The 141570-nt window shown below is 46.5% G+C and overlaps 6 protein-coding genes across 15 annotated transcripts; 3 read left to right on the top strand and 3 right to left on the bottom strand.

Moving 5' to 3' along the window:
• Positions 1 to 1026: 1026 nt before the first annotated feature.
• Znf260 (zinc finger protein 260) lies at positions 1027 to 16968 on the bottom strand. Of its 3 annotated transcripts, XM_075985994.1 has the most exons (3): positions 16538 to 16968; positions 8622 to 8802; positions 1027 to 4562 (listed from the first exon to the last, which is right to left on the bottom strand). In XM_075985994.1, exon 3 carries the CDS (start codon positions 4153 to 4155, stop codon positions 2959 to 2961), a length of 1197 nt encoding a protein of 398 aa, XP_075842109.1. In that variant the 5' UTR covers positions 4156 to 4562; positions 8622 to 8802; positions 16538 to 16968; the 3' UTR covers positions 1027 to 2958. The 3 variants fall into 3 exon arrangements, with proteins under 3 accessions (XP_075842109.1, XP_075842129.1, XP_075842118.1); XM_075986014.1 differs by lacking the exon at positions 8622 to 8802 and having other exon boundaries at positions 1027 to 4560; XM_075986003.1 differs by lacking the exons at positions 8622 to 8802; positions 16538 to 16968 and adding an exon at positions 16427 to 16447.
• Positions 16969 to 34849: 17881 nt separating this feature from the next.
• Positions 34850 to 73421, top strand: LOC142853460 (uncharacterized). The gene is made up of 12 exons (XM_075978576.1): positions 34850 to 35074; positions 38150 to 38223; positions 43620 to 43746; positions 44369 to 44461; positions 47086 to 48475; positions 60306 to 60504; positions 62752 to 62805; positions 64166 to 64219; positions 64698 to 64830; positions 66627 to 66749; positions 67103 to 67189; positions 71000 to 73421. The coding sequence occupies exons 1-12, from the start codon at positions 35020 to 35022 to the stop codon at positions 72706 to 72708; spliced, it is 4098 nt and encodes a 1365-aa protein (XP_075834691.1). The 5' UTR covers positions 34850 to 35019; the 3' UTR covers positions 72709 to 73421.
• A 5727-nt stretch (positions 73422 to 79148) lies between these two features.
• Znf146 (zinc finger protein 146) lies at positions 79149 to 90006 on the bottom strand. Of its 6 annotated transcripts, none has more exons than XM_075986063.1 (3): positions 89906 to 90006; positions 82001 to 82049; positions 79149 to 81909 (listed from the first exon to the last, which is right to left on the bottom strand). In XM_075986063.1, exon 3 carries the CDS (start codon positions 81287 to 81289, stop codon positions 80411 to 80413), a length of 879 nt encoding a protein of 292 aa, XP_075842178.1. In that variant the 5' UTR covers positions 81290 to 81909; positions 82001 to 82049; positions 89906 to 90006; the 3' UTR covers positions 79149 to 80410. The 6 variants fall into 6 exon arrangements, with proteins under 6 accessions (XP_075842178.1, XP_075842187.1, XP_075842150.1 ...); XM_075986072.1 differs by having other exon boundaries at positions 79149 to 81904; XM_075986035.1 differs by having other exon boundaries at positions 89899 to 90003.
• Positions 90007 to 90268: 262 nt separating this feature from the next.
• On the top strand, positions 90269 to 106187 carry Znf565 (zinc finger protein 565). Of its 3 annotated transcripts, XM_075985980.1 has the most exons (6): positions 90269 to 90422; positions 95143 to 95210; positions 96368 to 96494; positions 97890 to 97985; positions 98979 to 99593; positions 105001 to 106187. In XM_075985980.1, the coding sequence occupies exons 2-6, from the start codon at positions 95199 to 95201 to the stop codon at positions 105090 to 105092; spliced, it is 942 nt and encodes a 313-aa protein (XP_075842095.1). In that variant the 5' UTR covers positions 90269 to 90422; positions 95143 to 95198; the 3' UTR covers positions 105093 to 106187. The 3 variants fall into 3 exon arrangements, with proteins under 3 accessions (XP_075842095.1, XP_075842076.1, XP_075842085.1); XM_075985961.1 differs by lacking the exon at positions 105001 to 106187 and having other exon boundaries at positions 90275 to 90422; positions 98979 to 101133; XM_075985970.1 differs by lacking the exons at positions 95143 to 95210; positions 105001 to 106187 and having other exon boundaries at positions 90275 to 90422; positions 98979 to 101133.
• Positions 106188 to 106567: 380 nt separating this feature from the next.
• Cox7a1 (cytochrome c oxidase subunit 7A1) lies at positions 106568 to 108187 on the top strand. The gene is made up of 4 exons (XM_075986102.1): positions 106568 to 106710; positions 107425 to 107511; positions 107616 to 107700; positions 108069 to 108187. Exons 1-4 carry the CDS (start codon positions 106696 to 106698, stop codon positions 108122 to 108124), a joined length of 243 nt encoding a protein of 80 aa, XP_075842217.1. The 5' UTR covers positions 106568 to 106695; the 3' UTR covers positions 108125 to 108187.
• A 977-nt stretch (positions 108188 to 109164) lies between these two features.
• Positions 109165 to 119305, bottom strand: Capns1 (calpain small subunit 1). The gene is made up of 11 exons (XM_075986087.1): positions 119160 to 119305; positions 118009 to 118235; positions 117037 to 117070; positions 116662 to 116751; positions 116489 to 116546; positions 116325 to 116389; positions 113308 to 113376; positions 113120 to 113198; positions 112894 to 113010; positions 109848 to 109906; positions 109165 to 109716 (listed from the first exon to the last, which is right to left on the bottom strand). The coding sequence occupies exons 2-11, from the start codon at positions 118218 to 118220 to the stop codon at positions 109690 to 109692; spliced, it is 810 nt and encodes a 269-aa protein (XP_075842202.1). The 5' UTR covers positions 118221 to 118235; positions 119160 to 119305; the 3' UTR covers positions 109165 to 109689.
• Positions 119306 to 141570: the final 22265 nt, after the last annotated feature.

Raw genomic sequence — 141570 nt, 5'->3', positions numbered from 1 at the left:
TCTATGTGACAGAGCAGGCACAGTTGTAGATGTGACCTAAGTCATTCTCCACGCTACCTAGGAAACAGAATGCTAACAAACTTCCCCCTCAGTTTACGTTTTGGTATAAAAGCTGTTTGGAGAATAAACAGGAAATTTTCAGGATGTGAACTCAGGATTTCATGAAGGGTCCCTGAAAACTCCCTCCCAATAAAGTCATGTGAGATTTCATTCCCATACCTCCACTCTGGCACGAGAAATGATTTATGTCGGGGCTGACCCTGACATTGGTCCTTTTGTAAAGATCTCTGACATCAAACATTTTCTAGGGTATTTCTAATAGTTGTGACCTGTTCTTTCCTGCAAACCCATCCATCTTTTGTATCTTTCTATGACTTTCAGGGACCAACTGAGTAACAAAGGCCTTGAGATTTGCCAGAGCCTCTGGATCTATAGAGGTGTCTAACCAATACACATTGGCTGCTCTTCCAAAGGTCCTGACTTCAATTCCCAGCAACCACATGGTGGCTCACAACCATCTGTAATGAGGTCTGGTGCCCTCTTCTGGCCTGCAGACATACATACAGACAGAATATTGTATACATAATAAATAAAAATAAATATTTTTTTAAAAAAGCTGAAGGTATGTTAGCCCTTCTTTTGAGTTACCTTACACTTAAGACATATGACCAAGTGCGAGGTCTAGCATAATGGCTGACCCTTGTAATCCGAGACTGAGGCAGGAGAACTGCTATGAATTCAAAGTTAGCCTTGTGTGTTTAAGAGAGATAAGGGATGGGAGGGGGCATATAAAGGTCAAATTCTAGTTTTAATATAGTCAGACAAACGGGAGAATGAAAGTTGATGACATTCTACAGGCTTTCGTTTTTTCCTGCTCCAGTCAGTCATGGTTACTATGACGTCACTTCCAACTCACCACACCTAAGGACAGAATCACCAATCTCTTGGCATGGTCTAGAGCACCAAAATATCCAGGCCTCAGCAAAAGGACCAACCCCATATCACAAGAAAACAACCAGATCAGGGCAAGACTTCTCCAAATTTTATTCGTCTGGGTCCAATCAGTGGACAGAAAATACACAGAACACTTTCTTCACTCAGCAATGGCTCCAAAGCCCAAGAACATTGATGCGCAAGTGAAGTTGTGCTTCCATGAAGACACAAATGTTCTCAATAAGGGGGGAAAGTCAGAAGCTGCAGTTACAATGCTGTGTAAAAGTTGCTGTTAGACTTCTGTGGTACTAATAAACGTCACCACCAGCACATATGTACATAGGAAAAGCTAACAGTTAATATTATACTTCAGGTGTCCACCAGGTACCGTGGGATGTATCCCACACATACCATGGGGACTCTTGTAATATGTATCTCATTCATAGCTATCTTTTTAAGAAAAATAGCACAAAATATATGTTGCCACAACGTAGAACTATCAATTTGTTACATTTATTCGGAACCTTTATTTTTAATGAAAAGCAGATATTTAGATATAAACCTGGAGTAGCATATAATCACCCTGCTTTGTCACATTTCACTTCTACAGAACTCCATTAGTAACAGCAATGGCCACTTTTGGGGAACTGGATACATATCCTCCCAAGTCTAGTTTTAGAGAAGTGTTTCCATAGGCAATGCTTAGTACCAGTGTTGACAAGTTGGTTTTATTCAAATTTACACAGGAATCATCACAATATATCTAGCAATTCAATTTTCTTCATGCTGATTTTTTTCTTTTGCTGTTAATACATAAATTTAACCAGTTGTGCCAAGCTGCTGGAATATTCTACTGTATGACTGTTACATTTTATTCATCTACTTCATAAGCAACAAATACCTGTGCCTGATTTTTGCTACCGTAACTCATGCTGTAATGAGCAGACTGACTGGTGCACAGCTCCCTAAGTGAGCATCAGTGTCTTGAGAATAAGTATAAATGCTCAAGAACAACACCTGAAGATTCTAGAATTTCTTTCCTACTCAAGTATCAGAAACCATCCACTTAGGAAGTTCTTAAACAAGGCCTTCCTTTCTGCAAAGACACTGGATCCTATGAAATACTTTAATAAATGAAGACTTCAGAGATCTATTATTTTCCCACACAAAAGCTGATTATCCTGAGATTATTTTTTAAGTCATCCATTTTTAAGTAAGATTTGTACTGATCTGGGATACTGCCAGAATCAAATACCAATCCTCCATGAATTCATTCATATTTCTAGATTCAATATTCTGTTATGGCCTCAACTTTATACACTTCTATCAACAAAGACTTGTGATTTGGCATGGTGAGGGATATCTGTAATTGCAGCACTGGGAGGCTGAGTAACCAAATCACCAGAAACTTGAGGCCAACTTGGGCTATGTCGTGAGTTTAAGGTCACCCTGGGCTATCTACACAGGGAGACCCTGTCCCAAAATGCCTTCTTTGAAAAGTGGTTTTTACAAATGACCCATATAGAAAAGCATGTCAAAAATATTTTTACCTCTTAATTTCAAAACTTGTATTGCTCATATTATCTTAATACATTTGATAAACTTTCTGAGACTGTAGTTCTTGGAGTCACTGGACTCTAAGGTCAATGAGAAGGGTGTATATTATAGCACTGAGCTGGGTGGTGGTGGCGCACACCTTTAATCCCAGCACCTGGGAAGCAGAGGCAGGCGGATCTCTGTGAGTTCGAGGCCAGCCTGGTCTACAAAGTGAGTTCCAGGACAGGCTCCAAAGCTACAGAGGAAAAAAAAAACCGAAAAATATTATACTAATAACTTTTATTGTGAGAGCCTGTGAAGTATATAATACTGTGATACATCTTATTAAATATCTTTACATTTAAGTTTTGAGTTACTATAGAAGGATTACCTATATTTGTGTAACTTTAATGTAAGATAAATCTTTTGATATATTACCAACCATACATTCTGCTCAAGTGTTCCTAAATCTAAGGCATTTATAGAGCTTTAATGAATATGAATTCTCTGGTGTCTGATGTGGTGTGACTTCTGGCTGAAAGCCTTCCCACACTCACTACACTGGTACGGCTTTTCACCAGTGTGGATTCTCATGTGTAAAGCAAGAGTTGAGAACTGAGAAAAGGCCTTCCCACACTCGTTACAGCCGTAGGGCTTCTCGCCCGTATGGCTCCTCATATGCACTGTGAGAGAGGAGCTCTGACAGAAGGCCTTCCCACAGATTTTACATTCATAGGGTTTATCACCTGTATGAATTCTCACGTGCACTATGAGTGACGTAATCCGAGAAAAGGCTTTTCCGCACTTATTACATTCGTAGGGTTTCTCGCCTGTATGGATGTTGTGATGTTTGATGAGATACTGCTTCTGCCGGAAAATCGTCCCGCATTCATTGCATTTGTAGGGCTTCTCTCCGATATGGATTTTCTCATGCTCGGTGAGGTTGGATTTGCCACTGAAGGCTTTCCCACACTCCTGACATGTGTATGGTTTCTCTCCGGTGTGACTTCTCTGGTGTCTGATGAGGCTTGACTTCTGAATGAACGCCTTCCCACACCCTTTGCATTCGTAGGGTTTCTCTCCGGTGTGGATTCTCTGGTGGATAATGAGGTTCTCTTTCTGGCTAAAAGCCTTACCGCACTCGTTACATTTAAAAGGTTTCTTTCCGCTGTGGACGTTCTGATGCTTCAGGAGGTACTGCTTCTGGCTGAAGGCTCTTCCACACTGACTGCATTCAAATGGCTTCTCTCCTGTATGAATTTTCTCATGCTCTTTGAGATATGCTTTGCCATTAAAAGCTTTCCCACATTCCTTACACGCAAATGGTTTGTTCCCCGTGCTTCTCTGATTTCTGACGGGGGCTGGCATCTGAACAGAAGTCTTCTCTTCAGCATGTTGCTTCTGAGGAGAAAGAAGGTTTCCTCTCTGGCTGAAGGCTTTTCCACGTTTATGTGATTTCCTCCGTGCGTGACTTCTCATATGTAGAGTAAGTGATGAGACTCGAGAAAACGCTTTGCCACATTCTGTACATTCATGCGAGTTCTCTCCACTGTGCATTTTCTTATGCTCTACAAAGCTTTCTTTCAGGCTAAAGGTTTTTCTACATTCATTACATTCATAAAGTTTCTCTCCAGGATCGAGTCCATCACGCAGAAGCTCTGACTCGGGATGAAGACTTTCAAACATTCTGTCACGCACAAGGGTTTTCTCCTAGCGTCTACTGAGATAGGATGGAAGCTTTGCCACATGCACTAGATGTGTATCTAGTGAAGCTGGATATATAACGAGAGACTGTTTACGCGAATGGCGTGAGATGGGGTGACAAGGGACAGAAGTACAGTGCCGCCTTTATGTTAATGGTTCTTTCTTACAGTTGCTCTTACTGGCACAAGTAAATGATGAACGTGGAGAAATTACAGTTCACCTTTTCTTCAGCTGAGCCCCACATGCAATGTCTGCACCCAGAGGAAAATACTCTGTATCCTAGGTCTTCCAAAAAATTTTTTAGTCTATTTCTATAGAGAATGATGGGACTTAACTTGCAAGTCTTTCATCCTGTGTCCTTGTCTTTGCAAAAACACCAGAGGCTGCCTCTAAAAGACAACAACAAAAAGTTACTAAAAGAATTAACAAGAGTAAAACTGTTGGTGTCTAGAATGTAGTAAGTATCCAATAATTTACCTTATCATTAACATCCTTAACAAACTGTGAATTCTCCCATTTTTACTAACAAAACTGCAGAAATGTGCTATTACAAAAGACCTATTTAAGTCACACCTGGTAGGTCACATGACCCAGAGCTCGGGACACTGACGGTTAGGACCAACATGGGTTAGATAGTGAATTCCAGGCCAACCTGGCTACAGATGAGACTCTTCCTTAAACACAAGGCTAACACTCAGAAGGTGGTGGCACATGCCATTAATCCCAGCACTTGGGAGGCAGGGGCAGGCAGATCTCTGAATCTGTGGCCAGCCTGGGCTACAGAGAGAGTTCTAGGAGGAGCCAGGGCTGTCTTGGGAAAAAAAGAAAGGAAGGAAGGAAGAAAAAAAGGAGAGAGAGAGAAGGAAGGAAAGAAGAGGAAAGAAGAAAGGGGGGAGAGAGAAAGGGAGGGACGGAAGAAAGGTAAAAAACTAACTCAAAGACAAAAAGCCTAAACTCTTGAAGTCTAGTCTTTTCATACGAAAGCAGAAATACAGTAACGTTTCCAGATATGAGCAGTTTTAACTGTTTTCAATGTACCCTGCACACATCGTCAGTAAGTAAAATAAGAGAAAACATTAAAAGCCGAGACAACCACCAGGACAAACACCTAAGACTGATAGTGCATACGATGACAGGGTGAAAAATAAATAATAGATATAATAAATATATATAATGTGTAATAAATAAATATATTGTTTTGCTTTGTTTTTCGAGTTAGGGTTTCTCTGTATAACAATCCTGGCCATCCTGGAACTCGATTTGTAGACCAGGCTGGCCTCTAAATGCACAGAGATCCACCTGCCTCTGCCTCCAGAGTGCTGGATTAAAGGCGTGCACCACCATTCCTGGCTAACAATATTTTTTAAATGCATTTTTCTCTATGTTTTCTTGAAATCCCACTAAAATGGTAATAAAAAGGACTAAGGGCATGGAGGGATGAACACTAAACACCAGTGGGCAACGGAAGGCTCAGAGAGCACTGAACGTGCTTGACCAGAAAGACTGCAAATAAGGTGTCAGGCAGAGACAAAATTAATCTGAGACAGATCTCAACCAAAAGATTATACAGTCACATATGCAGCCTCAGCAACGGGAGACGAGGGCAGAAGGAGCGCCACATGTTTAAAAGCCAGCCATGTCCAAAATTAGCTTGAGCTAACTCCAGGGAGCCTGGACTACAGACAGAGACCTCCTGTCAAAAATTATAACCAAAGCCAGGCGGTGGTGGCTTTAATCCCAGGACTCAGAAGGCAGAGGCAGGCAGATCTCTGGGAGTTCACAGCCAGCCTGGTCTACAAGAGCTAGTTTCAGGACAGGCTCCAAAGCTACAGAGAAACCCTGTCTCGAAAAACCCAAAAATAATAAATAAAGTTATTAAAAAAGAAAAAATTATAACTAGATAACTACAAACTATAATTTGGGAAGAGTAGATATTTATGAATATAAATGAATAGCTAATACCCTCAACTCTTGCTCTCATCTATTCAACTTTTTAAAGACTTAACTTGTATCTATGTGTCTGTGTATGTGGGGTACATATGAGCACATGAGTGCTGGTTCCTGTGGAGGTCAGAAGCATCAAATCCCGGAAGGTAGTTATAGGCTTTGTGAGCCACCCAGTGAGGGTGCTGAGAAGGAGCAACACCTGCTCTTAACAGCGACACGATTCTTTTTGAGGGTCTCATGTAAACTAGGATGCCCCAAAATCACCATGTAGCTGAGGATGACTGACAGCTTCCACTCCTCCTGCCTGTGCCAGGCATGTGCCAATCTGCATGATTTACAGGGTGCTGGGATCAAAGGCAGGCATGTGCCAATCTGCAGGATTTACAGGGCGCCGGGATCAAAGGCAGGACTACAAAGGTCCATGTAAGCGAGGAACCCACAAACTGAGCTACATCCCTACTCCCGTAATGCAGCTTTGATCAGTAGAAAGACCTGGAAGGTAAATATCAAGAAAAAGTATTCTCAGCACTTTGGCAGCTGAAGATTCCAAACTTAAGAAACCCTGGGTTTAGTCCTGTGGTGCTGGAATGGGAACAGCCCTCATAGGCCCATATATTCGAATGCTTAGTCACTCAGAGAGCAGCCCGGTTTGAGAAGGATTAGGAGGTGTGGCCTTGTTGGAGGAGGAGTGTGACTGGGAGCAGACTTTGAGGTTTCAAACGCCCCACAGCAGGCCCAGTGTTCGCTCTGATTGGAGACAGAACGCAACTCTCAGCTACTGCTCAGGCACCATAAACACACCGTGCCTCCATCGGGCCCTTACATGGGAATGACGGACTAGCCCTCTGATGCTGTAAGCAAGCCCACAACTACACTCTTTCTTTTAGAGTTGCCTTGGTCATGATGCCTCTTCACACAAGAGAACACTCACTGAAGATAAACAAATAAACACTATAGCTAATATTATAAAAAGTTAAAAGAAAAAACAATGCCGTATACGTTTAAGATTATAATAAATTAGAGCCAAATGAGATCGACTGATAAATGGCTTGATACTCAAGCTTGACATCTAGAGTTTGAGCCCCAGAGCCCTGTGGAAGGAGACTCCACAGGTTTGCGTTCTGACCTCCAAACATACCATAGAAGTATGCTTGTATACAAACACACACTAATAATAATAAAATTAATATTTTTCAAAAAGATTTAACACATTAGCACACACACACACAAAGCAAGAAACAAGTAGAAAGGGTGGAGGGAACCAAGGGATCTAGAGTAATGGCTGGAAAATTAGTGCATCAGTAATAAAATCTAGGAGATCTGAAAAGTATCAAATGAGTTGTGGAAAACAACCGAGAAACAACAGAACAGAATAAAGAAAGCTTTCCGAAATTCTGCACGTGTTCAACACAAGAACAGGCTCATCCAATACAGAGAAATCCCACTCAAAGACAGCCATGCTAGATAAAGCACGTTACTGCAAAACTGTTCATGAAAGTAACAAGGAAGGAACAAGGAGGCACATATTCACTCTGTGCTGTGTGCTGAGCCGGTGCGCAGGCACTGCGTGCGTGGGAGTCAGAGGACAACGTGTAGGAGTCAGTTCTCAATCCCAGCACTCAATCTCTGTGAGTTAGAGGCTAGCCTGAGCTACACAGCAAGTTTGAGGACAACAAAGGATACATATTGAAACCCTGTCTCAACAACAATAAAAAGCAACTTATGTGAGCTGGGCGGTGGTGGCGCAAGCCTTTAATCCCAGCACTCGGGAGGCAGAGGCAGGCTCTGGGAGTTCGAGGCCAGCCTGGTCTACAAGAGCTAGTTCCAGGACAGGCTCCAAAGCTACAGAGAAACCCTGTCTCGAAAAACCAAAAATAAATAAATAAATAAATAAATAAAATAACTTAAAGTAACTTATGTGGTTGCCGATTTGTAGTTCAGGGTAAGGAAAGACTGAGCAAAAACAGCTGGCTACTGAGCCATCCCTGGGCATCCACAGGGCATCTCTGCAGACAATCTATGCATGTCCTCCTACAGTTAAATCCTTTTAGGTTACACAGAATATCTAGCACACTATGGCAACGCCACTCAAATAGCTGCCATGAGGTGTTGGTCAGGGAGTTAAAACAAGGAAAAAGACCTGCATGCTCTGTAGGGTTTGCTGTTTGTCTTAAACGTGTTAGTGTGTGGATGTGCACACGAGTGCCGGTGCCTATGGAGACGAGAGCTGGAGGTACAGGAGCAGCCATTAAAATTAGGCCTGGAAGTGAAGGAGGGGGGCTGGCATGCAGCAGAGAAGTTAGAAGATCAACCAATCCTATAGAGGGTGAGGAAAGGAAAGCAGGGCCTGGATCACCGACCTGTCTAAAGGATTTTCAGCAATCAAATGGGGCTGAGCTGATTGAAAACAACAACAACAACAACAACAACTAAAAACCCAGAGGCAGTTGCAAAGCCTCACTGCACCCAGGACACTGAACGTATACAAGGCTTCCACTCACCTGCAGACTTAACTTCTCAACCACCCACCGTTTCTGTTTGAAGCATAGACTCTAAACTGGCAAAGAGAAAGTGCTTCAGGACGCTGATATCTCTGGAAATCAAAGCAGCAGCCTTAAGTCAGGCTGAGGCCTCAGAACTCACTAGAGGTTTGAAGGGCAAGCAAACTTCCACTCCGCTGGCCTGCGAAAACAACCAAGTTCTGTGCGTCTAGGAGCCTCGGTGCGTTCAGGCCCACAGCAAAGGGCAAGAGCGTTGACAGTTTGCATTCAGGATAAACCCAAAATTCTGCCTAAAACCAAAAGGTACTTCGGACGTGGGTAACACAAGGTATTTCATTTTCAGAATTTAAGTTATACAGAGAAACTATGACACTGACTTTTCTGAGGTTGCCCAAACTGCCATCTCACCATGATGTCTGGGCAGCTGTCACAGGTGGCCTCGCTGCCAAATGAAGGCAAACTGCTGTCTTATCTTCCCCCCCAACCCCCGCAACAGGTTTAAGGCAGGAGTGGGAACATGTGTTTCCAGTACTGGCAACTTGGAAATCAAGGCGGGAAGATGGAGATTTGAGAAAAGACTAGGCAACCTGTTTCAAAAAAGTAAATAGAAGGCCAGAGAAATGGCTCAGTGGTTAAAGTATTTGTAACAGCAAGCATGAAGATAGGTGTTTGGCTCCCTAGGATCCATTGTCAGAGGGCAGAGAAGGAACCCTGAGAGCAAGCTGGCTAGTAGTACTAGCCATAGGCGCTCTGAGTGTGGTGGAGAAAAAAAATGACTTAATAAGTAAAGTAAAAAGTAGATGGAGGGAGCTGGGAAGTCATGGCACACACCTTTAATCCCAGTACTGGGGAGGCAGAGGCAGGCGGATCTCTGCGAGTTCAAGGCCAGCCTGGTCTACAGAATAAGTTCTAGGACAGGCTCCAAAGCTACAGAGAAACACTGTCTCAAAAAAACAAAATAGATGGAAGGTGATTCCTAACATCAGTGTAAGACCCACCCACATGCAGGCACACTCATGTGTACATGCCCTTCCACCACCAATATGTCAACAAACATAAAAAACACATGCACAACACACACACAATTGGAAAAAGAGAGACTATAAACTGGTACATGTACTCAGGCAACAGAGGCTGAAGGAGCAGAAGTTCAAGGTCAGTTACATAGTGAGTTCCAGCCTGTGCTACATGAAAACTGTCTTTAAAAAGTTAGAGGGGCTGGGAGTAGTAGCACACACTTTTAATCAGGAGTCAGAGGCAGGCACATTTCTATAAATTTGAGGCCAGCCTGGTCTACAAAGTGAGTTCCAGACAGCCAGAATTACACAGTGAGACCCCATCTTGAGCCCAAAAAAAGAAAGGGGGCTTGAAAGATGGCTCAGCAGTTAAAAACAATGGCTGCTCTTTCGGAGGACCCAGGTTCAGTTCCCAGCACCCGCAGGACAGCTCACAAACCATCAGAACTCAAGGTCTATCAGATCGAGTGTCCTCTTCTGGCCTCTGTGCGTACTGTATACATATGATACGTAGACATACGTGCAGGCAAAAACCCGTATGTTGTGGAATATTAGTTTAAGATATGTTACAACCATTTATGCTGTGGAATATTTATTTAATGATACAAAGATGTGTTGCATTATTTTATGCTACATTTGTTTAACTCTGTGAAGCTGTGTTACTTTGCCTGCCTAAAACACCTGATTGGTCTGGTAAGAAGCAGAACAGCCAATAGCTGAACAGGAGAGAGAAATGGGTGGGGCTGGCAGGCAGAGAGACTGAATAGAAGTAGATGAGGAGGAGGAGGAGAAAAGGAAAAGAGGATGGCAGGGGCCAGCCACCCAGGACACAACCAGCCACAGAGTAATTGGAAGAAAGATATAGAATAGGGAAAGGTAAAGGCAAAAGGTAGATGGGATAATCTAAGTTAAGAAAATGACTAGAAATAAGCCAAGCTAAGGTCAGGCATACATATTTATTTGGGAGCTGGGTGACAGGCCCCCAAAGAGTAAAAAAAAAAAAGAAAAGAAAAGAAAAGAAAAAACAATTACACCCATACATATAAAATAAAAATCAGTTTTAAAATCTCAAAACAAAGGAAAGGAGGGAAGGAGGAAGAGAGAGAGAGAGGGAGGGAGGGAGGGAGGGAGGGAGGGAGGGAGGGAGGGAGGGAGGGAGGGAGAGAGAAAAGGCTGCAGATAATCTTCTGTGGAGGAAGCTCAGTGGTTAAGACTACTTCCTGCTCTTGCAGGGGTCCCAAGTTTGGTTCCCAGAACCCATATGGTAGCTCACAATCATCTGTAATTCCAGATGCACAGAATGTGACATCTTTTTCTGACCTCCAAAAGACACCAGACAAGCACATGTTGTACTCATCTATCCAATCAGGCAAAATATCCAAACACACACACACACACACACACACACACACACACACACACACATACAGAGAGAGAGAGAGAGAGACAGAGAGAGAGACAGAGAGGCTTTGCCTTGAGAAGGTTAGGGGTTCAATCCCAACAAGGACAAAAGTAAAACAAAAACATGGTTTCTTTTAAAAGTCATCAACTTAGGCAGGCGGTGGTGGTGCACACCTTTAATCCCAGCACTCGGGAGGCAGAGGCAGGCGGATCTGGATCTCTGGGAGTTCGAAGCCAGCCTGGTCTACAAGAGCTAGTTCCAGGACAGGCTCCAAAGCTACAGAGAAATCCTGTCTCAAAAAAACAAAGGAAAAAAAAAGTTATCATCAACCATGAACAATACAAACAAAACATACAGGAAATTATTTGGATAATACTAACAACTCAGCTCTTAAAACCTTTTCAGGTCTAATATTTTACCTAGGTCTAGTAACTCTTGGAGAAATTAAATGTAATTTAGGCTTCTGTAATTATATGCACATCCTGAATTTAGCAAACATTTATCGATCCTGTGCTATGAGGAATTCTGCTTGGAGTGGTGTATGGCAACACAAGGCTGTTCTCCTATACTCCAAGTTCCAGGCCAGCCTGCTCTACACACTGAGTTTCAGGACAGTCAGGTTGAAGGTCTTCTGAAACCTCCAAATGGAGCCATTCACTGGACACACGGATTAAAAACATAGAGCCCCAGCCTGCACGAGAGGACCCTAGCCACACATCTGCCCCACACCATATAACTGGGGCAGGCAGAACTCAATCAAATGCAACCCAGGCTTTCTAGCCCTAGTCCACGAGGGGACTCCAGCAACACCTTCTCACCAACCAGGAGGTGCCAGGCAGTTGGCCACAATTACAGTCTCCTTGTGATGAGGAAGCAATAGTGAGCAAATGTATAGTGTGGTATGGGAAAAAGAGAAGGGGAGAATGGTTCATGTCCTGTGAGCAGAGGAGAGAGGCACATCTGAAGAGGAAAAGAAGTGAGGAGTGGGCAGAGATGGGTGGCTTGATTGCCAATGTCAGGCCCACATCTGGGTTCATGTCTCTGACGCAGCTGCGGTCTCTGTTGATGTCCATGACTCCTGAAACCATCAAAGGTCAAGAGACTAGGGCTGGACAAGTTGGTCCCGCCACTCACTGGCTGAAGCACTCAGGAGAAAGGGTCCTACACCTCGCATGGGCTGCACAACAGATTGACCCTGCATGCAGGCATGGATGAGCCGGCCCTGAGAACTGGAGCATGAGAGATCTGGCCCTGCCCCTCATCTGCCATACAATGGCATGGGCAGGAAAGAGATGCCCCATCTCCCACCCCTCTATGCCTGAGGCGGGTAGGAGAGATGCCCCTGGCCCTCACCAGCTGCACCGCTCAGAAGAAAGCAGGCTCTGCATCTCACCTGGGCAACACAAAAGAGCCCACCCTATTGGTGGAGGTGTGGGTGAGTCCACCTCGAAGTTGTGAGCATGGGAGAGCTGTCCCTACTACTCACCTGTCATGTGGTGGCATGGGTGGGAAGAGACGCCCCCTTTACCCCTTGACACATGCGGCAGATCAGAGAGCCGACCCTCCCCTCAACCAGCTGCTGAGCACCACAGTAGAACTGCCCCTGAGTGAGTGAGTGGAACAGCTGGCCACATCCTCTTGCCTGCCATGTGGTGGAGAGGGCAAGGGAGCCAACCCTTACCCTTACCAGCTGCAGCACTCAGGAAGGTGGACCTGCACCTCACCTGGGCAGCACAGCAGAGCTACTGATGGGTACCAGTGAATTACCCAGAGAATATGAGCATGGGAGACCCGGCCTTGCCCCTTGTCTGCCATCTGGTGGTGTAGGCAGGTGAAAGATTGCCCCCCACCCCACCCCTTGGCAGGTGGGAGAGATGGCCCTGAGGTCAGAAGATCGGGAGAGCTGTCCCTGCCCTCACCAGCTGCAGCACTCAGGACAGTGACCCCTGCACCTTGCCTGGGCAGCACAGTAGAGCTGGCCCTGGTGGTCCAGGTGTTGGAGAGCTGACCCTGAGCCTGGAAACATGAGAACTGGCCCGCCCCAAGCTCATTGCTTCAAGGGGTGAACTAGCTGGGGCAGTACTGGAGAGTTCACCTTGGTGGTGAGGGCAGGGGACAGCTGGTGGCTGACCAACCAGCAACCACCCAGGCCCAGAACCAGGACTATGAGCTGGTCCACCACAACACCCACCCCAACTATTACCTGTGGAAGCACGTGAAGGGGCTGGTCCTCCAGACCCCAAAGCTGCAGGATCTCCATGACACTGGGCAAAAACAGGATATCCAAGAGGAGTCCCGGTGAGGGCCCAGCACTGATAGTGTAGGAAAAATCAGAGGCCTTGAGCCAGACCAATGACTCTTTGCAATGAACACTTGCAAGTAAAGCTGTATGGAGCAACAGGTTTACTTGTGTGACTGTCACAGTGTGGCTTCCATAACGAGATTTTTTCCCTTTTTATTTCTTAAATTTTATTCTATTGGGGGTTGCAAGGGCAGAGGACAGATATGAAGGGGCTGGGAGATGAACAGGATTGAGATGCGTGATATAAAAGACACAAAGAATATATAAAAAGAAAGTTTTAAAAAAATAGAAAAAGACTCCTTAAAAACAGACCTCTGTAATCTGATTCTGAGAAAACCACAGTAGAAGGGAGTACTTAGGGGTTAAAAAAAAAAAAAGGTAAATCCCACAATCCTAGGCTTGGAGATATCTGAGGGATAATTTGGAACAAGCTGGGGCTGGAGAGAAGGTCAGGAAAGGCACTAGGTCCTGAGTCTGCAGATGGAAGAGGGGCAGAGACAAGTGGATCCCCAAAGCTTACTGGCCAGCCAGGCTTAGCGGGAGAGCGAGGCTCACTCAGCGAGAGAGACCCTGACTCACACAATAGATAGCAAGATGCCTGGCATCTGCCTCTACCCTACAGCACCCGTATACATGCGCATGCATACATGTACATGTGCACTCATGACTACTTATGCACACACCCACATGCAGATGTATACAACACACACTAAAACAAGCTGCATCTTCTTTGTTAGTTTAAATGTCTTTTTTCTTCATTTATCCAATTGTTGACATTGACTCTTTTTTTTATTATTATTATGGGTTTTTTTTTTTGTTTGTTTGTTTTTGTTTTTTCGAGACAGAGTTTCGCTGTGGCTTTGGAGCCTGTCCTGGAACTAGCTCTGTAGACCAGGCTGGTCTCGAACTCACAGAGATCCGCCTGCCTCTGCCTCCCAAGTGCTGGGATTAAAGGCGTGCGCCACCACCGCCCGGCTTTTTTTTTTTTTTGAGACAAGATTTCTCTGTAGCTTTGGTGCCTGTCCTGGACTAGCTCTTGTAGACCAGGCTGGCCTCGAACTCCCAGAGATCCGCCTGCCTCTGCCTCCAAGTGCTGGAATTAAAGGTGTGAACCAGCACTGACTGGCTAAAAAAGTTTTTTTTTCTTTTTTTTTCTTTTTTTTTTTTTGTTTTTCGAGACAGGATTTCTCTGTGGCTTTGGAACCTGTCCTGGAACGAGCCCTTTCACTTACAGAAAAATTTGCTAATGGGCAGGAGAACCAGCTCAGCAGTCAGGAGCAGTACCGTTCTCCCAGCAGCCCACGCAGGGCTGCTCACCCAGGGCTGTAACTCCAACTTCAGGCGATCTGATGGCCTCTTCCGGCTTCCATCAGCACTCCCACGTGCCCACGCGCCCACAAGTACACACACACACACACACACACACACACACACACACACACCTCTTTAAAAATAAAATCTTTAATAAATAAAAAAAGAAAAACATGTTTTAAAAATAAATGCGAAAGCTGGGTAGTGGTGGCACAAGCCTTTAACCCCAGTAGTCAGGAGGCAAAGACAGGCAGATATCTGTGAGTTCAAAGCCAGCCTAGTCTACAGAGCAGTTCCAGGACACCCAGGATTGTTACACAGAGAAACCCTGTCTGAAAAAAACCAAGGGGGGGAAAAGTGCGACAAGCTGCCTAGTGGTGGCGCACGCCTTTAATCCCAGCATTTGGAAGGCAGAGGCAGGCAAATCTCTGAGTTTGAGGCCAGACTGGTTTACAGAGCTAGTTCCAGAATAGCAAGGTGAAAGACTTTGAGGCACCTTAGCACTACTGCACCCCCCTTCCTGGGAACCAGGACCCTGGTAACCAACCATGCGTGCTCGGGAGCTTTGAGTACTTTCCATCCCCATTGTAGTCTTTCTTCAATAGACCCCTGGAACTGGGGTGAGACGACCTGCAGGTGTTCCTCCTTGTAACCGCCATAACATTGATCAAGTAGAGTTAGCTGACCATTGTATGAACTAGTCAAAATAGTTGACAAATGATTTTTGGACTTTCCCTTTGATTTTGTACTCCCCCCTCCCTGATTTTGTGGGTTTTTCCTTTAAAAGAGCTTGTAATAGACAAAGCAGGCGTCCTTCTCCTCTCGAGGCTGGGGGACCTCTGCCGTGGCAGAATAAAAATTCCTCTTGCTATTGCATCAACCGTGCTGTGAGTGTCTCTTGGGGCGACCTCCTCCTTGGTGGGGCTTTAGAGCCCAACAAAGGCTACACAGAGAAATTCTGTTTCAAAATAAATAATTGTGACGTGCAAGGCATGGTGGTGCTGGCCTTTTATTCCAGTACTTGGGAAGCAGAGGCCTGCCTAGTCAACAAGGTGAGTTCCAGTACAACCACGGCTATGCTGAGAAACCCTCTTAAAAAAAAAAAAAAGGCAAAATACTTCTCTAAAATGCAGAAGAAAAACTGTACTTTAACAAAAGCTACTCGGTATGGGGAACATCTGAACAAATTAAGAGTTTTAACTTGGCAAAGAACCTAGCCCTTTGAGTATTTGAGTACTAAATATCTTCTGGACCTCTCTGCTGAGGGTGGGGACAACTTTCCTAAAGCTATTCCGAATCTGTACAGTAGAAAGTACCTCCCAACGGTTATTCTGTAAACTCAAAGGCTACTCAAAAAGGCTCGACTGAAGTTTCTCCAAGTACTAAGTTAATTCCTTCTGATGTGTAGGCACCCAATAGCAAGTTTTTGGAAATCTTCGTTACAAAAAAAAAGATTTTTCAAAGGAACGTTGGTTTCATTTTGTACCGACATGTTTTATTTAAAAAAAAAAAACTTTTAAACGACTCACTCAATTTATCTTTTTCCCTTTCCTGTTTACTAGAACAAGGCGTTATTCTTAAAATGTGACAAGTGTATTCCCATTCGTGTATTCTCACTAACTTGAATTCAGTTTCTCTCTAATTTGAAACCAACCAAAGGACACCCTCACACGTAAGCTCACCCCACCCGCAAACCCACCCCGGCTTCTGGCTCTCCCCAGCCCCCCCATCCGCCCAAGTTCCCAGCTCCGCTGTCACAGTAAGCGATTCTCACCCCTTCGGGCATCCTCGCCCTTGCAGGAGCAGCAAACCCTCCCCTACAGCTTCTTTGGCTCGCCCGGGCCCAGGAAAACGACGGCCCTACAGACCCCCAAATCAAACTCACCAGCAGACAAAGGCGACGATGGCGAGCCACGAAGCCTGCGCCTGCGCACTCCTGCCAGCACGCCCAGAGGTCTCTGCCCACCAGGGATCTAAACTAGCTGATCTTTCTCCAGTTCCTTCTTTTGACTGTGGACTACATTTCCCAGAAGTCTCGGGATCTAGTCAATTTTTCCTGCGAACTTTTCCCAGCTCGTCTAGGTGGTGTTACGGAATTAAAGACCGGGACTCAAATACTACGGCTTTTACTGTTTTACCAGGAAGGACAGTGGTGTGCCATCGTGTATAATAAGGGCATCTCAAACTCACTGAATAGGCTTTACGCGTCTGCAGGGCGAGATTCCGAATAACACGTAACCCTCTCGGTTAAACGTAACCCTCTCGTAAAATCGGCCTGCAGGGCGAGATTCCGAATAACACGTAACCCTCTCGTAAAAACGTTGGCGGAAACCATCTTGGTGACGTGGAACAGGCAGAACTACATTTCCCAGAAGTTACCGCGCGTTCCCACGCCTCTGGCTTGTACTTGGTAGCTTTCCATAAAGTTGTACCAGACTCTGGTGTTAACTCTAGACACACAAACTAACGCCGGGTGGGAATTGAGACTGAAAGTTGGGTTCAGGCGAAACAAGCAGGAGAAAGATGTTGTGAAATTGTGATTTTTTTTTTATAACCGGACTTCCTAGGGTTGTGAATGGGGACTGTGGCTGTATGTAACAATGTAAAAAGCAGTATGCAGGTGTGTAGTGGAATCCTGTTGGGTGTTTCTTAATGTGTAACCTTAGTGTTATGTCTGAAAACCAGGACAAACGGCTGAGGTGCCCGTGAACACGTCAAAGCAGATGATGTCCACAAGTCTCGCAGCATCCCTAGAATCTGGTTCTGAGGAAGAGGTTTCCGGGCAGTTCCCCAGTCAAGGAATACCACAAAATCCCACCGCACAACAAACCTCACTTGAGATCTATCGAGGAAAACACGAGAGTGGCTGTTGTAATTTACAAAAACCAGTGAGAGAGAAAAAGATACCATGCAACAGAGCTCAGGGGAGGGCTTTTATTGGGTGGGGAGAAAGTGAATGGGAAAAGGGGGAAAGGAAGAGGGGAGACCTGCCTCTGGGAACAGGAGTAGTATAAGAGGAGAGAGAAGAGACACAGAGACAGAGAAAGAGAGAGTTGGGCTTGCTGCTGCATTGACTTCATATAGCCAGGCTCATGCAGTATGGTCACTCCCAAGATATTTCATATGTTCATTCCTGCAGCTTCACCACCAAGAAAGGACTTCGAGATTCTCAGAGACCATAGCAAGTTGCCCAAGTGGTTCCACACTGAGTATCTGATGGGTTGGAAAGCAGTGTTCCTGAAGGCTTGGCTGGTGGAAGCAGCTTTTAATAAGAACAGAAAGCACATTCGTGTCGAGTGAGCTCCTGATTCACACGAAAGGGGGGGATCTTGGAGGCGAAGCTGAGATCTTGATAGCCAGGCAGCCTTTATTGCCAACAAGACGTGTCCAGGATGACCATGAGCTTGACTGACCATCTCCACAAGCACCTCATGCGAACCTCAGAGAGTCCAGACCAGGATCTTCCACTGAACTCTGTGATGCCGTCACCCAGCAGGCTCTGTAGAGAGCAATGTGACCGTTGGAGTCTTCAAGGCCTGGTTCTAGATGTTTCCTGAAAGTATTGAGATGGGGACCCAGAGTTCCTCAATGAAGGTCCATGGGACTGTAACCCAGCACTCTTTGGACATTTTGAAAATGGAAGTCTCCAGAAAACATTACACAACCCTGACAGTCCTGTAACTCACCCTGTAGACCAGGCTGGTCTTGAATTCACAGAGATCCACCTGACTCTGCCTCCCCACTGGGATTAAATGGATGCACAACTCCACCAAGCTCATAAACTATTTTTGTTTCTTCCTTAGAAGTTGGGAGAGAAAGGAGTTTTTGTTTCCCCCTTGTGTTAAATGCTAACAAATATGTGCTGGAAACATTCCTCTAAAGAATTATATACCTGGCCTAAAAAAAATTGTCAACATGGTTAATGGCTCTTTTGGTTCTGTTAATATCTCTGTATGTTGCTGTGGAACAATCCTGTTCTTCACTGTGAATATGTATTATTCTCATTAGTTAATTAAGAAGCTGACAGGCCGGTAGCTGGGCAGGATGTCAGTTGCTTTCTTTATGGCAAAAGCTAACCATGTGGGCAAAGAAACTGCCCTTTCCTCAATTGCTGACAGTTACTGTCCAAACTGAGTCAATGGACACAAGAAAGGTGACTTCCAAACTTTGCCAAGATAAAATAGGAAAGCCCTTCAGAATTCCCTGCTTCACAGGAAAGTATGTAAGATATGCTAAACCTGTCGGCCAGAGTTGGATGCCCTAACGTTGCAGAGGAACTTTGGGTGACTGTCCATGCAAGTTGAGGTCCCTGTCATTAGGTAACATTTCACCCTTGTAGGGGTCTTTGATGGAATTGAAGACTAAATAGTTTTAATTATAGTTTTCCTTAGTTAATTAGAAAGTAAATTAGATACAAACTTTAGACTCATCAAGATAGATAATTAAGTATTTTCTCTAATTTTGCCAAATGCATACGGATTAGATGTTGTTACTGTAATTCTTACTTAATAATTGTTTTTGTTGTATATAATTTTACTATATTAAAATTAAAACCTTCCTTTTTAATTAAACAAAAGGGGGAATGCTGTGGAACAATCCTTTTGTACACTATGAATATATGGCCGGGCGATGGTGGCGCACGCCTTTAATACCAGCACTTGGGAGGCAGAGGCAGGCGGATCTCTGTGAGTTCGAGACCAGCCTGGTCTACAGAGCTAGTTCCAGGACAGGCTCCAAAACCTGTCTCGAAAAACCAAAAAGAAAAAAAAGAATATATGTGTTACTCTCATTGGTTAATAGAAAGCTAACAAGCCAATAGCTGGGCAGGAAGTTAGGTGGGAAAGCTGCGGAGGCTCAAAACTATGAGCCGATTTCCATGTTGACCTAAGGTCAGAGAGTTGGAACTTACAAGATTATTGCGCTTCTACCTCAAACAAAAGCCCCATCTAGATGTTGATTAGAGAGTTCCGCTCTCTCAAGATGATTGTCTACAGGTGTGGCTAATTGCCAGACCTTGTGCTCAAGGAATAGAGAAGTAGATCTGTTCCCACCTCAAACAAAAATCTAAGGATCCAATTAAGTCCCAGTTCTCTTTATGGAGATAACTTTGGTTCCACCTACCTTGTCTTGGCAAAGTTTGGCAGTCACCTTATTTTGTGTCCAGCTTATCCAATTTGGACACAATTGTCAGCAGCTGAGGCAAGGGCAGTTTCTTGCCCAAAAAGCTAGCTTTGATACACTGAAAGCAAACTCCGTAAGACAGTTCTGTGATAACCATCATCCTTTTTTTGAAGTAAATTGATGCTGCCATGAACAGACACATCTCACTGCCATGAAAAGACTTATGTTATTAAAACATTTAAAATATCATATTCTCTTGGTCTTTGAAGTGTTTGAAGACTATCTTTAAAATATACCTCTGCTTGACCTTGAAAACATATCTAACATAGCCACGAATTTAATTATTATAGATGACTAAATACTACGTATATTTCTTAATTATCCATTACATTTTTAAATGAGCTTCATAGATACATTAAAACAAGAATAGAAACATACAGTTTAGCAAAAAAAAACCCTTAAATTTGTATCAATATTTAAAAATCCATACCAATGTAAAATATTAAGACTAATAGTTGTTTTTTAGTTTAAAAGTAGATTTAATAACCTACCCTTTTATCCTATAATTTCTACATTATGTACTTTTTCCCTTCAGAAATAGATCACTGAATCTAATCTACTTTATTCAGTTTTTTTCTGACCATGACAAACAACAACTTGCAACCAACCCCAATAAGTAATGATAAACATCCACAATCCATTAAAGTACCAAAACTACCCATCCCACCTCTTGGAAATGTGGGCATCATGCTCTCTAGATTGCTTCCTGTTGTCCAAAGGTGATGGCATCTTTAGGGGATCCTGAGAAAATTGGGATAACGGTCAAGTCCTGGGAGAGCTAGATGTATTATCTTTATGTTTAGTTTCTGTGAGATGGGAAACTGTAGAGCTTATCTGAGCTGGATAGTCTGTGAGGCTGGACCATCTCAGTCAGCAGCTTTGAAGTTGTTCTGGATGCAGAATTTTGAGGAAACTGCAACAGAGGCATTCTGAGAGGCCGGATCACCTGGGCTACTTGTTTTATTGGTGTCTGGTTCTTTTTTCTGAAAACACACAAACTTTTAAAGATAAGTTAGCTTGGACTGTACAATCAAACTTCTATCCATGTCATATGAAAGGATGACAAGTGATACTGAGTCGTGAGAACTCTGGCCAACAAGATTTATCATATTTCATCCATTCTCAGCACTGTCACCATAGCAGAAGGATCAGCTTATACATCACCTGTCCTCTAATCTTTCTTTGTTTCTTTTCTCATATCTATAGTCAAGATTTTCAGGAGGTCTCCCCTGGTCAAATCTGATCTTTATTAACTTTGAAGGAATCCATAGCTTTTCATTTCCTGTGGAAATAAAGGCTTAACCATTCTCCCAGTGCAACACATTTCCCAACTTCTATTGCAAAGCCAAGCCATCCCTAGAGTATATAGGCTGGTTTAATTCAGCAGTCCCTTCCACAGTCCATTATCTCTTGGCAGCTGTCATTCTCTGTTATTAGCTTCCAAAAAATTCAGAGTCAACGAAGCACCATATGGATTCCATACTGGCTGTGTATTTCCCAACTTTGTATGACTTACTATTTTTACATACGTTATTCTTTCTTTAAAGACTTTAAGGTTTTTTAACTATTTTGTTTTTTTCTATGACTGTCTATACCTATTTTCTTTTATTCAGTATATAAACACATTTTCAAATGTACCATGCTGTAGGAATTTCTACTGCCAGTAGCCTTTAAGTTACCCGCTCACTGGGGCATGGCCTCGTATACCATTTATGCCCATGTAAAGCATGCGTCCGGCCTCTTTTCCGGCTGAGATATTGGGTTGCTGTTCTCCATTCTGGCAAAGGATTGTGATTTGTGAGTCTATCCCTAAATAAATAACCCTCTATTATTCTCAATTCTGAGCTAGTGTGGGATTTCTTTTAAGCGTCCTCTTCAACCATGCTGTGGAATATTCCTTTACACTGTGTGAATATGTCACTGTGATTGGTTTAATAAAGAAGCTGACTGGCCTATAACCAGACAGGATAAGATTAGGTGAGAAAGCCAGACTAGGAGAATTCTAGGATGAAGAAGGGCAGTGTGTTGTGAGAGCTGCAGGCCTCTTCCCACAGCCCGGATCCTGGCCGCTTGGCTAGCTTATGCCCTGAAATAACAACACACAAATTGTATTCATTTAAACACTGCTTGGCCCATTATATCTAGCCTCTTCTCGGCTAACTCTCGCACCTGGACTAGCCCATTTCTAATAATGTGTGTAGCACCCCAAGGTGCGCTTACCAGTAAGATTCTAGCCTACGTTCATCCTGGGTCAGAGCTTCGCGTCTGCCCCTGAGAGGGGAGCATGGCCTCTGCTCCAGAGAGCAGAGCTGTCTAGTCTGAGCTCACTTCCTCTTCCTCCCAGCATTCTGTTCTGTTTACTCCACCCACCTATGTTTTAACCTATGAGGGCCAAGCAGTTTCTTTATTACTTAACCAACGAAATCAACAGATTGATATATGACACTCCCACATCAGCAGCATCTAAGACAGTCATCAGCATACACAGAGAAGCAAGATGGGCATGCCAGACTGAGAAAAGGTGCCGAGCCACATGGCAAAGCATAGACAAGAAATATGGGTTAATTTAAGTGTAAGAGTTAGCTAGTAACAAGCCTGGGCTATCAACAAGCATTTATAACTCGTATTCATCCTCTGAGTTGGTTATTTGGAAGCTGACAGGTGGGGGGAAAATGTCTGCTTACAATAACTGTACTAAGCACCTGCAGCGTTCTCCGGCCACGTGAGACAAATATTTTTTTTTCTTTTCTTTTTTAATTGAGCTATACATTTTTCTCTGCTCCCTTCCTTTCCTCTCCCCTCCCCTCCCCTTCAGCTCTCTCCATTGGTACCCATGCTCCCAATTTACTCAGGAGATCTTGTCTTTTTCTACTTCCCATATAGATTAGATTCATGTATGTCTCTCTTAGAGTACTCATTGTTGTCTAGTTTCTCTGGGATAGTGAATTGTAGGCTGGTTTTCTTCGCTTTATGTCTAAAAACCATTTACTAGTACATCAACTGCCGCATGGCTCAGGTTAGGCATGGTGCTGGCACCTGGCTACATCCTGCAGGCACCAGCTAGGAGCTGGGTCTCTATACTCCACCCAGCACCCACCTGCCTAAGAGACTGCAGGATTAGGAATACAAATCCAGCTCCTTGTCCACAACTTTTCTTAGCTTTCTCAGGCCCTATGTTTGAATATTCGAGCTTCCACATTGGATGCCATATGTAGTCAGAGTTTTCTTTGGGCCGCCAACTCACAAATAATGATCCAGAGACTTATTATTTATTATAAAAACTTGGTCTTAGCTTAGACTTGTCCCATTAGCTCTTTTTTGGTTTGTTTGTTTGTTTTTAAATATTTTTGTTTATTATGTATACAGAGTTCTTCCTGCATGTATCCTTCAGTACAGAAGAGGACACCAGATCTTATTACAGATGGTTGTGAGCCACCATGTGGTTGCTGTGAACTCAGGACCTCTGGAAGAGCAGCCTGTGCTCTTAACGTCTAAGCCATCTCTCCAGCCCACCCATTAGCTCTTATAACTTAAATTAACCCATTTATTTTAATCTACATTTTGCCACGTGGCACCTTACCTCATCTCTCCATGCTGCCTATGTTGCTTCCTCCATGTCTGCCTGGCAACTCTATCCTTCTTTTTCCCAGAGTCCTCTCTTTCCCTAGAAGTCTCGCCTAATTTCTTGCTGGCTCTTGGCCATTCAGCTTGCTTTTTTTTTTTTTATTTTCAAGACAGGGTTTCTCTGTAGCTTTTGGTTCCTGTCCTGGAACTAGCTCTTGTAGACCAGGCTGGCCTCGAACTCACAGAGATCCGCCTGCCTCTGCCTCCCAAGTGCTGGGATTAAAGGCGTACGCCACCACCGCCTGGCTGCCATTCAGCTTTTTATTACACCAATCACAGTAATACATTTTCATAAAGTATAATATATCCCACGAAAGAGGTTCCCTCCTCTCTGATGATTCTACTGTTGTGCCAAGTTGACATAAAAACTAGCTAGGCTAGTTCCTATAAATAACACATATCATTTGGCATGGTGGTACCTACCTGTAATCCTACACTTGGACTTGGGAGGTAAAAGTAGGAAGATCATGGTGTTATGTGTCTGGGGTGATTCAGAGATTCACTAGTTTGACCAGTAATAAATTTGACCAGCTGTGGCTACATTTGGGATTCCCAGGATATAATATGGAGCCATAAAAAGTCCCACAATATAGCACGGAGACACACAAAGGGGTTTATAAAGGCAAAGAAACATAAGGTTACATTTCATTTACCTAAAGGCATGCATCCTGCAATCAGAAGGTTACATTATATTTGCCCACAAAGCCCATATCTTCAGCGAAGTACAATCATACTTAAGTACAACCACAAGCCCTTATCAGCCATATCAGCCATAGGTCTTGTGGGTGTTCTGGTTTATATTGACCTAGCAAGCTTTTGTTTACAGAAGCAAATGCAGTTAAATTGTTAACATTGTGACCATTATCTTGCATAAATGACAGTTTCTTTAACAGTTTCCTTAAAACTGTACAAGACAAGAACGGCCCTTATCATTTAGGGAGGCTAACTGTCCTTGTGCTAGTGGAGCTTCACATTGGAGGCAGTTTTGTTTTATAGACTTCTTAAACACAGTAATGTAAACCTAGGGCACGATGTTCACCATCACAATTTTTTAAAGTAATCCTCAGCTTCATAGAGTTTGAGGTCAGTGTGTGTTACATGAGACCTTGCCTCAAAACAATAACCCCCCAAACAAACAAAAACACATAGATCTGAAACTCATAATAAAAATTTCAATTTGGTAATAATTAGGCAAACACATATTTCAAGTATTTTAGAAATGGACAATTAGTAACAATCCTATATCTGTAGCTTGCTATATAATAATCCTCTTGTACACTGTAAAGATTTGTCACTTGGATTGGCTTAATAAAACACTGATTGGCCAGTAGTCAGATGAGGAGTATAGGCAGGACAAGCAGACTAAGGATGATAGGAAAGAAAAGGTCAGAGTCAGGAGTCACCAGCCAGACACAGAGGGAGCAGGAGATGAATGTGCCATACTAATAAAGGTACTGCCACATGGCAGAGCGTAAATAAGAAACATGGGTTAACTTAAAATTTAAGAGCTAGTTAGTAATAAGCCCGAGCTATTGACCAAGCATTTATAATTCATATTCAGCCTCTGAGTTGGTTATTTGGGACCGGGTGGTCAGGACAGGAAACGTCCATTTACAGTAGTACCATTATTATTAGTAATAAGAATTTAATAGAAAAAGAAAGATTTTCCAGTATCTGGACTATTTATTAAGCCTGGCAGTGGTGTATACCTTTAATCCCAACACTTAGGAGGCAGAGGCAAGTGGTTCTCTGTGTGTTTGAGGCCAGCATTGGGCTACAGAGTGAGTTACAGAACAGCCAAAGCTACACAAAGAAACCCTCTCTTAAAAAAACAAAACAAGACAAAAAGAACAACAAAAACTATTGCCTATGATTTAACAATTCATTTTCTAAATATAGAGCGGTCATGAAGTCTGTTAATAAATTCTTTTTTTTTTTTTTGATTTTTCGAGACAGGGTTTCTCCGTAGCTTTTGGTTCCTGTCCTGGAACTAGCTCTTGTAGACCAGGCTGGCCTTGAACTCACAGAGATCCACCTGTCTCTGCCTCCCGAGTGCTGGGATTAAAGGCGTGCGCCACCACCGCCCGGCTGTTAATAAATTCTTAAAAAGAAATAGACCCTGAATCTTTTGATTTTTTCAATAAAGAAATGGAGTCTCATGTAGCCCAGACTGCCCTCCAACTCATGATATAGCCAAGATGGTCTTGAACTCCTAATCATCCTGCCCCCTACCTCACAAGCACTGGAACTACAGGTGTATGCCACCATGCTGGGGTTATGCAGAGCTTGTGATAGTTAAGCCTAGTGTATGTAGGCAAACACTCTATCACCTGAATTAAATGTCCGGACACTGTCTCTGATCATTTCTTGTGTGTACAGGGTCTCCCCAATAAAAACCAGAAATAAAAGGCCTTCATATGCTCATTTAACTCGAGTGAATTAAATGTACTCAATTTACTTTAGTACATATGTTTTATCTTAAGGAAGGTGCTTACCCACACTAAATGCATTCCCACATCCCTAATTTCACAGGGTTTCTCACCACTGTGAATCCTCGGATGTTTTGTAAAGGATCAACTGTGTCTAAAGGCTTTCCCATATGCATTCACGAAGTTTCTCTCTAGTATGAATTCTCTAATGTTCAGTATGGGCTGAAGTACGTCTAAATGCTTGCCACAGACCTCGCCTTCTGAAGGTTTCTCACCATTATGAATCTGATGATGCCAAACAAGGGATGAAGACAGTTTAAAGACTTCCCCACATCTCTTACATTTGTGCTGTTTCTGACCACTGTGAATTTGCTGATGTTGAGTAAGTTCAAAAGCTCTCCCAGATTCCTTACATTTACAGGCTTCCTCAACATTACGTATTCTCTAATGTCTAGTCAAAGATGAACTATTTCTAAATACCTTTCCACAGGACTCACATGCACGAAGTTTTTGATTGTGTGAATTCTCTGATGTTGAGGAAGCTCTCTATAGTCGCCAAGCCTTCCCACATTCTTTATATGTATACAAATTCTCACTGAATGAAACAAGGAAGGACGTGGCTGCCTCTAGGCATGGTGGAGGAGAAAGTTTATTGTAGATAAAAGGGAGAGCACAGCCAGAGGCAGGGACATCTGGGAGAGTCCAGAGTGGACAGGACCAGACTGGGTCATGTGAGGAGAGGGGAGGGGAAGGGAGAGGGGAACCACGGGCAGCGTCCAGGAGGTACAAAAGGAACAGGGTAACTAAAATGTCTGGATTAGATAGGGAAGAGCAGCTGGGGGAAGGGCATCCTAGGCCCTGGGCTGGAGAAATTCAGGGCAGGAGGTGGGGAAATCAAGCTAGGAGGACCCTGTCTGTAATGGGTAGGGGCTGTGGGATGCCAGGAGACTCTGGAAGCCAAAGTCACTTTTTCATGTCTTGTAGACATCTCAACCATTTGCCCCAGGCTTTGAGATTTGATATCCACCAGTGTAAATCTGATATTCAACAAGCTGGAAGCTAATTCTAAAAGCCTAACACTGCACAAATTTAAATGGCGTCTTGCCAGTATGAGTTCTCTGATGCTTAGTAAGAAAGGGGTGAAGTCTAAAGTCCCTGTCACATTTTACTTATTTGTGACGTTTGTCGTACATGGACTTTCTAATGTCAAGCAAGTTGTGCATATATCTAAAGAATTTCCCAGGGCTAGAGAAATGATTCAGAAGTTAGTAGGATTGGCCGCTCTAGCAGAGGACCCAGGTAGGTTTGAATTCCAGCACCTACGTTGTGAGACACAACTGTCTATGATTCCAGTGCCCTCTTCTGGCTTCTGTACACAGACACATATGCAGGCAATAAGCCAATACATAAAATAAATCTTAAAACGATTTCACACAGAATGTACAATCATACAGTTTCCCACTCACTATCATGAACTCTTTGACATTTTTTTTCTGTATTCCTTACTTTATAGACCTCGTCACTGTGAATTTTACAGTGTACACCAAGATTATCACACAACTAAATGCATTACAACATTCCATGTACTTACAAGGTTTCACGCCAGTGTGACTGTTAAGGTGTAGCATGTGAGTTTTGTAGGGGTATGTGTTACAGTAGTGATGCAGGGATATCCTAACTTATCGGGAAGCCAGGCTATACTAAGAGCCACAATAGGACAGCTCTGGGGGTGGAGCCGCAATAGGACAGCTCAACTCTGGAGGAAAGGTGTCCTGACTATCAGGAAGCCAGGCTACCTGAAGCTGGGGTGCAGTGGGGAATGGTCTCCTTGCAGGATGTAGGGATCCTGCTCTTCTGGAGAGCCACTATAGCTGAGTTATGCTCTATACCCGTAAGAGAACATCCTAGCAGAGCTCAAGATGTTTCTTCTTTTGCTAACACTCTACTAAATGGGAAGTCCCTGAAGAAATGTAGCAATCTCCTCTGGCTCTGGGGGGAAAGTTGTTACTTTTTCCTGCCTGGCCTTGCTCAGCCCTCTTAAAGAGCTTCCTAGCAAGGTTCTTCTGTTCTGCTCTGCCTTGCTGAGGCCCCCTAAGGGATGACCCAGCCAGGTTCTTCTAGTCTGCAACACGGATGAAGGTCATTACCAAAGACTCTTTTGAGAAAGAGATGTATTTGGGAAGGAGTTAAGGAGGGTGGCTGCCTCTACCAGGGAGGAATAAATGGTAGCCTCTAACTAAACAAGTGGAGATGCTTATGTAGGACTTCTTAGGGGCTGAGTTTTCCCAGGGAGAAGGGGATTAGTTGTTTTTTCCATGCTCAGGGATTGGTCAATTTAACTGGTCAGGGGCAGAGATGGCTCTGACTTCATGGCCAAACTGTGTTTCTTTCATTGTTCCTTTTTAGCTTTTTGACTCTCATCTTAGGACTAGGGCATATTTCTTTCACTGGCTCTGATTCTAGGGACAAAGTGTGTTTCTTTGACACTAGTGTCAGAGCCAGGGCACGTGTCTTTAGTCCTGGGTTCAGGGATAAAAATGTTTTTCTCCCTGGTCAAAGTCTCAGATCCAGGGAGTGTTTTTCACTGGCTCTGGGTTCAGAGTTAGGGTGTTCAGTGATTGGTTGGTTTCCTGCTCCAGTTGTCCCTTTTACCCTACACAGTTACCTACATCAAAGATTTCTCAGTGTTCATTTTCTCGCTGTTATACCTTTTCTAAAATTGATCACAGCTTAAGTCAAAGCTGAAGACTCACGGTCATTCCCGCCATCATGCCCTGAGGGATGCATGACTCGGGGTGGCCTTTCGGTCAGAGTTGATTCCGTTTGATTCAGACATCCCCTTCGGGTCTCTGTATGCCAGTCTTCTTTAGCTTGGCAGTCACTTCTGAATATGGAGATTTTGAGACCAAGAAGTTTGCTATTGTCCTCAGTTTCCAACAACGAGTCACTGCTTTCAATAGTGTCCCTTTCAAGTGTCACAACCAATGCCATGTTAAAGACACCGTTCTGACCTTCAAACACAGCACATAGGCCCAACTTTTGCCAAAGTGATGGCAAAGACCTAATCCATTAAAGACCTGATCCATAGTTCCAGGAAAGGCCCTAAATGTACTGACCTTGCTTTCTGGCTTCTGTTGTTCTGCTTCTTGCTAACTGAAGTGTGACAATCAGCGTGTGGTTTTGTGCGTTAAATACAGAGTGCTGTAAGACTCAGAGATTCATGATTTGGGCACATCCCCCGGCAGCCACCAGGCAGCAATACAGACTTTCTTTTGAGCTTTAAAAGGCGTTCATGTGTACTCTTTGGCGGACTTAGCTTGCAACACTGTGATGATCACTTTGTTTCGTACCTGTGCTCCAGGTTGGCAAAAAGCAAAATACATGTCGTCAAACTAGAACTTACAGGAAACAGAAAAGGCAAACTGGACGCAACTCGAAATGTAAATAAACAGTAACTTTTAAGAAATTTAAGAAAGAGCTGTGAGAATGACACCAGTGTCATGTGTGAGTCTTGGGGATAAGGACAACACATCCAATCAGTGGTCCCAAAACCTAGGTGGTACCCTGGCAAGTTTGTTGGCAAGCACTACTTATTTTTTTAAAGTGTATAATTGTAGGCAGACTTCACTGTCCTGACAGCCAGTTCCCAAAAATCCACACTGAGGCTGATTATTAACTGTAAATGCTTGGTTCATAACTTAGGATTGCTTTTAGCTAGATCTTATAATTTAAATTAATCCATTTCTATTAATCTTTGTGCTGTCCCAAGGCTCGTTTACCTCATCTGTGTACTGTTCAGCCTTCTCACTCTGCATCTCATGGCATCCCCCACACTCTGCCCTTCTCCCCAGAATTCTCTCTGCCCCAACAATCTCATGGCGTCTCCCCCACTCTGCCCTTCTCCCCAGCATTCTCTCTGCTCCAACAATCTCGTGTCGTATCCCCCACACTCTGCCCTTCTCCCCAGCATTCTCTCTGCTCCAACAATCTCATGGCGTCTCCCCCACTCTGCCCTTCTCCCCAGAATTCTCTCTGCCCCAACAATCTCATGGCGTCTCCCCCACACTCTGCCCTTCTCCCCAGCATTCTCTCTGCCCCAACAATCTCGTGTCGTATCCCCCACACTCTGCCCTTCTCCCCAGCATTCTCTCTGCCCCAACAATCTCATGGCGTCTCCCCCACTCTGCCCTTCTCCCCAGCATTCTCTCTGCTCCAACAATCTCATGGCGTCTCCCCCACTCTGCCCTTCTCCCCAAAATTCTCTCTGCCCCAACAATCTCATGGCGTCTCCCCCACACTCTGCCCTTCTCCCCAGCATTCTCTCTGCTCCAACAATCTCATGGCGTCTCCCCCACTCTGCCCTTCTCCCCAGCATTCTCTCTGCCCCAACAATCTCATGGCGTCTCCCCCACTCTGCCCTTCTCCCCAGCATTCTCTCTGCCCCAACAATCTCATGGCGTCTCCCCCACTCTGCCCTTCTCCCCAAAATTCTCTCTGCCCCAACAATCTCATGGCGTCTCCCCCACACTCTGCCCTTCTCCCCAGCATTCTCTCTGCCCCAACAATCTCATGGCGTCTCCCCCACTCTGCCCTTCTCCCCAGCATTCTCTCTGCTCCAGCAATCCTGCCTAGCTGTCAGCCAATCAGCTTTTTTTTAATCAATGACTTTTTTTTATATTTATTTATTATGTGTACAATATTCTGTCTGTGTGTATGTCTGCAGGCCAGAAGAGGGCACCAGACTTCATTACAGATGGTTGTGAGCCACCATGTGGTTGCTGAGAATTGAACTCAGGACCTTTGGAAGAGCAGGCAATGCTCTTAACCACTGAGCCATCTTTCCAGCCCAGCCAACCAGCTTTTATTAACAATGAGAGCAGCACATCTTCATGGTGCACAAAAAGATTATTCCACAACATATAATCCAAATAAAATGAGTCATAACCTTAGTGCATTGACGAGATCCTCCTAATGCAGATTAGACAGTCTTGCCTGGTAGGTGGTGCACACCTGCAGGATCAGTACTCGGGAGCTGGAGGGCAGGAAGGTGACTCAGCCATCAAGAGCACTGTCTGCTCTTCCAGGAGTTTTGAGTTCAGTTTCCAGCACCCACATTGCAGCTCACAGACATCTATAACTGTACTGTCATTGCTTCTGATGCTCTCTTCTGGTGTGCAGAAGTACGCACATACAAAACACCCATACACAAACTACACAAAGAAATAAATCTTTTTAAAAAAGAGTCAGAAGCTGTAGTGTAACAGGACCCAGACCTTAGCACAACTGACTCTATTTGGCTGTAAAACTCAGTATGTACACGGCACCCCTTGCCAAAATGAAAACAAAGAGCTAACCCATCAAAGTCCATAGTTCTAGGAAAGGCTCTAAATGTGCTAGTCTTGTGGTTTGGCTTCTGCAGTTCTGCTTTTGGCTAACTGTTCTTGTTAACTGAAGTCTGTCAGCCCAAAGCTCACCCTGAGAAAGACTCAGGGCTCCGTGGGGATCCTGAATACCAGTGTAGTTCACAGGTGAGCTAGTAAGGACTTCTATTGGTTTAAACCCATGTCTGAGCAGTCTTCTCTGAGGGATACCCCACAGCCTGGTGGACATAGTAAGTTCCAGGCCATCCAAGAATATGTAGTAAAAAACAGAAAAAAAAATAGATAACCCAAACACACCAATATACTTGTGATTTTTCCACATTTTAACCTAAATAGAACCCAATTTTTAAAAAAAACAACAGATTAAAAATTGCTGCTTAACACAAGGTATGGTGGCTCACCCTTTAGTTCCAGCATTTAGGAGACAGAGGCAGATTGATATCTGAGTTGTAGGTCAGCCTGGTCTACAAAGCAGGTTCCAGGAGAATCAAGGCTACACAGAGTAACCCTGTCTTGAGGGGAAAAACAATAAAACAAAATAAATACACAAAACACAAAACAAACCCCAAAAGGTGCTGACTAGGTAAGAAATTTAAAATATTAACAGAGACATGGCAGCACACACCTCCAATCCCAGCGCTGGGATAAGATGCTGCAGGATCAGGGGTTAGCCCCTGCTACAAAGACAGTTGGAGGCCAGCCTGGGCTACATAACCTTCTCTCAAAATTAACAAATAAAAATGAAAGACAATATTAACAAAAGATCAATCTTATTCCCTGTTCAATTCATGTTTATGCATATTTATAGTAACTAACATCTTATTAGCAGAAATTATTAATCCATCTTGACAGTGTGGTTGTCTTTTTGTTTGAGACAGGGTCTTACTATTTAGTTCTGGCTAGCCTAACTCACAGAGACCCATCTGCCTCTGCCTCCCAAGTACTGGAACTAAAGGTGTGTACCACCACCACTGCCTGGCTAACCTGTAATTTTCCTTTAAATTGTATTTGTTTTTATGAGTATGGATGCTTGGTTTGAGGTATATCTCTGTATTACTTGTGTTTCTGGTGCCTGCAGAAACCAAAGAGGGCATCAGAGTCCTTGGAACTGGAGTTACAGACAGCTGTGAGCTGCCATGTGGGTGCTGGGAATTGAATCCAGGTCCTCTGGAAGAACAGCCAGTGCCCTTAACCCCTGAGCCATCTCTCCCGCACCAACAATGCTGTTGACACAATGATATCTCCTAAGAAATTTGGTTTGAGGAGATTAATATTATTCTGTGGATGTCATTTAATCTTTGAAACAATATTTAAAAACATATAACTGGGTACTGCTTCACATAACCGTCTGCCTGTTCTCCTAGTAATTATGAATAATTGACATATAATTCCCAAAGACGTAAATACTGAAAAGCTTCATTTGAATGTCATTAGTGCTCCCTTTTTCTCCCGACATGCGCTGAAATACAATAAAACCAGTTACAACTGAGAATTATCAAGGTATTGTTTAAGTAATTCACATGAATTTTGGAGGTTGGGGAAACAGAAAATGGCAATGTATACCAAATCACTGATAATGAATATTCCTACTGGGTATAGTGGCACTTCCCCTTAATCCCAGCACTCCAGAGGCAGAGCCAGGCAGATGTCAGTCAGCCAGGACTACACAGTGAGACCTCCATCTCCAAAACAATTTCTTTCCTCTTAAAAATGTGCCAGGAATGGTGGTTCCTTTAATCCTGTGGCCTGGGAGGCAGGGCAGACACATCCCTGCAATTTCAGGGCCAGCATAGTCTACAAGTGAGTTCCAGGTCATCGAGAGCTACATAGCAAGACCTATCTCAAAACAAGTCTCTCTCTCTCTCTCTCTCTCTCTCTCTCTCTCTCTCTCTCTCTCTCTCTCTCTCTCTCTGTGTGTGTGTGTGTGTGTGTGTGTGTGTGTGTGTGTGTGTCTATGTGTCACATCTGTGTATGCCTGCTGCTGGCTGACATCCCATCCCATGTCTGGGGCTGTTCACCTTCATGAAATCTGGGGCTTGCTGACTCAGCTAGGCTCCCTGACTTGTGAACCCCAAAGATATTCCTGCCTGCCTCTTCAGCACTGAAATTACAAGCCTGTACCATCCCATACCAGGTTTCCTAGGTGGGCGTTAGGATGAACTCAGGTCGTCATGCCTGTGCAGCAAGCACTTCAGTGCCTAACGACATTTATATAATGCTAAAATAGAAATATGTAGGTCAACTTGTGTATGGAATATTTTCCTCAGTGAGATTATTAATTACACCCCCTCAAAAAAACATAGTAAAACCTATCTACATTGAAAGCATTTTTTTCTAAAGAATTAGAAAAGAAATCTATTATGAACACTTAGAGGAAATAGGTTGGAAATATGACAGAGTACAGTACTAAAAACAATTAAATTAGGCTACAAAGTTTTGTACATTTTTAAGAAATCATACTTCATCAATATAACACATTTCTGATAGTAAGATTTTCCTTCCAAAAAACATACAATTGGAATTAAATTTTCCTTTCAGATTAAATATTGTTTCATCTAAAAGAGAGAATGAATGTAGTTTTATCATTGCCTTTTTCTGTTGAATGACCAATCAATACACCATATTGGATTAAATCATTGGAAAAGTATTAATAAATACCACAGGACTTCTAAAATGGCCATTGGAATCCTATTCTTGGAACCTCAAGACTCCATCTTCCCTTACACTTTACCTTGGGGGAAAATCCCCTTCCTAAGAGCTCCATCCTGAACACAAGGCTGTGGTATTTAAGTCTGAACCTTCATTCTAGGTTCCAAATATCAGCTTCCCTTTTAATAGCCATTTCTCTGCATTCTGTGCAGTGTGGCTACCTGGAGAAATGACAGAGGCAGTGACAGAAATCCCAGTGCGCACATTCCAAGAAACCACTTCTCGATGGCATCCCTGCACTCCTGCCGCCCCCCAGTAACACTGGATGTTTTCTGTGTATTACCGATGGGGGAGACAATGTGTACAGACCGAAATGAGAACGCAACACAGCCCACACCTCGCAGTCTCTTCTACAGTCTCAACAGGACCTCCTGCCCATAATTTTCAGCTTAGAACTGTTAAAATGAAATTCTACCATACTAAGAAGAATGGGGATGGGGGCTACATTGGGCCCAAATTGATCAATGCATAGCGCTGTCACGAGATCAAGTGGTCACAGTATGACATTATCACAAAGAGCCCGGTCCCATTCAGTCACCTAATCAGAGCCAGTCAAGCGCTCCCACTGGGCACACCCCACACCGAGGTAGCCACGCACTCCCACGAGCAGCTGACAGCCACAAGGTCCCAAAGTCCCACACAGGGTCCCAAGTACCAGGAAATCGGAAGAACCACTGCCACTCGGACCCGAGTCAGCTCAACTCAGCACACAGGGAAAAGAAAGAGAAAAAAGATGTCCACGGCAGAGGAAGGGGACCCCGAAGCCGAGCTTCCAGGGCCGGCCTGAGGTCGGGGTGGAAGCCATTCAGGCCCAGCCAAGAAGACAACGGTTCAGACGCAGGGAGAGAGACAGGCGCCCCAGCATCTAACGGGCTGCCCCAGAGGCTCCTGGGAGTGCGAACCCCCGGGATGCGTGCGCAGGCGCAGACGGCTGAGCCGCGGCAGGGAGGTGAGGCTGCTGGCTCCTGGGGCGTCTGAAGAAGCTGAGGACCGCAGTGGATGGATGCTCCGGATCCCGAGAGCGACAGAGAGAGCGAATCCAGATGGGGAGGCCGGGGAGGAGACCGGGAGGCCGAGCCGGGCCTGGTAATTTGGGGGGTAAGGAAGCGGGACCCGGACACTCTGAGCCTCAGCACAGGGCCTCGGGCGTGGTCCGTGGGCGTGACCCTGAGGATGACTGCTGGTGACCCAAGGGCGCAGGGGCACTTTACGTGTTTAAGTGCAAGGAAGCTCAGTGGCTGGGAGCAGGACCCTGGGCAGTACGATCGTTGCCTGTGAGGATGTAGGGCGCAAGTTGGGGTTTGTCTCCCTTTTTTTTTTTTTTTTTTGGTGGGGAAACCAGTGCGGTCTCCTTGGATGTGTGAAACATGGATGATGGAGACTTGCTTAGGATTGCTGCGCCACGCCTCTATTTTTAGATTAGGTGTGACTCGTACTTGAGACAGGATAATTGAAAGTGATCTGTGAAGGTGATTGTGAGTGACTTTGCCTGGAATTGTACCACGTTCTGTGGTCACGAATGACATGCGAAGCTGTAGTTTGGTGGGTTTCTGAAGGATGTTTGAGAGACTAAGCGCATGTGTGCGTTCTTCTGTTGTTTCTCATGGTTTTATGTCTGTAGTACTCTTGATACTTCAATGATTGAGGAATGCTGTATCACCACACGTGTAATATTTTTTTTAAAGACAGAGATTCCTTCTATTTTCCAGCTGTTGGGCTTCCAGGTGATGTGTGCCTGGAAGTTACCTACTATTCAGTTATCAGATTAGCAGCCAGCAAGCCTGCCTCACGAATTTCTAAGTAGGAGCTTAGCCAATATGATGGCATTCATGTTGGAAAGGAATAGGTAAGATTTTCATAATCCACAGTGGCGAAGCCCAGCGTGATGTTAAAATGAACGGTGTTGCTTGGGAGCCTGCTGGAGGGGTAGCACTTTCTGCTTGTAGCTACCACTTTCTGCATATTTGTGTAAGTGGATTCTTCTGCTCCTGAAAACTGTGAAAATAGTTAGCACACTTTTACTTCTAAGACCAGCCTTGTCCTGGTAATGAAAGTACTTCTGCCAACCAGAACTCCACCGGAGCAGTCTGCACTCCAGACTTAGCCAAATGGGAGACTGCAAATGGCAAGAGTGGCCAGTTTCTTTTCTGTGTCCATATCTATACTACTAAAACATGTTGTGCAGTATTTACTTCTAGAATTAAGTATTAGTAATAAGTATTGTTTATTTAACAATATATGCTTATATACCTATGCTTTTTAAAGATTTGTTTTCATGTACATGAGTGTTTTGCCTGCATGAATGTATTGCACCGTGTGTGCCTGATGCCCATGGCGGTCTTAAGAGGTTATCCCCACTGGAACTAGAGTTACCAGTGTCTTTGAGCTACCATGTGGGTGCTGGGAACTGAGCATGCGGCCTCTGCAAGAGCAGCAAGTGCTCTTAACCACTGAGCCATTCTCCAGCCGCTGACTATGCTTCTGAAATAGTATGATACAAAGAAATCAATAAGGAGATAAAATGGGAATAGAAAATCCAGATATTTTCTGCTGTGGGGAAATGTAATACATGACCATGTTGGGGAATATTATTTTCAGGTGTGTGACTTTTGTTTCCGCTGCTGTGCCTGTCTAAAACACCTCATGGTCCTAACAAAGAGATGAACGATCAATAGTGAGGCAGGAGCAAGGATAGGTGGGGCTGGAGGCAGAGAGGATAAACAAACATGGAGAATCAGGAGCAAAAGAGAACAAGGAGAAGAGGATGTCAGGCCAGCCACGGAGTAAGAGTGGGAATAAGCTATACAAAAGTAGGAGAAAGGTAAAAGCAGAAGCAGAAGGTAGACAGGTTAATTAGTTAAGAAAAGCTGTCAAGAAACAAGGCAAGCTGGATGTGAGGGTGATCTGACTGCGACATCTGTCACCCCATTGATCGCCAGGGTTGATTCAGCTGATCTGGCTGGCTAGGCGGGTGCCCCCTTCCTTCATTGCCACCCCATGTGTGTCCCTCCTGGAGCTGCACACTCAGCGGAAGAGGAGGACCAGTCTTTGGTCAAGGGTACACGAATAGCTGTCTCCCTTGCTAGAACCTCCAAACACGCTTCAAAGAAACAAGCCAAGCTAAGGCTGGGCATTCATGACTAAGAATAAGCCTCCATGTAAGATTTATTTGAGAACTGGGTGGTGAGCCCCCCAAAAGTCAGAAGAGTAAAAGATCACACAACATGACCTGATCTTTTGAAACATGTAAAGAAGTTTAATATGTAATGAAGGTGGCATTTACTTGCCTGGCAGTGGTGGTGCAGACCTTTGATCCCAGCACTTGGGAGACAGAGGCACAGAGTGAGTTCCAGGACAGCCAAGGCTACACAGAGTAACCCTGTTTTGAAAATTTAAAAAAAAAATGGCATTTACTATTAGTTGAGGAGACATCAGTTACACAATATAAAACACAGCTAAACAGTTTACAGGAGATTTTCACAATGAAAGCCAAAGAAACGAAACTAAAGAAGTTATTTGACTCTCAAAACGATTTGCATCTTAAGCAGAAAATAGGATCTGAGAATATAGTTCAGTGATAGAACATGAGGGAAAAAAATCAGAAGGTGGAGCCAACCAATTAGGAAATACCCGTGGCGGAGATATAACAAACCAGACATCATTACAAGACAGGGGAAATGGTAAACGTGGTAAAGGAAGCTGATCACAGTAAGAAATAGATCCCTTCAGATGGCAGTACAGATCTGATAAAGACTCGGGGCTTCTCATCTGCATCCATCTGGGCCGGGGAAGGTACTGTCAGGTGCTGCTGGTGACTGCGCAGGTCGTGAAGAAGCTGTGGCTTGGGCAGTGCCGAGCACAGTACTCAGAGTCTTGCTTGTGCTGTCAAGGGCTGTGTCCCTAGTCAGAACAGAACACTGCATTTGCAAGCTGCAGCAACTTCCACGGAATCCTTCCTAGCTCAGCAAGAGATGAGGTTTCTGGTTTGGGAGAGAATGCAGGACTTGTTTACTCCTACACAGACCTTTGTCCCGGGTTTTGGAAGTGCACTCAGAGAAGGCATGTGCAGAAACACTGGAAATGTATGCGGATCTAATGGAGTTATTCCGGGAGATCTAATTGGAGCGTGCTTTTTTCCTGGCTCCTCACGAACCTCCATCTTTGCCTTCATAGGACTCTTTCCTCTTCCAAAAGAGGAGCCCAGACGACGAGGCTCATCTCTCACGAATCTAAAAGCCATGTCTAAGGTGAGATACTTCCTTTTTTGTTGTGGTTGTTGTTTTTTTGTTTCAGGAAATAGGAACATTTGCTTAGCAATGTCATTTCTGCTGCCTGGATGTTAGGATTTGCTGCCATGAAACATTTTCAGTTAAGGCCAGGGTCTCTAGTTAAGGTCTGGGCTGGAGAGACATGTGACACTGTCTGTAGTGCTGAAGGGGGGTGCCTTCTCAAGTAGTCTTCTCTAGATGGCTCACCTGCCTCCCCGATTCCAAGGCTGGTACCAAATTCCAGTCAGATGAACTTGAGCCTTCCCTAGGTATACCTTCTGTTTATGGCCACTGTTCACAGACTGGCTCGTTACATTGCTCGCTGACCCTTTGTCCATCTCCTTACAGCAGTACTGCTGTAACGAAAATGTCTTGATTTTGAGAGAAATAAATTATTGTACTTGAATGAACCCATTTTATCCTGACACTGACTTGAGCTCTAAGTTGTGAGTGCCCAAGAAGCAGACATGGGTGGGGGTGAAATTGTTAGATCACGTGGTTAGTTTATGGGAAGATGCCCTGTATGTGAGGGTTTCCGGGTAGACATTTGAATATGAAGTGGTACAGAAAACGGAGGTTACAAAGCTGGCCATGGTGATGCACATGATCCCGGCACGAGGGAGACAGGTAAGAGGCTCCTGATTCGTGGCGGGGTTCCAAAGTGAGGCTTGTAAAAGACAATGTTTTTAAGATTTTAGTTCTGACTGTCCTGGAACTCACTCTGTAGACCAGGCTGCCTTGAACTCACAGAGATCCGCCTGCCTCTGTCTCTGCCTCTGTGTTGGGATTAAAGGCATGTGCCACCATCACTCAACTTAGATTTCTAAAGGAATGTTTTGTCTGAGTGTTTGTGTGTGTACCCTGTGTGTGTGCCTGGTGCCCTTGGAGGTCAGAAGGTGTCTATCCTTTGGAACTGGAGTTAAAAACAGGTATTAGACTCCATGCGGATGCTGGAAACTGAACCCAGGTCCTCTTTAAGAGCAATAAATGTTCTTACATACTGAGCCATCTCCCTAGTTCCTCCTCTCTAATTTTCTGATTCTTGTCTGTCCAAAATGTCTACCAACTATGACCTGCCAGGGGAAACCTGTTCAGTATTCGACACATTTTGGTTTTTGTTTGACACAGGGTCTTGGAGCCTGTCCTGGTACTCATCCTGTAGCCCAGGCTGGCCTCAGTCTCACAGAGATCCACCTGCCTCTGCCTTTCGAGCGCTGGGATTAAAGGTGTGCGCCACCACCACCCGCCAGGAGTCAATGCTATTACAGATTTATTAGTGTCTTTTATCTGTCTCCTAAAATTTTGCATTCACTTGCAGGAGAAGAAAATGTATTGTTAGTCATTCTTGAAGTTGTTTGTCCTTGAATCAAAGACAGTACCTTGGTCCTTGTCCTGTTTTCTATCTTCTTTCATAATACTCCTCTTCCAACCTTTAAAGTGTTGGTTTTCCCCAAGTTTTAATTGGTTCACTTTTTTGCATCCTCTTTTTCTGTATACATAGTCAGAATTGCTTTGGATTCACAGGTTCTGTGACTATCAGACCCCTCTGTCCATGCTAGACGTCTGTCTGGACAGAACATCGGAACCATGTGTTCAACATGCAGGGACTGGGAGTGTAGCTCAGTCAGCAGTGTTTGCGCAGCACATGCGTGGAGCTCCGGGCTCAGTCCCCAGCACCACAGCACCTGGGCATGGCTCCGGGCTCAATCCACATCACCACAGCACCTGGGCATGGAGCTCCGGGCTCAGTCCCCAGCACCACAGCACCTGGGCATGGCTCCGGGCTCAGTTCCCAGCACCACAGCACCTGGACATGGAGCTCCAGGCTCAGTCCCCAGCACCACAGCACCTGGGTATGGCTCCGGGCTCAGTCCACATCACCACAGCACCTGGGCATGGAGCTCCGGGCTCAGTCCCCAGCACCACAGCACCTGGGCATGGCTCCGGGCTCAGTCAGTCCACAGCACCTGGGCATGGAGCTCCGGGCTCAGTCAGTCCACAGCACCACAGCACCTGGGCATGGTGGCACAGGTCTACAATCTTAATGTTCTAAAGGTGGGGAGAGGAGGATCCGTAGTTCATCCTCAGCTGCATGACAGGTCTGAGACTCACCTGGAATACGTGAGACCCTGTCTCAGAAACAAACGACCCCATAGCTGTCAGCACCTACCCATTCCATGCTCGTCAGTTCCTTTATGACCTATGGCCCAGCTTGTTATTTCCTGTTTCCTGCTTTGCTTTGCTTTCTTTTTTTGTTGTTTGTTTTGAGACAGGGTTTCATTGTATAGTGCTAGTGATCTGGAACTCGCTGCATAGCCGAGGCTGGCCTTGAACTTGCAGCATCCCGCATCTGCTTCCTGAGTCCAGGGATTGTAGACATGCACTATTATACTCAGCTCCTATCCCACCTTCCCACCCCCAGCCCTCACACACTTCCTACCTATGCAGAATCCCGAGGGCTGCGCCTGTCCTCTTCCTTCTACAGACGCTATAACCACTTCTCTCTAACCCCGCCATGTGGAAACCAGTGGTCCTTCATCAGCCCCCTGGTAATCTCCAGCACGTAATCTCCAGCAGTGGTTACCTAATGGTCTTCCCCACCTAGCACATCCTCAGCCTTCTCCAGACTTGAGGAATACTAACTTCAGCATGGTGGCACACACCTCCAGCCAGCTTCAGGGAAGCTGAGGCGGGAGATCCTGAGTCAGACTCCGGTTTGTTTCTTTCTTTGTTTTTAAGGAATGTTACCATATAACGTGTATTATGTTTCTTCATGTTCATTTTATATTCGTGTGTGTGTGTGTGTGTGTGTGTGTGTATACATTAATGTGGGTACTCGTTAAAGCCAGAAGAGGCCAGCAAATCCCCTTGGGCTGGGATTAGAGGTAGTTTAGCCTCCAGATGTGGTGCTGGGACCCAAACTCGTCTTCTAGAAGAGAGCTCTCTCCAGTCCACTTTGTGCACAACAGTAGACTATACAAGATCATGTATTGGAAAGGAAAAAAATACTAACAGTGTACATTCAAGAGTGGTTGTGATTAACTGTGTTAACTGCCACTCATGCCTGCTGATGGTTTATCAATAACAATGAATATCTTGAAAATGTGATCAAGTCCATTTTTTACTATTAAGATTTTTTTGTTAGTTTTTTGAGACAGGATCTTTCATGTAGCATTGGCTGTCCTGGAACTCGCTCTGTAGACCAGGCTGGCTTTTAACTCACAGATGCCTCTGCCATTCAAGTGCTGGGCTTAAATGTGTCCCAGTGCCCTGTTGAGTCCATTTTTAAAATTTGGTTATTTTAATTTGTGTGCGTGCGTGTGTGAGTCACGCATGTGCACCGTGTGTGCTCTGGGAAGGCAGGGGAAGGTACTGGAGTGTCTGGAACTGCATTTAACGGCAGCTGGGAACTTCCTAATGTGGGTGCTGGGAACCAACCCAGGTCCTCTGAAAGAGCAGCAAGTACTCTTGACCACTGAGCCGTCTCTCATTTTTAAGGTCACTTTCAAGGAAAGTGGTCCAGTATTACTCCGTGATGCACTCACGGCCTGCCTTTGCTTTTTTCATCTCCAAAACTCTTTCCTAAGATGCTGTCTCTTTTGCTGTTTTTTTTAAAGATTTATTTATTAAGCATACAATGTACTGCTGGCAAGGAAGGCAGCAGGTCTCATTACAGATGGTTGGGAGCCACCATGTGGTTGCTGGGAATTGAACTCAGGACCTCTGGAAGAGCAGCCAGTGCTCTTACCCTCTGAGCCATCTCTCCAGCCCTCTTTTGCTGTTTTTTAACTGACTAAAAGGTATTCTTTTTCCTGTGAATTTTTATTTATTTAAAATTTGGGGTTTTTTTTAGACAGTCTGACTGTGTAAATTTGGCTGGCTTGTCTTGTAGCTCACTCTGTAGACCAGGATGATTTTGAACTCACAGAGATCTACCTGCCTCTGCCTTCCAGGTGCTGAGATTAGAGGCGTCCCATGAGTTATTAAAACCTAGTGCCTTTTATTCCTATAATACAGACTTAATCTAAGTACAGAATTATATGTGCTCAATGAAGCTTCAAGCTGCAACATGACATTCTTTGCTCAGTGACGTATTTTCTGTGTGCATTTCCCCTCCTCGTGTGTTTGACGCCTGTTGGGTGGATGTTTCTCATATGCTTCTCTCTGTAACTTCTCATGAGCAAAATCGGGGTCTTATCTGTCAGTCCACCAGTAAACTAGCTGTATTCGGGACAAAACTGGGTAGTCTAAGATTATTTGTATTTTTTTAAATTTATTTATTATGTATACAATATTCTGTTTGTGTGTATGCCTGCTGGCCAGAAGAGGGCACTAGACCCCATTACAGATGGTGAGCCATCATGTGGTTGCTGGGAATTGAACTCAAGACCTTTGGTAGAGCAGGCAATGCTCTTAACCTCTGAGCCATCTCTCCAGCCCCAATTATTTGTATTTTTAATATGAGATAAAAGTCAATATTACTGGGGGCTGGAGGTCCTAAGTTCAATTCCCAGCAACCACATGGTGGCTAACAACCATCTGTAATGAGGTCTGGTACCCTCTTCTGGCCTGCAGGCATACATACAGACAGAATATTGTGTACATAATAAATAAATATTTTTTAAAAAAGAAACTTCCACATGTAAAAAAAAAGTCAATATTACTGGATGTATTTTTAGAAAGTGTGTGTGTTTGTGTGTGTGCAGATGTGTGTCTGTGTGTGTGAGTGTGTGTGTGAGAGACAGAGAGTGTGTGTGTCTGGGAGAGAGAGAGAGAGAAAAAGAGAGAGAGAGAGAGAGGCAGAGAGAGAGAGAGAGAGAGAGAGAGGCAGAGAGAGAGAGGCAGAGAGGCACAAACAGCACAATTAAGGGGCTGGAGAGGTAGTCCAGGGATTAAGAGTACTGGTTGCTGATGTCAGATTGGCGGCACACACCTTTAATCCCAGTACTCAGAGGCAGAGAGGCAGGGCCAGCCTGGTCTATACAGTGAATTCCAAGACAGTCAGAACTATGTAGAGAGATTAGTCTCAAACCTCCTTCCTTCGAGAAGGATCACTTGCTGCTCTTGTGGAGGGCTTTGTTCAGTTCCAGCACTCGTGTAGGGGTTCACAGTGTGTAACTCCAGTTCCAGGGGACCTAACATCCTCTTCTGGCCTCCTCAGACACTGCCTCTATGTGGTACACATACTATATCCAGGTAAATACTTCTACACATAAAATAAACGTAAAAAACAACCTCAAAATAAACATCTTTTTAAAAGATAGAATTTTTAAAAACTAGTTCACCCAGTGATCATTCCCAGACGAGCCCCTAGCATTTAATTCTACCCCATTTCCAGTAACTTCAGGATGAACTGCTACAGTGTGCCCTTACAGGGACCCGTGTCCTTCAAGGACGTGACCGTGGACTTCACCCAGGAGGAGTGGCAGCACCTGGACCCTGCTCAGAAGGCCCTCTACAGGGATGTGATGTTGGAAAACTACTGCCATTTTGTCTCTGTGGGTAAGTGTCTCTCATGTCCTTTCAGGACTTCCGAAATCAGGCCCTCATGCTTGAACAGCAAGCACATCACTAACAGACATCTCCTCTGCCCAGAGTGGCTCTCTTTTAGTTAGCAAAATAGACTATTTTGTTTTAGAGACAGGGTCTCTCGATGCTAGGAAGATCCTCCTGCCTCTGCTGGATTAAAGGTATGCACCACCATGCCTGGCCCGATCGACAGTTTTTAAAGATTTTTATTTAATGTATATGAGTGTTTTGCCTGGATGTGTATGTGTGAACCATGTGTGTGCTTGATGCCTGCAGAGGCCAGAAGAGGTGTCAGATCCCCTGGAACTGGAGTTAAGGAAGGTTGTGAGCTGCCACGTGGGTGCTGAGAATTGAACCTGGGTCCTCTGGAAGAGCAGCCAGTATTTTTATCTGCTGAGCCATCTCTCCAGTCCCAGAATATATGATTACTAACTGGTAGGACATTAATTTATACCCCATGTACCACCCTGAGGTTGTGTTTTTCTCAGTAGTTTAGAGTCCCAGCAGTTTAGATCAAGTCTCACTTTTCTTTTTGCTCTTCCTCCCTCCCTCCCTCCCTCCTTCCCTTCCTTCCTTTCTTTTTCTTCATCATCAGGATTTCACATAACAAAGCCTGATATGATCCGCAAGTTGGAACAAGGAGAAGAGCTATGGGCAGAGAGAGTTTTTCCAAATCAAAGCTGTCGAGGTAAGTCATAAATAGAAAACTTGTGTGGGATGGATGAAGGCATAGCTTGGTGCTGGTGCACCTAAGACACGCAAGGAGCTGGGTTTGGTCTCTGATGCTTCGCAGGAAAACAAGGGTCCAGTGGGAGTGGTCACACAACTGCCAAAGCCCAAACAACAGATCTCTAGGCGCTGATCTCAGCGTCTGACGGCTTTGAATGTCGGGGGGATCAACTTCAGAACTGCAGTAAGGTGCAGTTTGCCGTCTTTAGCGACTCAAGCACACGGTTCAGTGGCATGCACCACATCCTCACTGTGTCAGACTCCAGTCATGTCACAAAACTGAAACCCTGCCAGGCGGGGGTGACACTCACCTTTAACCCCTCACTCGGGAGGCAGGGACAGGCAGATCTCTGGGAGTTTGAGGCCAGCCTGGTCTACAGAGTGAGTTCCAGGACAGCCAGGGCTACACAGAGAAACCCTGTCTCAAAGAGCCATTAAAAAGAAAGGAAGGGAGGGAGAAATATTGACTCCTGCTCTCTTACCAAGAATTCATTGTTATGTAGAGACTGCCACATAGCTCTTCAGATCTGACAGATGTGCAGACCATGTATTCCAAGCCCCAGGCAAGATAAAGAGTATTTCTATTAACTCCGTCATTCCCATCAAATCTATTATGATGCATTTTCTCCCACTAAGTTTTGGATTTTACTAGAATTAGTTTTATCTATTCTAGATCATTTTCTTTATCCAACTTCATAGTTGAAAGATTCATACATGGTTTTTGATGTTTAGTCTTTTGTGGTTTTTGTTTGTTTGCCTTACAAAATGAGATAGAAAGCAGCTCAGAAAGACACCAGTTTCAGACTCTGGCCTGCACTCAGACACACACACGCGCGTGTGCTCACTCACACCCACACAAACGTGCGTGCCTACCCCACCCTCATAAAATGCACTTTTGAAGTAAAAAACATTTTATTTATGTTTTCAAACTAGTGTTTTCATTTCCTTAGGGGTGTGTGTGTGCATGCGTGTTCATGCGTGTTCATGTGTGTGAGGATGATGCAAACACTGGCAAGCATAAACACACAGTGACCTCACAGCTTTCGCTCTGAAGATGGTGGCAGGAACCAGTACAGTACAGTACTGTGCCCATCCTTCCTGGATGGCAGATATCTGCTCGGTTATGTGAAAAGTGTCTGTCAAGTGCTAGGGAGGGAACCCAGGGCACTCACATATGCTGGACCAGTGCGGTTCCTTTCACCGTGCGATCCTAGGAGCCGGATGAGGCTGTCTTCTCTAGGACCCACCGCTTTGAAAACTGTTTCTGAAAAGCTATTTCTTCTTAGCCCAAGAATTCTGTTGGGGATCCTGAGTTCTTTAAGTGTCCCCCGCAGGCTTAGGGAGCCTGAAGTCGCCTGGAGCAGCTGGAGTAGAGAGCGGGTTCTCGCATGGATGAATAGCAGTATGAAAAGGCAGAGAAGTGAAGGGGGACATAGCAGTGGAGTCGAGGGAATTGAAGACAAAACAGAGGATGGGAAAGGAGGAAGCAGTAGGAAGGAGGGGGGGCGAGGTTGTGCAGGGGCTTCTAAGCCTGAGGACCTGAATTCATCTCCCAGGTCTCCACGGTGGAAGGAGAGAACCAGTTCCCACAAATTGTCCTCTGATTTCCATGTGCAAATATGCACTCAGGTGCATGCGCACACAAAAGTAAATAAGTATAATTCTAAAAACTAACTTCCAGGTCATCTTTGGGTGCATAGTGAGTTTGAGATGCTGGGTAGTGTAATGTCGACTTGACACAAACTCAAGTTACCAGCGAGGAGGGAGCTGCAATCAAGACAATATCTCCGTAAGATTGGGCTGTACACAAGCCTGTAAGGCTTTTCTTAATTCAGGACTAATGGGAGCGGGCCCAGCCCGTGGTGGGTGGTGCCAGCCCTGGGCTGGTGGTCCTAGGTTCTGTAAGAAAGCAGGCTGAGCAAGCCAGTAAGCAGCACTCTGCCACAGCCTCCGCATCAGCTCCTGCCTCCAGGTTCCTGCCCTGTGTGAGTTCCTGTCCTGACTTCCTTTGGTGATGAACAGTGCTGTGGAAGTGTGAGCCAAACAAACCCTCTCCAACCCAGGTTGCTTTGGGCATGGTGTTTTGTCAGAGCAGTGGTGACCCTAAGACAGGGTTAGAAAGAGCTAAGAAAAAATGCTTTCAGATCAAGGGAGCCAGGGAGTTTACCCCTTCTCATAACAGAACCTAGAATGAAGACTAGAAATCACCCACATTTCCTTACTTAGAGGTAGATGCCAGCATGCCCAGCTATGAGACTCTCATTCCATCAGTTTTGTACTGGTATCCTGATGTGTTTGTCTTCACTCTTGTAGTGACACGTCTTTAATCTTAGCTTTCCATGTATGCATTGTGTGTGTGTGTGTGTGTGTGAAATCAAAGTCACCCACCTTTGGATACATGTCAAGTTCAAGATCAACATCTACATGAGACCTTGTCTCAAAAACAAAAAGATTTATTATATATATGTATCCATACCACATCTATTATATATATGTATATATACGCATGCATTGTATATCCATTGCTTTTATATGTACATATATAGACTTAAAGTATTGCTAATTAATTATATTCTCTTCTAGAAGATGAAGATGTTTTGGTGAAGTTCAAAGACTGCCAAGACAAGCATTCTAAATCCATTGTAATCATCAACCACAGGAAACTCATTAAGGAGAGAAGTAACATTTATGGGAAAACACTTACACTAGACAGGAACCATATCATTTCCAAAACACTACTTGAATATAACCCTGATGGGAAAGTTTTGAAAAATATTTCAGAATTCATTAATAGAGACATAACCCCTGTTAGACAGAAGTTGGGTGACGGTGGATGGGAGAAATCGATCCCGAATTGCAGGCATGAGAAAGCTCACCCTGTAGCCGCTCTGCACAAACCAGCGGAAAGGGCCCTGAGTTCCAAACAGCCGGCCCAGCAGCAGAACACCCAGCTTCCAGAGCAGCCATTTGGATGTAATGACTATGACAATTCCTTCTTTACGAGAGGAATGGTGTTTCCACATAACAGAGCTCACAGAGGAGACGGAAGCCTCAACTACAGTAGAGACGAAATGGCTTTCGTAGAAAAGCCAGACCTTGGTGTTCATCCACATAATCTTCTGGAAAAGAAGTCCTCTGCATACAACAAGTACGGGAAATTCTTCTGCAGAAAGTCCGTTTTTATTATGCACCCCAGATCTCAAATGGAGAAGCCCTTCCAGTGTCCTTACTGTGGGAACAGCTTTCGGAGGAAGTCCTACCTCATAGAGCACCAGCGCATCCACACGGGAGAGAAGCCCTATATTTGCAGCCAGTGTGGGAAAGCCTTCCGCCAGAAGACAGCCCTGACGCTTCATGAAAAGACACATATAGAGGGGAAACCCTATCTTTGTTTGGACTGTGGGAAGTCTTTCCGGCAGAAGGCAACCCTCACCAGACACCACAAAACACACACGGGCGAGAAAGCCTACGAATGTGCTCAGTGTGGCAGTGCCTTTAGAAAGAAGTCCTACCTCGTCGACCACCAGAGAACTCACACAGGGGAGAAGCCCTACCAGTGCACAGAGTGTGGGAAGGCCTTCATCCAGAAGACAACCCTCACCGTCCACCAGAGGACGCACACTGGAGAGAAGCCGTACATCTGTACCGACTGCGGCAAGTCCTTCTGCCAGAAGACGACTCTCACGCTCCATCAGAGAATCCACACCGGGGAGAAGCCCTACATCTGCACTGACTGTGGGAAGTCCTTCCGCCAGAAAGCGATCCTCACTGTGCACTACAGAATACACACAGGAGAGAAGTCCAACGGCTGCGCCCAGTGTGGAAAGGCCTTCAGTCGGAAATCCAACCTCATTCGCCATCAGAAAACCCACACGGGAGAAAAACCCTACGAGTGTAAGGCGTGTGGGAAATTCTTCAGTTGTAAGTCAAACCTCATTGCCCACCAGAAAACTCACAGGGCAGAGAACATTCAGTGAGTGCTCTGATTTTATTTTTCTATTTGTTTTTTAGGATTTTGAGACAGAGTCTCACGATGTAGCCTTGGCTGGCCCGGAACTTGGTACATAGACCAGGCTCAGCGAGCCGCCTGCCTCTGCCTCCCGAGTGCTGCGCCACCAAGCCCTGCAGATTTTTCTGGTACAGAGTGCTTTCAAGTTCGATTCCTTACAATTGCTGCTTGTTAACAATACAAGTATGTGACACATACAAATACCACTGGATAAATGAAATGACCAAAAATGGAAAATAAAGGCTTCGTTTTTGTATTCCTGGGTTCAGCAGACTAAACCGACCTCTGATGAACTGTTGTAACCATTCAGATTTGCTTATTTCCCATATCATGAGATACATGCATTTCTTGTAAATCAGTAATAGACCACTGTCCAAATGCAGCTTGTCTGTATGAAGTAAAAATTGTTACCTCCTCCATGTTAACCACAGTTCAACCTGTAACATTGTAATTGGCTCTTCCACATTATAAACCTTGATATAAAACAGATTGTTCACTCGGCTCCATTCACTCGTCGTCTCTGAGTCCAGTCATGAGTGCATGCGGCAGAAGGTCATTGATTTGTATTCTGTATAGAATTCCATTATATAAGCATATCACTTTTACCCATTCTGCTCTCGATGGACTTCTACTTTGTTTACTGCTTAGGGTCATAATAAAGATGTACACGTATGCCCTTTTCTGTGTATTCATGGGATGGAATTGCTGTGTCTTAGGATTCGGTCAGCTTTGGTAGATACTACCAAATAGTTCTGAACTTTCATAGCATGAGATTATTTTACCCAGAAGAAAAATAACTACAAATATCCCCAGTATGACAGAGGTTCAAATGACAGGATTCTGGACTCGAGCGGTGATTCAGTGGTTGAAAGGCTTGCAGAAGACTCAGGTTTCGTTCCCAGCACCCACTTGGTGACTCACAACAGCTCTAACTGCATCTCAGAGGGTCCAGTGCTCTTCTCTGGCTTCTGCAGACGCCAGGCATTCATGAGGCTGCATACATAGGCGAGCAGGCAAAACAGTGATCCACTGACCTCCCCCCCCCCCAGAAGTCATGGGAAGATGTCGAGAAGGTAACTCGAGCTATACCATGGTGGAAAATGGGAATAGATGTGTGGACAAAGGCTTCTAGTCATAGCCCGAGTCTTAATATAGTAATTAATAAACTTGGGCTGCCTTTAACCACGTTAATACGTTATTTGAAATGTACTAGATAAAGAGACACAGTCAGCATTCCTTTCCATCAGCACAGGAAAATCTACAAAATAGTTGAAAACGGAGGTGGGTAGAAAAATACAGCTTGTATCATATTGAAATGTTGAAGTGTGTGTGTGTGTGTGTGTGTGTGTGTGTGTGTGTGTGTGTGTGTATGTGTGGTAATTCTAGAGAACAACCTCAGTTCTCAGAAGCTAGCTTCTTTTATGAAGAAGGGTCTCAACAGATTGGAGTTTAGCAAGTAGCTAGGCTGCCTGGCCAGTGAACCCTACATGTCTCCACCTCCCAACAACCAGAGTTACAAGCTTGTGCCTCTGCACCTGTTTTTTTCCCATGGCTTCAGGCATGGAACTTGGTCCTCTGCTTGCATGGCAAGCACTATGCCAGCTGACCTATCTCCCCAGCACCTGGGAACTGGTGGGATTTCAAGCCAGAGCTTGCAGCAAGCTCAAGGAATGGTGGGATTTCACGTCCTGATCTTGGGATTTTCACTCTAGTGCAGGGGCTGGGTCCAGCTGTTAGGGCTGTGTGAATGGAACCTGGTGGCTGGAAATTCTCAGGGGCAGGGCCTGGCCACTCATGTGCCTTAAGGGGCTTACGTTCTCACTAATGCCAGGGACCAGCCTGAGCAGAGAAGGGGGTCTCGAATCTGGGATGTCTGGAAGGTGAAGCGAGTACACGAACACAGGATTCTGATGCCAGCTGACAGGACATTAGTTGCAGGGGAGGCTTCTCCCTCTGACCCTGAGCTTCAAACCTCAGTCTTTTATTGTAAATTTTACACAAGGAAATTGATTTTTTTTCTTTTTTTTTTTTTGATTTTTTTTTCTTGTCAGAGGTTAATCATTACCTGAGCAAAGCAGTTCACAAAAAAAAAAAAAAAATACAAAGATCCCTTGAAATCAGAACCTCATCATTCATTATGACATTTTCCCAGTTCCCAAGCCCCATGCCAGCCACTATATCCCTAATTCCTAGCTGAGGTAATCATAAAACAACTTCTGAGGCTTTCACCTCAGACACTAATTACTTACAGTTACAGAAGCATAGTTCAGTGGGTTTCACTCCATTGCTGTACCTTTCCCAGTGTTGTTCCTCACAATTCCAATTTTGATTTATAAGGCCATAGGCAGTCAACCCTAAAGCCCTAGGTTCTTCAGAAACTTCATTCATCATAGCCAAGTTCCTTCCTGTTTCAGTATAACTCTTTTGCCAAGTTTCATAGTCAGGCAAAAAACAATTTCTTCATTTTTTCCCAAATTTCCCCAATTCTTTCATCAGTCAGGTTTTTCCCCCATGACCTGCTTTACAGCATCAAGGCCTGCCCTCTCTGTCAGATCAGGAAGATTCAGTATCGTACAGCACATCCATATTTTCAGAAACCACTGGTATGGAAGGAGAAAAAGCACACTAGTAGAATTGCTATAGCCAGAATCATCTGTCACATTGCCAAATGTGTATGCAGACGCCATAGAAGCGGTCCTGGGGCAGGTAGGTGTTTTCTCCTTGGCCCTCAAGTAACATGCTCATTTAGCTGCCACTGGGTTGCCTGGAGGGAATGGCTTCCTGCATCTCAGAAACCGCATGTGGGGCTATGCTTTGCCATCTCCAGCACACTGAAGGGTTGGGAAGGGGTGATATAATTAGACTACTTCCTGTTAAATGGGGACATCAAAGTCCTTTGGCCACACTTGACCTTCACCATCAGGGTATAATTGGGAGCCGCAGGCCTCTGCCTTCTTAGTTGGGGCTGGTAATCGTATAATAGCTTGGTTAAAAGTCTGGTTAAAAATCTTTTGGATCTGTTGTTGAAGAAATCCAGACAAGAAGTTGATGAACTAGTAGGATTAAGAAAAGGAGGTGTTGTGGGGTATTTTAATCACGCTCTGATACTCATGAGACTGCCCAGTAACTTTATACCTTGAGCCAGCAACTAACTGACCAGAATCAGCCATAGAGAAGTCAGCACCGTGGATAGAAAAGACACACAGGAAGGAAAAGGTGGGCACTGGAGTTTGAGCTTCCTCTTGGTTCTGGGACAAGAGAAGAGACATGTCTCTGTGGTGCGTCTGACCAAAAAAACAAGGTCAGCTAGTTGCTACTCAGCCTCTCTGAGCTAGCAGGTTTTCACCCCAGCCTATGACATCTGAGTCTTACTGATAAATAGACACGTTGTGGCACATGGTTGCCACTGCAGAACCCGAGCAGCAGAACCAGAAGCCCTGCCAGGCTGCCACTAAGTGGTGGGTAGGGAACTGAGTGAGGGACTGTAGGGCGGCAGATGATAATGGAATTATCAATAGATTCATGTGCAGCCACTAAGCCAACAGGAAAACATCAAGAGGATAGAACCGGGTTGTGGAGGCACACACCATTAATCCCAGCATTCGGGAGGCAGAGACAGCGGATCTCTGTGAGTTTGAGGCCAGCCTGGTCTACAGAGCTAGTTCCAGGACAGCCAGGGCTACAGAGCTAGTTCCAGGACAGCCAGGGCTACACAGAGAAACCCTGTCTCAAAAAACCAAAAAATAAAACAATAGAAAAAGAGGAGACAAGGGGTTAAGAAGGGTAGTATCCAGTTCCATATTGGACTGCCAATGATCCACTAGCCAGAGGCATCGAGCTCTTATGGTTTTGGAGATCCATCTGGACTTGCTGCATCTGGTCTTTTGCTGTACCCGATTGGTTAACACAGAGGCAACATTCCTCCCCGAGGAAGAAACAAAGACCCCCTGTCTCTGCTGTTAGTAAATCTCATCTTGCTGGGTTTGTAGCACTATGGCGGCCAATGAGTCTATTTGGCCCTGGAGGGTAGGGATGTTCTGAGCCACCTGTTGGAGATCTGGATGAACTGAGGTGACAGCTGATGGTAGACAGCCAGCAAAGTAGTCAGTCCCAGAGCTCCAGAGGCGATGCCAGTGGTTATAGCCAGGATAGAGGCATTGAGGACGTTCAGACATAAGGTCTGGGTGGCAGTGCTCGGAGTCAAAGTATGATTACAGTCTGAGGGATCAGTGTGCCCATAACGTGTGCCCCTGAGGAGTTAAAACAGCCTGCAATATCAAAGGGAATCAGAGGCAGTCGTGGTATTTGGTTGGGAGCAGTTAGAGACAAGGTAACAGAGTCTAGTAGTCCAATGGGTGAGGCTATGAATGATGATCAGGAGTCTGACCCCAGAGGAACCCGAAACCAGCATTCTCCAAAGCGACCAGGCAGTATTATTCAGTAGCTGCTGTGCAATTAGAACAGCCCAGGTCTGTCCCATGGTATTTGCAGAATGCATATTGTTAACCTCTTTAAGTTTCTGGCTAAGTTTACAGTAATCTTCATTTTGGTCATACAGAAAACAGACAGGGTAAGCCCCGGTGAAGGAGAGATGGATAAGGGATTTGTACGGGACCGAACCAGCCTGATATAGAGCAATTTCCTGACCCTGTTAGGACGGGCTGTTAGTTAGAGGTGGGGTCTGTTGGACAATAAACATCTATATGGAAGATCAACCCCAGGCAGGCATAGATTGGAAGAAATAGAGGAAATTGAGATATAAGAGATTTTCGGATCATTTGTTTGCGCAGTGGCAGAAGTTGTCACCGTAGAAAATCAAGCACGCCAGTTTTGGCCATCGACCATACAGAGGTTGAGCTGTTTATGGTGTCAGCGTGGGCGTTACTATCTGAGCCCATGGAGGAAGAGCCACAAAAACGAACTCCACCGGAGGGAGTTTCTATAAGCTCCAAGCGGAAGCTGAGAGACAAATAAACCCAGGAGGGCACAGAGAAACTGTGAGACTTCCAGGGTGGAGCTGAGAGACTGGAGGAACAAGAGGCAGAGGCCCATTGAGATGGTAGCAGGCAGCTCCTAGAGAGATGAGGCAAGGAAAAAGGAAAGTTGGTTCCAGCAGAGGAAGAACAGTGTCTTAATAACTAAGAAGTTGCCCACGTAGTGGAGCTCGGGAGAGCATAACAGGCTCCCGGAGCCGGAAAGGGGACACTTATCAAGTAGGCAAAAAGAGATGGGTGGACAGAGCGGGCGGAGGGAAGGGACGGCTGAAGAGGCAGCGTCTAGATTTGGAATCCAGTATGATGGGTGGCAGAAACCAGCAGACACAAATGGTTTGTGCACGCGTTAGGAGTCAGCTCAGCTGCTTGAGCTGTTTGAAATGTTGAGGCGTGGGCAGGGCTGAAATAAGTGCGCATCCTCTATCGATGCCATCCAAAGATAGAGAACTCGGGAAGGGAGTCGTGCCTGGAGGCCCTCGTTTGTTGAAGGTGGGACAGGTGGTGAGGAGGGAAGACAGGAAAAGTGACCAGAAAGTTCATTTCTTTGACTCACGTATAAGAAGTTAGTTGTGGGGGCTGGAGAGATAGCTCAGAGGTTAAGAGCACTTGCTGCTCTTCCAGAGGTCCTGAGTTCAATTCCCAGGAGCCACATGGTGGCTCACAGCCGTCTGTAATGAGATCTGGTGGCATACATGACACTGTATACATAATAAATAAATAAATCTTAAAAAAAAAAGAAGTTAGCTGCGGCCAAAGGTACATTCTTGTATATGGATGTGTGGAGGTATAGCTTTAATATCTTATTAAATGAGCATTGTTTAAAAAATTCTATTTTTTAAGCTGGGCGGTGGTGGCACATGCCTTTAATCCCAGCACTCGGGAGGCAGAGGCAGGCGGATCTCTGGGAGTTCGAGGCCAGCCTGGTCTACAAGAGCTAGTTCCAGAACAGGCTCCAAAGCCACAGAGAAACCCTGTCTCGAAAAACCAAAAAAAAAAAAATTCTATTTTTTTAAACTGAATTCAGTAACCAGAAAGCCCAGAGATAAATTCTAAGCTCCTACCATCAAAGCAGACACAGCAAGCAGTGATAGCAAGGTGACTGGCGGCGAGCAGTGACAGAGAAAGCAGCAGCAAATATGGCAGCAAGGAACCCTTTCCTTTAAGATTACCTATATATAGATTTTTAACTATCAGCCCCAGTGTTATGAATTTTAAATGAACTCTTTTGTTACAGATTTCATAGGTTTTTAATCATACTCAATAGGCTTACAAATCTCGAGATAAGATACCTTAGCAAAAGTTTTAGAGAGTTAAACCAAAACCAAAACAGTATGAGGAGCAATGGTCCCCATTGGGACTGGTCTGTCTCTTCATTTTGTTTTCTCTCCTTTCTCTGTCACATAGTCAGGTGACTTGCCCGATATGGGACAGAGCTTTTGGAGGAAATCTTTAAATTCGCTTGCTTGGGTTTAAAGGAAGGCAATGCAGAATCAGCTTTTAACTGAAGTGGGACAGCACAAAACAGCAGTCTAATGCCACTCACAGCCAAAAGACACCTGTAAACCTGAATCCAGGAAGCTGAGAACAAAGGAAGCTTAGGAAATCTTGGAGCCCTGGCGGTAGGATGCTGCAGGAGGGAGCTGAGGGTGGCACCAGCCAGGGAGGCCTGTGTTCAGGGTTTGTGCATGGCTGAGGCTGGCCTACTCCTTTGCTTTCTCCCCTCCTGCTAGGTCCCACTCCCAGCTCCTACTTCACAACAAACTTACAGATCCATCAACAGTAACTTAAAAGACAGGGCATTTACACCCTGTGGGGACCAGGGGGAAGACCAAACAAACAAAAAACTTGGGCTTGGAGTGGAGAAAAGAGAAATAGGGAATGGGAATCTCCATCTCCCCACTCACTCGCACGGTTTGTTAAGTTCCTGTCTTAGCTAAGGTTTCTATTGCTGCAACCAAAAACCGTGACCAAAAAGCAAGTCAGGGAGAAAAGGGTTTATTTGGCTTACACTTCTACATTGCTGTTCATCGTTAGAGGAAGTCAGGACAGAAACTCACAAAAGGCAGTACCCTAGAGGCAGGAGCTGGTGCAGAGGCCATGGAGGGTGCTGCTTACTGACTTGCTTCCCATGGCTTGCTCAGCCCGCTTTTTTATAGAGCCCAGGACCCAGGTGCCTAGGGATGGCACCACCCACGGTGGACTGGGCCCTCCCCCATTGATCACTAACTGAGATAATGCCCTACAGCTAGATCTCATGGAGGCATTTCCTCAACTGAGGCTCCTTCCTCTCTGATAAGTCTAGCTTATCAAGTGTGTAGCATAAAAGGGACAGCCAAAGAAATACACTTTAGCCCTGAAACCAGAGCCAAAGAAACACACTCTGCCCCTGACCAACTCAGCAGGAAAACAAACCAACCCCTAAGCATAAAATCCAAACTAATCTCTGAGCTTGTCCAAACTCAGGAATTGAATCCAACCAATTCCCACCCTGAAAATCTTCACCCTGGAAAAACTCTGCTCCTAAGAAGCCCTTTATAAGCACTATACCTGCTCAGTTGGTAGTTGCCTTTTTCCACCCTGGCAGAGCTACCCTCCTGGATTCTTCCCTCCCAATAAATCTCTTGAACGAGGTTTGGGTGAGACTTTCTTTCATGCAAAGGAACAGAGCAGAGAAGTAACACCTTTCCCTGGAGCCAGAGCAGAACTGGGTCACTTTTACTGGCGAAACCTTCTGCTGTTGGATCAGAGTTGCTACAAAGGAGGGGTGGGGGGGACGACTGAGCAGAACAGAAACAACTTCCCTGGGGAAGGCCTTCCCCCGCCAGAGCTGTTCCGTTGGGGAAATCTTTCCCTGGAGCATAGCTGTGAGCGGCTACTTTTCCAGGGACTTTGTGAGGTCCTTGGCTTCCGAATGCCAGAACACCTTTCCATCTGAGCTGCAATGCTTATGACCCGGCTAAGCTGGAGGAGAGACTCGGTGACTGGTACCAGGGATTCTGTGGAGTCCAGAAGGCAAGGATGAAAACCAAGCTCCAGAAGCGGGGCAGGGGGGGTGTCTCGTCAAAACGAAAGGATTAGAGAATAGAGTCACGAAAGCCAATATGGCCAAGAGGAGCTGTGTGATCACAGGCAGCGCTGAAGGGACCGTGGGAGAAGGGGGCAGGAAGGCGCACAATAGCCCAGTTAGGCCAAAGGAAATGACAAGACTGAAGCTTCAGGATTGTGAGGATGTAGTTGGGTGAAGAGGGCCAGTCATAGCCTTAAAGACTGTGGCTGGGGGTACCTCCACCTCCAAGGGTACCACAGGGGTTCTGGGTACTCAACAGTCACTTCCCTGGACTCAGCGAAACACTTATATTGACCAAAGGGGAAACTTACCTAATTGCTGTTGGTGGAGGGGGTACCCAGCGATTGGAGAGCCAGAAGGTGAGCCTGTCACAGGTGGACTGGAGATGAGGGATAGGGTCCCGGTGTAGCTTAGGCCCCAAGGGGGAACTCAGACACCAGGAGAGCTTATCCAAGTCATGACACCAATGTGTTGCAACTCTGAGGGAAAGGTATCCTGACCGCAGGGAGCCAAAGAAACCACAAAGTCACACCAAGCAACAAACCTCACACGAGAGATTTATTGGAAGCGAAAACCAGGGAGTATGGCTGCCTCTGTTTAGGCAAGAAACAGCAGAGAACTGAGAAGAAGACGGTTTATATAGGATTTATTGGGGAGGAACTTTCCAGGTAGGGATTGGTGGGATTTCAAGTCCAGGGCTTGGGCTTTTTACTTTGTATGGTGTGTGCTGGGTGCAGCCCTTACGACAGTTAGAGTGTTTTGTGGCTGGAACCTGGCAGATGGAGGTCCTCTGTAGTAATAGGAGTGGCGGGGCTGCGTCCCCAACACCCCAGCCGCCTGCTCGGCTAGCTTATGCCCGAAATAACAACACACAAACTGTATTCTTTTAATCACTGCTTGGCTCATTTCTACCTAGCCTCTTCTAAGCTAACTCTCGCACCTGGACTAGCCCATTTCTTATCATCTGTGTAGCACCTGTCTTACCAGGAAGATTCTAGCCTAAGTCCATCCTGGGTCGGAGCTTCATAGCGTGCATCTTCCCTGGAGTGGGGAGCATGGCGTCTCTCTGAGGCGTGTGCTCCCGAGAGGAGAGCTGTCGAGTCTGAGCTCACTTCCTCTTCCTCCCGGCATTCTGTTCTGTTTACTCCACCTACCTATGTCCTAACCAATAAAATGGGCCAAGGAAGTTCCTTTATTAGCCAATGACCTTCCTCCATCAGTCCTCAGGGGTGGCACTGGGCCACTTGTGTGCCTCAAGAGGTTTACAGTGCAGAAGGCAGGGTTTGCAGGGAAGATAGCGGTCAGTCTTTGCACATGAGAACACATAGCAGCTTGCATATACCCCCAAGCTGGACATTGGCCAGCCCACATGGCTGTGTCTTATTTTTCTTTCTCTTGGGCTTTTAGAGATCCCTCCTCCTCCTCCCACATGTTTGTTTCAGACATGGTGACTTCCAACTCACTATGTCCTATAACTCAGAGTGGTCTTGAGCTCCTAGTCCTCCTGCCAGCCCTTCCCAAGTGTTGTGATCATAGATGTGTGTCACCACACCAGGTTTGTAAGGTCACTCAGCAGCCTTGGTAAAGATATGACACATAAGATCCCACAAAACATACCCACGTCGCGTTTTAATTAAAAGCAAAGAGCAGGAGAAGATGGGGGATGGGCAGCAGCTTCACAGCATCCAGATGCAAGCCGCCTGCTGTTCTTAGCGTTTGTGTCATCATTCCACAGACTGCTGTCTCTAGACTGAAAGTTGTGTGAAGCTTTGCCACGTGCGTGCTCAAAGCGAAAGTCTCCGCACAAATTCTCTGGTCTCTAATTCCACAGCCAAGCCAGGTAATGGGTTGAAGTCCACTAATATCAAACTGGTTTGGGAAGGGGCTTCCAGCATGAAGCTATTACAATAGTTTCTATCTATAAACTAACTCCATTCTCAATTGCTACGTGTGAACAAACGTGTCTCTCTGTGTCCCCAGTCTGTCCGTGTGCAGTGCACCTTAAACATGATCCTATCTTGTGAGCTGATGCTTTTCCAATGCAGTTTCAAATGGACAGGTTTCCAATGCCACACTTCACAGGAAACAAGCAACAATGAATATTATGACCCTCTGTTTTTGTCTCCACCAGATACAGTGTTAAATGAATATGAATACATTTGAGGGACAGTGAGATGACTCAGATGATGAGGCCCTTGCTGTCAAGCCTGAAGTCTTGAGTTGCATCCCTGGAGCCTACACCACGGATGGCAAGAACTGACTTCTGCCTGCCATCCTCCTCCATGCCCGCTCCCACACGTATGCACACACACAAACAGAATTAAAAGTTTTGTTTTAAAAAGTATCTGGTTGAGTGTGTATCCTGCATCCTAGGGGGTCATATTCTATCCTGGCGGCGCATAACCCTGAAATTCTCTTTTAATGTATTTTGAGGCAAGGACTCACTCACCTAGGCTGTCTTCAAAGCCTCTTGCCTCGGGATCTCACGTTATGGTTTGAAGATAAATGGGTCCCGACGGGTCCATGTGTCTGAACACTTGGTTTCCAGCATTTGCTGCAGTTGGGGGATGCAGTGTGTGGAACCTTGAAGAGGACTTGTTTGAAACTAACCCGTGAGCAGAGAGAAGATGCTGTCTGCAGATCTTTTGCTGCTACTTTCTTGAAGAGGACTTGTTTGAAACTAACCCAGTGAGCAGAGAGAAGACGCTGTCTGCAGATAGTTTGCTGCTACTTTCCCAGAGCTTACTGTACAGCCTCTGAGTGTATGTCAGAGTGAGGCTGGGCTGTCAGAGGAAGGCTGGGGGAGCTCAGCAAGAGCGCAAATAAACAGGAAGGAGACACATCCACCACCATCTCTCCGCCATTCTACAAAAGCTTACCAGTATCCCAGCTAGCCCAGGAGGAATACCTATGGAGCCCAGTTTCAATACTGCAAAGCAGGCAAGGAAGGAGATGGAGTTGAAAGGCAGCAAATATTGATAACGAACAGCATGTTTTTTTGATTTTCAGAGACAGGGTTTCTCTGAGTAGCCCTGGCCATCCTGAAACTCCGAGATCCACCTGCCTCTGCCTCCCGAGTGGTGGGATTAAAGGCATGCGCCACCACACAGGATTTATTGACATGTTTTTTAATGCACAGATATATTAAAAATGAAAGGTCAAGGATAGCGATTCATCCCTTTAATGCTAGCACTTGGGAGGCAGAGAGGTGTGGATCTTTGTGACTTTGAGGCCAGCCTGAGACGTCTACACAGCAAAAGCTACATAATGGAGAGACTGGACTCTTAAAAACAAAACAACAACAACAAAGCCCCCAAAACTTGGTATCTAGACGGGCACTCATTTTACTGATAGCTGGCTGTATTTAGTCAGGCAGTGGAGGCCAGGAGTCCCCTGAGGAAGACAATCAAACCATGCTTCATTGGCAGTCGACTGTGAAACATAAATATAGTCTGTAGTCTTCAGGGAGTGTTCCAATAGACTCCAAAACAAACTGGAACTGCAGAAATGAAGCTCTGTCCCACTCCCCAGTCAGTATCACACCAAGTCAAGGCACCATCTTATGATGCATGCCTTCAAATCCATCACAGGTAACCACGGTCGCTCATCAGAGCCCAACCACGCACCTAATCATGGCCTTATCACACAAACACACACACATATGCACACACAAGCCTGAGCTTCGGCCCGGGTACACCCTGGGAGACCTCTGCGCCCCGCTCTATACCTACAGTAGAGTCACACTGACCCCAAAACTGCAAAGTTTAAACGTGGCCCGGTGGTCGGTGGGAAATGTAGTTCAAGGTCCGCAACACCCGGATGTGGGGAAGGCGCCTGAGGCCAGCGGCCCCAGAAACGCACCGCAGAGACCTTTGGGAGAGACCGACCGCGCCGGAGCGCGCAGGCGCGCCATGGCTCGCCAGTGGTCGGAGGTGAGCGCGGTTGGGTCCCCTGTGCGTGAGAAATGGGCGGTCGATGGGCGAGGCCGACTGGGATGCTGAAGGGGAAAGCGCGAGCCTGGATTAGGACGGACGCGGCGAGACAGTCAGGCCTGAGAGGCGGCGAGCGGGAGCGCGCACCCGGGAGGGGGGCGAGGCCGGCGCGTTCCCGAAGCCAGGAGTCATGGCTTTCACGGATTCTTCCCCGCGAAACTCCACTTGTGCGTCTCTGTGCTCCTGTCATGTTTTACGGATTGTTAACCAGAACGGGAGGGGGAAATGCCCGTGTTTGGGTTTGATTGTAGGGAGGAAATGTTGTTCCGTGTTAAGGCTCTGAGATTGCGTTTGCCTTGGGGACCTCTGGGACGTTGACTACAAAGAGCAATACGACTTCGATTAAGTCTAATTTGAAAGTGTTTGTCTCCGAAGTCCATGAGGACTTGTTAAAGTTGCCCATTGAGAAAACCTCGGTCTCAGCTACTTACCGTTGTTTAAATTTTCTGAATAGTTGCCGTTTTATTTGCCTGTAGACTTTGTTGGGCAATTTAACAAGTATAATAGGTAGATTTGTTTTATTTTGAGACAGAGTTTCTCTGTGTAGCCCTGGCTGTTCTGGAACTCACTCTGCAGACCAGGCTGGCCTCAAACTCAGAGATCCACCTGCCTCTACCTCCCGAGTGCTGGTATTAAAGGCATGTGCCACCACTAACTGGCTGATCTATTTATTATTTTATTTTACTTTTTTTGAGGCAGGGACTGACTATGGTTGGCCTTGATCTTGCAGAGGTCCACCTATTGCTGCCTCCAGAATGCTGGGATTAAAAGTGTGTGCTGAGATGTTTGTTTTAATTTTTTTTTATGAAAGGAAAATAAAATTTTGAGGGAGTAGCACTGCATGTTGAGAAACCCCATATTGAATGATGACTAATATGTTGAAATAAGCAGGAACATCTTTGAGAACATAATTTTTAAAAAAAAGAAAAGAAAAAGGGGTGGTAGTGACACACGCCTTTAATCCCAACACTTGGGAGGCAGAGGCAGGAGGATCTCTGAGTTCGAGGCCAGCCTGGTCTACCTAGAGAAAGGACAGCCAGGACTGTTAATCGAGAAACTCTGTCTTGAAAATAAATAAAAAGAAACAAAAACTAGCAGGTCATGTAGCTCAGTTTGGTAAAGCACCCAGGGCTTCAGATAAACAAGAAGGGACCCCTTACCCCTTCAGATAAACAAGAAGGGACCCCTTACCCCTTCAGATAAACAAGAAGGGACCCCTTACCCCCTCCCTTTTCACTGCCACTTCAAAATTCAGTTAAGGTGAATTTTTTTCCTCCTACTGCTATATGAATTCATAGAGAACTCAGTAATTTGTGCAGAGCATTTTTAAAACTTTTTATTGAATCTTTGTGGGTTCTGCATCATGCATCCTGGTCACACTCAACTCCCTGTCCCCTTGCTTCTGCCTCCTCTGCCAGACATCCTAAGATACTAAAAATATTGGGTATTTATCGACCGATCGGTTTCATGGTAGTCATTTAGATACTCAAACTTACTTAAGCTTTTTGTGTGAGCATAAGTGTGTGCCCTCAGAGGCCAGAAGAGAACATCAGATCCCTGGCTCTGCAGGTACGGGCTGTTATAAACTGCCCGCTGTGGGTGCTGTGAACTGGACTCAGGTCTTCCGCAAGAGCATCAACCACTGCATCATCTCTCCAGCCACTGAACCTCTTCTCTTTATTTATTTGTTTGTTAGTTTTCGAGTAAGGGCTTCTCTGTGTAGCCCTGACTGTCCTAGAACTTGCTCTATAGACCAGGCCAACCTCAAAGTCAGAGATCTGCCTGCCTCTGCCTGGGATTAACGTCATGTGCCACCACCAGGCTTAGTTTTATTTCTTTAAGGCAAAATCTTCCTTCTTTTGAAAGCCTGCAGCGTGAAAGGTACATGATCCTCCCATCCCCCAACGCTCCAACCTCCATTCTGTGCTTTCTACAGGTGAGAAGTCTCCAGCTCAACTGGAGTGGGATCTGGGAAAGGGAAATCAGAGGTTAAAGAACAGTAGGCCAGCATAGTTGGTGATTCTGTGATTTAGCATATCTCTTCTCTTATTTCCCAAGAGAAGCTGCTTCTGGACCCTCTGTTCTCTGTGTACAGCGCTTCTCCTACGGCTGCCTCCTCTTCCCCTGGACATGCAGGACCCCCTCGTTTGGATGGCTCCTGTTTGTCCCATGAGTCCTCTTGGGTAGGATCCAACACAGCCCAAGCAGCCACCACCCTTGGGGTTTTCATCTAGTGTGAAGGTGAGAATTACTGCCTTCTGGTCACGTACATTGTTCTCAAACACTCTCTCACAACTTTAGTTCCTAGTGGCACCTACAGAAAGGCCTTTTCTTCTGAAAAGGAAGCATACATTTTTATTCCCCAAGGAATATTATATTCTATAAACAACTTACCCGAGTTCGAGGCCAGGCTGGTCTACAGAGTGAGTTCCAGGACAGCTAGGACTGTTACACAGAGAAACCCTGTCTTGAAAAACAGCAACAGCAGCAGCAGCAGCAGCAGCAGCAGCAGCAGCAGCAGCAGCAGCAGCTTACCCACAAAAAGTCTATTATTCTCAACTTTCCAGCCTGTTGTGAGTTAGATTAATGGAAGAGAAAATCGGGTTTGTGGGTTTGAGTGAAGGGCCCTTGACATTTGCCTCATGTGCTGTCCTTGGGATGTCACTGTGACTGACAGAAGTCACCATCCTGTTAAAAAGCCAGTTGGTGGCTGCAGAGTTGGCTCAGCTCTTAAGAGCACGTGTTTGCTCTTGCCGAGGACCTGGGTTCTGTTCCCAGCACCCTCGTGGCAAGTCACAACTGTCTGTGATTTTCTGTCTTCCGAATGCACATGGTGCATGTATATATATGCACACAAAATAATCATACTCGTAAAATAAATACATTTGAAAAGGGGATAGTTGGGTCATGAGTTCCAGGTCATCCTTGTCTACATAGCAAGTTTTCAGCCGTCTTGGGCTACATAAGGCAATGTCCCAAAAAGCAAACGAATACATATCTATAAAATAAAATAACCCAACAGAAAAATGTAAATGAATTATAAGAGCACATTTGCAGGAAGAAACGAGTTGTTTATAAACTTAAGCTTTTCTTCTTCCATAAGTAGAGAACTCAGATTCCAGCTAGAATTGGTGCCTGCTCGATAATCCTAGGGAAGTCTGTGTCCACGGTGCTCCTCAGTAGTGCTCCCATAAGTAGAGAACTCAGATTCCAGCTAGAATTGGTGCCGGCTTGATAATCCTAGGGAAGTCTGTGTCCACAGCACTCCTCAGGTGTGGGGTGTCAGTGTTCCCATACATTATTACACATGGTTTGGCCTTGTTAGGGAGCAGGCAGTAGCCATCCATAACTGTGGGCTCTTTGGGGTGGGGTGCAGCTTACCCAGATCCATCGTGTTCCAGAAGCCTGTATCTTTGGATGTGGGAGTGAAATAGCTTGTTATCTCCAATATATTACATTAATTTAGGATGTACAAAGGAGACATGAGCCAACACAGAGAAAAGGTTTAGGTTAATGTAAGTGGTGAGAGCCAGCTACAAGGGGAGTAAATTCTCAAGTAAGTTCTCACCCACCTGTACCCTTCTTGGCTTTGCTGTTTTAGGTTGTATCCTATCACTTACTGAAGAGGAGCCCAGATCTCAAAACCATGGCTCAGGTGAGGTAATGGTTTCCGTTCCTTGGAAAATTGCTTGTTTTGCTCTGCCAACGCCCACTTGTTTTCTGAGGATATTTGGGTGTTGTCCTTTTCTGTCTAAAACCATCTCATCAGGCTTTCTCTGCAGGAAGTGTGTCCCCTTTGGTCTCTCCCAGAAGCTGTGCTGGGACAAAAATGTATTTGTTTTTATCAGTGAAAATTATGAACACACAAACCTGTCACGTATAAATCTTAAAAGGATACAGTGTTTGCAAGCATGCATGAATGCTTTCTGGGCAGGAACACAGGAGATTCCCAGCCCCGTGGCTGGTAGAGCAGACACCCAGGAGGGAGAGACAGGAGGATTAGAGGGTCAAGGTCATCCTTGGTTAGGTAGCAAGTTTGAGGCCAGCCTGAGCTACACAAGACCCTAACTGAGACAGCTCATCAGGTTAAGGAACTTTCTGCCAAGCCACATGACCTGGAGTTTGATTCCCAGGACCCACATGGTGGACGGGAACAACTGACTCACACACGTCATGGACACCCTAGTACATATACCCCCATGACTCTACATGCAGAGGAGCGGTTTCTAAGGATGCTGAAGGCTTTTGCCTTACCCACATGCCTGGGTAAGGTGACGGTAAAACCAACAGGATGCTACTAGTAAGTGTCAGAAGTGTTTTGTCTTAAGTGTAGGGTAGAGGCCTGAGGAGGAGTCAGGAATCTTGTTTCTTCCTTGTCTTCCTTCCATGCTGCTCACAGTTCCTAAAAACCTGTGGCCTTCCAGTAAAACCTTTCCTAGGACACTAATGCTATCAGAGATTTATTCTTTTAAAGTTTATCCTAGCGAGGCATGTTGGCATAGACCTTTAATTCCAGTCTTCCGAAGGCAGAGGCAGAGGTAGATGGATCTCTTGAGCTTGGGTCAAATAAGGCTACATAGTGAGACCCTGTCTCCAAAACAAAGAAAAACTCTTGTAATTCTGTATTTGGATGCAGAAGAAATAGCTGTACACAGGTCACAATGCCAGAGTGTAGTTCAAAATACTCTACTCTTCTCTGACTCAGAAAACTCATCTCTATGCAGTGTAGACTTTTGTTGTCATTTTAGACAGGGTCTCACTATGTAGCCCTGGCAGCCCTGAAGTCTTGCTATCTGTCACCTGTAGGAAGTAAACTGTTTCTGACTGGGGACCTGCAGGGTTTCAGGAACCTTCAGGAAAGCTGGAACATGGACAGTTCTCGTCGTTGCAGTTGTTGTCCGTCAAGCAGTAACGTTTCCCACTTTCTGTGTGGCTCAGGGCTTTCCAGGGCCTTCTGGACTTGTTTATTATGCACTGTATCCAAGTCTCGCCGTGGTAGCTGAGGGCCTTTCTCAGGCGATTTATTCTTTTGTTGCCAGATACTAACCCCGCCACACTTCCTTTTATTTTGAGCAGCACCTCATGAATTTGCCCAGGCTGGCTATGAATTCACTCTGGATCAGGCAGGCCTCACATTTGTGAGTCTGATGAGACTCGTCCTTGCAAGTAGCTGGGGTTGCGCACACCTGTGCCGACAGAGCCTGACTAAACCAGCCATTCTGAAGTGCAGAAATTTATATCACTGGTGAAGCCAGAGTCTTTTCTCTGTCTCGTGAGACACCGTGCCTGGTGTGTGTGCTGCAGCGGCTGTGGGTTTATATTTATATATTCTCTCCTGTGTACAAGCCCAGAAAGCACATGTGTTAGGTTCTGGCTCCCAGTGAACAAGTGCACATTGCAGACAAAGAGCAACTTCACAGTAAGTCACAGTCTTGATGGCAACCTGTGTCTGTGTGTATGTGAACATATAAGTAGCGCAGCATCCACCTGGATGTCAGGGCAACTGAGAGGAGTTGGTTTTCCCCTTCTACCACGTGGGTTCCAGGGACTGAACTCCCATACCAGGCTTGACAAGTAGTGCTTTTGCCTGCTTAGTCACCGCAGGAGCACAGTAGCTTACAGTTTAAATCAAAACAAGAAAAAGAGTCGTCATTCTTTGGCAAAGTTTATCTGTCACAAAGGAACAGGAATAAGAGCCCTTCTCAGGGCTGGAGAGATGCTCAAACACTTGTTGCTCTTCCAGAGGTCCCTGGTTCGGTTCCCAGTGCCCATATGGTGTCCTACAACTATCTTCTAACCGCCAAGGGCACCAGGCACACATATGGCACACAGACATACATGCAGGCAAAACACCCATACACATAATAAAATAAGTCTTTAAAAATGTTTCAAGCCAGGCGATGGTGGAGCACATGTTTAATACCAGCACTTGGGAGGCAGAGGCAGGCAGATCTCTGTGAGTTCGAGGTCAGCCTGGTCTACAGAAAGTTCTAGGACAGCCAGGACTGTTCCCAATATCTAGTTAACCTGTGCCAATCACCCTTCCAAATTCTGCCCTGCAGGGACCCGTGTCCTTCAAGGATGTGACCGTGGACTTCAGTCAGGAGGAGTGGCAGCACCTGGACCCTACTCAGAAGACTCTGTATACGGATGTGATGTTGGAAAACTATGGCCACCTTCTCTCCGTAGGTACAGGAAGGAGGCACACCCTGCATGCTGTGTATTTCCTCTCAGAGCACCTACACAATGTGCTCTCGAACTCCAGTAACGGGAGCCACAGGACCCTAGTTTGCAGGAGGACTCTGCTCTCCCCTCCTAGGGCAGGACCCAGGGTTACTGTCACACAAGTGAGAGTCATTCAGCTCTGCACCTTGGTCATTTTCAGTGTTTCTCAAGCTCCTGTCCATATGAGATTTTACATTGCAAATATTCCCGCCCATATCCCCACACCTACCCTCTTTGTGGCTGGGCGAGCGTTTTACCACTAAGTTCCACCCCAGCTACCTTACTCGTGATTACTTCTCTTCCTCCTTATCAGGTTGTGACATGTCTAAACCCGATGTCATCCTCAGACTGGAGCGAGGGGAAGACCCCTGGGCATCATTTGCAGGTCATGTCTGCTTAGGTGAGTTTCTGACATCCAGACACATAGGAGGTAATGGAGAGTAAAAGTGAAGGAATGCGGATTATCACTGAAGTGTTTTAAAGGTTCTTAACTTTTGAAATGACCAGCTTACCTATAAAACTTAACACAAAATTCTGAGTAAGCATGTTGGAGACAACTGGAGTCCTTAGAACCTGAGTCCAGGAACTAAGGCCCTGGGAGATCATGCTTGATGAGTGAATGGTTGAATGAATGAATGAATGAATGAATGAATGAACGAACGAACGAATAAGGAGATCCTTGCAGGTGTCACAGAAGGCAGGGAAGTGACCTGTGAAGAGGTGGAAATGAAAGCTTGGATGCCCGATGGAGCTGGCCAGACTGGATCAAGCTTCCGGAGACTCTGATCCAGGCAGTTTATTGCCAGTGTATTTAAGGACAGTACAATTTGGAAAAGTTTTCTGGTATAACAAACTGAGGTGTGTGAGGAGGCATAATTACATTGGAACTCAACGTGGGGTACATGCCATTTCTTCCAAGAAGATGGATTCTGAAGATAGGCTCCCTATATTAATATAAGGGCCTAGGGAAGCATCTGGCCTGGACTTGGTCATATAGATAGCCCAGAGGTCATATGGCTACTAACCACCTCAGCTTGGAGATCCCTGGCTGTACATGTAATGTAAGGGTCATTTAAATTACTAGCCACCTCTGGTCCTGGCTGTAGGGGCTTGATGTGGTGTAGCCCAACAGACAACAGCTCCCCAGGCGGTTAATCACCTCCAATTCCCAGCCTTCTGGAAAACAGATTGTTTCTTCTGAAAGGACAATCCTGGTTTCCCTGGAGATCTGTGAGAGCAACGAATAAATAAATGAATAAACATGGGTGTTTAGGGCCACCAGAGGATCACGTCTAAGGAAATGAACAGTGGCCATGATCTATGGTAAAGCCTGAGCCACTCACATGAAATTAGATAAATAAATCTAAAAGTTAAAAACAGTTCAGGTTTATTTTTGGTACAAAACAAGTTTGTGGTGAACCTGGGCTACATGAAATCCTATTATGTCTCAAAAGATTTTCATTGTTGAGGGAGGGGGAATGGAGTGGGGAGGAGAGGGAGAGGGGTAGAGGAGTGGGGGCAGGGGCGATGTGTGCGAGGAGGGGGAGGGAAATGGGGAGGAGGCGGAAATTTTTTTTGCAACAACTAAAAAAAATAAAATAAACAAAAAAAATTAAAAAAAAAAAAGATTTTCGTTGTTGGAATGACTTTTCTAGATGATAATTACGCCCAGGTTTTCAGTAGAGCTCATAGTGGTGGAAGGGGCACGTGTAGGCTTTTGTTGTTACTCTTGTTTCCTTGCTGTCGCCTTGTACATGCTGGGCACTCTGCTGCCGAGCTACACACTTTGTAGTTTGTTGATCTGGTGCTCACCATGTAGCCAAGACTGACATCACTCAGTCCCTTGCCTGTGCCTCACAAGTGCTGGGCCTGGACGTGTGCACCCTATACTTGGCTATATGGAGCACTTTTGAAATCACAGAGTAGAGTTTACTTGAAGATTCTCTAAACATGAGTAGAAAAAAGTCTGAAAATTGATTAATACACTACACACTTGGGCTCTTTTCATTTGGCTCAGGCGACACAACATTCTAGAGGGCATAATTTACTTTCTGCCTTGGACTTCTTGCCAGATAAAAATCTTTTTACTTGCTCAGACTTTGATTATGTGTAAGGTAAAAAGATAAATGTCTGACAATAGACGTCTAGAGTAAGTTTAGCAGGTGGGACAGCAGATGTGCACACTGGTCCATTTTAAGGTTCCTGCAACAGGTATTTTCCTAGCTCTCGCGTTACATGACAAAGTAGTTCTTCTAGCTCTTCACTGGTCACACAGCTAGATTACAGGATTGCTTTCCAGATTCCAAGAACTAATACTTTAAGAGATTAGTGAGCTGTGGCACTTCACGTAGAGGGGGCCAGGTGACTATAATCCCTAGATTAGTGAGCCGTGGTGCTTCATGTAGAGGGGACCAGGTGAATATGATCCCTAGATTAGTGAGCCGTGGCGCTTCATGTAGAGGGGACCAGGTGAATATAATCCCTAGATTAGTGAGCCGTGGTGCTTCATGTAGAGGGGACCAGGTGACTATAATCCCTAGGAGATTAGTGAGCCGTGGCGCTGCATGTAGAGGGGACCAGGTGAATATAATCCCTAGATTAGTGAGCTGTGGTGCTTCATGTAGAGGGGACCAGGTGACTATAATCCCTAGGAGATTAGTGAGCCATGGCGCTTCATGTAGAGGGGACCAGGTGAATATAATCCCTAGGAGATTAGTAAGCCGTGGTGCTTCATGTAGAGGGGGCCAGGTGAATATAATCCCTAGATTAGTGAGCCGTGGCGCTTCACGTAGAGGGACCAGGTGAATATAATCCCTAGATTAGTGAGCTGTGGTGCTTCATGTAGAGGGACCAGGTGAATATAATCCCTAGGAGATTAGTGAGCTGTGGTGCTTCATGTAGAGGGGACCAGGTGACTATAATCCCTAGATTAGTGAGCCGTGGCGCTGCATGTAGAGGGACCAGGTGAATATAATCCCTAGGAGATTAGTGAGCCATGGTGCTGCATGTAGGGGGGCCAGGTGAATATAATCCCTAGGAGATTAGTGAGCCGTGGCGCTGCATGTAGAGGGACCAGGTGAATATAATCCCTAGGAGATTAGTGAGCCATGGCGCTTCACGTAGAGGGGACCAGGTGAATATAATCCCTAGGAGATTAGTGAGCCGTGGTGCTTCATGTAGAGGGGACCAGGTGACTATAATCCCTAGATTAGTGAGCCGTGGTGCTTCATGTAGAGGGGGCCAGGTGAATATAATCCCTAGATTAGTGAGCCGTGGTGCTTCATGTAGAGGGGGCCAGGTGAATATAATCCCTAGGAGATTAGTGAGCCGTGGCGCTTCATGCAAAGGCCTAGGTAAAATATTCACCATTGTAATTGAGATTCGCATATAAAAATTTGGGTGATCTGTTGTTGAAGTAGGGGCGGCAGGCTGCTTCCTGCTGCCCGGCTCCTGCATGGCTAGCTTTACCCAAAATAATTACATGGAAACTGTATTCATTTAAGCACTGTCTGACCCATTTAGTTCTAGCCTCTTATTGGCTAACTCTCATATCTTGATTAACCCATTTCCATTAATGTTATGTAGCACCACAAGGTGGTGGCTTACCGGGAAGATTCTAACCTGCATCCATTTCTGAGAGGAGAGCTATGGCATCTATCTGCCTCACTTCCCTTCTTCCCAGCATTCTGTTCTATCTACTCCACCCACCTATGTTCTGACCTATCAGGCCAAGCAGTTTTCTTTATTAATTAACCAATGAAAGTAACATATAGACAGATGACCCTCCTCCATCAATCTGTGTCCTGTAGAAGATATTTTCCTGCAATTTCTCTGAATAAACGTACCTACCTAGTTGTTCATCTTACTTTGCTTTTATTCCCATGATAGAGTTATTTCGTCATTTAATCTTTCCAGACATGAATTCCTCTTGTATCATTCCTTATTTGGCTTCTATTACTTTCTGTATATAACTGTTTGTGGATCAAAAGGTATTAACAGTGTTCCCATTTCATTCTTTTTCATACTGAAGCACACTGTGTATTTATGCTTTATGCTTGTCATTAGGTTTTTTAGGGGTTTTTTGTTGTTGTTGTTTGTTTTGCCTTGTAACCTGGAAATGGTTCACTATAGGTTTTTCACATGTTAGACCATTTCAATTCCTTTCCCTAGCAAATTTGTGGAAATTCACTAGTTTGTTATTCTTTTCTAGAAGGAAATTGGAGCTCACGAGAGATTTTAATGAAATTCCAAGGACACCGTGATACACACCCTAGATCTTTTGTGTGTGTGAACTATAAAGAACTGGCTAAGGAGAGCAGTGCGGATCCTGACTGTGACACCTGTGGAGACATTTTAGAAAGTGTTTCAGAATTAATCAACAGTAATCCAAGCCCTGCAAGGAAGAGACAGAGTGAGTATGGTGGATATCAGAAACCATGCCCAAATTCCATGCTAGACCCGGGGCGTCCTGAATTCAAATTCCATTCTCCAAGGGGCAAGGCTTGCAGTCACAGTGTTGAACCCAGACATGAGAAAGCAGGCGCTCCGGGACAGCCATTTGGACGTGAGGACTGGGAACAGTCATCTCTTAGAAAGGGGAATCCGTCTGTACATAACAAAAGGAAAAGTGCAACAAATACTGAAAAGAACCACATCTGCACAGAATGTGGGAAGTCCTTCTGCAGGAAGTCAGTGTTGCTTCTGCACCTGGCAGTTCACACAGAGGAAAAGCCTTACCAGTGCCCTCAGTGTGGAAACGCATTCAGAAGGCGGTCATATCTCATTGACCACCAGAGGACTCACACCGGGGAGAAGCCCTTTGTTTGCAATGAGTGTGGGAAGCCCTTCCGCCTGAAGACAGCCCTGACGGATCACCAGAGGACACACACAGGGGAGAGGTCGTATGGATGTCCACAGTGTCAGAGTGCCTTCAGGTTGAAGTCCCACCTCATCCGTCATCAGAGGACTCACACGGGAGAAAAACCGTATGAGTGTGCTGCCTGTGGGAAGGCCTTCCGCCAGAAGACGACACTCTCCCTCCATCAGAGGATTCACACAGGCGAGAAACCCTATGTTTGTAAAGACTGTGGGAAATCCTTCCACCAGAAAGCAAACCTCACTGTTCACCAGAGGACTCATACAGGGGAGAAGCCCTACATTTGTAAGGAATGTGGGAAGTCGTTCTCTCAGAAAACAACACTTGCTCTTCATGAGAAAACTCATAGTGAGGAGAAGCCCTATAAGTGTAATGACTGTGGGAAGACCTTCCGCCAGAAAACAACCCTTGTGGCCCATCAGAGGACGCACACCGGGGAGAAAGCGTACGCGTGTCCTCGCTGTGGCAAGGCCTTTAGAATGAAGTCGTACCTCGTTGACCACCACAGAACCCACACCGGCGAAAGACCGTACGCATGTGACCAGTGTGGGAAGTCCTTCAGTCAGAAGACCAATCTCAACCTACACCAGAGGATTCACACTGGGGAGAAACCCTATGTTTGCAGCGAGTGCGGGAAGCCCTTTCGGCAAAAAGCAACGCTCACTGCACACCAGAAGATCCATATGGGGCAGAAGTCCTATGAGTGTCCGCAGTGTGGGAAAGCCTTCAGCAGGAAAGCTTACCTCGTTCATCATCAACGAACTCACACAGGGGAGAAGCCCTACCAATGCGAAGACTGTGCAAAGTGCTTCCGCCAGAAGACAAACCTCATTGTCCACCAGAGAACTCACACGGGGGAGAAGCCCTATGTGTGTAACAACTGCGGCAAGTCCTTCAGCTATAAGAGAAACCTCCTTGTCCACCAGAGGCTTCATAGGGAGAATACGGAAATGGAACAGGAGAGCCAAGTGGCGTCTGTGCAGTCTTCCTGTGACTGGAAGCCTGCCATTCCGGGAGGAAAAACACACTTCCACATGTCATAAGTGACTGCGTTCCCTCCCTCAGCACTGTTTACTGCTTTCCAGTGTGTGCAGTAGATACAGGCATTGCTGAACTGGGTCAGCTCTGAAGATGATCTGTAACCTTTAGACGGTTTGGCTGACTTTGAATACTACATCAAAAAATACTTTTAGTTTTAGAGCTACCTGACCTGCACGCCAGCCTCCAGGCCAGCCAGCGCTGTATGGGGGAGACCCTCTCAAAGCAACAACAACAAAAAAAATGTATAATACATGTAGGAACACGTTAGAAAATGTTTATCAGCATTAATTACCATACGAGAATAAGAATGAACCATCTCATTGTATTCTGTATTACTAGAAAGTAATTACTGCTTTCTCTGTGATAAGCATATTTACATATTTAATTAATTTTTGTTTCTTGAGTCAGGGTTTCTCTGTGTGGCTCTGACTATCCTGGAACTCACAGATATCCACCTGCCTCTAATTCAAGTGCTGGAATTAAAGGTGTACGCTACCACAGCCTGGCTCATGTTCTTAAATTTTAAGTCTGTTTTATCATGCGTCTTGGATTTCTTTTAACATCCTGCTTTGTTTCATATTTTAAAGATTGGTACGTTACTGCATGTGTTATTAGTAGTACATTAATTTTAATATTTTATTTAAAGTATATTTCTAGTTGTCTTATTTCTGGATATTTATATTTTTGATAACTTTGTCATAAAAATACTGCTATATTCTGGTATATGTCTTCTGGTGTTTGTATATGTGTATGCATTTCTTATTAATATCAAACTGGAATTTTTCCATCCAACATGTATGTCTTTTCAGTTTTGGTACATTCTGCCATGTATCTCAGACCTTCCACAAAATGATTTTTTTTCCAAGACAGTGTTTCTCTGTAGCTTTGGAGCCTGTCCTGGAACTAGGCACTGGGCTCTTCCGGCCCTAAATATCCATACTATTCCAACTTAGAGTTTCTTCCCTCCAACTCTGCAGCTACCTGCTCTCAAAAACCAAGAAGCCACCAGCCCTTTAACTGCTCTCTCCACTCCGAGAGGTAGACATGGCAGCCTTGGACATACCCAGATGCCTCTGCCTATTCTCGCCACCACCTGCGAGATAGGCACTTGACAGTTTAAGGTTTATTTAGAGAAAAAAAAAACCTTCTTTACACTCATCGAGTGGTCCATTTCGGTGGCTTCACCATGCCCTCACTTACAGATAAAACTTGCTGAAAAGAAACGTTGCAGGTGGGCGTGGTGGCACAGCCTGCTATGCCAGCAGTCGGGAAGCTGAGGCAGGACTGACTGCATGAGCTCAAACTTGGGCTACACACTATCAAGCTCTCGAGGCCCAGTCTCAGCACTTACACAAAACCAAAAACTCTTATTCAAGGAAATTGCTATCGTTTTAGGGGTGCTTATACCCCTCACTTGTTCCTAATAAGTATCAGAGAATTCACGCAAGAGGAAGGGTTATTGCGTAGAACATGGAATTGAGTTTCCATACTAACCAGATCATTTCAGGGCAGACTAGTAATCAACTAGACAAGCTATTTGAAACACTGAGGCCAGAGGTTCATAGATTCAGAGTCAGGCTGAGCAACCTAACAAGACCAGGCCTTCATGTAAAAGGCAGACTGGAACTATGGCTATAGCTCGGTGCTAGAACAGTAGCCTACCACATGCAAGGACCCAGTTTTAATCACCTATACCGGTCGAACATCTGTTGGGGGGAAATGGATCCTGAAAACACAAGATTTGTAATACTGTCTACATGCTTACAATTTAAAAAGCAAAATTTTGTGATTTCTTATTTCTAGTGAATTTAACTGTTTAAGTAAATTAAAATGGGTTTCCAGGGTGAAAGCCAGTTTATGAATGTAAAGTTACAAATCGTACAGCTTTCCAAATGAAACCGCAGTTATGGCGAGCTGTACCAAGGCACTCTATGCGTTTCAACACTGTAACATGGTCCTGGGAACCAGAAATGTGTAGCCTTAATCTTAAATTCGGCATAAGAATGAGGCATTTGTTACATGCCAGTTGTTTTGTTTTTTGAGACAGGGTTTCTCTGTAGCTTTGGAGCCTGTCCTAGAACTAGCTCTTGTAGACCAGGCTGGCTTCAAACTCAGACATCCGTCTGCCTCTGCCTCCTAAGGGCTGGGATTAAAGGTGTATACCACCACCGCCCAGCTACATGCCAGTTTTCAAATGCAATAAAGTTTCATTTTTTTTTTGAATTGGCATTTTTAAAAATCTGACATTTATCTTAAAGAAAGCATCTGACCCTTTTTTTCCTGTATGGAAGAAAATGCTGTGTATGTGCGCACATGTTCACGTGTGAGCCTGTGTAGAGGTCTGGTATTCCTAGGGTGCTGCCCACTTAGTTTTATTCGATCTCTCACTGCAGCCTGGCCACACCAACTAGGCTGGGTTGGCGCTGGTGAGCCCCGAGGTCCTGCTGTCTGGGCCTCCCAGAGTTGTGCCACCGTGACCAGCTTCTTCTGTGGGTTCTGAGTACTAACTTTGGTTCCCATGCTTGCACAGCAAATTAACTCAAGAGCTCCTCAGCAAAAACTGGATACTGATGCATTAGTTTCCCAAATGTGATGCAGTGTTCCACTAAATTTATGTTCTTTAGCAAAGTATTATATGTATATTATATTACTATACTATCATATAATATATTATATATAGCCTGAAAGGCCCAAAGAAGGCATTGGATTCCCCAGAACTCTAATTACAGGAGGTTGTGAGTGCCCATTGTGGTGCTGGGAATGGAGCTCTAGTCTTCTGGAAGAGCAAGCATTCTTAACCACACCACTAGTTCATTTTCTCTGCCAGCATCTGCAGACTAGGATTGAACTGATCAACAGAAAAGATTCTGCATTACTACAGACCCAGTGAAAGGCCACTGGGAGGTCACAGACCCTGACTGGAGAGTTCCTGTTGTGTTAAATGAACATGGTGAGCCTGCCAGATTGCCTTCTATGTAACTGTACTCATGCCCACAGGTCACTGTTGCCATCAGCTCTGGTCAGAGAAGCTTCTTTTTACAATAGGTAGTGGTGCTGTCAGAGACTTAGTAACTGCTCAAAAGCCAGGCGGTGGTGGCATACACCATAAAGCCAAGCATTTGGGAAGCAGAGGCAGGCGGAGCTCTCAGAGCTCAAGGCCAGCCTGGTCTACAGAGCACGCTCCAGGTCAGCCAAGGCTACAAAGAAAAACAAATGCTAATAAAAAAAGAAAGAAAGAAAAAAAACTTAAGACCAAGTGTTAGAATGCCTATGGCCATAAACAGACATGCAAGGCTTAGGGAACTTTGTGGAACTAGGCCAGAGAGAGTGTAGGAGCTAAAGTCCTGCCCAATTCTACAGCTGAAAGATCCATCGGACGGTCACATGGCTCAGTGATTTGGATTTAGAGTGCAAGGCTCACTCCCTGCTCCAGGGATCCAAGGCCTCCTAGGGCACTGCATTCACATGTGCAAACATAGATAGAATTAAAAACTATGTAACTGAAAAATGCAAACTGCTAAGGAAGCCAATGAGGACGTGTGCCTGCCGTCTCCATTCCCCTTTTCTAAATAGTTCTTACACCACATGGGTGGGGAAGCCTCAGGAGGGCACGGGATCCTCTGGAACCGGAAACTGAGTCCATCTTCTGGAATAGCTGTAAGTGCTCTAACTGCTGAACCAGCTCAGCATCTCCCCCTTTAAAATGTAGACTTACTCTGTAGCTCACGATGGCCTAGATCTCATCATACAGCCCAGGTTGGTCTCAAAGTCTTGGTAATCCTCCTGCCTCTGCCTCCTGAGACTGGGATTACAGGTGAGCACCACACTTGGCTTCACTGAACTCACAGCAGGATAACACAAAAGTCAAGGAATCACAGAATCTCAAAATCCACCTCCTCCACAGACTCCAGTGCTGGCCACTGAGAACCAATGAGATGGTTTAGCATGGGAAAGTTCTGGGTGCCAAATTAATTCCCAGAGACCTATATGATGAAGGTAAGATCCAGCTCCCCAAAGTTACCCTCTGACCTCTACCTGTGCTGTGACATGCCACGTGGCCATAGATACACATAAATCCTTTAAATCCCCGAGGAAGGCTGGAGAGACTGCAGCATGTATGGGGGCTTACAGCTAGCTACCCAAAACCCCAGCTCCAGATCTCAACTCCACAGGCATGTGAGCGTATGTGCATATCTCTACATAAACACATACATAATACATATGTAATTCTTAAAAATTTCAAAAATCTAGTATTGGCCAAGAGAACCAGCCAAGCAAGCTCTCAGTGGCACGTCCGCATAATCACACAGCAGGGGCAGTGCACATACATCCTCCAGACCCCACACAAGCCTTCTGCTCCCCCACGGCCTCACTCATTCATGGTCAGACACTCCAGTCCAAGGTTCACACTGTCACCTCTAGGCTTCCAGCAAAGTATTTCTCTCATCTTTTACATTTTTATTTTTGAGAATTACGTTATCTGGGGGGGGGGGGGCGGCATGAGGGCATGGATTCCCATGGAGTTATCAACAGCTGTGACCAGCCCAGTTTGGCTCCTCTTTCTGAGGTCTGCACTAAAGCCAGACCCTTCCCATCTCCAATTCACTGTGATAGCAGCAATCACTTACTGTACGCTATATGTAGCGAAGCATGGCTTAAGATTTACATGCACATTTAACCAAGGCTTTGAAATGGGGTGCTGGAGATGAACTACGGCACCAATGCTGTCTTGTCAAGTGACACTCCGCACTCACAGTCCGGGTAGACCAGGCTGGCCTTGAACACACTCACCTTAATCTACACAGGTTGATCACACATTTTGTCCTCTTGGTTTCTAAGCCAGCACTGGAAACTGCAAACCCCTGACCACACTGATATTGGAGACAGCCGCTTCTTCCTCTGGGTGAACCTAAAAGCTGGCTACTGCCAACATGGCAATGTGGACTACCTTTCTCTAACTGTGCTCACCCCGGGCTTCTTCTCCGTCTCTACTTTTAACATGACTTCATGTCAGAACCCGTAAGGGAAATGATTGCTTTTGGATTCTTAGTTTTGCTAATAAAATTATTTAGGAATGGAATGAGTGAGGAAGTCAGGAGGTAAAGGCATCTGACACCAAGTCTGATGGATTCTAAGGACACACATGGCGAACAGAACTGATCCATGCAAGCTGTCCTCTGGCCATACGGTCAGATCCACCCCAAGATCTCATGTGTGCTGGTCAGGAATTCTGCCACTCATCTATACTCGCAGACCTAGGACACGCAATATTTGATTTTGCAAAGCTTTCTTTTTCTCTAGTCATGTTAAGCCAAAATTTGGTCTCCACGAAGTAGATGTGAAAAGTCCCCCCCACACACACACACACAAAATAGAAATGGTTAGGCTGGTAGTTTCTGAAGTATCTCTTCATAACCCCTTGGGACCTTGTTAGCAATGGAAATAGCCAGAACCCTTCCAAAACCTAACGAATCACAAGCCAGAGAACAATGATAAGGCCAACAGTGACTCTACTGTGCACTGAGGTTGAGCATCTGCAGAGGGAAACTCTAGGGGAAGAACTCAGCGACCTCCTGGTTATGTGGTTACTGCATTACTATGGTCATGGCTGACTGAGTGACAGAATCACACAGCTAAGCAGGACAAGTAAAGGGGGCCAGAGACATCATATTTGGAGGGACAAGGATCTGCTAATGTATCTAGGCATACGAACCAGTTATGCCACCACAATAAAAAAAATACATAGTAACGCAGCCACATGAATAAATGTTTTAAAAGTTCTGAGATTAACATATGGAGATGTATATTAACATTTGATATATGGGGAGGTGGACTGCAAGACAGGTCAGCATATAAAGGGGCTTGCCATCAAATTTAAGGACCCGAATTTAAGCTCCTGGAATCCACATGGTGGAGGCAGTGAACCAAATTCTACAAGATTCCCCACCCACACACATACCGCATAAAACATAAAAGAGCCCCAAGGCTGGGAGCTAGCTGTCAATAAGGTCCTTGCCTCGCAAGCATAGGACCTAAACCCCATTTCCTTGAAACCATGCAAAACAATAACAATAAGAACAACAACAACAAAAAACCCTGGTCATGATGGTGTGCACTTTTAGTCCCACAAACATCCACATCCCCAATGCAATGCGTGTGGACCCACCCCATAAATATATATGCGGTACCAAATTATATTGTGATGACAAAGATGGAATTGTAAAAATGTCCAGGAAGGCCCAAAAAGTCTGAGCCACTCACCCAGCACCTCTTGGGAAAAGAAACAAGTGTCTGTCAAGACAGGGAATGAAACATTGTATGTCAAAATGATGCCCATACACTAAAGTTCTTTCAAGTCCCTACACTCAAATAATCTTACAAAACTAGAAATGTAATGAGACCATACTCGACATAGTAAAGAAAGTTGAAAGATTTAAAAATATGCTGTCATTTTAAATTTTAATAAAATAGATAATTTCGTTACATAGAGTGTCAAGTCCATCCACTCATTGTTAAAGTTTTAGAAATATCTTCTATAAAAGCTTGGTATTTGCTTGGGAATTAATCGACTATAACATTTCTACAGGTACAGAGTTCCCACCTTTACCTCCATTCTTATTTTGAAAAATACAGAAGAGTACAAAAAATAAGACATGATATCCATATAACACAACTGAAAGTTAGCCAGTATCTTCATATATTTACTCAGTCTTTAAGAGAAAGATGCTTAGATAAAGCTGAAGCCCTCCCGCCCCGCCCACTCACTCCCTTCCCTTCTTCACTCACTCAGGAGTTGGTCTGCATTCTGATGCATCGCGAACATTTCCATACAGATATTTATACCATGATAAGCTGTTTCTAGAAGGAAATTCTAACTTGACAGAAGGTCACTGCAGTATATGCATGATTCTGTAACTTCAGTCCCCATCACTTCCACAAGTCTTCCAGTTACACACACCTCACTTGTTCTGCCAGATGTCTGCACAACAGTCCACCTAAACTTTCCCGCTCCGTTCCCAACAGGTTGTATTTGGCTACTCTGATGGTAAATTTTCTGGTGCCTCACCTCCTGAGCGTAATGACTCGTGAGAACTACTACGTGTTTTCAAATGTTACAAGGAATGTTTTCTCACTCCCAAGGTCATAACTTTGTGTAATGTACAGCATTTTTATATCTCTGCTTCCGGTTTCTACACATCTGTCTCCTACTGTTGTTTACAGTTTGTGGTGTGTGACTTTGCTCCTCAGAGAACAATGTGCATCCAAACAGAGTCTTGGTATTCATCTGAGCAATTCTTTCCATATTCTAAATCCCGCATAGTTATTCTATAATCTCTGTCCTCTTCAAAGCACGTTACATATTACTGTATGATTATAATTTATTGCGTTTCTTCTAACACAGCTTACTTACTAGACTGGTGAAGACATCCAGATCTATGCTGATGATAGTAACAGCCTGTTTTCCATTCTCAATTGTAGATAACTGTGTTTTAAGGTTTCAGCATTGGTTTTGTGTTCCATTCGTCAAGTGCAGGCTTCTATTCATACAGACTTCTTCCCCTTTAGCAGGAATTCTCCACTGTTCGTATTTTATGTTAAATGTGTGGCTGATTTGTGGGGCTTAGGCTCAGAATGACTAATAGATACATTATGGGGTGAATATTCTTAATGAACACTTCCCCACACTGAAGACATTCAGAGCGCTTAATGAGTATGGATTTTCTGGTGTCTGATGTGGTGTGACTTCTGGCTGAAAGCCTTCCCACACTCACTACACTGGTACGGCTTCTTACCTGTGTGTATTCTCAAATGCAGGGCCAGGGTTGAGAACTGAGAAAAGGCCTTCCCACACTCATTACAGCCATAGGGCTTCTCACCCGTATGGCTCCTCACGTGCACCGTGAGAGAGGAGCTCTGAGAGAAGGCTTTCCCACAGACATTGCATTCATAGGGTTTATCGCCCGAATGAATCCTCACGTGCACAATAAGTGACGTTCGCTGAGAGAAGGCTTTTCCACATTCATTGCACTCATAGGGCTTCTCTCCAGTGTGGATGTTTTGATGCTTTATGAGGTACTTTTTCTGGCCAAAAGCTGTTCCACATTCGTTACATTTAAAGGGCTTCTCACCAATATGAATTTTCTCGTGCTCAGTAAGATTTGATTTGCCACTAAAGGTTTTCCCACACTCCTTGCATATGAAGGGCTTCTCTCCCGTGTGAGTTCTCTGATGTCTGATGAGGTTTGACTTCTGGATGAAAGCTTTCCCGCAATCTTTGCACTCAAAAGGCTTCTCTCCAGTGTGAATCTTCTGATGGGTGAGCAGGTTTTCCTTCTGGCTGAAGGACTTCCCACAATCATTACACTCAAAAAGCTTCTCTCCAGTATGGGTATTCTGATGTTTAATGACATACTGCTTTTGGCTGAAGGCCTTTCCACACTCGTTACATTCAAAAGGTTTTTCCCTATTGTGGAAATGCTCGTGCTCTGTAAGATTTGACTTGTGGCTAAAGAGTTTCCCACATACCTTACAGGCAAAGGGGCTTCCCCCACTTAAGATCCCCTCCTGACTGAGGTGTGACATCTGAATGCGAGTTTTACCACATTCACAAGGTTTTACTCCAATTAGGAGACTTTTGAGAACTGAGGGATTACTCTTGGTTGAGGATATTTCCACATTTCTTACAGTTCTAAGGCTTCTGTGTCTGACCTCTCAGGCGAAGGCAGAGAAGGACAAGGATTAAGAGTATAAAACCTTCTTCCGGTGTACCTTTCTAAGAGTCAATGTTGTTTTTGCAAATTTCCTTTGTTTTCTCCGGCATGAATTTTCTAGGATCTGTCATCTAGCTAAAGGCTTTTCGATATTCCTTAGAAACAGGGGGCTTCCTTTCAGCATGACTTCTGGGTTCTGTGAGATGTGACACTTGTGTAAATGCTTCCCCACAGCTGGTAAATTCACAGGCTTTTCCTCTAACCTGCGTGTTCCACTGACAAATGGACAGTGTCTAAACTGCAGGCATTTCCACACCGGACTCTACCGAGATAATTCTTACCAGGAAAAGTAGGCTATGGTACAGGACTTCCAAACTCTAGAAAAACGCATGATTCTTTCCCATACAACTTCCTGTTTAAATCTAAAGCATGTTTCAAGCTCAAAGCTTGAACATTGAAAAACGTTCTGCCTTTTAAAAAGCGAAGTCTACTCTGAAAAAAAGAAAAGAAACAAAGTCTGTGAGCAGAGAAAGGAGCGTCCAGTTTCCTTGCATTCACCACTCTCCTCGGTGGATTCACTGACCTCCCAGATCTCGACGTCGCTCTACGTATTTGGCATTTCTCAGCTGCGTCTACAACAGACAACAGGGAATTAGTTAAAGGAGCATAGGTAGTATATGGTGAACACTCAACAAATACTTCCTGTAGGTTGCTTAGTACGACCTAAACAGCCCCCATTACCTACTGCTAGTTTTCACAGTATTAGATGGTGCTATGCAACCTTCCGAGAGAAGGAAGCAACCAATAATCCACGCAGCTACACCTATGAACCATAACAATAATCAACACGGCAAGATATCCCTGAGGGTACAGCAGTAGCACTCACACCTTGGCAGTAGCCAATAGCTGTCTAACTGGACTTAAGGCATACTCGACGGGGGGAGAATGTCAGGTACTGGAAACCTAGCCAACTACCTGGGGTCTTAAGAGGAAAACTTACTACTCCCACTTTACTAAAGCAGCCCAATCCCTAACTACACTCTAAATATTTATCCTTACATACACAGCTAAGTGTGGCTCCCGCCACCGCCAAATACACTTCCCTTTACAACAGATGGGAGCATCACAGAAAACCCAACTGGTTAAAACGCAGAGAACAGCTGATCGTGGAAAGCCCAGCCCCAACAGACACAACTCTTGGACCAAAGGCTCCAGGAACATCATGGAAGATGGGGTGGGAAGATGGTAACAGCCAGAGGATTGGGAAAACTGCTGTAAGATTGTCTCCTAGAAATACAGGGCAGCTTTATCTTTGATACTCAACAAAGGCTGTCTAAACAGGGCTTGAACAGGTGTGACACCAACAGACACGCAGATATGCAGGGATAGACCTCATCAGACCCACCCTAAACAAAGGAGCACAAGCAACTAAGGAGGACTAGGAGGAAAATCGTCCTCCCCAGGGATAAGCCCTCTCCCTGGCGAGTCAATTCCAACTGGTCAGCCCTGAAATCATATACATTCAAGTAACACTAGAAATGGACTGAGCACATACATTTATATAGAAGAAAAGGAGGCCATGAATCTGGGAGAGAGCAGGGGGAAGACATGGGAGGAGCTGAAGGAAGAAGGAGTAGATGTAATTATATTTTTACTTCATATTCCCCATTATGAACAATAAAATTTCAGATTGTTTAGTATATAGCTCAGAGGTATAATGTTTGCTTAGCATTCGTGAAGTTCTAAATTAAACCCTCAAAAAAGAAAAGAAAAGAAAAAACTTGCCAGGTTTGTGCACTCCTGTAACCCTAGCACCTAGGAGGGGGCAGGATGATCAGCTCAAACCACCTTTGCTCACATAATGAGTCCAAGACTACCCTGAGCTACAAGACACTCAGTCTCAAGAAACAAAAACTGTGTATGAGAATTGTGCTTACAGAGATTGTGATAGCCCATATTGCAGAATAAAGAAAATCCATGCAATCACTATCTCTATATTTGAGACAAAAACCCTTAAGACAGAATATCTGGGTAAAAACAAAACAAAAACGAACAAAAAACAAACAAACAAACTGATATTCATGAGAATACTCCTAAAAAATTAAGTTTTTCCATTTAATTAATAAATTGCATAACAATGAGAAATTATACAATAGGATTAAATGACCGCACAAAAACAGGGTAATTATCACTCAGCTGACACAAGCTCACAGAGAATACTTTGCAGAAGTTAGTTCTTTCCTTCTACAGATGGGGCTCCAGTTGTTACGCTTGGTGGCAGTACCTTTACCCACTGAGCATCTCCTGACTTTCTATAAATGCAAACCATGTGGTAGATTTTCAAAGCATAAAGAGCTTATTGGAGGAACAGAAAACGTAGGCACAAAGATGCAAATGTCAAGCAAGCTCATTTGTATCACAAACTACCTGGGAAAAAAGTGAAGGGAGTCAAGTACCTAAGAAAAGGGAGTGAAAGACGGTGAAGAAAAGATATAAAGACCACTTGGACCTCTAAAGCCGTGGTTCTCACCCTTCCTAACACGGAGACCCTTTAAGACCCCAGCCATACAATTATTTTCATTGCTGCTTTCTAACTGTAATCTTGCTACTGTTATGAATCATCATGTAAATATCTGGTATGCAGGGTATCTGATATACAACCCCTGTGAGAGGGTCTCTGGACCCACAGGCTGAAAACCACTGCTCTGAAGGATCCTGCGTGTGGTGGCACAGGCCTAGAGAAGGGGGGCGAAGGACTGAGAGTTGTAGGTCATCCTAGTTACACAGATTTGAGGCCAGCCAGGTCTACATGATACTGTTTCCAAAAAAAGGCAATTAAGAGAATGAGGACGGGGCTGGAGAGGTGGCTCAGCGGTTAAGAGCATTGCCTGCTCTTCCAAAGGTCCTGAGTTCAATTCCCAGCAACCACATGGTGGCTCACAACCATCTGTAATGGGGTCTGGTGCCCTCTTCTGGCCTGCAGGCATACAATCAGACAGAATACTGTATAATAAATAAATAAATAAATAAATAAATAAATAAATAAATAAATAAATAAATAGAGAATGAGGACAAGTCAGGCGGTGGTGGCACAAACCTTTTTAATCCCAGCACTTGGGAGGCAGAGGCAGGTGAATCTCTGAGTTCGAGGCCAGCCTGGTCGACAAAGTGAGTTCCAGGACAGGATCCAAAGCTACACAGGGAAACCCTGTTCCAAAAACAAAAACAAAACAAAAGAGAATGAGGGCGGCTGGGGGAGGGCAGTGGTGGCACACACCTTTAATTCCAGCACTTATCTACAGGGCAAGTTCCAGGACAGACAGAAACCCTGCCTCAAAAATAGACAGACAGACAGACAGAGAGCGAGAAAAGAGTGGGAGGACTGGAGTGTGGCACACACCTTTAACCCCGGCACTCAGGGAGAAAATGGTGGATGAGTTAAAGGCCAGCCTGGTCTGGAGTTCCAGGACAGCCAAGGCCATACATGCTACACAGAGAAACCCTGAGTGGGGGTTGGGCAGGGAGTGGGGGGGAGATGCTTTGAGGACTGAACTGCTAAAAGGAAAATGAGTTAGATTACATTATAACTGATCAAGAACAGGTCTCTTTACTAAAGATGGATCTGACCTTACACTTGCCATTGCTCGTAGAAGCTTGAGAACAACAAATTCAGAGAACAGATCAAGGAAATAGTGGAGTAAAAGAAATCTCAGAAAGAAGGATAAAGCTGGTTAAGAAAGAACTCAAAGAATAGAAACTCTATCTTTGTTTTTGATTTTTTGTTCTTAAACAAGGTTCTGGCCATGTAGTTTTGACTGATACTGAACTTGCAATGTAGACCAAGGTAGCCTTGAACTTGCGTGGATACTTTTGCCTCTGTCTCACATATCATAGGCATGTGTTTCACAACCAGCAAATTTTGAAGGGTCAAGGGAGCCAGGCTCTCTTGTAGCCAAAGATGACTTCAAACTTGGCTATGTAGTGGGGGCTTGCCTTGATCTCTGGATCCTTCTGCCCCTGCCTTCCCAATTCAGGTATACAACGTTGTACCTAATTTGAAAGGGTCCACTGGGTACTTGAACAATGAATAAGCTCCATACATATAACCTATGACTATGACCTTTTATAAAAAATGTATGGTTTTGGGTTTATTGGCAAAATCTCATATATCCCAAGCTAGACTTGAACTCCTGACTCTGGATATGATGACATTTTTTTACAATCATTAATAACATAATCATGTAACTAATAATATAATCATAACAAATTATATTTTCAGACAGCAACATGCTATCACTGAATAAAACAGAACTCAGATGGCATGAAATGACCAAGAAATATAAAGGCTGGTAAGATGGCTCAGTAGAAAAAGGGACCTATAACCACGCCTGAGTTTGATCCCATGGACCTACACAGTGGAAGGAAAGAACCAAGTTGTCCTCTGACCTCCACATGTGTGATATAGTGCACACAACTGTACAAACACAAAACCAAACGACACACACAGAGGGTCAGAGCGACAGCTCAGCAATTAAAGCAATTGCTGCTTCTGTGAGTGCTGGAGGAGGTGTGTCACTGGGCGTGGGTTTTGAGGTTTCAAAAGCCCACACCAGGTCCAGTCTTGCTCCCTCTTTGATGGAGGAAGGTCATTGGTTAATTAAATAAAGAAACTGCTTGCCCTGATAGGTTAGAACATAGGTGGGTGGAGTAAACAGAACAGAATGCTGGGAGGAAGAGGAAGTGAGCTCAGAGCCGCCATGCTCCCTTCTCCCGGGCAGACACACGCGATGAAGCAAGCCGCCAGGTCAGACATGCTGAATCTTTCCAGGTAAGACCGGGGCTACACAGACTATTAGAGATGGGTTGAGGGGGCTGGAGAGATGGCTCAGAGGTTAAGAGCACTGACTGCTCTTCCAAAGGTCCTGAGTTCAATTCCCAGCAACCACATGGTGGCTCACAACCATCCATAAGGAGATCTGGTGCCCTCTTCTGGCCTGCAGGCACACATGCAAACAGAATACTGACAATACTGTATACATAATAAATAAATAAATATTTTTTTTAAAAAAAAAGAGATGGGTTGATCGGGATACCAGAATTAGCCAGTAAGGGCTAGAGCTAATGGGCCAAGCAGTGTTTAAAAGAATACAATTTGTGTGTTGTTATTTCGGGGCATAAGCTAGCAGGCGGCCGGGGTGCTGGGGACGCAGCCCCGCCGCTCCTATTACTACACCTCTTTGCTTACATCTTAGAGAGATGGCTCAGTTGTTAAGAGCACTGGCCACTCTTTCAGAGGACCCAGGTTCAATACCCAGTACCCACATGGCTGCTCACAACTGTCTGTAACTCCAGCTCCAGGGTACCTGACACGGTCATACAGGGAAAATGCCAATGCACATAAGTTTTTAAAAAAAAAAAAAAAGAAGAAGAAAAAGAAGAAGTAGTAGTAGTAGTAGTAGTTGTTGTTGTTGTTGTTGTTTTGGGGGAAGGAGAATGTCCCCCAACATTGCTATTGAGATGTATTAGATTTATAAAGTATGTAGAGGAAAGCAGCATCTTTGTGATGTTAGACATCATGTCCATCAACATGTGCTTTATTTGGGTGTCATCTGGAGGTGTGAGTGTTCACATTTTTTAAAAATTTGTGGGTTTTTGTTTGTTTTTTGGTTTTGGTTTTTTGAGACAGGGTTTCTTGTTATTTGAGACATTCAGGCCCAGGCTGGTTCATTGTTATTTTGTAGAAACTACGGAGAGGCTGGGTCGCTGGTTCATTTCAGTGGAGTGCTTGCATGAGGGCCTTAGTGTGGGTCCCAGCACCCACATAATAAGCCAGGCATGGTGGCTCACTCAGATTGTTCCTGTCTCAGACCCTGAGAAGCTAGGGTATAGGCTTAGGGTTTTTTGTTTTTGTTTTTTTCATGTAAGGACTCATTCCTCTCCCAGGCATTTTGGGAATCTTAAATCAAACTATTAAACTTTTTACATAAAAAGCTACCCTAAGTTACTGCATCCTTGTGGCAAGTTTTTTTTTTTTTTTTTTTTGGTTTTTCGAGGCAGGGTTTCTATGTGGTTTGGAGCCTGTCCTGGAACTAGCTCTTGTAGACCAGGCTGGTCTCGAACTCACAGAGATCCGCCTGCCTCTGCCTCCTCCTTGTGGCAAGTTTCACGTCCTCTCTTGGAATCCTGTCAGGTGCCCCTCAATGAACACCCTGTGAGGTTCCTTAGCATCCTTCGCAGACAATGGCTCCAAAGCCCACCGAAGGGTGTCTATGACTGCTGCAGACAATGGCTCCAAAGCCCACCGAAGGGTGTCTATGACTGCTGCAGACAATGGCTCCAAAGCCCACCGAAGGGTGTCTATGACTGCTGCAGACAATGGCTCCAAAGCCCACCGAAGGGTGTCTATGACTGCTGCAGACAATGGCTCCAAAGCCCACCAAAGGGTGTCTATGACTGCTGCAGACAATGGCTCCAAAGCCCACCAAAGGGTGTCTATGACTGCTGCAGACAATGGCTCCAAAGCCCACCGAAGGGTGTCTATGACTGCTGCAGACAATGGCTCCAAAGCCCACCGAAGGGTGTCTCTGACTGCTGCAGACAATGGAATGCAGCTCTCCCTGACAAGCCCACACACATGCTCTCAAAGTCCCAGGTGTCTTTTTTCCTCTTGTGATTTCTAAGTCGGAATTAAAATATCTTGAGGATAAGGATGTGTGGCTCAGTCGGAAGACTGCTTGCCTAGCACAGGAAGCCCTCCCTGGGTTCACGCCCTAGCAACACGTAAACTGGAGGTACACCCCTGTAACTCCAGAGTTCAGGAGGCAGGCAGGAAGAGATCAGCCTCAGCTACCACACTGCCAGTTCAAAGCCAGCCTATGCTAAACGATACCGTCTCAGGAAATTTTTAAAAACACCCAACTCTGGAGCAAGCAAGGTGGCTCAAATAAAGGTACCTGCTCTGCTACCAAGCCTGAAATGCTGAGTTTAATCTTCTCTACCCACGTAGTGGAAGGAGAACCAACTCCTTCCGTTATCCTGAGTTCCACATGCACGATGTTGCACTTGAGCGTCCAAATAAAGGGAGGAAAGGGAAGGAAGACACGTAATTTAAATTATTTCAAAAATAAGAATATAGGCCAGGTGGTAGTGGTGCATGCCTTTAATCCCAGCACTAGGGAGGCAAAGGCAGGAGAACCAGAGTTCAAGGCCAGGCTGGTCTACAGGGCTAGAGAAACCCTGTCTCGAAAAAGCAAAGCAAAAGAAACGCCCCCAAAGGAAAGCAGCTAGGATGTGAGGGTTGACTGCTACCACTTTTTGGTGGCACTGCGGACTGACTTGGTACCTTGTACATGCTAGGTAGGGGCTCTACCGCTGGCAATTTAGACTTGCAAATTTTAATTAGGTACTCAATTGTTTTATTTTAACCATTTAAAGAAAGGCCAATGCTGGTAATGTCTTCAACGACCGCAACAGCAGGCAGAAGTAGTTTTTTCCATATGCCACACAATCACAGAGCTAGCCTCATGAAGGAGTTATGACTTCTATGATCAGAACAGCAACAGCTACATTTTCTTCAAAAACCGAGGAACTTGGGCCAATGAGATGGCTCAGCGGGTAAAAGGCGTTCGCTTCCAAGGCTGACAACATGAATTCGACCCCAAAACTCACACCGTGGAATGGCAGAACTATCCCAGAATTATTCTCAGACCTGCACACATGGTTTAGGCAAGCATGCTCAAGTAAATAAAACAATTTGAAGTGAGGAACTGTGCCTAACCTAAACCTCGACACTCTCTCTCTAATCCTGGGTTTTTAGTGGAATGACGCTCCTCAAAAGGAAATGCGAATTTGCCTGGCAGCTCTATTAAAGTACCTCAAAGTCTGAAATGAAGTCTGCGGCAGACACCACCGAAAGAAAAAAAAACCCAAACTGTTTTTATAATTAAGCATGTCAGAATAATCTCCATTATTAATTGCGCTTTAGTGTAAAAATCGTTTTTTTAAATCTAAACATTTATATTAAGGTTTTATTACAAAATTCAACTTCCTGGTTAGAAAACTCACTCTTAATAAATACTGCTTTAAAATTATTCACTCCTTAGCTTCGTCCTCCTCGCAAGTCTTCAAATAAAACGGATACTCTTCAGGAAGATGGCCCCGTTATAATGATCAGCACTTTCGACACAGGAACTACGGCGCAGACGTGATCTTGCAATCCCGGTCCCCACGCCGCCTCGTAAAGCACGGCCACCCATAATCCACACCCAGCTGCACATTCACTCGACAATCCCAAACAACGGGTCCAACTCTGCGGCCAGATTCGGTCGCAAACGTCCAAACGCTCGCGAGGCCCTCACCTCCGTCCCCCACGAAGGCCAGACGCTCTAAGCCCACCCCGACCCCTGCGCTGCGCCACCGAAACTTGGAAACCCTCCCCTCCAACCTCCCCGGCCCCACCGACCCAGGACGCCCAGATCCCACCTCCTACTTTGGCGCCACGTGGATCCACAGGCCGCGCTGACCCGCGGACAAAGACCAAAATGTCCACTCTCTGCCCTGCGTCTGCGCACTCCGAGAGCGAGCGAGCACTCCCAGAAGTCTCTGCGACGCTCCGGGATTTGTTCACCACAGCCCGGCCAGGCTGTCGTCTATTATCGGCAACACGGCCTTTTCCGGCCTTGGACTACACTTCCCACAAGGCATTGCGGCCACCTCTTCTTGTGTTTTGGGGTTTTTTTGGGTAGATTGTCGTCATTTGGACCCAAAAAAGTTCATATCTGGTGGGATGTTCGGAGTGGGGACTTCCTCTTTGATACCTCACGGACGCTATAGAAACAGACTGAGCCCAAACTCCAAGGTAAAAGGACGACATCTTGTCCGTGGCTCGTGGGGTTCTGGACTACGCTTCCCAGAGACCTTAGCGATCTGACTTTGCGTCTCAACTTGGTGGACTCTTTAGCTTTGGCAGAACCGGACGCGCACGCGCGCGTTCTAGGAGACCGTAGGTGAGGGGTCTGGGAGTCCTGGGCGGGGACCGAGAGTGTCGCGAGCCTCAGGGCTGTGTACTTGGGAGCAGTCCCAGACTGCAGGATTCTAAGTGTCGCTTTGATTGTGGCAGCGTGTCCGGTTATGAATGCTTATAAGTGTGCGGTTGAAATCACCTGACTCCAAGGTGTATAGCTGATCGTTGCTGTGCAGACGTGTTGTGATGCTGTGTGTTGTGGTGCCGGAATCTTGTGATTGTGGAAATAGCATCGCGTGGTCCTGTAGTGTGTTATGTGCCCGATAGCCTTTATTCCTGTGGAGTATGAATATAGTTGTAACTATCACCGGTGTTTGTCTCTGTGGATTAAGTGACCTTGAGTAGCAGCAGTACTGTGTGTGTATAGCAGTGTTCTGTATCTGTGGTTCTGCATCAGCACTGCGTGGACATCCTTACTGTGTCCTTTGGGGAGAAGGGAGAGGGAAGGACTCTGTGGCAGGGTGACACTGTGCATGCAGGTGTGGATTGTCTGCTAATGACTGTCTCCAGAGTGACTGTTCAGTTATGGCTGGATGGTGTCGAGTACTGTGCTTTCTAAGTGCCACCATGTGTGATTGTGACTGTGTAGGGAGGGCCTTTAGGGACGTTAGTAATGGACGGGGGAAGTGACTGTATCTCAGTGCTGTGCAATCTGGCTGTGGAGGGGATGGAGTTTAACTGTGACTGATTCCTTTTCTGTCTCGAGAATGGATGAATGAAGCTGAGTGTTGTGATATATACTCCTGTAATCCCAGCATTTCGGTTCCTGAGGCAGGAGGATCTCAAAATCAAGGCGGCCTGAGATACACTGTAGAACAAACCCTGTCTGGGGGCGGGAGGTGGAAGATGGGTGCTGGAGAGATGCCTAAGTGGGTAAAGTTCTTAGGGTGAAGTATGCGAATGTGAGTTTGGGTCCCCAAAACCCACATCAAAGTCAGTTGCTGTAGTGTGTCTGCAATTCTCCTTAATCCCAGCTCCTACAGGATTCCAGGACAGGGTCTCCCAAAGCTTTCAGATAAACTGGCCTGGAATGTGTAGCATTGTTAGACCACAAGTTGGAAGGCTCGAACCAACAGCCAGGACTCTACTCTGCCCTCCACATAACTGGCATGGCACACATGTGCCTGTATATGTGCACACACACACAAAGATAAAAACAAAATTTCTAAAAAGTGATGACTTGACATGCTGTTTGTTGTATTGGTGTGACATATCTTGCAGCAGCCAAGTGTGTGAGTGTGTGTATCTATTTATGACTGCTGCTCCAGCCCCAACAGACCCTGTGAAGTTTGGGCACATTCTGGCCTTGGACAGTAGTGACCTCAGTTTTACCGTGTGACACTGAGCTTGGTCTGAATGCCAGTCTTTTCTGACCTCCATCCCCTGTACCGTACAGCTATCCAAAACTGCCCTGGCCACTCATCCCTTTCTTCTGACCCTCTTCTCAGAAGGCTACGAAGAGCTGAGCTAAAGCTGAGTGGCTAGCTATTGAACACCCAGAAGTCAAGCTGAAAGTGCATCAGGTTCCGTTCTCCTTTCCCCGAAACTCTTGCTTCTGTGAGCATGCTTTCTCAACAGAATCCCCTCACCACCCCCAGAATGATCTGACACCCACTATTGATCCTGAGAGCACAAGCTGAGCAGCCTGAAAATAAGCTGAAGGTCCCGTATCCTCCTCTTTGCTTCCCTAATGTGGGTTAAATTGTTTTTCCTAAAGTTTTGAAATTGTTTTAGACTTGAAAATGTTACAAAGATAGAATTCCATATGTTCTTTTTTTTTTTTGCCGGGTGATGGCGGCACATGCCTTTAATCCCAGCAGGCAGAGGCAGGTGGATCTCTGAGTTCGTGACTATCATGGGTACAGAGTGAGTTCCAGGACTGACTCAATAGCTACTGAGAAACCTGTCTCAAAAAACCAACAAAAACAACAAAAGAATTCCATATGATATGTTCTCTTTTTTTAGCTTTTAGATTTTATATGTACAAGTGTTTGCCTACATGTGTGTAAATGCACCATTTGCCTGGTACCAAGGTCCCTTTTTCCTAGGTGACTCTAGTTTGGGTCAGGTTGATGTGGCGTGTACACCACATGATACATGCAGGTGCCAAGGAGGCCAGAAAAGCACGCCAGCTGCCTGGCAGGGGCACTAGGAACTGAGCCCAGGTCCTTCCCAAGAACAGCAAATGCTTTTCACATTACCGTGTTTAAAACTGGGCGAGTGACATTGGTACACTAGTACAAACTACTTTCAAAACTTATTCATCTTTTTTTAAGTTTTTTTTAAAGATTTTTATTTATTATGTATACAGTATTCTCAGTATTCTGTCTGAATGTATGCCTGCAGGCCAGAAGAGGGCGGCACCAAATCTCACTACAGATGGTTGGGAGCCACCATGTGGTTGCTGGGAATTGAACTCAGGACCTTTAGAAGAGCAGGCAGTGCTCTTAACCACTGAGCCATCTCTCCAGCCCAAACCTTATTCATCTTTCACCAACATCCCGATTTCTTTTTTCTTTTTACAATTAATTTTTGGGGCTCCGTGTGTTTGTGGCCCATGGCACTGGAGTCTGCTGCAAACTGACCTGCAGTTTCATCAATAGCCTCTCCTGGGCCCTCTTCCTGGCTCCGCCTCTCAGCTATCTATGTGACCTCTTCAGTGCTGGGCTCCAGCTGCTCCTGAGGCTGCGTCTTCATTAATGGTCTCTCCTGGCCTCTCCCAGTGCCAAACCCCAGCCATTCTCCATGACCTTTTCATACCTTTAGAACAAGTACCACTGGGGAGACTCTTACACATGCCAGCCTGTGGTTCAACCTTGGGCGCCTCTGGAACACAGCTTCTGTGTGCTCACCCTGAGGAAACACTTCCCTGAAGGTTTCATCTCAGTGCTGCCGACCACGTCAGTTGTCCCAGCACAACAAAGGTTTCACTTCAGTGATTCTCATCTCTTGTTCTCTTGTTGGTCACGGCTGATTCTCCAGTCCCAGCCGACCAGACCGTACAGATTCTTAGTTCAAGATAGTGTCTTTATGTTTCCCAAGCCAGGCCTTTGTCATCTGCGTGTGTCTCAGCATTCTGGTTTCCTAAGCTCCCAAAGAATGACCCATTGAGCTCTGAACACTTAACAGCTTTTCCAGCCCAGAGTCCTTCTACAATCCTCCAAAAGCCAGCATAGTTAGGTGTGTTACAACAATGCTCCGTGATCCTGCCTCCCATTTCTATCTTCGGGTTTTTATGCTGTGATGAAACACCATGGCTAAGAGCAGCTTGTGAGGGGAAGGGTTTGTTGTGCTTACATTTCCATGCCACAGTTCTTCATCTAAGGAAGTCAGGACAGGAACCTGGAGGCCGGAGCTGATGCAGAAGTCATTGGGGGGGGGGGGGGGGGGATGCTGCTTACTGACTTGCTCCTCGTGTGGTGCGGGAGAATTGTCTGTATTCTGTAAATCACGTTTTAAATAAACGCTGATTGGCCAGGCAGGAAATATAGGCGGGAAAACTAGACAGGAAGTAGAAATGATGTAATGAGAACAGGAGAATTCTGGGAAGAAGAAAGTTGATTCCTCCCACTCTTGCCTAGACCACTGAAGCAGCAGGATGTGAGCTGCCCTACTGAGAAAATGTACTGAGCCACATGGCTAACATAGATCAGAAAAATGGGTTAATCAAGATGTGAGAGTTAGCCAGTGAGAGGCTAGAGCTAATGGGCCAATCAGCTTTATAACTTATAGAAATCTCTGTGTGATTTTCTTTGGGACTTGCTGGCTGTGGGGAACCGGGCGGGACAGAAAACCCCACCAAACAGGACTCTCTCGTGGGCTTGCTGAACCTGTTTTCTCATAGAATCAGGACCACCAGCCCAGGGATAGCAAAATTGGCTGGGCCTGCCCTCATCAATCACTTAATTAAGAAAATACCCTAAAGGCTTGCCTGAAACCCAATCTTATGGAGGCTTTTGCTTGAGGTTCCCTCCTCTCAGATGACTCTAGCCTATGTCAAGTTGACTTAAAAACTAGCCAGTATAAAGGCCAGGATCAACCTTCCTGACCCTGGAGGCCTGGAACTCTGAAGCTGGGACCAAGTGAGGGTCTCTGACCACTGTAGTTGGGAATGCTGTGTGTTCTTTTTTTTGGGGGGGGTAGCCATCTGTGACCCTCTGTAATGCCGCCCCAGCATTGCCTCTGTTACTAATTTTTCTCTGCTTGATCATTCCCACAGGTATAAAACACACTGGCCTTTCCTTCACCCTGTCTGAACCCATTTCCACCCTTATTTCTGGTTCTCTTTTACTTTTCCATGGGGGAGATGGGTGTGTGTTGCGGGAGCTCCTTCCACTCCTTCAGCCAATAGCTGCTGAGATACCAGCCCACTGGGGCGTGGTCTCTCTCCCTTTAAAAAAGCGGCCACTTCCCTCTGCTTGTGCTCTGGCTTCTGGCTCCGCTTCCTGCAAGTAGGCTCCATTCCTGATTGCACAGAGGGCTGTTGTCTGGGACAGTGATCTGTAAGTTTTAACCCCTTAAAATAAATAACCTCTCTAATAATCATAATTCCAAACTGGTGTGGGATTGTTTGTGATTTATGCCTTCAAGTGTGTGCCTGCAGATTCTTGCTGTGACCCAGTCCTCAGACTGCTGAGTTCCGGGACTGAGCTTGTCTGTTAGCTCATCCGGGCTTTATTCTTCTCTCCATTTTCCCTTTTTAGGACTCTTCACTTATCCAAAAAGAGAAATCAGAGTAGGCCAGGTAGTTCTGAATGCTATGGCCCTTCAGGTAGGTTGAAATTTCCTCTCAAATATTTTTGTTTTACGTTTTATTTATTTGTTTGTTTATTTGTGATCCAGTCTTACTGTATAGTCCTGGCTAGCCTAGAACTCACTATTAGACCAGGCTGGCCTCGAACTCACAGAGATCTGTCTGCCTCTGCCTCCTGAGTGGTGGGATTAAAGGCGAGCCCCACCACACCCAGGCTTTATTTGCATTAGTTAGTTACTTTGTTTATATTTAGTTACTTAGTTACTTTGTTGGTGTGGCGGTGTCTGTGAACTCGGAGGTCTGAGGACAACTTGAAGGAGTCAGTTATCTCCCTTCACCATGTTCCCAGGGATTGAACTCAGATCACCAGATCTGGCAGCAGGTGCCCTTTGCTGCCGAGTCATCTCACCAGCCCGGTAATTTCTCCTAACCCTTGAGAACATAGGAGCATCTCCGTGCCTTATGCCAAAATACCTCTGTAACCTGCTCTCAGGGAGCAAGTGATGGGCCCCGCCTCCCTACTTCCTTACCTCTTCTCTTCTTGGCACTGTTTACAAAGCTCTCACAGGGTGCCAAAGGGATGGAAATACATTCTCATGAAGAAGACAGTAGCTTACTTTCTTTTAATATCAGTGGGACTGAGAATTAGGTGACCCTCTCCAGTGACTCCAGCGGTTTCCTTTCCTACGCTGTTTCATGTCACTCCCTTTTAAGAAAAGTATTTCATGGGGGAGAGATGGCTCTGTGCTTAAGAGCACTGCTGCTCTTCCAGAGGATCTGGATTCATTTCCCAGCCCCCACATGGTGGCTCACAGCCCTCTAACTACAGTTCCAGGGGATCAGAAGCCCTGTTCTGACTTGCACAGGCACCAGGCACACAGGTGACGCACAGACATACATGCAGACAAAACACCCATACTCATGATGTCATGCTGTCAGAAATTATATACAAAAACTTATGTCTATCATAAGCTTGTGGTGGCCCACACCTTCAGTCCCAGCACTTGGGAGGCAGAGGCAGGCAAATCTCTGTGAGTTCGAGGCCAGCCTGGTCTACAGAATGAGTTCCAGGACAGCTGGAGCTACACAGAGTAAACCCTGTCTCAAAATTGACAAAAAGAAGAAAAAAAAATCTCTAATTCACTAGTTATATGTAAGTCTATCTATCGTCTCAGGAAACGGTGACCTTCAGGGATGTGGCCGTGGAGCTCTCGGAGGAAGAATGGAAGTGTATGGACCCTGCCCAGAAGGACCTATACAGAGACGTGACTCTGGAGAGCTTCAGTCACCTGCGCTCACTAGGTAAGGCCACACAGGAAAGGGGACACCCCAAAGGAGACAGTGGGAGTTGCCATGTGCGCCTCTGGCCTGAGGTGTAAAGGAAGGGGACAGAAAGATGCAGCCAGCAGCAGTGAGCACTCCATGTATTTCCCAGGTCAGAGGGGAGGGAGCGCTAGGAAATCCCCCACCTTCACCGTCCTTGACCTGTGGCCTGCCAAGCATAATGGGAAAGCCAGGGACAGGCAACCCTGAGGCACAGAGCTGACTTGGCATAGTGGAGGGGAGGGGGAGGGTTAATGGATTTTAATCCCAATTCAAAACCAATGGTCTGAAATTTCTAGGGATTTACTTGTTTTTTGAATTCTAGGACTTGAACCCAGTGCTTTACATATTCGAGGCTTTCTGCCACTGAGCTCCAGGCTCAGCCCATCCCTTTTTGACTTTCTCATCCCACTTTCAAATGTCTCACTCAATGTCTTTTCCCCATTTTTCCTAAGAATTGTTTTGGGCTTTGTGAAGCTGCAACTGAGCCATTCCACTGGGCGCCTCCTTCTCCCTGTCCTTTGAACAGTCTTCTTTTTTTTTTTTTTTTTTTTTGTCTCTATTCTTTGGGTCCACACCATAATCCCAGCACTTGGAGGCGGAGGGAAGAAGGTCAGGAATTCTAGGTCCTCTGTGTTAAAGCAAGGAAAAAGACCAAAACCATGATTTTCCAGTTAAAATAAGCTGTACTTTGGGGTGTACTTGGACTGGCAGCTGGCTGTCTCACCTTCAGTTGGGGTTTGAGAGGGCAGCCCCTGCTGGCCTCTTGAAGTCTCTTGTATAGGGGAGATAAGGTATCCCCCCCCCTTCGTGGTGAGAGAGTTGGCAGCTACACATTGCTAGAAAGCACAGTGAAAGGGAGGGATGAGGGTCAGATGAACATCAGGTGACCGGGGCTGCAGGCAGTTTACCTCAGTGCTAGGAAACAGGAACCTTCCCTTCCTTCCGGTTTGGTTTTGTTTTGTTTTTTTAAGACAGGGGTTCTCTGTGTAGCCCTGACTGTCCTGGAATTCACTCTGTAGGCAGGCTGGCCTTGAATTCACAGAGATCTGCCTGCCTCTGCCTCCTAGGTGCTGGGATTAAAGACATGCACCACCATGCCTGGCCAGAGTTGGAAATTTAATGTTCATTTGTTATTGTTGTTGTTATTGATTTCATGTACATTGGTGTTTGGTGTTTTGCCTGCATGTATGTCTGTGTCCTTTGGAACTGGAGTTACAGACAGCTGTGAACTGCCATAAGGGTTCTGGGAATTGAATTGAACCTGGTCCTCTGGAAGAACAACCAGTACACTTAGCACTGAACCATCTCTCCAGACCCCAGAGTTGAAGTTTAAACAGTCTGATCATGTCTCATTTCTCTTCCCATCAACAGGACTTGTCTTTTCTAAGCCTGAGGTCATCCTCTTATTGGAGCAGGGGAAAGAGCCATGGATGGTTACAGATTATATGACAAGACCTTGGCAGCCAGGTGAGTAAGACCTGACCTGGCTGGAGAGGTCATGGGACTCACGGTACCATGACTGAGAGCTGTAGCCGGGGTGATTGTCGGGAAGCCCTGAAAGCTTGCTGTGGAATAAAGGCCTGAGTTAGGAAGAAGAGCAGAACTGTCGGCGATGGCCTGGGTGTGCACATCAAGTACAAATGTAAGGACATTCTGTATTAGATAGTATTTCCTCCACTGCCTCTGCCTTCTGTGGCTGATAAATCAGGCAGTTATAATTGGGGAAAATATTTAATGTACATGTATTTTCTTGTTTTTATTTTTGGCTTTTGGGTTGTTTTTTGGTTTTTCAAGACAGGGTTTCCCTGTGTTAACAGTCCTAGCTGTCCTGGAACTAGCTCTTGTAGACCAGGCTGGCCTCAAACTCACAGGGATTCACTTGCCTCTGCCTCCCGAGTGTTAGGATTAAAGGTGTGCACCACCACCGCCCGGCTTATTTTTATTTTATGTATATGGGTGTTTTGCCTACATATATGTCTGAAGCATATGCATGCCTGATTCCCAAAGGAGGCCATAAAAGAGCATCTGATCCCTTGGAACTGGAGTTACAGAGTTCTGGGAATTGAACCCATGTCCTTTGGAAAGGCAGCCAGCCAGTGCTCTTAACCAGTAAGCCACCCCCTTCTTCTTTTTTTTTCTCCAAGACAGGGTGTCTCTGTGTAGCCCTGGCTGTCCTGGAACTAGCTCTGTAGACCAGGCTGACCTCGAACTCACAGAGATCCGCCTGCCTCTGCCTCCCGAGTGCTGGGACTGAAGGCGCGCTAGCACTCTCTCTCTGTGAGTTGCAGATTCTGTCTGCCTTCCGCACTTTGGTTTTCCTCAGGCGGAGCTCCGGCTGCTTGCCCTCTAGCAGACGGGTTCCTGCCCTGCCCCTGCAGCCTGGTCTGAGGTGATGTAGGCAGAAGCTGCCCTGCTCCTCCATAAATCCGCTGCTTTCCGTACCTTTTCTCTGGTTTCCAGGCGTGGCATCAAGGGCTGATGGAGTTCCACAGCAAGGACTTTTGGAAATAGAGTCCTTTAAAAGGGAGGAAGTGAAGAGCTTTCAGAGCTGTGGCCTTGAGGACTCCCGTGGCACAGAGGACTGGGCATGCAGAGACCAGTTTGAGAGACAGCCATGGAGTCAGGAGTGCCATCTCAAGCCAGTGGAAATCCCCTATGGAAGCATGCCTGCTTTCAAGCCACACACATCCGCCGCCCTGTTACATCAGAGCCACAGGACTCAGGAGAAACCGCTCGAACGCAGTGACTGCAGGAAAGCCTTTAGCCAGGCCCCACCCGGTATGCAGCACCAGAAGACTCCTGCTGCTGAAAAGCCTTTTGAGTGTAAGGAGTGCGGGAAAGCTTTTGGGCGAGCCTCACACCTCGTTGAGCATCAGAGAATCCATACGGGTGAGAAACCCTATGTTTGTAAAGACTGCGGGAAGGCTTTTTTTCGTAGTTCCCAGCTGACTGTGCACTGGAGAACTCACACAGGGGCTAGGCCCTATCAGTGTAGAGACTGTGGAAAGACCTTCAGACAGCACTCGCAGCTCACCGTGCACCAGCGGATCCACACCGGGGAGAAGCCCTACAAATGTAAGGACTGTGGGAAGGGTTTTATCTATAGCTCAGAAGTCACTCGCCATCAAAGAATTCATTCTGGGGAAAAACCTTATGAATGTAAGGAATGTGGGAAAGCCTTCAGACAGCACGCACAGCTCAAGCGACATCAGACGGTTCATACTGTTGACAGACCCTTTGAATGTAAGGACTGCGGAAAGGCCTTTAGTCGGGGTTCATACCTCATTCAACACCAGAGAATTCACACAGGGGACAAGCCTTATGAATGTAAGGAGTGTGGGAAAGCCTTCATTCGTGTTTCCCAGCTGACTCACCACCAGAGGATCCACACCTATGAGAAACCCTACATATGCAGGGAGTGTGGTATGGCTTTCATTCGCAGCTCACAGCTGACCGAACATCAGCGAGTTCACCCTGGTATCAAACCTTATGAATGTAGAGAATGTGGGCAGGCCTTTATCCATGGCTCACAGCTCATCAACCACTACCAACAAGTTCACACTGACTAGAGGGTTCTGGGATATTTGTGCACTCTGCGAGGATGTATCGCTGTGATTGTTGCAATAAAAAGCTGAATGACCAATAGCTACACAGGGGGTACTGGTGGGATTTCCGGGGAGAGAAAGGGAGAAGAGGAGGAAGCTAGACACACAGGAGACACCAGGAGACAGAGAGGACGCAGAAGGTGCAAAATGGAAGAGAGGTAATGCCATGTGATAGAACGTAGATTAATATACATGGGTTAGTTTAACTTATAAGAGCTATTTAGGAACAAGCCTAAACTAAAGGCCGATCTTTCATAATTAATAAGAAGTCTCTGTATCACCTGGGAGCAGGCTTGCAGGACAGAAAAGGACTGGCTACCCTAAAGTTCTAAACATCAGTTGCAGAGACAAGTCTTTTCGCAAAGTTTACATCTGGCCAGAGGTGTATCGCCCCCAGTGTAACTAATGTCAGAAAAAGTTCATTCATGTCTTCTGTTAAAGGGATCAGAAAACTCAGTGCCAGCAGACAGACCCAGTGAGTATGGGAATTCACTTCGCCTCGCTCGCTGGTTACTAAGCGTCAGCAAACCTGTGGTAAAATAGCTTCATATAAACATAGAAAAGTCTCTTATTGCCTACCAAAATATGTTCACTTTCTGAGAACCCCAAATAGCCCGTGATCCTGATTAGATTATTGATTTGGTGTGCTGACTGGTGACTGTGCCTTTTGGTTGGTGTGGCATAAACCTTGACATTGCTCCCACTGATTAGTGAATTTTGCAATTTTGTCTCTCCTTTTTATTTCCTTGTTTTTTATTTTGTTTTTTGAGACAGGGTCTCATTTAACCTTGGCTGGTATCAAAATTATGTAGCTGAAGATGACTTTGAACTCCTGATCCTTCTCTCTGCACCTCCCAAATTCTGGGATTACAGGCTTGCACTGCCATGCCAGCTAACTTGGGGTTTGGTTTTTTGTTTGTTTGGTTTTGTTGTTTTGTTTTTTGGGGTTTTGTTGTTTGTTTGTTTGTTTAGTGTTTTGGGGGGGGTGTTTTTTTGTTTTTTTTTTTCTGAGACAGGGTTTCTCTGTGTAGCCCTGGCTGTCCTGGAACTCATTCTGTAGACCAGGCTGTCCTCCAACTCACAGAGATTTGCCTGCCAAATGCTGGGATTAAAGGTGTGCACCACCGCTGTTCAGCTGATTGTTTGTTTTGTTTTTAAGAAAGTGTCACTTACCTTGTAGAAGGCCTCCATGTTGTAATTTAACATGCATCTCTCTCTGGCATTTCCTACAACTGGGAGCTAAGATTTTAGAGATTTAGCCAGATGTGGTGGCACATGCCTTTAATCCCAGCACTCTGAAGGCAGAGGAAATTGGTCCAGGCCAGCCGAGGCTGTGAAGTGAAACCCTATCTCCAAAAGGTAGTGGGCACTGAAGCGATGGCCAGTCATTAAGAGCGTCCATTGCTCTTGCAGAAAACCTGAGTTTGGTTCCCAGCATTGTGGCTCACAACCATCCATAACTCCAGTTACAGGAACCCAACACCCCCTTCTGGCTCTGCAGGCACCAGCCTGTACTTGGTGCTCATCAATTTATGTAGACAGAATATTTTTTTAGTTTTTTGTTTGTTTGTGTGTTTAAAATAGTTTTTTGGGGGGGTTTTCATTTCAGGATAGGGTTTCTCTGTGTAGCTTTGGAGCCTGTCCTGGAGCTCAGTCTGTAGTCCCCTGCCTTTACCCTCCTAGTGCTGGGATTAAAGGTGTGTACCACCGCTGCTCAACCATTTGCCATCTTCATGATGCTTTAACATGGTCACAATCCTGGAGCCCACCAAAGGGCTATTTAATTAAATAATAAATTTTTAATCATCAACCATAAGTGATTCCATCATCCCCATCCCTAGAAGCCCAAGGATATTGGGAAGGATGGATGTCCAACCTTTTTTTTTCATGCCTTGATCTTTCTGGTGACCAGCCCCATCTATCTATCTACCTGGGGACCTCCGACATCCCATTAGCAAATAAAGAACACTGTCAATCACTCTGATGGTTCAAAGAATTTTAGGAACTGGAGGCGGGACCAAAGATGTTTTTTCTGTTACTCATCTGGTCCCTTTCATTCAGTCAGGAATATTCATGGGTTTTGTTTGAGGCAGGGTCTCACTATATAGCCTTAGCTATCCTGGAACTCAAGATGCTCAGCCTCCCAAAAGGTTTATGGGTATGCACTTATGAGGTAGCTTAAAGTGCCGTGGGATGCATTGATTTAAAACCGGCAATTGTAAGCATGGTTTGGTGGGACCTGCCACTATCTGCAGTGGTCAGAAGGTTGAGACAAGAGGATCACAGGTTCCAGACAGGCCAGAACAGTGTGGTAAGGCCCTGTCTGGGGACAAAAGAGGTGTGGGTGGGGTGAGGCTAAGAAAGTAAATCAGAGAATCAATACATGGAGAGGTTCAGGTTGAAGAGCAGCTGACTTGTTTCAGCCACGAGATGGCAGAAGAGCGCTACCAAACAGGTTTTGGCAGACTTCCACCACAGTGGCAATTGGTTCGCTTGCTTGCTCTTTTATTTTGTTTTGTTTTTCTGTGTTTTTTGAGACAGGATCTCACTATGTAGCTCTGGCTTATTTTTTTTTTTTTTTGACTTTTAACTTTAGGTGCACAGATGTTTTTCCTGCATGCCTATTGTGATGAGTTAAGAGAGGCCATGGGAGAAAGGAAAAGCCTCACGTTTAGGACGTTTTTGCATGGTCAAAGGAAGGAGACACCGTCCTGTGTAGTCCAGGGTTGCCTCCAGCATAAAATCCTGTCTCAGCCTGAACCCAGGGCTTTGCACAAGCTAGGCTTTGCACGATCTAGCTAAGCTAGATGGACCCCTAAGCCAAAACTCAAGCCCCTAATTGGTGGATTCTAGATAAACATTCCCTTGCCATTCAGCACTTTTATTTTTCCATTCTGTGTATGCATGCATGGGTGGATACATGTGTGTGTGAGTGGGTGCGTATTTCTGTGTGTGTGTGTATGTAGGTGCATACTTATATGTGGGGGTACATGTGTATAGGTGCATATTTGTGTGGGAGGGGTATGTGTGTGTGTAGGTGCATACTTATATGTGGGGGTATGTGTGTATAGGTGCATATTTGTGTGTGTGGGTATGTGTGTGTGTATGGTGCATATTTGTGTGTGTGTGTGTGTGTGTAGGTGCATACTTATATGTGGGGGTATGTGTGTATAGGTGCATATTTGTGTGTGTGGGTATGTGTGTGTGGGTATGTGTGTGTGTATGGTGCATATTTGTGTGTGTGTGTGTAGGTGCATACTTATATGTGGGGGTATGTGTGTATAGGTGCATATTTGTGTGTGTGTGTGTGTGTGGGTATGTGTGTGTGGGTATGTGTGTGTGTGGTGCATATTTGTGTGTGTGTGTGTGTGTAGGTGCATACTTATATGTGGGGGTATGTGTGTATAGGTGCATATTTGTGTGTGTGGGTATGTGTGTGTGTATGGTGCATATTTGTGTGTGTGTGTAGGTGCATACTTTTATGTGGGGGTATGTGTGTATAGGTGCATATTTGTGTGTGTGGGTATGTGTGTGTGGGTATGTGTGTGTATGGTGCATATTTGTGTGTGTGTGTGTGTAGGTGCATGCTTATATGTGGGGGTATGTGTGTATAGGTGCATATTTGTGTGTGTGTGTGTGTGTGTGGGTATGTGTGTGTGGGTATGTGTGTGTGTGGTGCATATTTGTGTGTGTGTGTGTAGGTGCATACTTATATGTGGGGGTATGTGTGTATAGGTGCATATTTGTGTGTGTGGGTATGTGTGTGTGTATGGTGCATATTTGTGTGTGTGTGTAGGTGCATACTTATATGTGGGGGTATGTGTGTATGGTGCATATTTGTGTGTGTGTGTGTAGGTGCATACTTATATGTGGGGGTATGTGTGTCTAGGTGCATATTTGTGTGTGTGTGTGTGTGTGTAGGTGCATACTTATATGTGGGGGTATGTGTGTCTAGGTGCATATTTGTGTGTGTGTGTGTGTGTGTGTGTGTGTGTAGGTGCATACTTATATGTGGGGGTATGTGTGTATAGGTGCATATTTGTGTGTGTGTGTGTGTGTGTGTAGGTGCATACTTATATGTGGGGGTATGTGTGTATAGGTGCATATTTGTGTGTGTGTGTGTGTGTGTGTAGGTGCATACTTATATGTGGGGGTATGTGTGTATAGGTGCATATTTGTGTGTGTGTGTGTAGGTGCATACTTATATGTGGGGGTATGTGTGTCTAGGTGCATATTTGTGTGTGTGTGTAGGTGCATACTTATATGTGGGGGTATGTGCTTATAGGTGCATATTTGTGTGTGTGGGTATGTGTGTGTGTATGGTGCATATTTGTGTGTGTGTGTAGGTGCATACTTATATGTGGGGGTATGTGTGTATAGGTGCATATTTGTGTGTGGGGGTATGTGTGTGTGTATGGTGCATATTTGTGTGTGTGTGTAGGTGCATACTTATATGTGGGGGTATGTGTGTATAGGTGCATATTTGTGTGTGTGTAGCTGCATACTTTTATGTGGGGATATGTGCGTATAGGTGTATATTTGTGTGTGGGGGGTATGTGTGTGTGGGTATGATGCATATTTGTGGGGGAGGGGTATGTGCGTGTGATGTGCATATGGTATTGTGTATGTGTGATTGCACACGGATGAAACTGAACTAAATGCAAAAATATTTGACTCGGGCTTCAGTTTTTTCAGTGTGTGCTAGGGTGTAGATTGGGCAGAGCGCTTGCTCAGAAAGAGCTAGGTGCTAGAATTGGTCCTGCACAAGAAACAGATTTCCCACTAGCAAGAGTGGCTTCTGTTTGATTTTTCTCAAAATCACATTACTAGTTCCTTATTTCTTCTCTCCTCCTGTGCTTTCCTTTGCAACGTCTCAGGTAGCTCACGTCAGCCTGGAACTTTCTGTAGCCAAGGCTCTGGTATATATGATGAGAGGGCCCACGTTTGCCACGGGAGGACAACCTTGTAGACTTCGGCGGCGAGCAGCTACCCACAGAGCTGGCTGGTGAGCCCTTCTTTTTTCTTAATTGTGCGAGCTGAATTATGCTCTGAGCTCACTTCATTGCCGCAATAAACCTCTGACTATAGAGACAAAAGGGTCAGAAATCTAAAGCGAAATGACCTATTCTCTAGTAGTTATACCTGGTGACTTATGGTCTTGTTCTACAATTAAGCCTAACTCCCAATGGCCCCTGACGCCTCACCCAAATGGCCCGTCTTAGAGAATCACAGAACAGTGGGTTGCCCTCTAGACCTCACTCCAGGCTGAATCCCACACAAAAGGTCTAAGGAGCCTAACTTCAGCTATAGAGGAACCACACTTCCCTCCCCTCTGTCCCTGTTTGCTCTTGTGTTTCTATCGAGTCTCTATTCTTTTTTTTTTAAGATTTATTTATTATGTATACAACATTCTGCCTCCATGTATGCCCGCACACCAGAGTAGGGCGCCAGATCTCAGTACAGATGGTTGTGAGACACCATGTGGTTGCTGGGAATTGAACTCAGGACCTCTGGAAGAGCAGCGAGTGCTCTTAACCTCTGAGCCATCTCTCTAGCCCCTCGAGTCTCTATTCTTTTTTTTTTTTTAGGTTGCTTTTGTTTTGTGAGGGCAGGGTTTCTCTGTGTAACAGCCCTGGTTGTCCTGGAACTCTCTATGTAGACCAGGTTGGCCTCGAACTCACAGATCCGCCTGCCTCTGCTCCCCCACTACCACAACCCCAAGTGCTGGTATTAGTGTGTGCCGCCGCCACCACCCAGCTATTCTTTATCATTTATTTTTATGTGCATTGGTGTTTTGCCTACATGTATGTCTCTGTATGGGTGTCAGATCGCCTGGAACTGCAGCTGCAGACAGCTGTGAGCAGCAGTGTGGGGGCTGGGAACAGAAACTGGGTCCTCTGGAAGAGCAGCCAGTGCTCCTAACCACTGAACCACCTCTCCCACCCCAATGTGTGAGACAGAGTCTCTCTACGCAGCCCTGGAACTCACGGTGTAGACCACTCTGCTTTAAAATGGCAGAAATCCACTTTCCTCTGTCTCCTGAGTGCTGGAATTAAACGATTGAGCAACCACTCCTGGCTTCTGTCTTTTTTTTTTAATTTCTTAAATCAATTCTGGCCTTGTAAATAATTTTATCTCGGTGTCTCCCTATTTCCTCAGGACACTGAGGAAGATTCTGACTTGGCTCTCAGGAAACAAATAGGGAAACTAAGGCTCTGAGGTGCGAGGTGCAATCACTCACTGTGTAGACAGAACGAGGAGTTAATTTACCTCGGCCCTCACTGGCTCCCAGATACCAGCAGGGTAACCCTAGATGGAGGCCGGGGAATGGTGCGTACCCTGAGACACTTCTGCCGAAAAGTAATCTGTTGCAATCACCCCAAACACGGAAACAGATGATGACTGGTAGGTTGGAACACCTTTCCTCTGAGCTGATTGGACAAATGTGATTTGGCCCCGCCCCCAACTGTCAAGCCCGGCGCAGCAGGCGTGTCTTGGGATTCCCTCAGGGGTAAAGTGCTGCACGTCCTTGGGCTGAGAGAGGAGGTGACTCGAGCTGCAGAGGACACGAAATGAGGGCCTTGCGGGTGAGGTCCCCACGGGCTGTGTCGGGGTGGTGGGGAACCCCACAACCCAGATGCCTACCTTAAACATGTCAGGATCTGGAGTCTGGGAACACGTGCACCCCTCGGAGTCTGGGACTCCCTCCCTGACATCCTGAGTTTCCAAGACTGTACCTCTAGCCTGGTTCTGAATCCTGGGTTTAAACCTCCCTTTACCCGAGTGCTCTCTTAGCATCCCTCGGAGCCCTAATACCAGCTCCGGTGTGGGTGTCTTGGGCAGCCTGGAAATTCTCAGGGACCCTCTTGGCAGCCTGCTGACCTCCACACCGTACTCTCTCGGCATGGATTCCCTACCCTTACCCCCACCTCACCCCCTTTTTTTTGGACACTGGGCATCATATAGCCCACGCTGGCTTCTAACTTTATATGCAGCTGAATAAGTCTTTGAACTCCTAATCCTTTCGCCTCCCCCTCCCAAGTGTGATAACATGTGTAACACCTTAACCTCATTTTTAAAATGCTTACTGAGTAGCCCAGGCTGGCCCCAAACTCCTGATCTTCCTGCTTGAATGCTGGGATTACAGGCCTCCACTGATTCCTTCCCCACTCTCACTGGTGACTGGTCTCTTGCCTCTAAGACAGACATTCACCAGACATAGTTCCTACACCCCTTCTCGCAGGACCACGTGAAGGAAGCTCTCCAGGTGCCACCAACCCACCCATCTCCTATCCCTCCAGGTCTCCCAGGCTTTGATTCGTCCTTTTAGCTCATCTGCCCGGAGCCACTTAGAAAATCGTGTGGCAGAGAAGCAGAAACTCTTCCAGGTAGGAGGACAATGTCCCTGGGCCCACGGTGGGGCGGAGGTGCCATGCACACGGAGGTCTGTGCAGGACCCAGCACCCTGTTGTCACCCTCACCCCTCACACAGGCCAACAACGACCTCCCAGTACACCTGAAGGGCGGAGCAATGGACAACATCCTATACAGACTGACTATGACCCTGACGCTGGGGGGTGAGTGCAGGGCCCACCCGGTTGCCTGGGTTGTGGACTAGCCAGTCAGTCAGTGCTTCAGGAGGGGAGGAGTCCTGAGCTGACAAGGTCTGAGGACAGGAACAAGGGGTCACCTATTGCCCTAAGGGATCAGAGCTAGTGATGGGTCTGCCCAACCCACCCCCAAATAAGCTCCTGGCCTGGTTCATATCAAACCGGGTGGGGGTGTGGGGGCGGGCGTTCCCCGTGAGGAATCCAGTTTGGGAGGAAGTTCAGAGCTGAACTGCGCTGTGATCCAAGAGGGGCTGGAGGAACCTAGGGGCTTTTACAGGTCCTGTGAGAGGGTGCATGGGCATTAGGATCTCATTTGATATCCATCCCTTCCCTAGGCACTGCCTACTGCTTATACTGCCTGGGCTGGGCCTCCTTCCCCCACAAGAAGTGACACCAAGAATGTTGGCGGACTTGTACAAACATCAATAAACATGCTAGCCTCTTGAGAACCCCACTCGACTCTGGCCTGTGTGTCTGTGTTCCAACCCACCTTCCCATCATCCAGGGATGTCTACCCAGTAGAAAGCAACTCACCCCAGCCCTTGGCCCCTCATGCTGGACCAGTGCGGTACTTAAGACAACCTGCTTTAGATGCCTACTGGGGGACCAAGGGTCTGGAGTGGTGATGCTGAGTGGAACAGGGGTATTATTATCCAGCATAGCATCCCCTCCCCTTGTAGAGGCCCAAAGGGTAGGGAAGGTGCTGGTCTAGTTCGGAGACCCTGGCTCAGAAAGGAAGAGAGATGGCATGATCTATGAGCCAAGGGAGGATAGAGACTGGCACCAAGACTGAAGCCCGATGGTGATGTGGCTGAGTGGAAGAGCATAGAATCTGCCCGGCGTGTGTGTGTGGGGGGGTAGAGTACTTGCCTAGCATGTGCAAAGCCCTGGGTGCCATCCTTTGCACCAATCAGGCAATCAATTAAAAGACAGAAGTTCAGAGAGCTACAAACATGGCCCCAAGGGACAAAAAACAGAGGGTCCCCAGGATCTGTTAACAGCTTGGAAGCTTTGGGAGCTGCAAGGGCATCACTGGGGATTCTAAGTCCCATCCTGAGCCTGCATGGGATCCAGGCGAAGCCTCAGCAAAGCCAGGCTGTCTCAACTTAGAACAGTACAAGAAAAAAAAAAAAAGATGTGAAGTAGGAAATACGTGGTCCAGCCCCAAAGACAGGCACCCCAACCACTCTCGGAGCTGGAGAGACGATACTTCGCTGCTATTGAAGAGGATCTGGGTTCAGTTCCCAGCACCCCCGGTGGCCCAAAACCCTTTGTACCTCTGTTCCAGGGGCTAGCAGATACATGGTGCACGTATGGGCATGCTCATTAAACACACACATTATATAGTAACTAAACGAATACTCAAGCCCCCATAAGATCGTTCCTCCTCCCTGTACTCTGAGCCACCTCTCAACACTCAGGAGGCAGAGCCCATGGGAAGCAGCAGGTGGAGAGTTTATTTCTTCCTGGGCCTGACAGCTGTGGAAACAGTGCAGGCATTGGCACTAGGGTATGTGGGCCTGCCATGGCCTGGAGTTTATTTGGCTGCCTGGGAGGTGACTGAATGAGTGTGTAATAGGGTGTGTGGGGACAGGAGTGATCCTCCCAGAACTGAGACAGGGCCCTTGGGACATGGAAGCAACCAGAGTGCTAGGCTTGGCCCACAGACAGGATGAAGGTGATGAAGGGAACGGAGGGTGTGGGATGGGTGTGCTGGGGCGGGGTGACCCTTCAGCAGAGAGAGCAAACTAGCTTGTCTTCGAGCCAGGGGTAACTCAGGGTATGGCAAGCTGGGGCATGTTGGGCTCTGGCTGCTGACTGGGAAGCTGGGTACCAGACAGGGAGAAGAAAGCCCTGTGGGTAGCGGGACATGACCATAAAAACATAGCTACAGACAGGATCAGGATTCAATGTGGCTCCAGAGTGAGCTGTGAGGGGCAGGTCGGTGGTCCCAGTTCAGGAATACATAGTCAGCTGCAGCCACTGGAAGGGGAAAGGCACAGATGAGCAGAGCGCCCCGAGAACCAGACACCTCACCCAGGGCCTGCTGGGCAAGAGGATGGGAGGGGCTGGAATCGGAGCTGAGCACCCACCCACAAGAGAGGCAGCCTTACCTCCTGGATGTTCACTTGGATCTGCCCAGTGCCATTTTTGTCAAGAGATTTGAAAGCACCTAGAGGTAAAAGGAAGAGAGAACTTGGGTGCTTTGGATGATATTATACTAACACATGGCCAATTATTCTCTGATGTGGGAGGTGATGTATCCTGGGAATATGCTCTATTGCCATTGGTTGATAAAGAAGCTGCTTTTGGCCAATGGCTTAACAGAGTAAAGCCAGGCTGAAAGAGATATAGAGAGAGAGTAGGCGGAATCAGGGAGACGCCATGTAGCCCCAGACACCGGGGACAGAACTTTACCCTGTTAAGCCACAGCCATGTGGTGATAGACAGATTAATGGAGATGGGTTAGTTTAGGATGTAAGAGTTAGCCAGAAATACGCTTAAGCAGTATTGCAATTGCTACAAATTTCTATGTGATGATTTCGGGAGTCAAGCGGCCGGGAACGAGCGAGCGGCTTCCACCAACAATTCTCTTTTTGTTAACTATTGTTTTTGTTTTGTTTTCAGACAAGGTCTCACTGAGTATCCCTTGATTGACCTCAAAGTTGTGGAGATCCACCTGCTTCTGCCTCTAGAGTGCTGAGACTAAGCGTGTGCCACCTGACTGGCTACAGGATAATGATGTTGTTGTTATGATGATTAGTTAACCCCCATTCATCCTTTTTTTCCTGTGCCAAGCAAGGACTGTGCAGAGAGCTTCAAAGGCACGTGTGGTGGTGCACACCGTAATCCCAGCACTCGGTTGGCTGTGCAAAAGGAAGGTCTTGAGTTCATATTACTCTTAGCTACATATGGGGATTCAAGGTCAGCCAGGCTACGTGAGACTGTATCTTAATAATAATAACATTAAATCAATAAAATATCTAATTATGTGACATGTGGCATTTTTAAACGAGGCAAAGAATTAGGGTATTATAACATAATACGGTAGAGTACTTGCCTATGATGCCTGAGGCTCAGGTTCAGGCCCTGACCCTCAATAAACAGACAGGTGAAGTGGCATGCTGGGACTCACCCAGGAAGACAGGAAAGAAATGGACTAGAACCCAGGCCCGTCCTCCCAGTACCTCTGCCACATGCTCTCCAGGTGCAACCCAAACAGGCTCCTAAAAGGAGGCAACTTGGCAATAACTCCATGCTTCCTGTCCACAGACAACCAAGCCAGAGTTGCCCACACTAACCAAGACTGAGTCACTACCTTCAGGTGGCCACATAGTGTAGTGGATGCCACTGGTGCTCCTGCTACCATAGGCCAGGGGACCAGAGGACATTTCTCCTGAAATTCTTATCGTCCTGCCTCTACCGCCCGAGCACGGGGATGACAGGTGTGGGCCATCATTGTCAGGTTGACAGGAGCATGGCGTTAGCATTGACGGATGCATCTATGCATGGTATCCATGCATATAACTATGCTATGTCCTGACCCTTTTAACTAGTAACTAATTAACTTTGGTGTGAGACAGGTCTCACAAAACCAGGATGGCCTCAAATTTGCCAAGTAGTCAAGGATGACCTTGAACTCCTGACCATCCTCTTGCCTCAGCTTCCCAAGTATTGGGATCACAGTGTACCATAACACCCAACTCCACACTACACCCAACCACACACTACACCCAACTCCACACTATACACAACTCCACCACTACACCCAACCCTATACTACAACCAACCGCACACTTACACCCAACCCCACACTACACCCAACCACACACTACACCCAACTCTACATTACACACAACCCCACACTACACCCAACCCCACACTATACCCAACTCCACACTACAACCAATTCCACACTGCACCCAACTCCACACTACACACAACCCCACACTACAAAGGAGCTTTGTAATCCAAAACTGACCCAGCCCCTCCCTTGCCTAGAATCTGCCCTGGCTCTACAATGCCCACAACAGTCTGAGCACCCCCGAGCTTGGCATTTACAGCACTAAAAAGTGCCTATGCCCATCATCCCCATTTCTTCGCATTGCTCAGTTTGGTCCTCAAACAAGCACAAAGTTGAATCCTGGCTTCCGACGTCCTGGCTGAGTAGCTGAGCGCAAGCCAGGAAACTGAACCTTAGGATTCTCCACCATAACAAGGGGGCAGCAGCCCCACTCCTGAGTCTTAGGACTCTTACATCAAATCCATATAAATGCTCTCACTGCAGGTGTGAAGACCAGAAGTTCAGGGTCACCCTTGGCTACAAATTAAGTCTGAAATCAACTTGAGTTACATGAAAAACCTGTCTCAAGAAAAAAAACAAAACAAAACAAAAAAAAAAACAAGACAGGGATGGAACAATGGCTCAGAGGTTAAGAGCACTGGCTGCTCTTTCAGAGGACCTGGATCAATTCCCAGCACCCATATGGCAGCTCAAAACCATCTGTAACTCCACTTCCAGGGGATTTGACATCAGGCACAGACAGACATACTATACAGGCAAAACACTCATATAAGTAAAATTTAAAAAACAAACAAAAAACAGGTCAGAAAGAAAGAAAGCCAATCTAGGTATGGTAGTATATGCAGAGGTAGGTAGCTCTCTGTAGTCTTGAGGCCAGCCTGGTCTACATAGCAAGCTGTAGGACAACCAGGGCTATATAGCTAGACCCTGTCTCAAGAGTGAATGAGAGAGAGAGAGAGAGAGAGAGAGAGAGAGAGAGAGAGAGAGAGAGAGAGAGAGTTGTCCTCTGACCTCTACATGTAAACACAAACTTAATTAGTAAACAACCTTAAAACAACGAGAGTCCCATCACACTGCCCCTTAGCTTGCAACACACTTCCTTGCTCCCTCTAGCTCCCTCTTCCTCATGCCTCGTGTCTTAGTTCACATTTGCCTTCCTCCAGGCAGCCCTCCCTGATTCCCTGGATTGAGTCAGATGCTTGCTTCCCCTCACAGCCCAGGTGGCTGTCACTAGCCTATCCCATCCCTGGTGACCCCAGCATCATTCATGTTAAAGTCAGACTTAGAGGAGACCATGGCCAGTGAAGGTTAGCAAATCCCCAGCCTCAGAGAGATCCAGGGCAAGCGTCACTCACGGAACATGGCGTCCAGCCTGACCAGGCAGCTGATGAAGTTGTCGAAGTCCATGCTGCCACTCTCATCCGAGTAGCGCCGGATGATCATACTGTAGAGATGCTCGTTCAGATGGAATCCTGAAAGGGCTCAGTCTCAGGGCAGGGCACAGGGTCCTTCTCCATCCCCAGGACAGTGGTGCGGCCTCGCTCACCCCACCTCTAGCCCAACAGAGCCCTGCCTGCCCACCTGCGGCCTCAAAGGCCCCTGGGAGTTCACTGGGGCTGATGGTCCCCGATCGGTCAACATCAAAGCGTTTGTAAATAGCCTGCAGGAGAGAGAAGACACAATCCAACCTAGCATCGTGGAGTATGGGTCACCAGTGTCCCCGTGGCCCGGGGATCTGGATGCTGGGAGTTCCAGAGGCTACCACACACCTGCCACTTTTTAATGTTGTTCCAGAGGTACTTGAATTCCTCAAAGCCCAGCTTGCCTGTAGTATCACTCTAACAGGAGCTTGTTAAGAACAGCATGACAAAATACAATGGGGTGTGTGGATGAGTGTGTGTGGTATTGCCATAAGGAAAACTATTGTTTTGAAGGCTACCTTTTAAAAAATTAATAGAAATGAAATAAGCTTAGACAGCTGGAGAGATGGCAGTTAGGAGCACTCACAGTTCTTGCAGAGGACTTGGGTTTGGTTCCCAGAACCTAAATCCTGCAGCTCACAACCACCTGTAATTCCAGCTTTAGGAAACACAATGCCCTCAGACCTGTGAGGACACTTGCATGCACACATACACCCACAGACACAGGCATACACATAAATAAAACTAAAATAAGTCAAGTCAGGCATGGTAGCACATGTCTATAGTTCTAGCACTTGAGAGGCAAAAGGAAGATCAGGAGTTCAAGACCAACTTTGGCGGCATACTGACTTCAAGGCCAGCCTAGACTACTGGAGACCCATCTCAAGAATCCAAAACCACAGTGCCATAAAATAAAATAAGCTGGGTGCGGTAAGGCTGCTGCATACCTCAGTAGTGTAGTGCTCAACCACCCAGGTCAAGGTCAGTCTGGGCTATTTAGCTAGCAAGACACCATATATAGATAAATAAATCAGCAAGCTGGGATATAGCTTGAATAAATAGAGTCTCCATCTACCACAGATAAGGCCTGGATTAATCCTAAATCTTCCTCTCCCTCTCTCTGTCTCTCTCTGTCTCTCTCTGTCTCTCTCTCTCTCTCTCTCTCTCTCTCTCTCTCTCTCACACACACACACACACACACACACACACAATGTGATAATTAAACCCAGATACTGCATTTAATGTACTGGGTACATGACAATAATCCTGGGAATCTAGGCTAACAGACAACTCCCATTCAACACTATAGTCATGTTATACATGGCATGGTTTGTTATTTGTTTGTTTGTTTAACAAAAGGTTTTGGCTGGGTACAGTTTGGGCTGGGTACAGTTTGGGCTGGGTATGGTGCCGTACACCTTTAATTCCAACACTCAGAAGGCAAAGGCAAGCAGATCCATCTAAGTCCGAGGCCAGCCTGATCTATATAGTAAATTCCAGGCCAGCCAGGTTTACACAGTGAAACCCTATAATAAAATCAATAAGTAAATAAATAAATATTAAAATTTGCTTTTTTAACACAGGGTCTTATGCTGAAGTTCCAGCACTCAGGAAGCAGAGCAGAAGCACCGAGAGTTTCACAGTAGCATGGGGTATAAAGGAAGACCCTATTTCAAAACCAAGGTTGGGCTGGGAATGGCGGGGCAGCCCTTCAACCCCAGCACACAGGGGCAGAGCAGGTAGATCTTAGAGCTTTGAAAGCCATCTGGTCTACATGGAAAGTTCCAGCCCAGCCAGAGCCTAAGGAGAGGGTAAGAAAATGCGCAGTGGGTAAAGTAGGCTAGGTGTGCACGCACTTGTGCCTGGCTGGTGCCTGGCCATATCACACACATGGAGCTATGTATGCTCTTATGTAGAGAAATATGTGTGCATATGTACCATGCATATAGTTGTGGCCCTTGGTATATGTCTAAATACAGTTGTTAGAGTTTAGATTCTTGGGGCTGCAGAGATGGCTCAGTGATTAAGAGCACTGGTTGCTCCATCAGGAAGGGCCAACATGTTCCCAGCACCACCATGGTAGCTTACAACTGTCCAACTCCAGTTCTGAGAGGTCTGGTATCCTCTTCTGTCCTCTCCACATAACACACGTACTACATTCAGGCAAAACACTCATACATGTAAAAATAAATACATCTTTACAGATTGTTAGCTGGAACTGGGCAGAAATGGCTTGCAACTTTAATCCCAGCATTTGGGAGGCAGAGGCAGGTGGATATCTCTGAGTTTGAGGCCAGCCTGGTCTATAAAGTGAGTTCCAAGATGGGCGGGGCTACACAGAGAAACCCTGTCTTGCAAAATCTTGCAAAAAAAAAAAAAAAGGGAGGGAGCCGGGCGGTGGTGGCACACGCCTTTAATCCCAGCACTCGGGAGGCAGAGGCAGGCGGATCTCTGTGAGTTGGAGATCAGCCTGGTCTACAAGAGCTAGTTCCAGGACAGGCTCCAAAACCACAGAGAAACCCTGTCTCGAAAAAAAAAAAAAAAAAAAAGGGAGGGGTGTTTAGCCAGCGGGGGAAGGTTAGCCAGGAGGTAGTGGTGCCTGCCTTTTAATCCCCGCACTCAGGGACTTTAGAACAGCCAGGGTTGCACAAAGAAACCCTCTCTCAAATAAACAAATAATAAACAAATATAAAAACGGTTTAAAAAGCAAATACCTAAATAAAAGCTTAAATTTTCAAGCCTGAGACTCCCAAGTCCAAATCCAATCCGGCCATCTACTCTTCAAACGAGGCTTCTGCTATCCAAGTCCCAACCCCTCAAACCTGATTAGCTTCCAAGACCAGATATTAGGTGAATTCTGGGCAGTTTGGCCAGAGGCAAAACCACTGAGCCTGTTTCCTTTCCTGTTCTGTGTCCCCTGTCTAGCCAGGTATCTGTAAAGCTTGGCTCCACTGATCAAGTAAAGTCCTGCTGTGGCAGCTGATACGATTTATTGCCATGGAGGTAGGCCTGTGTCCTCAGTATGAAAATATAACCCTGGCTGTCCTCAACACACTCGCAGGAAATCCCCTCTGCACCGGTGGTAGTGGCAGTGGCGGCGGTGAGGCACACCTTTAATCCTAGCACTCCAGAGGCAGAGGCAAGAGGATCTCTGTGAGTGAGTTAGAGGCCAGCCTGGTCTACAAAACAAAAAAAAAGGGGGGGGGGAGGAAGGAAGGAAGGAAGGAAGGAAGGAAGGAAGGAAAGAAGGAAGGACGGAAGGAAGGAAGGAAGGAAGGAAGGAAGGAAGGAAGGAAGGAAGGAAGGAAGGAAAAGAAACCCTTGTTTCAGCCAGGATGCCCTCTAGACTGGTCCCAAAAGGATACATCCATCACAGCCACCATGCTTCGACAAGTGTCAATGCCAAAACCATCAGTTTTCAGATCCGGGTCTGAGGGGTGACAGGGTGAAGGTGAGAGGTCAGAGATCACAGTCATCCCAGTCCATCTAACCTCTAACACTTCCCCATGCCCTGACCCTGGTCACTCACGTCGGGTCACCACCTTGTTGAGGATATTCATGAGTTCCGTGGCGCTGACCTCCATATCCTGAGAGCAGAAGGTAAAGACAGTTCAGGGAGATGGAAAGGGCTGCATCTCATAAAAGACCACGAGGACTTCTGGGCTGTCAGGTCAAGGAGGGCCAGCGGCCCAGGATACTTACATCTCCAGCCAGCTGGACAAAGAGTTTCCGAAACTGCCGGACCTCCTCACTCTCATTGGCCTCAATATTAGAGAAATGGCTACGTGGGGGCTGCAGAGAGAGGAGGTCTCAGAACAGATATGGAGAAGCACGTCTCTCTCCTCACACCCAAATATCCCAGGGAAAACTCAGAGAGGGCTGGGGAGTTTGAGGGTCAGGGAACCTGAACTGAGTGTAGCATGTAGCATGACTGAGACCCAGGGCTTCAGAAAGGATATTCTGAATGGCATGGGAACTTCCTAAGAAAGGAAGGGGAGCCTTCTCTATAGGAATGGCGGTGATGACGATGCAGACAAGCCTGGGGAGGGGAGGTCTCTAGTGCTTAAGGTGGCTTACCGGGGGCTCGGGGTTGTACTGCGCAGCAGCCTCGCTGAGGAAAGACAAGAGGGAGTTAGCGCATGGGGGCGGAGCCTCCAACGGGCGCAGAACGGTTAGTTCAACCCCTCAAAGTTCAGCCCCCCTCTTCCTCAAGTGGTCCCTCCCCCTCTGTATGTTCCGGTCATCACCTGTCCCAATTTTCAGAAGAGGGCTTCCCCTTCTTTTCCTCCATCAGGCCAACCCCTCCCACGGGCCCACCCCCACGGAAGAATCCTTACCTAGCGGAGGAACACCCACCAATCGTAGATGTTAGAATCACCTTGGCCCCAATCAGTATCACTGAAATCCCACCACTCAGCAGGACCCGCCCCCTTGAAGAACTCACTTCATAGGGGGTCTGCGCCAGCTGCCCTCGGCCCCATCTTCTTCAGGTCTCTGTCTAGAACCTTACTCCATTGCGCCTCTTCCCACTTATCTAACTTCCTAACATCCCACCCCAGTTCCATCAGTCCCCACTCCTCCGAGGGATCGCTGCTGGGTGACCAAGGATAATCAGGTGCAAACCACAAGCTCTAACCCCATCAAGGATTTTTTTACCCACTAAACCAGCCAGTTCCTGATCCTCGCTGGACCGTTTCTTCTTAGTAGGCGCTGGTCTTTCCTGGGCCCACCCTCCCAACAACAGCAGGCCACACCCATGTCAAGTCTTGTGCCGCGCTGTGCCCTCAGATTCACTGGCTCCGCCCCCCAGTGATGGATCCAGTCCTACGGAGTCTTCCCCAAACCCACTGACAGTTCCCTCAGAAACTGCATGAAACTCGTTGACCCGCAGGAGCAGATTTACACCCACGTCAAGCCCATCCCTAAGAAGCGACACCATCCTCATTAGGGTTCCCCTAGGGCCGGCTTTCTGATCTAGGCCACCCCAGTCCTAGACTCCACGTGAGTCCCTCAGTTCTTGGGCCACCCCGCCCCTCCAGGTGGTCTTACCTGATGGCGCTAATGACTCCGCCCAGGATGCGCATGGCAGTTCCACCGCCTCCACCACCTCCTCCCATGCCCATGCCCATGCCGCCGCCACCGCCGCCGCCGCCCGCAGCTCCGCTGATGAGGCCTCCAAGCACATTCCCCAGGCCGCCGCCCAGACCCCCGCCTCCCCCGCCGCCACCGCCGCCCTTCAAGAACGAATTAACCAGGAACATGACTGCAACCGAGTCCTGTAGAGAAAAGGGGGTGAGTCAGGTAGTCGCCTCGCTGGGGAGCTTCCCGAAAGGAAAAAGCAAGAAAAGAAAGCATTATTTCCGGCAGCTAGACTGGGGAGGCCTCAGGAAAGGGGCGGAGCCTCAGACTAGGGGTCTGGACTGGTGGCAGCGGGTGGTCCTAGGATGGGTGCGTTGGGACCGGTTAGGTCAGACCCCTAGGGTCTAGAAGGTTCCCGGGCCGAGGCTCGACGGCATGCCGGACATCATGAGGAATAGGGGTACAATCCCCTAGGGCGTGGTGGCGCACAATCGTGAATACAGAATTTGGAAACTGAGGCTGGAGGATCAGTTCGAGACCAGCCTCAGCTACAGGGCCAGCCTGTCTCGGGGCAGCGGAAAGCAGGACTACGGGTCTGGTGGGGATGCTCCACATAGGGACCCCAATTTGTGTAGGGGGTACCGGACGTGACTCAGATCGAGCTTAGGGTGGGGATGACGGGCGGGTAGGGGGTGCAGCCTGGGCCCTCAGGACTGAGTTCAGGAAGTCCCTAAAGAGGATTGGGACAGTTAGGTACTCCCGACAGAGGGATTACAATGGCACTACTGGATCTGTGGGCTCCGGCCTAAAATTATGGCTGTGTGCCCCGAGGATCCTGGATAACGGAGTTCCTCCCACTGCAATGGGGATCAGACTCTCGGATCGTGGTTCTAGACGCCCCAAATAAATTATGGGGTGCCCCTCAGATCTTTGGACTTATATTTTTGATCGTGAGACCCGGGATGGCCAGGAGTGCTCCGGAGGGGGTGACCAGAGTGTGACAGGCCCGGTTGTTCAGACCCCAAGGGCCGCGACTTTAGGGTTTCGCCAGGTCTGAAGACTGCCGAACCCGGGTCTACGGGGTGCAGGGGTGCTGGGTCGGCGCGCCCGCTCTCACTTACGGTTCCGGCGGTCCCGGGTCGCTCCCTCCTGCTCTGGGGCCTCCCGCTGTGTCCGGCTCGGGAGGGCGGGGCCGGTGACTCAGGCGGCTCCTCCGGGCTGGGGCCCGCGCACCACCCTGCAGCCGTCCGCGGGGCCCTAGAGCCTCCAGTGCAGCTGCACCTGCGCCTGCGCAGGAGGGCCCCGCCCCACGTAGTGGGTTCCGGGTGTGTGCCTCTGCCAAGCTAATCCGCCCCCTTACACACGCTGCTAGAAATTCAACGCCCTCCAAATTTAACAGCTCTGAGTACTAACAAACCATTCTAACACCGAGGGACTGGAACGTCCAGGGAACTAGAATTTTGATCCAGGTCGCCCACAGGTCACCCACCATTGCTCCAAAAGGGACTGCAGTTTTTACTGTCATTCATTCATTCTGCTTTGAGACAGGTTTGTTATACATCCCAAGCTGAACTTGAACTCACCCTAACGCCCTAGTTGACCTCGAACTCGAAGCAATCCTCCTGCCTCTGCTTCCCAAATGCCAGGATTACAGATATTCACTACCATAAACAACTATAAGTTTGTGTTCTCCGATTTAGGTTCCTTTATGGCTTCTAGGCAGTCTAGCTGTCTGAGCCTGGACCACTCCCGGGGGACTGTGTAAACCTCAGTTGGAGTCTGCTCATCCCTAAAGCAGTGACCTGATGTCTGTGAGCCATGATTTCCTCATCTGTAAAATGGGAGCACATCCAGGGATGATGACACATACCTGAACACCAGCACTTGGGAGGTGGGGGCAGGAGGACAGTCTCATTACATAACAAGTTTGGCCTACATGAGACCCTGCTCCAAAGAGGAGGAAGTTAGCTGGGCGGTGGTGGCACACGCTTTTAATCCCAGCACTTGGGAGGCAGAGGTAGGTGGATTTCTGAGTTCGAGGTCAGCCTGGTCTACAAAGTGAGTTCCAGGACAGCCAAGGCTACACAGAGAAACTGTCTCACAAAGGGGGGGAGGGGTTAGGCATAGGTTCCCCCTGGGTAGGCCCTATCAAAATTAAGTGATTAAATACATAGTAAATGCCAGCTCTTATGTTAGTCCCTATGCTGCCCTACTGTTCTCTCAGCTTGCAGCCCACCTGGATCTCTTAGTTTACTCTTGCTCATCCTTACATAACAAAGAATGCTAACTGCCAGTTCCTAAGTACTTTGCACACGTCAGCTTGAGTGTTCTCATGGTAGCCCTGCGGGATAGATGCTGTTCATTATCCCCATTCCACGTATAAGTAAACTGAGGTTAAGCTGCACAGTCTACCTTACCTGTTCCTTTCGCTGCCACCGTTACTCAGACACTCTCCAATAATTTAATTAATATGATAATCACTCAAATCTCAAGATCACAGCAGACAAAACTGTACTTGTACCTGACGTCACCTAAGGGCTTGCTGGGACCAAGCCAGGCAATGGCTGCTCAAGCCTGTTTGTGGGAGGCAAGCTATAACTGAGCGAAACGGAAGGTGATGACCCAGGCCTACACCTAGGCCAATAAGTCATTCAGTGGTGACTCATGTGGATTCCTTTGCTGCCACACCCCTTACCACACGGTTCTCCGTCCTGACCTCAGGCTCTGCTCCCTGGCAGACCTTTGCACAAACCCTGCCCTCTACCTACAGACACTCCTGTTTGCCTGTGCCCTCCACCTTGGATGGGAGCTCGGGGTCTCTCATTTGGGAAGTCCTCGTTGTCCTCACACCCATCCAGGACTTAGTGAGGCCACGGCTCCATGCTCACAGAACCCCTGTAGTAGACACACTGACACAGGCCTAGAATCCTCGGGCTCAGAAGTCTGAGGCCCGTGAGCTACACCATAGGACCCCATCTCAAAACAACAGTTTAAAAAATGCTTTTAGGCCAGGCAGTGATGGCCCACGCCTTTAATCCTAGTACTTGAGAGGCAGGGGAGGTAGATCTCCGTAAGTTCGAGGCCAGCCAGGCCAGGAACAGAGCGTGTTCCAGGACAGCCAGGGATACACAGAGAAGTCCTGTCTTGAAAAGCCAAATAATGTGGCATGAGCTGGCTACGCCACTTTCTTGAGATTTGTTATTGTTTCAGCCTTCTACCATTTTGCATCTATTCATAGCATTTCTGCAGAGGGACTAGCAGTCTCAAACATTTCTTAGTAATTACAACAAAATGCTCTGAACTACTCTAAAAATGTATTTATAGAAACACAAAGTTATCTTTGATATGTTTACTATTAAAGAGATCTTTTAAAAAAGAAAAACCAAATAAATAAAATAGGGCTGGAGTGATGGCTCAGTGGTTAAGAGCATTGCCTGCTCTTCCAAAGGTCCTGAGTTCAATTCCCAGCAACCACATGGTGGCTCACAACCATCTGCAATAAGGTCTGGTGCCCTCTTCTGGCCTTCAGCATACACACAGACAGAATATTGTATACATAATAAATAATAAATAAATACTTAAAAATAAATAAATAAAATAAAAAACAAACCACTTTTTGTTGTTTTTTTCATAGTACCCACTACCCAAAGTGATCGGTCTTGTCCTCTCTCTCTCTCCGTAACTTCTAACCCTAACCTCTGACCCTGTCTCAATTCCTAGCATCGGTGAGCCTTAGGTCTTGTCCCTCCTGTCGGGCCTACTGTGCCATTCGGTACTTCCCTGAGGTAATTTTTAATGACTTTTTTTCCTGTGTGTACATGTTGTGAGGTAGTCTCCTACAGCCCAGGTTTGTGGTCTCCTATAGTCCAGGCTGGGGTCTCCTATAGTCCAGGCTGAGTGGTCTCCTATAGCCCAGCCTGGGGTCTCCTATAGCCCAGCCTGGGGTCTCCTTATAGCCCAGGTGGCCTCAAACTGACTGTGTAACAGAGAATGCCTTGGACTGATCTTCCAGCCTCCACATCCCCAGCCCTGGGGCTGCCGGTGTGTCTGCTCCTGTTTGTCTTTCCTTCCATCTCCAGATCCCTATCAACCTGGGCAAGGCGGGGACTCAAGGCTCCTTCTTCCTGCTTCCTATTTATGGTCTCCTTAGGGATGGGGGCAGAGTTCCTAAGGCACCAAGTGTTTCCTTCCTGAGCCTCTGTCAGCACCAACTCCTATTTTGTTTGTTTGGTTTTGCTTTTCTTTAGTTTCTTAGATTTGAAGTTTTTATTTCATGTTTCTGCAAATATGTCTGCCTACCAAGTGTGCTCTAGTATTCAAACCTGAGCCGTCTGCAAGAGCAGCAAGTGCTCTTGACCTCTGAGCCTCCTCTCCAGCCTCTTGTTGATGGCTGGATGTTTGTTTGTTTTTGAGACAAGGTCTCCTAGTGCTCTGACTATGGTCCACCATCCCCCAACTAACTCTCTTGTCTCTGTTTGTCCCACTGCTCCAACCTGTCAGTCAATCTAAGGGCTCCCTCTGCAGACCCTCAGTGCTGCTCCCCACCCCACAGCCTTAATCCCTGCCCTCCTTGGGCCATCTCAACAACCTCAGTCACCTGCAAACAAAGGAAGCCTGTGCACATGGCTCTGGTCCCTCTGACTCAGATTCTGTTCCGGCTATACCTCATTCCAGAAGCATCAAAATTCTCTCCCCAGGGAGGACAGCTCGGTGGTAGAGTGCATGCCCAGCCTGCATGAAGAACCAGTTTTTTTTTTCTTTACTCAAAGCCACAAAGTTCTTACTGATCCATCCTGTCACCTCCTGACCCTTTGAGACAGTACAAGGAAGCCAGGCTTGGTGGCCCTTGCCTTCATTCCCTGCACACGGGAGGAGTGCACGGACAAAGTTCCAGGACCTGGTGTTCCCAGCTGAAACCCTGAGACCAAAACATGGAGGCTCTGCTTGTGAACGGTGTCTGAACAGCTCTTTCCTGCACACGAGATACCGGAATTCTACGACCCAGGCCTCTCCTGGCCCTCCCTTAGAGTCGCCTCACGTTGTGATTTTAGCGGGCTCTTCTCAGGTCTCCTATTAACCTCTATCACACACCACTTTTTTTTTCTTTTATGATTCAATCTCATTATTATATAGCCCTGGCTGGCCTGGAACTCATGCTGTAGACCAGACTGGACTTGAACTCACAGAGATTCTCCTGCCTCTGGCTCCTGAATGCTGGGATTAAAGACCTGCACTCCACCACATTTCCCAGCCCATTTTTAGCATACATGCCCCACTAATACACTGTATAGTTATTGGCCAATACCGCTTCTTGTCTGTCGCCGGCACTAAAATGTGAGTTCTCTGAAGACAGCACTTTTTAGCTTGTTCACAGACGGGTATCTAGTTCCTAGAACAGCGTTTCCTTACCATGAAGGGGTTAAACTCTCCTACTTTTTACAACTGAATTTAAGTTGCAGCTCTCTGAGAAGGGCAAAACAGGTGTCTTTTTGAACAAAGGGCCATTTATCTACAAGGCTCTTACATTCAGGGTTGAGGGAGGGAGAAAACACAGAGGGCCTAAGTCAGTCTCAGTATCTCAAGGACAAACTCAGCGGGCCCCTTTCTGAGTCACATCCAAGCTTGTACAGTGTATCCAAAATGATAAGACTAAACCTCAGCCAATTAAAAAGATACTAATGTAACAGTGATGTAGCTGACCCTGAAGCTCCTCTTAGCTACACTTAAAAGGAGTCTGTCCCTCTGGGGTAGTCACCATTTTGTACAGGCGTCGACCCCTGCATGCTGGAATACTAAACGCGCTTTGCTCTTGCATACTATTTGAGTCTGGGGTCTCTCCGGGCTGGGAGTCAAGTGCTCTAGCATCAAATCGTCCCCCACAGGGCACCGACTCTAGGTTCTCTGGGCTCGGAGTCAAGTGCTCTAGCATCAAATCGTACCCCAGTCCTTTCACAGCTGACTTTGTATGAGCAAGGGATACATTTTCAGTCCAGAGAAGGGATGCACTCTGTGATATTTTGTTTTTGTGTCTTAACAAATAAAGCTTGCCTGAAGATCAGAGTGCAGAGCTAAGCCACTAGAGGCCAGGCAGTGGTGGCTCATACCTGTAATCCCAGGACTCCCAGTCTAGGTCGGAAGCAGATCTCTGTGAGCTCAAGGCCACCCTGGGCTACTTGAGATTGAATCAGTTTAAAAAAAGAAACAGAGTCGGGCAGTGGTGGCTCACACCTTTAATCCCAGCACCAGGGAGGAGGAGATGGGAGAGTGATATGATGTGGCTGGGATCTCACTGGAGAGAGGAATATTAGGTGGGAGGAGAAAGGAGTTCAGGTGCTGTCTGAGGTTTCGGGGAGACAATTGCAGTCTGCACGTGCAGTCTGAGGATTTGGTAGAGGTAAAAGGTCTCTCTAGTGGCTGGCTGCACTGCTTCTCTGATCTTTCAGCTTTCACCTCCTAATATCTAACTCTGGGTTTTTATTTATTAAGACCAATTAGAATTCATGCAACACACCAGTTATCCGGGGCTAGACAAGAAGACCTGCCTTGGTCTCCAGTGTCCTTGAAGGTCTCCTGTGGCCCAGACTGGCCTTGAACCAGAAGGCAACCTTGAGTTTCTTTTTTAAAAAAATTTGGGGAAGTCAGATGTGGTGGCTTTAACATTTTTAATTCCAGCACTCTGCAGGCAGAAGCCTGATCTATGTATTGAGTTCTAGGGACCTTGTCTCAAAAGCCACAAAGGAGAGTGGTAGGGCTAGAGAGATGGCTCAGAGGTGAAGAGAATCTGCCGCTCTACCAGAGGACCTGAGTGATTCCCAGCACCCCTGTTGTGTGGTCACAACCACCCCTGACTCTAGTTCCCAGGCATCCAAACCCCTCTTCTGGCCTCCTCAGGCACCGCACACGAGTGGCTTATATTCACACAGACAAAACACATAGAAGTAAATGATGCTCTTTAAACAACCGTTATTTCTGTTTATCTTGTTAAGGGTGTGTATGCTCAAACATGCATGCATGCCTGCATCTAAGCCACAGTGTACTTGCAGACGAGGGAAGACAACTTGCAGGAGCTGGTTCTGTCCTGCCACCATGTGGGTTCGCATTCAAAGCTGCTGAGTATCAGCCTCAGTACCCCCTCGGGACCCAGAACAGGACTTCACAATAAGCAAAAAACTGGCTTGGCAATGGGATCCGAGGGGTAGAACAAACTAATTCAGGCGTGTTTTTCCTGCATGTTTTTTATTCCTTGGGGGAATAATATTAAGGTTTCTTTTGGGGTTAAGCCTGTTAAACTTCTCAGGGTCCAGAAAGATTTACTATGGCAGCTGAAACCCTGGCTAATTGGATTGAGGGTAAAATGAAATAAATCAACATGCATTACCACCATATGCTCTTTAGAACGAAGAAGAAGCAGTGTCATATGGGCATAAGGCGTACCGGTAAGGGGTGATCTCCAAAAAAGCTTTTTGTTTATATAGGAACACAGACAAGTTAGCAGTCCCATAGGTGTAACTGTTATGCCCAAATCCACGAAGTCCCCGCAAAAGCCCACAAGGAGACCGAGTCCCGTATGTAAAAGCAAAGAGCCTTTATTTTAATCAAGTTTGTAAACTCGGTCTCTCCACATATCCAACGTATTGGAATAACCAGAGAACGCAGCTCAGTTAGAATTGGTTTTTTTTTTTTTGTTTTTTTTTTTTTTGTTTTTTTTTTTTTTTGGTTTTTCGAGACAGAGTTTCTCTGTGGTTTTGGAGCCTGTCCTGGAACTAGCTCTTGTAGACCAGGCTGGTCTCCAACTCACAGAGATCCGCCTGCCTCTGCCTCCTGAGTGCTGGGATTAAAGGCGTGCGCCACCACCGCCCGGTTTAGAATTGGGTTTTTATAGTAGTAAAGGTGAGGGCGAGGGGCCTCTGAGGTTCAGGACCCCTGATTGGCTGACATTTATCTAGGGGTGATCTGGTGAGTATGTGCTGGCAGGTGATCCTATCTACAGTGATTGGAATATTAGCATTTTCTTTGAATGGTCTGTTCTAGGACAGTGGACGGGTAATCTCAGCTTGTGAATCCTCCTGCAGCCAGGCATTGCCTCAGGGTAAACTACTGAGACTCAGGCTTCTTATTAAATTTATGGATGGTCAAGTTCTACTCTGTCAGGTGATGATGGTTGGAAGTAAAGAACTTCCTTTGGGTGACCTGCCCATCCATACTTATCACGGCTGGCCCCTCACTTCCCCCTTCACAGGCACCGGTGACAGCATCCAATCTTGGGTCCTGCATGCCCCTGGTTTTAAGGAGACATGGAACTACTTAGTTAACAAATCTATTAATTGACAACTCTGCACCCAGTATATTAACAGGCACTATATATGTTGTCCCCCATGCCAGGGAGTTCCCCCTTGTCTCAGCCTTTTAACCTATTTTGGGCAGGGGACATGGGACAACGTGTTCTTTTCTGCAACTACTTCAAGCTGACATTGGGGCGTTGTTGTCCAGGCCCAAGCAGGTTGAAAGGCTAGCCAAAAAGCGGGGGGGGGGCAGATATTTAGGCAATGGGACACTCATCAGACTCATTTTAAGGATCAGGGAGCATTCATATCAGCTGGACTGGTCCACATCAGCTTTCATGAAGTCCAGGGCTCGCCACCATTAGAGGAGGTTGCAGTCAGCAACTGATTCTTAGATGTGTCTGCCAGCCAAGTGAAGCCTATTGAGATAAGTTTAAACTAGGAACAGAAGTTAAAATTTATGTACTTAACTGCCGGGCGGTGGTGTCGCACACCTTTAATCCCAGCACTCAGGAGGCAGAGACAGGCGGATCTCTGTGAGTTCGAGGCCAGCCTGGTCTACAAGAGCTAGTTCCAGGACAGGCTCCAAAGCCACAGAGAAACCCTGTCTCGAATAAACCAAAAACAACAAAAATTTATTTATTTAAAGAAAAACCCATATTGTAGCAAAAGAGCAGGTAACGAGTATCTGTAAACAGAAGGAATAGACTTATTCCTTTGAGTCCTAGCAAAAACTTCAGATTTTTATTAGAAGCATGTATGTTTTTCTGCTGTCCAGTGAACCGTGTATGGTGTGGACAGAGATGTCTTTGGCCCATGAGAAACACCTTTAAGTTCATATTTAAATGGCAGCCAGAACAGATGTAAAATCTTGAACTTGTGACCCACACAGTAAGTAGTCCTTGCTCTATCAGCTTATTAGAACTATCACGGGGGGTGAGAAACATTTTTTATATTTTAAGTCATTTTTTTAGACCCTTAAAGCTTATGAACTTTTATATCCTCAGACCTTAAACCATTTTTTACAGAGCTAACAAGCTGGCTGTAGCTTTGTGGAAGGATCTGGATACCTTTTGCTGCTAAACTGACATTATAACTTCCCTAGCCATCAATGTTGTTAATTAATTAATTCTGGCTTGGCTGCAAGGTAAAAGACGAAGGCGATTATGCGAGGAAAAGACACAGACACGGCGGGCCCACGTGGGTGCACTTTAATGGGGGGGAGGGGCAACAGGCAGGGACAGGTGTGTAATACACTAGGAAAGCGAAAGGAAAATGGGAAAAAGGTGGCGAACTCGGAAAGACCTTCACTTTTAACGGGGAATGCAAAGGCTTCTGGGAAATGTCCGTATCCAGGAGAATGCTGGGAACTGTAGTTCGGCAAAGGAACAACAATCAATACTATCAGAGACCTCAGAAGGATGAATAAAGTATATCTGAGTACAGACCAAGTAGTTTCCGAATCTATTAAAAGTGACAGGGACCTGTTGTAATAAGAGTGGCGGGCTGTGTTCACTTCCAGCTCCTGCACGGCTAGCTTTACCTGAAATAATTACATGGAAACTGTATTCTTTTAAACACTGCCTGGCCCATTAGTTCCAGCCTCTCATTGGCTAGCTCTTACATATTGATCTAACCCATTTCTAATATCCTGTATAGCACACGAGGTGGCTTACCAGGAAAGATCTTAACCTGCCTCTGTCTGGAGCGGGAGAATCATGGCGACTCCTAGACTCTGCTTCTTTCTCCCAGCATTCTGTTCTGTTTACTCCGCCTACCTAATTTTCTGTCCTATCAAAGAGCCAAGCAGTTTCTTTATTAATTAACCAATGAAAGCATCATTTAAACAGATGACCCACCTCCATCAGGGACCAGAGTCTAAATACAGTTAGTCATACCCAGGTCTCCATAGCACTGGAGGCAGAAATATTCATCCTGAACAGCGGTCTTACTGTCTCAGCCAGGCCCATAGCGTGAACTTTTCTTTTTCTGTGAAAGAGGGATATGGAAAAGACTGACCTTATTTTGTCTAGGCAAAAGTGGTGCAATCAATTCTCCAGGGTCCTGCTGTTTGTCCACAGTCTGGACCGGGTCCTGGCAGCCAGTGTTGCACTGGGAGTCATCTAGCCCAGTGGTCAGCGTCATCCTAATCCAGGTGGAGACATCATGGTGTCTCCTAATCTTCTCTGGAGATCTTGGGTTACTGCTAGGATCTCAGCGTCTCTGTCTAATGTAATAATAGTATCAAGCATGCATTTTCACAGTCACAAGAAACTGGTGGATCTGGCAAGGTGCCACCTTCTGTCCCAGAGTGGGTGGGGCTGTGAAGTTCCCCTGCGGCTGGGAACGCAGAGTTGGTAGCTATACTAACCTGTGGGCTTGATTTGCATTAGCCGCTAGCTGGATGAGTTAAAAGGAATCTCTTCTGGGGACCTTGCTTTTGACTCCAACCGAGAATTTTTCTCTCTGAAGCCAGTTTTAGCGACTCAGGCCTTTTTCCTGTATAAACAGTTAATTTCCTGGGCTATGATCCTGTGTTAGTTGACAGCAAGGTGAAGGGTAATTACAGAAAATTAGTAGCCTGTTTCAGTCAGAGCAGAAGACCAGTAGATTACACTTCCTGAGTCTGCTGTTAGAGCAGACATACTACCTCCTGAGTGAGGCTCCTTTCTTATCAGTGAGTACAGGCCTGTCAGTAAAGATAGTTGTGGGGGACTATTTTTATGTAGATTCTGGTGGTGAGAACAAAGGCTTGACTGACTGAATCCTTTTCACTTCAAGGATTCCTGGTGTGGGGGGAGATATCCGGCTGCCCTCTAGGAAAAGTCAGGTTTATACACTGAGGGGGCACTGTAGGGGAAATGCCATGATTTCACGGGATTTCTACAGAATTGGCAGTGACTTATTCAGAGGCCAGGTGTGCCCGCAGCCCTACAGAAAACGGTTTAGTCCGAGTGGACATGTACCGGTGTGGGAGAATTGTCTGTATTCTGTTCATCATGTTTTAGTCCGATAGATCTGCCAGCTGTACGGTTACCTTATAATACTTGTGGGCTCACCGCAGGTCCTGGGGATCAAACGTCATCAGGCTTGGCAGCGATCATATTTACATGCTGGGCATCTCACTGGCCCCTCTGATCCTCCTGCCTCTGCTTCTCCAGTTCTGGGAGCAGCCCGCGCTACTCTGTCCAGTTTGTGAGATGGGAAACGTCAGGATTCGGGTACCAAAAGGACTCCAACCTCTGCTTAATTTTTTTCCTGAGACTATTTTTATATGTTTCTTATCATTTTTTTCTTTCCTTTTTTTTTTTGGTTTTTCGAGACAGGGTTTCTCTGTGGTTTTGGAGCCTGTCCTGGAACTAGCTCTTGTAGACCAGGCTGACCTCGAACTCATAGAGATTCACCCACCTCTGCCTCCCGAGTGCTGGGATTAAAGGCGTGTGCCACCACCGCCCGGCTGTTTCTTATCATTTTGAATGTGCAAATTAAAACACTATTATTGTGTGTGTACAGGTGTGCACGTGGCACGATCATTCGCAGGGACTAGGGGACAATTCAGGAGTCAGTTCCCTCCCACCTCCTTTTGAGATCTGAGGATTGAACTCAGTCTGCCGGGCACCACTGAGTCATCTGGCTGGTTCCTTCAATAAGCAAATGTTTATTCTGTCCAATTTTGCATATTCGCCGCTCACCTAGGACCAGGCTTGGCGTTCCGCCCCCACTTTCCTCCGTGAAGGTGTCCAGTTACTCTCACAGCCCTTCAAGCGAAACCAGACAGTAAGGCTGAGGCCTCTTCTCTCCCTTCAGCTTGCTGTGAAGGAGGAGCAACGCCAGTCTCTGCCCTTTTTCTTCCCCCACTGGCTAACACAGGGATGTGGTGGAGCCATCTTGGATCTCACAGGTCAGGCTGCTGCCGGAGGAGTAGCAGGGCCATAGGTAGAAGCTGTGTGAGTGCTTGGTGCCCGATGACCTCAGCATCTGTCCTGGAGTGCTTAAGCTTAGCTGCTGCGGAAGAAAGAAGTAGAATTTGCTGTAATCGGCTGGCCCCTTTAAGAGACAAGCTCCACCCACACCCCCACACTACTCCCACTCCCCTCCCCCAGGCAAGGGGGTCTCTTACCTCCTCTCCAGCTCTCCCCCTCTCTCTCCACTCTGCCCCCCTCCTCTCCCCTCCCATCTCTCCCCTCTCTCTGCCCTTCTGGAGAAGCAGCTTTTGCCTCACTCTCTTCTTCCCCCACCTTCTCCCCTTCCTCTGCCTTTTCCCTCTATAACCACTAAATAAACTCTATTCCCCAGCTCTCTCTGTCTGTCTCCCACCAGGGGATCCACTGAGGCCTCAGGTGACCCACCACTGCCCCTCCTGGGACCAGTCCCCCACCACCTCTTTATAAATAAAAGAATTCTGTTGTATTGACCCAGCTGTCCTTCTGAGTTCTTTTGCAGGGTTTGTTATAAATGTCATCTACCCTATCATGATCATTATAAACACCCTGGATAATTTCCCACAGTCCTAAAAACATCATTTTCACTGTATATATACTATTCCACCATCTGAAAGCCAGCAGAAGTTTTTCTTCTTCATTTCTTCCTCGAACAATGGAGATATAGAGATGAACAAGACCATTGTTCTAGTTTGTGTTCCATTGCTGTGGGAAAGACCATGCCCAAAAGCAATGCGGGGAGGAAAGTGTTGAATTGAGCTACGTGTTATAGTGTAGCCGGGGAAGCCAAGGCAGGACCCTGGAGGCAGGACCTGAAGCTGAGCCCTGGAGGAACACTGCTCACTGGCATGCTCTCTCCACGGCTCACTCAACCTGCTTTTTTATACAATTCAGGACCACCTGCCTGGGGTAGCACTGCCCACAGTGCACCGGGCTCTCCCACATCAATCATTAACTAAAAAATGTACCCCACTTGTGGGCCAACGCGATGGAAACATGCTCTCAACTGAGGTTGCGGAACTCTTCCCAGGTATCCCTAGCTTGTGTCAAGTTGACAAAAAAAACCTAACCAGCACGGCCATGAGGTTACACCCTCTGCGGAAGGAGAGGCAGACAAACAGCAGAGGGAGACAGCTAACAATGCAATCCCCCCCCCCATTTTCAGAACGAGCACAGTCCCAACTGTGCAGTAGAGATTGGCCAGTGTGAGCTGAAGTGGCGGGAATAGGGATTCCTAACAGTGAGGTGTTAAGTGAGAGTGAAAGACCCTCGACAAGGACCTCTTTTCGGGAGGAGACCTCCCCAACGCCAAGGAACAAGCCAAGATCGCACGGATGCAAATCGCAAGAGGTTTATTGAGTAGACACAGGTACCTGTGGGCAACAAGTCTTTCGGAGGACTTGCGCACCTGCCAACTGGAGGGCGGGCTTTTTATAGGGAAGAGTAAAAAGCAAGTTTACAGAAGCAAAAGCGTGGTTATCGGTCGACCGGAATGAGGCGGGGGCATGAATGGTTTCCTCTCTCAGCATGGGTGTCAGCAAGAAGCAAGTTTACAGAAGCAAAAGCGTGGTTATTGGAATGCGGCGGGGGGCATGAATGGTTTCCTCTCTCAGCATGGATGCCTGGCAACAGTCATCCTGTTCCTATCTTATAGCTAACCTGCTTTGTTGACATCCTATCTTATTGACATCTTGCCTTGCAGTCTTCCTATCTCTATCTCCTGCCCTCTCAGGCACATGGGATGTTCTTACGGGAGCAGGCTGGCTGCTGATCCGGAGAATTTTTTTTTAAAAAAGCAAACAGGACGTTCCCCCGGGAGCATGCTAGCTACGGGTTTTGAGGAGGGGGTCTGTAGGGTCTTTCAAGAGGACTAGGAATGAGGAATTAAAAAGACAAAACATAAAAAAGACAAAAGCAATAGCTGGGACCAGGAAGTCTGGCATAAACTAATGACTTACGTCAAGCAAGTTTATAAAGTGCAACATCGTATATACTATCTGCAGGGAGGAAAACGGCCAAGGTCAGCAGAGAGCTAAGTCAGATTTTTAGTAAAGATCACGCGGACACAACCGCCTAATGACCGGTAACCAGGGGGAAGGGTCCGGTCCCTAGGAACGGCCAGCTTGACTCCTTCCAGCCCCAGGCTCCAGCCCCAGGCTCCAGCCCCAGACCAGCCCTGCCAAGTCCACTCACGGATAAGGATGCAGAACTGACGTTCTCTTTGACCTTTTAGCAGGGCCTCTGAGAAAGTCTTGGGTCTGTCTATTTATACCAAGGATCTACTTAGACTGTTTCCTTTCGGGCTTCCTAGGCAAGACTACATTTCCCATCCTCCTTTGCGTTACTTATGCTTAGTCGCTCTACTGTTGCCTGTACCATGGGAGCAGATACTTTGTATCAAATCCCCAGTCTGATCTACTGTTACTGTGGTGTGTGACTTCAGGATGGATGAAAGGAGAATATATATACAACTGAAAAGAAGAAAATAACCATAATTGTCCCTTAAAGAAACTGCTTGAGGCTAGAGAGGTGGCTCAGCTGTTCTTAGCACCTATAACTCCTGTTTCGGGGGACCCAATGTTCTCTTCTGACTTCCATGGGCTTCTGCACTCAGGTGGTACACACACATGCACTCAGGCACACACACACATATGTAATCCGAGATTTATCTCCCACCTGCCACTTCCCGAATAACCACTCAGAGGCTTAATATTACTTTTTTTTTTCTTTTGAGACAGGGTTTCTCTGTGTAGTAGTCCTAGCTGTCCTGGAACTAGCTCTTGTAGACTAGGTTGGCCTCTGAACTCACAGAGATTTGCCTGCCTCTCCCTCCCGAGTGTTGGGATTAAAGGCGTGCGCCACCAATGCCCGACTCAGGCTTAATATTACTTATAAATGCTTGGCTAATGGCTCAAGCTTATTACTAGCTAGCCCTTACATTTAAATTAACCCATATTTCTTATCTTTGCTTTGTTACGTGGTTTGTGGCTTGTTACCTCGTTTTCTACATGTCTTGCTTTCTTGGTGGCTGGCTGGCATCTCCCAGACTCCACTCTTCTCCTGTATCTCTGCTTGGATTTTCCACCTCACTGTATCCTGCCTTGCCATAGGCCAAAGCAGCTTTATTTATCAACTAATGAGAGCAACACATATTCACAGCATACAGAAAGACATCACATAGCACACATACATACAAGCAAAATTAAATAAATAATAAAAACGGCGTGCCAACCTTTAATCCCAGTATTTGGGAGGGAGAGAAGACAGATGGATCTCTGTAAGTTTGAGTCCAGCCTGGTCTATACAAAAAGTTCCACACCAGCTGGGGCTGTGTAGTGAGACCCTGTATCCAAAACAAGCAAACAACCAATAACAAACAAAAAGATGACTTAAGTTTTTGTAATTTGCTCAATGGAGGGTTTCTTTGAAGAGTAATCATTTAAACAACCAACTCAGCCAGCTTAATTTGAAATAACGGCTTACTTTTCTTAAAATAAAAAAAAAGTAAAGAAAGGAAGAAAAGAAAGAAAGAAAGAAAATAAAATTCTTGGACCTGAGGAGGTAGTTCAAGGGTAGAATTCTTACCTAGCATGTATAAACTTCTGGGATAGAGGCCAGTCACACACACACACACACACACACACACACACACACACACGTAAACTAAAAGAAAAATTGAGGAAAAAATAAAATATTGGTTGCTTTTTGTTTATGTGAGGTTGTACTGTGTAGCTTTTTCCCCCCTCTGTGTGTGTGTAGTTTGAGACAGAGTCTCACTTGAGACCTGGCTTGTCTAAACCTTTCTGTGTAGCCCAGGCTAGCTAGGAACTGGACCCACCCCATCACTTCTACTTCCTGAGTGCTAGACACCATGCCTGGCTACAGAAAGGATGTTCTTCGTGGCAAAGAGGGGGTGTCGTAGGAACGGAACCACACTGGGTGTGGTGGCACAGGCCTGTAAATCCCAGCATTAAGACAGAGGCAGGAAGGCCACAGGTTGCAGTACGGACTGTTTCAAGAATAAGAAAGAGCTGGGGACAGTGGTGCATACCTTTAGTCCCAGCACTTGGGAGGCAGAGAGGTGGATCTCTGTAAGTTCAAGGCCATCCAGAGCTACAGAGATCCTGTCTCAAAAAAAAAGTTGGGGGTCTCTGTGGCCCCCTCTTGAATCTGAGCATCTTGTGAGCACTTTGGTCGATAGACAGCACGGTGCGACAGCATGTGGCTCCTGACGGAGCTGACGGCGTGTGTGGCTCCTGACGGAGCTGACCGCGTGTGTGGCTCCTGACGGAGCTGACCGCGTGTATGGCTCCTGACGGAGCTGACCGTGTGTATGGCTCCTGACGGAGCTGACCGCGTGTATGGCTCCTGAAGGTGATGACCGTGTGTATGGCTCCTGACGGAGCTGACGGCGTGTGTGGCTCCTGACGGAGCTGACCGTGTGTATGGCTCCTGAAGGTGATGACCGTGTGTATGGCTCCTGAAGGTGATGACCGTGTGTATGGCTCCTGACGGAGCTGACCGTGTGTATGGCTCCTGAAGGTGATGGCCGTGTGTATGGCTCCTGACGGAGCTGACCGTGTGTATGGCTCCTGACGGAGCTGACCGTGTGTATGGCTCCTGAAGGTGATGGCCGTGTGTATGGCTCCTGACGGAGCTGGCCGTGTGTATGGCTCCTGAAGGTGATGGCCGTGTGTATGGCTCCTGACGGAGCTGGCCGTGTGTATGGCTCCTGAAGGTGATGGCCGTGTGTATGGCTCCTGACGGAGCTGACGGCGTGTATGGCTCCTGACGGAGCTGACCGTGTGTATGGCTCCTGAAGGTGATGGCCGTGTGTATGGCTCCTGACGGAGCTGGCCGTGTGTATGGCTCCTGAAGGTGATGGCCGTGTGTATGGCTCCTGAAGGTGATGGCCGCGTGTATGGCTCCTGACGGAGCTGACCGTGTGTATGGCTCCTGAAGGTGATGGCCGTGTGTATGGCTCCTGACGGAGCTGGCCGTGTGTATGGCTCCTGAAGGTGATGGCCGTGTGTATGGCTCCTGACGGAGCTGACCGTGTGTATGGCTCCTGACGGAGCTGACCGTGTGTATGGCTCCTGAAGGTGATGGCCGTGTGTATGGCTCCTGACGGAGCTGGCCGTGTGTATGGCTCCTGAAGGTGATGGCCGTGTGTATGGCTCCTGAAGGTGATGGCCGCGTGTATGGCTCCTGACGGAGCTGACCGTGTGTATGGCTCCTGAAGGTGATGGCCGTGTGTATGGCTCCTGACGGAGCTGGCCGTGTGTATGGCTCCTGAAGGTGATGGCCGTGTGTATGGCTCCTGACGGAGCTGACCGTGTGTATGGCTCCTGACGGAGCTGACCGTGTGTATGGCTCCTGACGGAGCTGACCGTGTGTATGGCTCCTGACGGAGCTGGCCGTGTGTATGGCTCCTGAAGGTGATGGCCGTGTGTATGGCTCCTGACGGAGCTGACCGTGTGTATGGCTCCTGACGGAGCTGACGGCGTGTATGGCTCCTGACGGAGCTGACCGTGTGTATGGCTCCTGAAGGTGATGGCCGTGTGTATGGCTCCTGACGGAGCTGACCGTGTGTATGGCTCCTGAAGGTGATGACAGTATGTATGGCTTCTGAAGGAGGGTTGGGAAGGGTCCTGTAGCTTCCGCTTGCTTATCTCAGGGCACGGCTATGGAGAAAGGGAGGTCCACCTGCACAGAGGCTGCCTCTCCGGAAAGGCCGTGTGAGGTCAGGTCTGCTAGTCACAGTCCCCAGGGCTGGGCGGACAGCCAGCATCACTCCAGCCAAGTTCTGAGTCATTCGGACATCCAGCCTTGTCACGCTGACAGTCAAGGAGAGGGCTCTTAAAGAAGAAAGTGCCAAGGAAACGGTGGAAGAGCTAGACTTGTTTTCACTCTTCTTCTCTGATGGGGTTCTGGGCTGGGGCCTCAGGCATGCTATGTGTATGCTTTCTACTCCCCCAGCCCTTGGACTTTTTATCTTTGCCATGGCGCACGTGTGGAAGTTGGAAGCCAGAGAAAATCTTGCAAGAGTTATTGTGCTCCTTCTACAATGCGGGTGCTTAGAATTGCACTCAGACCGTCAGTCTCAGCAGCCAGCATTTTTACCCAAGGACCCAGCTCACCTGCCTTTTGTTCATTTTGAAACAGGATGTTGGGTCTCCCAAACCGGCCTTGAAAGTCTCTGTGCTGAGGATGATCTTGAACTCCCAACCCTCTCGTCACCACTTCCAAGTGCCTTTCCCTGGGGCTGGGGGCGGAACCCAGGGTAGTTTGCAGGCCAGCCAGTATTCTATCCTTGACATAATATAAAAAACCACGAAACAAAAAACAAAAACAAACAAACAAACAAAAAAACCCCACCAAACAGTCCTCGTTCTGACCCTGAAAGAGTCAGATAGAGAATATATATCAGGACTGGGGCTTTGTGTGGCGCTCTGGAAACAGAGGCAGGAGAATTGCCATGGGTTCTAGTCCAGCTTAAGGGGCATGCCTAGACCCTGTCTCAAACAGAACAAAACACCAAACAGCCAGGGCTGGAGGGGCATTCTTTTAAGCCCAGCACTTGAGAGACAGAGTCAGGCAGACCTCTGGGTTTGAGGCTGGTCAAGGTTACACAGTGAGTCCCTGTCTCAAAGGGTACAACAAAAGCCGTGAAAGCAGCCGGCTGTGACAGCATGTGCCCGAGCTGTGTGCCTTTTTACCCTGGGAAAACAAACACAGGACTCTTCACACCAAGCAGGGCATTGCCAGCAGACAGAAGGAACACTTCCTCTCAAGTCTTGCTCTGTGGAGCAACTTGTTTATGTAAGGTTGATCACGGGCTTTGGGGCAGCTTCTGAGTGCCTGACCACATCTCTTCTCTTTAAAAATTATTTATTTATTATTATTGGAGGCATGAGCATATGGAAGTCAGAGGACCTTGTGGGATCAGTTTTCTTCTTCCACCTTCACACAGGTCCCAGGGAACGAACTCGGGTCTTTAGGCTTGACAGCAAGCACTGTTAACTCTGAGCAATCTCACTAGCCTGGTTTATATTTTCTCTTATTCTGTCTGTCTCTTTGTCTCCTTTACTTCCGAGGATCCAGAGACCTCATGCACTCTAAGCAAGACTTCTAGACCTCCAGAATTCACCCTCCTTTAAAGACAGGAGTCTCCATATGTACCCCAGACAGAGCCTACAATCCTCCTACCTCGGCCTGTCTAGTGCTGGGATTTCAGGCATAAGCCATCAGGATCTTTTCTTTAAAAATTTAAATTTTGCTTATTTATGAGTGTTTTGCCTGCTTGTAGATCTTTGTACTATGTTTGTGTACGGTGCCTTCGAAGGCCAATAGAGGGCACTGGATTCTCTGTAACTAGAGATAATGTTGTGAGCTGCCCTGTGGGTGCTAGAAACTGAATTTCGTCCAGGTCTTCTGGAAGAGCAGCCAATGCTCTTAACCACGGAGCCATCTCTCCAGCCCCAACCAGCACCAGATCTTAATATCACAAAGACAACCAAAGCTACAGAGAAACCCTGTCTCAGAAAAAAACAAAACAAAACAAAAAACAAAACAAAACAAAAACAAAAGAAAGTATCAAGGGATGAAACCAGGTAAGTTCTTATTATTTAGACTGTGGGAAATCCATGGTGTAGACTGTAGGAAATCTCTGAAAAATGCGTTGGAGCAGGACCGTTGCAGAATTCTTAAGGAGCTATCTGAATGCATCATGTGATGTAGGGACCCTAGATTTTTTTTGTTTGTTTGTTTTTCGAGACAGGGTTTCTCTGTAGCTTTGGAGCCTGTCCTGGAACTCCCTTTGTAGACCAGGCTGGCCTCGAACTCACAGAGATCCTCCTGTCTCTGCCTCCCGAGTGCTGGGATTAAAGGCGTGCGCCACCACCACCTGGTGGGACCCTAGATTTTGATTTGTATAAATCAACAGGAAAGACTACATTTATGAAATAATCAGAAATATTTGAGTACTGACCAAATATTAAATAATATCTTAAAATTAATGTAACTTATTTCTTGTGAATCTTATAATTCATCTATTTGTATTTTATGTGCATTTGTGGTGTGGGAGAATTAAATAATATCTTAAAATTAAGGCAACCTTGTGAGTTTGAGACCATCCTGGTCTACAGAGCTAGTTCCATGACAGGCTCCAAAGCCTCAGAGAAACCCTGTCTCGAACACACAAAAAAAAATTAATGCAACTTGTTTCTTATGAATCTTTTCTTATAATTCATTTATTTGTATTTTATGTGCATTTGTGGTGTGGGAGAATGGTCTGTATTCTGTCAATTATATTTTAAATAAATGCTGATTGGCCAGTAGCCAGGCAGGAAGTAGAGGTGGGTCAATGAGAATAGGAGAATTTTGGGAAGGAGGAAGCCTATTCCTCTGCAGTCCTGACCGGATCACAGAAGCAAGATGTGACTGCCTCCGCTGAAAAAGGTATCAAGCCACGTGGCTAACATAGACAAGAATAATGGGCTAATATAAGTTATAAGAGTTAATAAGAAGCCTGAGCTAATGGGCCAATCAGCTTATAACCAATGTAGACCTCTGTGTGATTTTCTTTGGGACTTAACAATTGCGGGAGCTGGGTAGGACAGAAACCCCGTCAACACATTTGTGTGTTGCCTGCATGTATGTCTGTATGAGGATGCTGGATCCCTTGGAACTAGAGTTACAGACAGTTGTGAACTGCCATGTGGGTGCTGGGGATTGCGCCCAGGTCCTCTGGAAGAGCAGTCAGTTCGCTTAACGCTGAGCCATCTCTTCAGCCCCCCTTAGTGCAGTTTCTAAAAGATTTAATGTCTTTTACGGAACCATACAAAACCATTTCTGAATGAGATGTTACACTGCCCCAAAGAGACAGGCGTGATTGCGCATGCCTGTAATCTTAGCATTTGCCAGGCTAGCTACAGCTACATAGCAAAACTCTGTCTCCAGAAACGAATTACTCCGTTAACTAATACAACGGGAGACGTTTAATAAACAAAACAAGAAGGTCATATGATGACAATTACCAAAACTGAATCAGGCATGACTTGAGGTTGCAGGCCTGCAGTTCCGGTACCCCGTGCACTGGCTGGAGTTCGGGTTAGCCTGGGCTATGCAGTGACAGGGTTTTCACTTGCGCAGCACTGCCATCCTCTCAGCGGGAAGCCAGATCTCCCACTGCACAACTCCTGCTGGTACTGGGTGGGAGGAACCCACATGACAACTAAGTCCGCTCGGGAACAGTAGGACGGAACTGAGATATCGCGATGCTTTCTGGGAAATGAAGTCCTTTTCATTTGCGGGACTCCGGTTCTGCAGGACTGCATGCCCCACAGCGTCTGAGCGGTGCGCTGCTTCCCCCTGGTGGAGGCTGTGAGGTTATGGTCCAGGCTAGGGTCATTGCAGATGAGGGAAGTGGAGACCTGGCGTAGACCTGGAGAAGCTGTAGGAATCCTTTCTGGAAAGGATGGACAAACCCAGAGGAGCGTTAGGGGGTGAAAGGGTGATGGTTTAAAAGCAGGCGCAAGGCCACGAGGATTGCAGCGCGGTCTATTTTGGCTGTGCATAACACCTCGCTGTACTTTTTAGCTAATGATGAGCAAACATTTCTGTGGGCCAGTTGCCTCTCTAACAGAAGCTAATAGGCCCAGCAACTTTGTGTGTGTGTGTGTGTGTGTGTGTGTGTGTGTGTGTGTGTGTGTGTGTGTGCAGGTCTATCGTCGGTCCTGCTTCTGAGGAGTAAAGCTGTAGCTCATTCATCTAAATAGCCAGAGCTGGATGCGAACCTGGGCTGCCGGGCTCCAGAGTTTGCACTAAAGCTTACTAACTACACACCTCTCTTAACTAGTTAATTATCCCAAGGTTTTAACGGGCACGAAAAGCAACTCAGTGTTAGCATGCAAATCCTTAAATCAGAAATTTAGCTCAGCTCTGGACCACAGGCTGCAGTCAGTCCGTTTGGTGATGCCGGTTAGGTTTCTGGTCAACAGGAGTCATGGGAGGGATTGCTTTAGTTACGGCCACTCCTATTCAAGCGTGACCCACGTTCCTCTGCTGATGACGTCCCTGGCAAATCTGGCTATTTAGTTTCCTCTTCGCCCACTGCCTGCTCTGCTTACCTGGAGTGCTTCAGATCTAGCTGTGTAATTAATACTGGAATATTACAGAAGACACGGCTCAGGGGTTAAGAGCTTCTGTGCAACAGACTTTTCCCGGGGAGGCAGGAAAAAATGTCTACCCGCCCCAAAGAGGGAGCCCATGACAGACCAAAGTGTAGATGCCACCAAAGTCCAGCTTGGTGAACCAATGAGCTTGACTGGGTTATTTACAGGAATATGGGTAAGGGGTCACTTACAGAAGCGGAAATGACTCAAAGACAGCTGCATCCACCATGCCCGCCCCAGCATGGTGACAGCTCGCCAACACTGTGAACTTGGAGCCCACTGTACAGCCTGCAGTCTGCTCAACAGGTTGAAGAGCGGCCTTTCCAGGCGCTTCAGGTGGTCTGAGCATCTTCCAGGCATTTCAACTGATCTCTGCTTCTTGCAGAAGCCTGGGCTTGTCTGATTGACATGCAGCAGGTTTCACTGCTTAAATACACTTTTGGGAGGAGCCTAGTGAATCCGGTCAGTTTGGGGGACCTCCTGAAGCTATTTTGGGTGTTTATTTATTTATTATAACAAGACAGGTTTTTCTGTGCAGCTGCCCTAGCCATCCTGGAACTCACTCTGTAGACATGGCTGTCCTTGATGAACTCAGAGATCTGCCTGCCTCTGCCTCTCTAGTGTTGGTATTAAAGGCATACACCACCCAGCTAATTTTAAATTTTTAAACAAAACCCAAGAAGGGCTAAAAATTTGGTTCAGTGGTAGAATGCTCAAGGCCCTTGGTTCAATACCCAGCATTGCAAAAAGAAAAAAAAACATAACCAAATGTACAAATAAATTGCCAGTCTGCTCCTGGGGTGCGGTTCAGGGGTAGAGTGTGACCAGAGAGCAGCAGTAAGAGAATGGGGTGGTGGTTTGGTGGCTGGGGGCTGGCTTAGAGCACATGAGGAGCTGCACTGCATGGCCAGCAATGGCGCGCGCTCACATACACACACACACACACACACACACACACACACACACACACACATACAGATTAGCCCGTCCACTGTCAGCTCACCAGCAATGGCGCGCGCTCACACACACACACACACACACACATACAGATTAGCCCGTCCACTGTCAGCTCACCAGCGATGGCGCTCACACACACACGCACGCACGCACGCACGCACGGATTAGCCTGTCCAC

This window comes from Microtus pennsylvanicus, chromosome 1 (genome assembly GCF_037038515.1).
Source record: "Microtus pennsylvanicus isolate mMicPen1 chromosome 1, mMicPen1.hap1, whole genome shotgun sequence".
NCBI classification, from domain to species: domain Eukaryota; kingdom Metazoa; phylum Chordata; class Mammalia; order Rodentia; family Cricetidae; genus Microtus; species Microtus pennsylvanicus.
Note: the sequence above shows the minus strand (reverse complement) of the source record. Positions and strands in the feature narration are given on the sequence as shown.

Coding starts and splice junctions, on each gene's coding strand:
- Znf260 (XM_075985994.1), bottom strand. CDS start 4,155: ATGTTTGAAAGTCTTCATCCCGAGTCAGAGCTTCTGCGTGATGGACTC.
- LOC142853460 (XM_075978576.1), top strand. CDS start 35,020: ATGGGGAGGCCGGGGAGGAGACCGGGAGGCCGAGCCGGGCCTGGTAAT. Junction 35,075..38,149: donor CGGGCCTGGTAATTTGGGGG/GTAAGGAAGCGG, acceptor TTGCCTTCATAG/GACTCTTTCCTCTTCCAAAA. Junction 44,462..47,085: donor TCCAAATCAAAGCTGTCGAG/GTAAGTCATAAA, acceptor ATTCTCTTCTAG/AAGATGAAGATGTTTTGGTG.
- Znf146 (XM_075986044.1), bottom strand. CDS start 81,289: ATGTCACACCTCAGTCAGGAGGGGATCTTAAGTGGGGGAAGCCCCTTT.
- Znf565 (XM_075985961.1), top strand. Junction 96,495..97,889: donor CAGTCACCTGCGCTCACTAG/GTAAGGCCACAC, acceptor TCCCATCAACAG/GACTTGTCTTTTCTAAGCCT. Junction 97,986..98,978: donor GACAAGACCTTGGCAGCCAG/GTGAGTAAGACC, acceptor TCTGGTTTCCAG/GCGTGGCATCAAGGGCTGAT.
- Cox7a1 (XM_075986102.1), top strand. Junction 107,512..107,615: donor AGAAGCAGAAACTCTTCCAG/GTAGGAGGACAA, acceptor CCCCTCACACAG/GCCAACAACGACCTCCCAGT. Junction 107,701..108,068: donor TATGACCCTGACGCTGGGGG/GTGAGTGCAGGG, acceptor TCCCTTCCCTAG/GCACTGCCTACTGCTTATAC.
- Capns1 (XM_075986087.1), bottom strand. CDS start 118,220: ATGTTCCTGGTTAATTCGTTCTTGAAGGGCGGCGGTGGCGGCGGGGGA. Junction 116,752..117,036: donor AGTACAACCCCGAGCCCCCG/GTAAGCCACCTT, acceptor CTCTCTCTGCAG/CCCCCACGTAGCCATTTCTC. Junction 109,907..112,893: donor CAGGCTGGACGCCATGTTCC/GTGAGTGACGCT, acceptor TTTTACCTCTAG/GTGCTTTCAAATCTCTTGAC.